This window comes from Pollicipes pollicipes, unplaced genomic scaffold (assembly GCF_011947565.3).
Source record: "Pollicipes pollicipes isolate AB1234 unplaced genomic scaffold, Ppol_2.1 Scaffold_4295;HRSCAF=5057_pilon_pilon_pilon, whole genome shotgun sequence".
NCBI classification, from domain to species: Eukaryota; Metazoa; Arthropoda; class Thecostraca; order Pollicipedomorpha; family Pollicipedidae; genus Pollicipes; species Pollicipes pollicipes.
In genome coordinates, this window is record NW_023596461.1 from 2,312,614 (window position 1) to 2,454,787 (window position 142,174).

At 53.7% G+C, this 142,174-nt stretch overlaps 4 protein-coding genes across 6 annotated transcripts in view; 1 reads left to right on the forward strand and 3 right to left on the reverse strand.

Moving 5' to 3' along the window:
* Positions 1-509: 509 nt before the first annotated feature.
* On the reverse strand, positions 510-13,109 carry PIG-T (phosphatidylinositol glycan anchor biosynthesis class T). Of its 2 annotated transcripts, none has more exons than XM_037219779.1 (11): positions 11,469-13,109; positions 7,825-8,002; positions 6,838-6,953; positions 6,161-6,282; positions 5,687-5,773; positions 4,639-4,830; positions 3,980-4,178; positions 3,276-3,431; positions 2,729-2,954; positions 2,078-2,239; positions 510-1,711 (listed from the first exon to the last, which is right to left on the reverse strand). In XM_037219779.1, exons 3-11 carry the CDS (start codon positions 6,884-6,886, stop codon positions 1,558-1,560), a joined length of 1,347 nt encoding a protein of 448 aa, XP_037075674.1. In that variant the 5' UTR covers positions 6,887-6,953; positions 7,825-8,002; positions 11,469-13,109; the 3' UTR covers positions 510-1,557. The 2 variants fall into 2 exon arrangements, with proteins under 2 accessions (XP_037075674.1, XP_037075673.1); XM_037219778.1 differs by lacking the exon at positions 11,469-13,109 and adding an exon at positions 8,670-8,832.
* Positions 13,110-16,336: 3,227 nt separating this feature from the next.
* Positions 16,337-77,917, reverse strand: Hml (hemolectin). Its single transcript, XM_037219436.1, has 75 exons — positions 77,803-77,917; positions 75,588-75,629; positions 74,278-74,570; positions 73,440-73,599; positions 72,794-72,921; positions 71,821-71,916; positions 70,981-71,175; positions 70,148-70,268; positions 69,650-69,824; positions 69,139-69,270; positions 68,576-68,711; positions 68,046-68,164; positions 67,498-67,708; positions 65,889-66,114; positions 65,530-65,641; positions 65,172-65,255; positions 64,555-64,747; positions 63,559-63,716; positions 63,055-63,205; positions 61,513-61,683; positions 60,902-61,151; positions 59,582-59,717; positions 58,657-58,847; positions 57,692-57,872; positions 57,335-57,462; positions 56,904-57,024; positions 56,305-56,445; positions 55,393-55,642; positions 54,841-54,969; positions 54,317-54,473; positions 53,684-53,771; positions 52,950-53,126; positions 50,230-50,347; positions 48,937-49,159; positions 48,246-48,381; positions 47,500-47,695; positions 46,953-47,074; positions 46,247-46,418; positions 45,668-45,834; positions 44,775-45,002; positions 44,286-44,439; positions 43,082-43,161; positions 42,579-42,722; positions 42,167-42,281; positions 41,676-41,773; positions 40,670-40,838; positions 40,237-40,305; positions 39,725-39,776; positions 38,328-38,446; positions 37,367-37,563; positions 36,734-36,954; positions 36,356-36,474; positions 35,772-35,968; positions 34,880-35,119; positions 34,042-34,140; positions 33,513-33,725; positions 32,622-32,757; positions 32,175-32,349; positions 31,489-31,652; positions 30,640-30,903; positions 29,827-30,077; positions 29,182-29,390; positions 28,355-28,580; positions 27,868-28,024; positions 27,161-27,285; positions 26,717-26,833; positions 24,342-24,543; positions 23,809-24,028; positions 22,695-22,923; positions 22,168-22,308; positions 20,941-21,717; positions 20,345-20,488; positions 19,130-19,400; positions 18,027-18,164; positions 16,337-17,694 (listed from the first exon to the last, which is right to left on the reverse strand). The coding sequence occupies exons 1-75, from the start codon at positions 77,871-77,873 to the stop codon at positions 17,237-17,239; spliced, it is 12,975 nt and encodes a 4,324-aa protein (XP_037075331.1). The 5' UTR covers positions 77,874-77,917; the 3' UTR covers positions 16,337-17,236.
* Positions 77,918-100,356: 22,439 nt separating this feature from the next.
* LOC119096927 (coiled-coil domain-containing protein 113) lies at positions 100,357-108,654 on the reverse strand. Of its 2 annotated transcripts, XM_037219933.1 has the most exons (8): positions 108,364-108,654; positions 105,285-105,560; positions 104,571-104,728; positions 104,177-104,297; positions 102,990-103,124; positions 102,485-102,634; positions 101,353-101,719; positions 100,357-100,547 (listed from the first exon to the last, which is right to left on the reverse strand). In XM_037219933.1, exons 1-8 carry the CDS (start codon positions 108,442-108,444, stop codon positions 100,414-100,416), a joined length of 1,422 nt encoding a protein of 473 aa, XP_037075828.1. In that variant the 5' UTR covers positions 108,445-108,654; the 3' UTR covers positions 100,357-100,413. The 2 variants fall into 2 exon arrangements, with proteins under 2 accessions (XP_037075828.1, XP_037075827.1); XM_037219932.1 differs by having other exon boundaries at positions 100,463-101,719.
* Positions 108,655-127,809: 19,155 nt separating this feature from the next.
* LOC119096527 (uncharacterized) overlaps positions 127,810-142,174 on the forward strand; it is a 43,388-nt gene continuing 29,023 nt past the window's right edge. Inside the window, exons 1-2 of the mRNA XM_037219437.1 lie at positions 127,810-128,102; positions 138,383-138,497. Of these exons, the coding sequence (XP_037075332.1) occupies positions 128,021-128,102; positions 138,383-138,497 (197 nt within the window). The 5' untranslated portion in view covers positions 127,810-128,020. The remainder of the gene's footprint in view (positions 128,103-138,382; positions 138,498-142,174) is intronic.

Consider the following 142,174-nt stretch of genomic DNA (forward strand, 5'->3'; position numbering starts at 1 on the left):
GATCGCTTCTCTCGGGGCGATAGTGTCAGCAATCAGTCTAAAACCTCAGAGCCATCTACCCACAGAAAAAGAAAGGTGCGGTTACAAGATTCACGGGCAGATATGCGCTGAGCATGCCGCGACACCAAACGCATCGAATAAACGCCGCCGACAGTATTTTCTTACGTTGCCAACATGCTGATTGATTGGCTCATAGCCTATTTGTAAGACACCATAGGAGTAACTCCAACCGCGGGGCGCAAACAGCTGACTGCAGTGGGATAGCTTGGCCCGAGACCGATCTCAACTAAAATTAATCATTCATGTCACCGTTGCCACTGGCGGCCACCAACACGAAGCCAGTTTTACAGTCCCACTGAAGCGCTAGCTGTCCGGACCACGGGATACATGCCCAGTTCCGTGCAACGATGACTAGCCGGGTAGGTACACGGCTTGACTTAGCGCCACATCGCGGATGGATGGCAGCCACATTTACCGACTTACCTGACATGTCGGGCTAAATCACCTGCAACTGTTCATCGTATATTTCGCACGCGACACCGCTTAGCGATGCATGAGCACAGTTCATCAACTGGTGTGAATGAGCGTGAAGTCTCACTCGACAAGTATCATCACATACGTGGGCATGCATTACGGCTTGGTTCCTCTCGCCCGAGACTAGCGTTTCACAGAGGTCAACTCTGGCGGATCGCCTACGCTTTCTTACGGTCTCTTCAACGTCCCGTGTGATCGCCACCAGACATATCAGCACCAGTCTCTGCACGAACGGCATCTTACCAGCTCGTTATGAACTCGTTTCGCGAGTGCCTAAGCCCGATGAACGCAGGAATGTGGCGGTGAGGGGGGTGGGGGTGGGGGGTGGGAGGACACCCTCCTGCTGTACGACTGTTCCAACAGGGTCTTTGAAACACAAGGCAATGCGTGTGAGCAGTGCTATACACTGCACCAGTAAAAAGTTTCGCTGAGCCAGCGGTGGCTACTTTGGATTCTAGCTGACACAGTTGGCAGACATTTAAATGATCACATTGCAGGCAGACATAATGATAGCAATGTTGGCAGAAATTATAATAGCATTAATGGTAGACGTTATACTGATAACGTTGTTGGCAGACACTGCATTGATAATGCTGTTGGCAGACATGATAATATCGTCAGCCAACCAGTATTGTTTGAATGCTGCTGGCACTGTTGGCCTACCCCGGCAGTCAGCTGGGGAGCGGGATCAGCGGCAGTACACCACGTGCAGAGCGTGGCCCGACGCTGGCAGGACGTGGCCGGTGTGCGTAGATCTGAGATCATGGTGGAGAGGTGGCCACCGCGCCGGCTTCCCAAGGCGCCGCAGAGTGACCCGCAGCGACCTGCAGGGCCTCCAGTGACCTCGGAGCAAGCACACCCTCTCAGGGATCGCATCAGACACAGCCTGCATCACGCGCGCGGCTGAGCCCCGTCCCAGCTTGGTTTGCCTCTTCCGGGCGCCGGCGTCGGATCGGCGGCGTCAGTGTTTTGGCTGATGACCGGCAGAGGGCCGGTGATGCGGCGCTCTGGCTGGGCCCGACTTCAGTCGGCCTTGGTAGCCTTGGCCGGCGCGGTATGAGCCGTGGCCGACGGCGATTGGCCGCCGGGCCGGCAACGCGACAGCAGCCGACCAATGGCGTCGCGGAGTCGGGTGACGTAGCCCGGCTTCTCATCGCTGATTGGCACTAGAAGCAGCCTGGGGGAACGGCACGTACTGACCGTCACCGGTATTCTTCGCCATTTGCACGTGAGCGGATTGCTTTAAACCAAGCCACATAAAGCGACCGGCGTAAAACACATGCCAGCAACAGTTGAAAATGCTGTTCGGTCACACCATAATCATGACTACTGAGCCTGCGGGTTAGCCCGTCAGACTTGACGTCAAACTCCGGCGGACAACTTTCGAGCTCACCTCCGCCCATGCTCTGCAGATGAGCTCTATCCACACCACCACCCACGCGCCAATGCTCGGCATACCCGCGCAGCCCGCGCAGGAGAAGCCCCCCCCCCCCCCTCCCCGCGCCGCGGCGCCCGTGAGACACCGCACCCGTCGGCCGCCTACCGTTTGGTGCAGATGTTGTGTAGCGGTCCGAAGGCGAGCGCCACCACCGTGCACACCAGGCATATGACGTTGTACGGCATAGAGAAGTCGGGCGTGGGCAGCGTAACCAGCTGGTTCTCGGCCGACAGTCGGACGAACATGCGACCCTGCTCCACCGGCGGGCTGACGGCGGCGCGGCGCCAGGTCACGAGGTACGGTGGCATGTTGGCGACGGGGCCATGGGAATACACTGATACGTGGCAGGGGTACACCGGTACGCGGGATTAGGCGATATAGAGACACGCGGCGTCAGGTCAGGGGACGTAATGACATGCGGCACAGAGTCACGGGGGATCTACTGACACAGCTCTGGTCCGGGGATACATAGAGAAACGTCACATGGTCACACATACAGTCACCCACTGCATGGGGGTCCGGACGTACAGTCACACATGGCGCGAAGTCATGCGGATTCAACGCGTAGCATGAGATCACATAGATGTGCTAACAAGTCACATGACATGGGAGTCAGAAGATACACCGGCACATAGTACGAGGTGCCACTTGAGGAAGGCCTGTGCCGTGGGGACACAACGACAAGGCACGGAGCTATCGGTCACAGGGATGCCGTCTAGCGCCGGGGGTCTATCAGGGTGTATGAGGGTGCCGCACCTGCGATGCGGGTGCCGGGTGACGTTGTCGGCTGGCAGCAGGGCGCTGACCACGGCGCCCGGCAGGTAGAAGCCGTGGTTGGCGTCGGGCGGATACTCGTGCCACTTGAGGAAGGCCCGCTCCGCCTGCACGCTGACCGTGGCCACGCTGAGCGGCGGCACGCGCAGCGCCAGCTCCAGCGTGTACGGCCGCTGCCGGTCCCGGCCCGGCACCAACCGCTGGTACACTGTCCGGGGCGGCGGGGGGGGGGGGGGGGGGGGTCAGAGCAGGGAAGACGGGGCACACAACACCAGCCGCTGGTACACTGCCCCAGGTGGCCGGCACTGTTACAACACGGACGTGTGACTTGGCCGGTGGCCTCAGCCCGACTGACCTGGCTGGATGGCCTGACCGCCGACTGAGCCGGCTGGATGACCTGGCCGCCGACTGACCTGGCTGGATGACCTGACCACCGACTGACCCGGCTGGATGACCTGACCGCCGACTGACCCGTCTGGATGACCTGACCACCGACTGACCCGGCTGGATGACCTGACCGCCGACTGACCTGGCTGGATGACCTGATCGCCGACGGTGACCTTGAGCGTGTGCAGGTAGAGCCGGATGTACCAGGGCACCACCTGCAGCACGGCCACCTCCAACGGCCGGGTGCGCTGCGAGCTGTGCAGCTGCAGACTGAGCCCGACGGAGAACTGGCCAGAGCCTGCGCGCACGGCCGGAGAGCGCGGGGTCAGGTGCGCCACTCGCCGACTACCACAGCAGGTCACCAGAGAGAGGCACTTCCCCCGGCGGCCCCACAGCAGGTCACCAGAGCGGGCACTTCACCCGGCGACCCCCACAGGGAGAGAGGCATATGCTACCATACCCAGATATACGTGATGTGGGCCATTAGGGTGCTCTGTGTGGGAACCAATTAGCAAGAAGCAGCTAGTTATGCACGTTTAATACACGACAATATCCCGAACAGCAGGGCATACCACATTCTGCGACAGCATAGATTTGCGCTGCTAGTGCGAACAAGGCAAAACACTGGTGCCTTCGTTGGTTGGCCAGGCAGCCAGATGTCTTTTATTCCCTCGGCGTCCCACTCCCGCTCGCCAGGCACTCTGCGTTCCCACCTCACCTGCCTGGTACTCCATGACGGTCAGTGGCGGGGATGGGGTTCAGATGCGGCGGTACTCCCTCACCTGCCTGGTACTCCATGACTATCAGTGGCAGGGACGGGGTCCAAATATGGCGGTGCTCCCTCACCTGTCTGGTATTCCGTGACGGTCAGCGGCAGGGACGGGGTCCAGATGTAGCGGTGCTCTCGAGCATAGTCGGCCCGCAGGTTGACACCGCCGGCCGCCGTCAGGTTCCGCACATCGTACACGGCGAACGAGGCCGTATGCCCGGCCACCGTTGACTGAACCACACCCTCGGGGGCTGGCGTCAGCACGAACGGGTGCGTCTGAAATGGCAGCGGCATGATTTTATTTGTCATATAGTAGTGGCTCTGGAAAGGACAAGCACTGGGAGCATTGTACTTACGTGACTCCGGGTGCAAAATAATGTTGAGTGCTCTTTTCTGTCAACTAACAGTAAAAAATAAACACAATGAATTAAGTGGACTGAACAAGGTCTTAACCAAACCGAAGCAGAGAACAAAACCGCACCTAAGGTCTTGACAGACTTCTGACCTTATTCTGGAGTAAACATATGTATATTCCACTAGTTCATATCCCCACGCTCGCATTTAGACAAAGTACGTCATGTTGTTATGAGCAAGCTGTTATACCCCGCAGGACACTCAGTAAACCAGAGAGCTGATCAGCGCGCTCATCAAGGCGATCTACACGACCCCGTGCAGCAGCAGCCCTCTCAGCCCAGCTGGCCTCAGGCCAGCAGCCGGGCCCCTACCGCAAGCGCACCTCGTTGGCGGCCGTGTCGACGAACACGTGGCTGTGCTGGGCCAAGGCGCAGGCGCTGAACAAGCCAGCGCCGAACAGCGTCTTGGTGGACCAGTTCTGGCGCGGGCCCTGACGCCGCTCGAACGTCACCGGCTCGTACACCAGCGTCACCGACTGCGCGATCTCATACCCCAGCCGCGAGCAGCGCTCGTCCTGCCCAGGAGAACGGGGTCATAACGGGTCAGGGCCATGTCGTACACCAGACGGGAGCCCCGCGCCAGCCCTCGTCGGGACGGGGTCACAGGGGGTCAGGGCCATGTCGTACCCCAGACGGGAGCCCCGCGCCAGCCCACGTCAGGACAGGGTCACAAGAGGTTAGGGCCATGTCGTACCCCAAACGGGAGCCCCGCTCCAGCCCTCGTCGGGACGGGGTCACAAGAGGTCAGGGCCATGTCGTACCCCGGGCGGGAGCACCACACTGGCCCTGGTCAGGAGGGTGGCATTACAAAAGGTCAGGGCCATGCAGTACTCCAGGCAGGAGCAACCACCTAGCCCTCGCCAGGGGGCCGGAAGAGTTACACTGGGTCTACAGTATGCTGTATGGAAGCAAGCACAGGATCCATCGTGGTCCAGAAGTCTGGACAAAGGGGACAGGAAGAGCCAGTTGGTGTATTGGCAGGTTACACAGAGAAGACAATGGACAGGATGCCAGACCCTCATATTCTGGGTCACATGTCACACCAACACACCAGGGTTCCTCGCGTTCAGTCTCAGGTTAGGATGGCGGGTCAAGGCTGAAGTTGGGGTCATCAACAGGGCGACAGGATGCCAGATCCTATTGCATGCACAGCTCGTCATTACCCGCTGGCACCGCGTTCCAGATCACAATAAGATGGCCTGTGAAGCAGCACGCGAGAACCGGACGTACTACTACAAATCTTTACATTAGTGCTCACAAGCAGCAGGACTGCTAAGTGTACAACTTCCTGGCATAGTGCAGCTGGTTTGCAATCCAGACAAGTACGAACTTTACACCACGGACAGAATGAGATCCGAGGTGTGCTCTTACGGCGCAGACGGGCCTGAAGTCAACGCTGAGGGAGTGGTAGCTGGTGCTGTACAGGTGGGTTGGGTTGAGCAGCATAGACAGGCCAGCCTGTGAACAGCCAGACACAGTGTTCTGCAATACAAAACACCAGTAGCAGCTGCACAGTGGGAGGGGGAGCAAAGCTGTAACCAGTTACAAACGACAACAAGAATTACAAAAACTACAGCTATTGTGCTGATAAGGGCTGTGCAATCTCAGCCAGACTTCAGTGAACGTTAAAGGCCATGTGCCACCCCACCTACGTTGGTGCACGGGACTGAGCCCTAACCACGAAGGAACATATCTCAAAAGTGAAACTAGCACTTCAGCCCAAGCCCATCGAGATCGGCTCAGCTCTCGGACTCTGGCGACGGCCCAGGTAAAGACGAGCCTTCCGTGGACTTGGGCGCGTCGTTGGCCGGACGGTGGAGAGCGCGGCGCGCGCGCGGGCCCAACCTTGGCGCCGCACGGCAGCAGCTTCTGCCAGGGCGTGAGGTTCTCGGTACAGGTGGCCTCGCGCGGCAGGCTGGCCGTGCGCAGCAGCCGGCTCTCCGACTGGGCGGCGTCCGACACCACGCCTGGCGGCGGTCAGGGCGCCGGTCACCACGCGGCCCGCTCACTGCGTCCGACACCACGCCTGGCGGCGGTCAGGGTGCCGGTCACCACGCGGCCCGCTCACTGCGTCCGACACCACGCCTGGCGGCGGCCCGTGCGCCGGTCACCACCCGGCCCGCTCACTGCGTCCGACACCACGCCTGGCGGCGGCCCGTGCGCCGGTCACCACGCGGCCCGCTCACTGCGTCCGACCGGCGCCACGGATCGGCGGCATGAGGCCGGCCCGTGGGTCAGCCGGCGCCGTAGGCCGATACGCACCGCCGAGGGAAGCACACAGGAACTGGACCCAGTATGATAGGCGTTTTGAATGAAAGGCAGCACGTCTCAATGAAAATGTGGGATTTGAAATGAGATGGAAATCCCATTGAATGTGCCGCAACAAAAATATGTGGTTTCCTAGAGAAATGACTTCGTGAAGAAACAAACATTCGCAGTGAGACCGACGCTGCGCGCGAAAACTGTCGTGATGAGCCAATCCCACACGACTCAGACCCCTAGCGAAGCGCAACGGGCCGCACCTTGAGGCCGGTACGCAAACGACGGCGACGCAGTGACGGTCTGGTCCATGAAGTTCAGCGACGCACAGAACAGGCCCGACAGGGCGTTCACCAGACTCCGCCAGGCCTCGTCGACGCTGGCGACAACGCATCAACATATGTGCATACACAGTTCATAAAGGCCAGAATAACATGAGTATACATGCAGTGCTAGCTTATAAGGTCAATTTCTGACTATGTCATTGATTGCAAAAAAGTACCACTTTTTCCTATGATCTGCATAGGTACCCCACTTATGGTTCATACCATATCTTTAACATATCTTGAGCTGTTCTAGGTTCACAAAATATTGTGTATTCATGGCTTAGCAGCTTGCTTTTCAGCAAGTGCCACATGATATGGACTCAGTACCATACACCACATGAGTTGAAAACCAAACAAAATATACACAAAGACAGCTGTGATGGGGCTGATGGCCTTTTCAAGAGCAGCAGCACCAGCAACCAACAAAAACAAAGACAGACACCAGGTCCAGTGCTGGTTACATCTTCATCCTTTTCAGTGATGGTAAGTTTCCTTGTGATGATACTTATTATGTTACCTCACAAAATTGTAACCTGATGACTGGCATGCTTCATTTTGGGATCAAGGGAATAAGGGTTAAGTGGTGTTCTTTCCCTACACATTAAGTCACTCAGCCTGAGTCTTACTCTAGTTTAACCACCAGTGTTGTTTTTGACTCTAAAAAGAGGAGCCTTTCTGTATGACACAACACCAAAACCCTATAAACCCACCCAATACAATGATATAAATGGTACTGGCACAGACCTGCTGCTCCAGGCAGAGCCCTGCTTGATAACCAAATAAGATAGATATAGATGGATGCATTGGAACTGAAAACATGATAAAAAGTACACTACTACACTTGTGCAGTGAAGTGCAATATCAGTGAACTGATGTTAAAATTGAAACCAAATGTATCGACCTTGCTGCTAGCTGGGCACTCACTCTGGTGTGTCTGGCTGGAACCAGACCCAGAGCTGGGCTCCTGTGCCTGCCTGTCTGGCAGGGTATCCCCATGTCTGGTGCCTCCAGAAGCCTTGGGTAAGAGACAGATGGAGTTCCTGAACATGGTGATGTGAGATGACCTCACCAAGTTGGCGGGGCACCAGGTGGAAATGTGGTCCTGCAATGAAACATTTAGAGTGTGTTAACAAACATTCATTTCCTGTCTATTGTCACAGCCCTGTCTATGATACTGTGCATAAATGACCCCTTTTGTGCATTAAAAGTACAGTCGATAGCTTTCTCTAGCCTAGCCTCCTGCTCACTGACTAAGTTTCAAGTTTCTTTTACCTGACAATTAGTTCTAGAGTACTGATTCTTGAAATCCATATTGAAAAATATTGATTGTTTCACCTGGAGCTGGTGGCTATCATGCACCAAACTCTAAAAACTCAAATGCAATGCATGTGTGCTACAATTCTTGCTGCAATGGCAATGGGATTGGCATACTCAGGGCAACATGTGCTTTTGCAGTCTGGACACTGGGAATGAGCACCAGAAGAGGTCCAGATTCTGGCACCACTAGAACGAAAGCATCAGCATGAGCTGTCAGGTGAGCTGCTATAAGCTTGATTGTCTGTGGTGATTTCACAACATAGTATGCTGTGGAAAGTGTGCAGCATTAACATCTGGCAAAATTCTTCCCTGGGGATAGCATCACCATGCGAGCTGGGATCTATTGGTTGCACATACATCACATAAAACACCTCATAAGATAAACTCGCCGAATTAGCAGTGCCCACAGCACAAGCCGGCAGTCACGACGCGCGTCACAACACAAACCGTACCGGCAACATCATCCGCGCTGATCACAAAGTCGAACTGGGCAATTACGTGGCCACTAGATAGAGGCTTAATAAGTAAAGACTCATTGAATGTATCTAGAGCTATAACTGGTGCCAATACCACACAAAACGCAAGGAATATGCAGGCAGCGCCTGACATCCTGGGCGCCGCCATCTTCAAATGATGCTAAGGTCTTATTTATACATCGGTTTTGGCACAGCTAATAATCCGAACTATTTCTTCGATACAAAAAGATGACGAAGCAATATTTAACATTAGAACGCTACTTTTAACCTTTTTCTGTGCTTACAAGGTAGCGTAAACAACAATTATTCTTTGACCCCTTGATTGATTCGTGAGTGCTGCCCTCTATACCGACATTTGTAAGTGCTGGCATCTCGATTGGGCGTTTGAGTGTTTCTCTTATACTCGGGATTTGTCGTCAGAGGATCTCGATCTGCCTCAGGGGCCAATCCAAATGGGAGACCAGGATGTCATACCCTCATCTTTTGCCCTCTGGGTTCCGGAAGGGCCACTTAGCTAGCCAAACTGACGCTTGCTTTGGCACAAAGCGTAAACTTCTCGACGCATTCGACCTTCAGCCGACCAGGAAAGTACACAAGGGAAAATGAAGGACCCGTGCTAACCTAATCATTTTTTTTTGACTGATTGAAAGGGCTATAGTAAGAGAAACTTAAGCGTGTAAAACGCTGTTCAAAACTTGCGTTGTTCAGAAGAGAACACTTGAAAATGTGGTTACCCGGGACCCCATATGTTGCCTTGTCAGGGTACTCGTGTCACGGGAGGACCCACCACGTTGCTGACGAGTTCTTCGCATTTGCTCGGAATAAGCTCTAATGTTAAGTATGTGGGCCTACATTAATCTATCTGAGCACTCTAGATCGCTCAAGAGCCCTTCACGGGCTCTTTGCATCCGTCCGGAAAGCTCAATACGATGTTACAGAGGTCCATCATGTTAACGTGCTGGGATACCTGCTCCCGGCAGCTCAGGGGCCCTCCACAATTGTGTAGAATTATTCTCCTTTGCACGGTGGCTCCTACATTTTGCTAAGGATTGTTGACTTAATCTACCGAGACACTCAATGCTAAGCGATCCTCTACATTGGTGTGGTGCTCTTCCCATTTGCTCTCCCAGCGGTGACGAACCCTATACCCTATAAAGTTTACTGGATGACATCTTGATATGATCTCATTTTATGATGTTCTAGATGACACTTAATATTATATATATATATATATATATATATATATATATATATATATATATATACATGGTATGGTCATTGATCTCCTAGGACCTTTAACATGCGCTCGGGTGCTCGGGTAGGGGATCAGTTTAGCCGCCCTCCCCGCAAGATTTTTTCCGGAATGGTTTGCGAACAGCGCGGCGTAGCCGTACGAAATTTTGCGTAGCTTCCACAATTAAATAGCGAATCGTTTGGAACCAAAAGGATAGATGCACCTTGTAAGGTCTTTGACCGACGTTAGGTCATGGTTGGGCCATGAATTTAGCTCAGACACTGTCTGGGAAATCGTTCAATCTCATGCAACAACGGAGTATTAGATGAAGCCATACATCTCTGATAGTTTTTTAGTTGAATGCTTTTTTGTCTTGTCAAGAAAGTAAAAAAGATCATTTTCAAAATAAAAAAGCACAGCAATTGAATGAACAGATTCCATTGACCTGGGGCCAGCTATAAGATCTAACCAAGATAAAAACAGCATGCTTCATTGCTTGATGGCTTGCAACATAGGGTAGTTTCTGGTGCTCAGTTTCAAATTAATTGATAGCTGGAAAAGTATGATACATCTTCCATGGACTTGCTAAAGATCAGAAAAGGCCACTGACAAAGTCATCATTTTGCCTCTAGGAACACACTGCTTAGCGTAATCTTTGGCGTGTATTCAGATGCATGCCTGAAAGCAGTCTTGTCTGATTTTGGTCACCATGACGTTGGAAAGGCCAAACATGGTCACTGACCTTACATGAATAGAAGTGACTTTTTTATTACGACAGATGTCTAATTTCTGCGGACTTTGGACACCAATTGGAGTTTCACTCTGCTGGACCTTATTTGATTCGGTGGTCATAACCTAGCTATGAGCCTCAAATTTTCACATAAGTGAGTCCGCATAAAGGGCAACACATCCTCTGAACTTAACGTTTCTAGCTTTCTTTGGTTTTAGGTATCAGGTTATGGGGAGGGGGGGGGGGGGGGTAGGCAGACTGATTCCTTCCACCCAAGCGAAGAGTATCCATTCGGCCACCCTGGGGTGTGTTAGGAAGTTCATGGCAGGTATCTTTTGCGTTCCCTGTTTCCAAAATATTTGAGACAACCATACAAACTACCCCATAAAGCAAGCTCTCCAGTAAAAAAGCAGGTTAGTTTTGACCGCGGTCTGACCACCATGCCTGACCCTAGGTCAATGGAATTTGTTATTACTCTGAGCTTATCATTGTTTTATTGCTTAAGAAACTATCTCAGAGATGTACGGCTTTGTCCAACATTCCGTTGTCGCATCAGATTGAGCGATTTCCTAGAAATTGACTTCGCTGGCAGCCACAGCTTAGCTTTGACCTGCCATAGATCAGCGACCTTATTAAGTACATATGCATTGTTCATAATAAGATTTCAGTTAGCTAGAGTGAAGCAAAGATTGGCGTAGCTGAGCTGCGCTCCTCCAAAGTTATTTTATAAGAAGCTTTTGAGGGAGGTCAAAATCATCACTACCCTAGCGTGTTAACCTTCCCGGACACTCTCGATTGCCCATAGGCTCACCTCATTTATCTTGGGTACTTCATGTTTGCTCGGAGGACCCAGCACCGGGTCCTTCTTGAGTTTACTTGCAAACACACTTTTGATCTCTCAGCAGCCCCTGCAGTTGTTTTGGTTTCCCTCTATTAGCTCGGGGCCCTACGTCATGGCCGGAGGCCCTATATGCAAACCTCCCGGGCAACTCCCAATCGTTTCGGGTCCCACCACAATGGTCGTGGGGGCTCTTCTCGTTTGCTCAGAGGCTCCAGCACGAAACCTCCGTGTTAACCTGGGCGGGCCTCTGTGTTGAACTGTCTGCGCCGCCATACCCCTCACCACCCAGATGCCGCCTACATTGGTCTTGGGTTCCCCCGTTCCGCCCAAGAGCCTTCGCTGTTGGCGGATGCCCAACACGTTAATCGGCAGAGACACTCATGATTGCTCCGAAACCCTCCACATTTGTCTTGGGTGTTTCCTATGAGCTCAAAAGAACCTTATACTCGTGCCAAAAATACGTATGTGCTTCCGATTGCCAGCACTTTGTCATTCATGGTGCTTCGCCTGCGAGCGGACGTGAAGAGGTGATAATTGAACATTATTGCCACCTTATGCCTTTGCCCATATGCTGAAGTATGGTGGTTGTGGTATATTGGCTTTTAACGTAGCCATTCGATACATCAGTTATTTACATCAAGCATTCAACGATTCACCATCGGGCGACTGAAATGCGCATTTTCTCCAGCTTTCGTAAAAGATCTTTTTGCCACGAAGCCTTCGGCCGGGATCAGTTTTTGAAGCTCAAGGTGAGTAGTATTTTAGTCGGCCACTGGAAGATTTTCGGTATCTTAGAGGACTACAACAGAAGAGATCATCCTTAACCACAACTTAACTGTGCGTGTCTTCCGGCATTTTTGGTTATGTGCAGACCTGGAAAAATCAATTCACGTACATCGGTCCAAGACCTACAACATGCGAATTTGTACTTTGTGGTTGACCGAACCAGCTAGCCGACCTGGATAAGCTGAAGTTTTTTTTTTGTACAAAGACATGCGCGCAAGTCCGAACTGCGGATTTCAGATACGGTCACGATTACTGACTTCTGCAGGTGCTTAATCTTTGTTTTAAGTTTCCTTTACCTTAACCTTAACCTTTCCTTGACCTTTCGTTAACGTAAGTTTCAGCTGTTGGCCTTTCGATCATGCGCCAACAATCAGGTGTTATGAAAAACGTTCCAGCAATCGCTTGTCCCACGGGAAAATCATGAGATGTAGCGATGAAATGTCTGAGATTGGTTGGAAACGTTCAGAAGATGATAATAAGGCAACTATCCATTTACCTTCATGATAAGTTATCATCTTTATGATATGCAGTGATGCGTGCTACAGTGCTGCTTGCCGCTCCCTCTTTACGGAATCCTGGATCATCTCCTGAGTTAAGGTACATTTTATCCCCGTCATGTATTGCAGCCAATTCGCTACACCCTTTTTTATCTCAACATGATGCCATGTTGGAGAAACCACGTGCACAGAAAGTGGCCCTCTCCAAAGCTTGCCACAGAACAGATAACTGCAGCTGCCACATGGTCCAGTGACGGCGATCTGTGCATCATCAGCGTATCTGGCCACCGTTACACGGAATCCGTTGGTTTCAGACGGTATATGACACGCAAGGTCATCACTGTTTATGTTCTACAAACAGATGGCCGAGGTAGGTACTCTGCAAAGTGCCAATAGCGATATTTGATGGACTAGATAGCGGGTCTGTCACTCTTACTCGCTGTGTGTGACCCCCCCCCCCCCCCCCCCCCCCAGATAGTTCTCGAGCCATCCGGTGGAAAATTGGAGCAGCAGAAGCAGAAGCAGAAGCTTCAATGAAAGCAATAAAAGTTCATGAGAATCTAGCGTGACCCGCCACATCAAAACTAAGAATTCCAGCCGAGAGTGCCCCAACAGGTTAATAAATTGGTCAAGTACTTTGTTAATAATTTGTGTTTATTTAATACATCATTTGTGCAGGGGGTTTTTTTGGGGGGGGGGCGTGGGGAATGGGGAGGGGAAAATCCCATTAGCATGAAAGATCCCCATTGTACATTCGTATAGCATATCCGCGACCCAAATACCGATTTCGTGTGAGGTTCAGGCCACTTTGTTCTTGTATTGAGGGAACTTCTTTTTGTGAACCTCTGACTCATGGTTTCGCTATACCTGGCCTCCATACCCACTTCTCGTCTTGCAGTCAGACACCTGAAAGACAATTCGGTTTCGCTAGAATGTTTTATTGCAGCGTCACTCTGCCTCCTTGGCGTTTATTAAGTGCCGGGCCAGTTGACCCCGAGCGCACGTGCTCAGCTGTCCCCGGCAGCTCAGCTCTTGGGCGCTATTCTTTTCGCAGAACAGGCACTCCGAAGCAGTGAAACATCAGTGGAGTTAAAAATGCAGTTGAGATAAGCAATGTTTGTCTCTAATACGAACCTGGGCGACTGGTTGAATACGATACGCTCGGGTGGGGGTCAATGAAACCCCTGAAATATAAAAATTAGGAGAGATAGAGACACTTACTTCAAAGGGGGCTTTAGCATGCTTGTGAACTCGTTGTGTCCAAATTTGATATTCCTAGGCTATGACCCTCGCGTCACAGATGATTAAGCAAAGCCAGCCTCCAGATTAGTGTTCAAAGGGCCCCAGACGTCCTCACGCAGCCGCCTTGAGCCTAGATATCTGTTCTAAACAAAAAGCCACTGGTGTTTATCAGCCGAGTTGCTCATAAATGCGAGTTGATTTCAAAGATTTCCGTTGCTCATCCCATCCCATTTCGCGGGGCTGTGCCCCTCCCCACCTGCTAATGCTTGTCAGTTGTGCCCATCAGGTGGTAGGTGAGTACCTGTTACTCACCTGATCGTACTTTCGAGAACTGCAGGTCTAAATTATGAAAAGGTTTCGAGAAAGTTGATGGGCAAGCTTACTCTTTTGTGGTGATAATAGCACAACCAGATAATAGCTCAAAATGTGCAGCATTTCTTGGATGGTCTGCCAGACATTTCGCAAACGTGTTACCCATACCTGTAGTTTTCCGGAAATTTGTACCAACACAACCCGTCCTCCACTCCCAATCGGCAAGATTGGTTTTACCCAATCTGTGAAATCGCCTAGATGAAACCAATGCGTGCGACCGAGTTCCACTCCAGGAAGAAAACCCACACAAGCTCTTTTACCTGTGCGCGGCCAGGTTCTAAGACAACCGCGCCCGGCCGGAAGACGTTGACTTCCCCGGTGTGAACTCCAACTTATGAGAAATATGAGAAATCCGAAATCCGTAAATCCGTCCGTTTGAGAAAAACTAAGACACTATTGTGAAGGTCTCGTCAAGTCATGAAGAACATATTTTAACTTAAGGTCAAATGTGGAGTCACCAGAGGTCACAAAAGGTAAAAAACGGTCGTTCCGATAGATGCAGTTAAAACCTATGTTTACACGTCAGGACGGGTGTTAATGGGCAAGTTATAAGCGTTAAAACAGTGGGGAGTCCACTCCGGCCATTTCTGTTCACCCACAAGGATCAGGTCATATGAGGTCACTGTTCAAAAACCGTCCACCGGTAGCCTACAAGAACAGTACTTTTTCATAATGTGCTTCAAGTTTACTTTATTAGGTGCAGATGTGGATCAAAAGTATTTCAGACACAACATACCATTTTTGGGTGACCAAGAGGTAATTTGAGGTCAGCTTGGGTCAAATTCGCAAGCCATCTGGCTGAAAAGTGATAACCGGGTCTATGTGACCAGTACATTTGTTTCATGTGGTCAGTAATAGTGTGTTGCATGTCTATACATCTAAAGGAACTCAAAATCGCATAGCTGTCGTCCACAGTATGCATATTCCGTTGGACGCTTGGCAATTCATTTGCAACAAATGAGAGCAAGCAGATTGTTACATGAAGTTATACGTCATCAACTTTATAAGCACGATACGGGGGTGGTTACACCGATCGCACTCGTCCATCTAGCCTTTCCGCTTCTGACGAAACGGGTCACTGAGCTTGGATGACCTTATATGATGTTGCATATTCTCATGTAACCTCAGTATTGTAACCTACCTCAGAATGCATTACAATGATATCACAACTTGTGTCCAGTAGGGTATTCGAATTCTGCGTCCAAAAATACATAATAAAATTGCCGGTTTTAAACTTAGCATGAGTTTTGCAGAAGGCACCCATAGAGGTCGGTCATGACATTGGCCAATACCATGTGCTTTGTGGCCATGTGACCGCTAAGCATGCCAGTTAAGGATCTTTTCCTCACATACACCAGGATTGCACAAAAATGCGTTCACATTGATATTAGTTACACAGAGAAAAAACTAGCATGTTTCGAAAAATTTGAAGTAAAGAGACTCTAGGTGCTGTCATGTTCTGTTACTGAAGCAAGTTTGGACAATGGCAAACGACCCACACAAATGTTACGCTTGGTCAAATTTTTTAGAGGCTGACCTTCTGGACCAGACCTAGGCCACTCATCTTGTTGGATCAAAGCTTCAAATTTGCTCAAAAGACGCCAAATTCATTAATGATCAAGTATTGAAATTCGGTGTTGCTGCGAAAGTTCGTGTTTTTAACCTGAGCTCGAAAAACCACTAGGGATGCCAGCTTCCTCCCGTTCGGGCGCGGGTCAATGCCCGGTCGCACCTTCGACGTCCCATGGTGCGTAGCGTTAAGCTCACTGACTTGAACTTAAGCGATACACATATCTGCCACGTATCAGTACCAGCTTAATACTTCCCGGTTTTGCTGTCGCGCATTGCCAAATCGTCGATTTGTGCTCTGGGTCGTTCAGTATGCCCCCAGATGATACTGGTTGTGCAGGCTCCTGTGTGTGCACATTGCGGACGCGGGCACATCACTGCACTTACACGATTCCCTGGCCTCAAGGCCCACAGCTGTAAAGTACGTAACTTTTTCTGTTTATAGCCATGTACTTTATTGACGTGCACTAGTATGTATCTCCTAGATCCTTACACTTCCAAAGCACTATGTGCAACACAATGCGCAGGTATATCTGAATCCCAGCAATCGTCGTCGAATATTTCGTAGCTGAATTGCACATGTCTCTGTGCGTTCAACCAGCAGCCTGATGACGCCTGCTGGGGTCATTGGACGTTCTTAAATAAATGCTACGCAACATATCTAACGCAAGCATGACACACCACGACATATTCCCTCAAGCAATGTATCATCTCAGGCTATCGCAAGCTACCTTCGGATGCGGATAGCATGAAAGCAAATTGACTTGAACAGAACGGGTGCCTCTTCTTCGAACAACACGTCGCATTTAACACAACACAAATAATTCCAGCGTGCAGACTTACAAACCGCAGGCGGTTGTCACTGGTTCGCTGTAAAGCGACCACCAAAGAGGGCTGACCACTGCCAGTCTTCCGGTCCTCGCGCTCACGGCCGCACCAGGAGCGGCCTGCATTCCTGCCTTAACACAAACCGCGTCGTGTCCCTGGTGAAGCCCGCGCAGGATTCGACCCAAGCTACTCGCCTCTTCTTCCGTGCACGGGAGTCGTGAGTGATGCTCACACGGTTCCTCTCTTCCTAACCCCAACTCGAGTCAACTTCCATGGGCCTGAGCGCACCCCAAGAGCCCGGTGAAAACCACGCACGTCAACGCACTGAAGCGCAGCCCAGCGCGCCTTGGTGGATCCCGGCAGGTACCTGTGGACGCTGGTGAACCCTGGCACACTCGGTGTACCGCAGCAGACGCTGGATCACCCGGGACACAAGCGCGCCGCTCAGTAGATCTCCCCCCTACCGATGTTTTCGTCGGCGGCCGGGCCGGCGCTTTCTGACAGCAGGTCGAAGAAGTCGCTGTCGGAGATTCTGGGCAGCCTGCCGCGGTGCGTCGTGTCCACAAAGCCGACGTCCTTGCCGTTGTCAACGGAGAACGTGGTTTCGGAGCCAGCGTCGCCCCAGGGGAACGCGTCGCCGCCGAAGCCGGCGTCGCCCGTCTGCTGGCTCCACTCCTCGCCCGTCGACTGCTGCCAGAAGGCGCCGGCCGCGCCGCCCAGGCCGGTCGACGAGCTGTCGCACTTGCTGCACGCGCAGCCGTCGGGCACCGTGAACGTGTGGTAGATGGTGCTGGTCTGAGGCCGGCCGAACACGTCGGTGCGCTCGCAGGTCAGCTGCAAGTCCAGCTGGCGGGTGGTGGTCACGCTGCAGCACTTGCAGCCCGACTGGATGCTGGAGGACTCTGCAGACGCAAGCCGCCGTTCAGGGGTAAGTCACGGGCTACGGCCGACCCAGGCTGGCTAGAGCGTGGTGAAAGGAGCAAGAACATGGCTTGTTTTGATGTAGCCTAGCAATTTGCACGGATGCCCGTTACTACGACGAGGCGTAAGGGACAGGGAAGCTGAACTACTTACGCATCATGCAGTTTTTTGCATGTTTAGACCACTTTCGAAATCGCTAGTTTGGTTCAGTTCACTGGTTAGTCTGTTCAACCAGTTATTTTTCATCACATGACAAACTCGTTAGCACTCTCGTTCACACGGACCTCACCCAGGCGCACGACTTTCTTCTCACCTGTGTCGAAGAAGGCTAGCGAGTCGCAGGCGCCCTGACAGCTGATGATTCCAGCAACAGGCCTGACGTTGACGCAGTCGCCTTCCTTGAACATGCCGACCGTTTCGGGGGGCGGCACCACCTTCACGTGGCAGTTATCTGCGGAAGTGGACAGCAGACATCAACTGTCTGGAACTAGGCCACCATCCGGCGCGGAATGCACGAGGCGTTCCTTCCTGCATGTACGTTTGCAAGCGTATTTAATGATGTTGCACGGTCCTTCTGAAGCCACCACTTCATTCATAATTTTCTCAAATGAGTACGAATTCAAGCTCGTTTTTAGAGACAGAGAGTGCTGCATTGCAAAGGAGTCGTCATTCGTTCGTGCATAATTGCACCGACATCCGTGCACTTCGCGATGTAACGTCACACTCGTGCTGACGGCGAGGGCGCCAGGCACTGCTGTCGGTTCACAACCATCACGGACACGCCGCTCCGGCTGTCGCCATCGATCTCCGCCGCGTCTCCGGTTTTCATCCCCCAGTCTCCACCGTGTCTCCGCCGCGTCTCCGCCGCGTCTCCGGTTGTCATCCCCAGTCTCTGCCTCGTCTCCAACTGCCACCCTCGGTCTCAAACGCGTCTCCAGCGGTCGCTCCCCGGTCTCTGCCGTGTCTCAGGCGGTCACCCCCTCCCCCGGTCTCCGCTGCGTCTCCGTCGCGTCTTCAGCTGCCGCCCCCCCCCCCCGCCCCCCCCCCCGATCTCCGCCGCGTCTACGGCTGTCCCCTCGGCCTCCGCCGCATCTACGGCTGTCGCCCCTCCCCTCGGTCTCCGCCGTGTCTCAGGCCGTCGCCCCGCCCCCGGCCTCCGCCGTGTCTCAGGCCGTCGCCCCTCCCCCGGCCTCCGCCGTGTCTCAGACTGTCGCCCCCTCCTCCCCCCGCCCAACGGTCTCCGCCGCGTCTACGGCTGTCCCCTCGGTCTCCGCCGCATCTACGGCTGTCACCCCCCTCCCCCGGCCTCCGCCGTGTCTCAGACTGTCGCCCCCTCCCCCGGTCTCCGCCGCGTCTCAGGCTGTCGCCCCCTCCTCCCCCCGCCCCCCGGTCTCCGCCGCGTCTCTGTCGTCTCACCTGTGCGATTGCAGCGCTGGCAGCAGCCCGTCTCGTCCGTGTACAGGTTCTCGGGCGGGCAGTCGCTGACGTCACGGCACAGGCTGGCCGAGCTCACCACCGTCAGCTGGTCGTCGAAGATGTCGCGCTCGCACCTGTACTCGGTGCATCCGTCGGCAGAGTTCCAGAGGGCGCCCTCGGCCCGCACCACGCCGTTCGCCACGCACGCCGTGCGCTCACAGTGGCCGCAGCATTCGCCCGAGCCGGGCGCCGCCGGCACGTACGTGTGACCCTGCCGGGGGCCATATCGTCAGAGGTGCCCCAACGGACGTTGTAACGTGGTGCTGCCGTGAATGAAGTGCGTGTGACCCTGCCGGGGGCGATATCGTCGGAGATGTCCGAAGGGACGTTGCAACGTTATGCTGTCGTGAATGAAATGTGACCGACGTGGTGCGGTTGAGAAGGGGCGTGGCCGGAATTTGCGACAGAGGACGACGGCTGGGGTTTCTTTTAGAACCGAGTCCCGGTGCAATTATAGCTTCCACGCACTACGAGCAGACTTCGGACGCCACATATGTTAATAAATATAGATCCTAATGTATCAATGGGCTTTCAATATTGGCTTGTCCTGACGACCAAAATAACTGCCTCGTATTGCGAAGGATACATATTCATTCGGCCTCCCGCTACCATGCCACTGCCCTTGATAGTCAAGTATAAAGCCAATATAATTTTCCTGGTCATGAGACTACAAGTTTATATTGCATAGGGTCGTGGCAAACAAAATGCGGCCGAGCCTTACCGAGAGAGGGATGGGGAGGGAAGAGGAATTTTCCCGGCACTACCAGCGTGAGTGACATGAAGGAGGCCACGCAAACGATTTTTAATCGTTAGAACGGTCATACAGAATCATCCCTTCCCAGAGGTAAGCAGCGTGCCAGCACGGGGCAGTTACTCCGCGGTCACATTACTTCTTAGGAAGAGCATTGGTAACCATTCACTCAAAAATACTTCAGCCGGCGTCAAAAGAATGCTACAGCGCACATACGGACCAGCCGACCGGTCTCATTTATCACACCTATCCAGTGGGGCTGCCTGCTAAAGGAAAAAAAGTTTTCCTGTTAAAGGAGTGCGAATTATAGCGCTGTGCCGTAAATGCCACCTCTTTGTGCGCGTGTGTGGTTTTTATTGTTCTTTGTTAACTAAACCATAAGCATTAGTTCGTCGGTCACTCACCAGGCGGCAGTCCTCGACGCATTTCTCGCGGGTGGGCACCTTGACCACGCCCAGCTCCGGGTTGAGGGCACACTCCCAAGTGACGCAGGGGTCCGCGGGCAGGCCGCCGTTCACCTGGGCCCACGTCTCGCCCGGCTGGTGCACCTGCGCGCGGACACGGGCACTCACGGTCAGCTGGAGCAGTGTGGCGCGCGGTGTGCGGAGACGGCCGACAGCAGCCGGGCGGCCGGGATTGAAGAGAGGACAAAAACACCCGTAGAGCACGGAAAACGCCGCGACTATCCGGTATTTCGGATCCATTAGGAAGGACTGTAAGCATTGCCAGTCGCTAAAAATCGTCAAAAGTGACTTCTTTATCAGAAAAGAATATGGAATTCGTAAAAAGCCCGGCTGTGACATTACGCAGATCCACAAGAGAGTTCCTCCATGGTTATCTTAAAAGGGGCTTTTCGAGCACAGAACCGCTCGCATTCGACCGCCCTCCCCCCCCCCCCCCCCAAGCCACAAGCCATGACTCGCCAGCCGCGTCCAGTTGGACCCTCTGGCCGCTGGGCCTTTGACCAGCGACCAGCGAGCAGGTCGCCCTCGGCACTCACCTTGCCGTTATCCCTGCAGGCGACGCGCACGAACGACGCGCAGCACGGGTCGTCGCTGTCCTCATCCTCGCCGTACACATACTGCTGGCGGTCGGCGGCCGTCGGCTCGGGACAGGCCAGCCGCACACACAAGGGCTGATAGCGTGGATCGCCGTCAGGCACCTCGCGGCACGTGCAGTTGTCGCAGAAGCCATCCGACCACACATCGCCGTCGCGCTTCAACACGAAGCCCTCCGTGTCGTCGGCGGTGATGGAACGGATGTCGATGGCCACGTCGAGCCGCACCAGACAGGTGCCGGGCGGCTGGCGGCAATAACTCGGCGGGCAGCAGTCGGCGGCCGTCTCTGGCGGCGTGTGCAACTCAAAGTCGGACGGGCAGTCGGGCGCCTTCGGGCAGCGCGCCGGCTCGCACTCGATCGAGCGCACCGGGCAGCACGTGTCGTTGCGCTCATCGATGCGCTCGCCGACCTTGAGCGCGCGCAGCTCCTCCGTCGGCGGGCACTGGTCGGCCGGCACGCAGGCGCACACCGCCACCGGACAGCCGTTGACGACGATTCGCTGCATGAGCTTGCCCTCGCTGGCTTTGCACGCCGGCTCCACCACGTCCGGGCAGTGGATCGCGGCCGGGGAGGTGGGCGGTGCGACGGTGGTGGTGGTAGTGACGGCCACGAGGCGACATTCGTGACGAGCCGGGCAGCACTCGGTGGCCGTTTCGGACAGCTCGACCACCGTCTCGTCCTCCGCGCAGGCCAGCACCGACTGCGGCGGGCACTCCACCTGCGTCGACGGCACGCGCGGCAGGTCAGCACGACGGCCGTCACAGGGTACCAGCGATCACAGAGGGTCACCATAGACGCAGCGAGGCGAACAGGTAATCAAGAGAGTTCCACAGAGAGGGCACCACAAGTCATTACAGTCGTGACGGTGTGTTTCACAAGGCGGTATGTTGCAAGACAAGATATAGTAGCAATTCCGCATAGGACTTGTTAGTAGCACCGCGAGCGTGATATGTATTTTGGGATGATAGTACAGTGTCACATTTTAAAAGGATGATAAGCAGATCAACAGCGCAGACTCTCCCCGAAATCATGAGGCTGCTATCAATAATTCGAGCGCTGGACACCCCGCCAAGGTCGGTTTATCCACTCTCCATAGCCTCCATGCGCCTGGAAACGCAACGGCTTGTGCGTGCGACCCCGCCACCGAGCCCGGCGTCTGGAGACTGACCGAGGTGCACTGCGAAGAGCCAGACGGCAGGCACTCGCAGCGCGTGCAGTTGTCCGGTCGCCACGAGTCGCCCGGACGATGGCCCAGCTCGTCGCAGAAGTTGCATTGAGTGTCGCTCACGCAAACACCATCTTCGAACACCTGGGGCCAGACCAAGTCAGGTCAGGTCAGGTCACAAGCGCTCGGGCAGGTGGCACACTGCCGAAGTGATGAGAGCGTGGACGATACTGAATTAGCTGTCAAGAGCATAGATCGCTGTCTGAGATGCTGGCTGGGTGCCAGACGGTGCCCGTTCTGTAATCTGTAATCCATTCATTCTGTAATCTCGCAACATGCTTCCCTTAAACGACGCGCAACATGAGCCTTTCCACAAATGTGACACCCTTGTCGGTAACGAACCCTGGTGCAGCACGCGTTCGCGCTCGTCACGCATCACCAGTGTCCTGAGAAAGCTAGGCTGCTATCACCGGGCAGCCAACCGTCCCCGGCCTGCGAGCGCCCTGGAGGCGGCAGCACCTCCCGCTGACCTGTCCCTCGGCGCAGAAGCAGCCGTCCATCTCGAGCAGCGGGCAGTCGCGCTTCTCGCAGCTCCTGAGACAGGTGCCGGAGCACTGGCGGTACTGCATGCTGGGCGGGCACGTCTCGGTCCGGTCACACACACCCTGGGAGCGCCACTGCACACACAGGCCGCGCTCGTAGCAGCGGCGCGCATACAGCTCCAGCTCGTCGCACACGCTGTGCTCGTAGTCGTCACATCTGCCGGGCAGGGCGACAGGGTGACGTCACATGGGACGTGACGCGACAGGCGGGGGGGGGGAGGGGGTCGGCACTGAGCACTGACGGTGACGTCGGTCCGGTGAGAGATGACGGGGGCTCTAATGCGTCGGAATGGAGACAATGCTGAGGTCTCTTCGCGACGCCCACGCTATCCGGGCCCAAGACGGAGGGGGCATGTGACAGGCTTTACATCACTGTTCCATATCAGGTGAGCAGCAGACGGGTGTATCCAGCCTCATTTTGTGCTACAGCGAGCGAGTGTTGGCCAGCACAAGCGCCCATATGTGAGGTGGTCAGGAGCTGGAGCGGCGCGCGTAGACGTGACGCCCAAGGACTGAACGGGGACACAAAAGAAAACCCAGCCGGGGCACGGAAGAAGAGCATCGGGTTCTAAAGTGGGGGACGGCAGCACACCAGGATAACATCTCAACATGGCCGCGAATTTTCAGCGACGCTGTGGCCAACCACGCTCAGACGTGATCAGGGAAACAGTAGACCAACAGAGCACGGCCCGTGATCAGGGAGACAACAGGCGCAGACGATCAGAAAGGAGCCTATGGACGCATCAGCGGACAAGTGCAGGGCCTGGTCAGGAACATGGCAGGCGGTACAATGGCGAACACTGGTGGGCGTTACGCAGTAGTTGACTTCCGGGAGAAATCGCCGGAAGTGTGCATGCCATGGTGACAGAACGCCTCCATCGGGAGAAAGCATTGACCGCATTGACGTAAGCGGGGGCCGGTGGCCAATACCGAGCTGTCTAGCCTGCTCTGTTTAGTCTGTCTTACCCTGTTCGACACGCCAGACGAAGCAGCCGTCAGAAGGCGGGACCAGCGCCACCGAAGCCCTGGTCTCATCACTCACGTGCGTCTCTGACAAGCGGCGACGAATGGCGCAGGGTCCTCCAGCAGGTGGCACGAGCCAAACAGCGCTTCGTCCAGCATCTTTTGACACGTGTCCTGCTCGGCCGGCGGCGGCACGCACGCGGCCACCTCCTCCACGCACGACGCCGGGTCCTCGGAGTCCAGCAGCCAAAGCACGGGATGTGACGCCGCTTCGTCTTCGGCGTTGCCATCACAGTTGCCTGGCAATGGAGCAGACGGCATTACGCACCGCCCTTGCGGCTCAGGGATGGTCCGAGAACCAGGTGGTGGGTCTTCAGAACACCCGGGAGTAGCCATACGCTCATGTGGTGCGGGACATGGTTGGGGGTCCCGATGGCTGGTTGACTGTCTCATTGTATAGCATGCTCTACACATTGTTGTCGTGGGCGGGAGCTTGACCTTGAGAGGTCAGGTTTTTTTGACGGACGCTAGCTCGGGACACAGGGCGGGACATCGGGTGACGCACACACGTCACCCCAAGCTGCTGCCGCGGCCGACGCCGGCACCACTCACCGCACACGCCGTTGACGCTGCCGCCGTACACCTTGGACGGCATGCGGACGGAGAGGGCGCCAGAGTCGGGGCGCAGGCTGATCTCCAGATGAAGCTTCGCCACGGTCAGCAGCACGGAGCCGCGTGGCGGCTGGGACAGCGAGCCCCAGTCGTACTCGTGGTAGAAGCCCTCCACCATGGCGCCGTTCACGAACACCTCCACCTGCCGGCAGCACGCAGCACAGCCGGTTTAGGTGTCTGTCGGGATCTGTCGCACAGCTTGCTGCATCGGGCTCTTACCTTCCAGTCATTATTTCCAGTGGAAATATTGCACGGAAGCCCTAAAAAAGTATTTTGCGAATTGGAGAACGCACAAGTGAATGCAGCTCACAGCTTACTTGCAGCAGTCAATGCAGAAAGCTCCTACTTACCTCTTTCCGGAGCAAAAGAGCATCTCTACCGGGTCACCTGAGAACATGCGTTCCTACCTGCTCCGGGTTTGCTCAGCGCCCCGCGTCCGGTTCTGCTGGCACCTGACGGACCGTAGCGGGCTGACTGTACCTGCGGCCCGGCGCCGGAGCGCAGACCGGCAAAGCTTCTGGCCGCCGGCGCCACCAGCGGCAGCGGCTGCAGGTCCGCTGGCTTCTCCAGCGCAGCGGTCTTCTCTAGGGCGGCGGGGGTGGCCCGCCCGCCGGCTTCATCGCGCGGGATGGTGGGCGCGGCGGGCGAAAGCGTCGAGCCCGCCGCCTGGTCAGCGGCTGGCAGCTGCATCCGGCGGCGGCTTACCGCAGACCTCAGCCGCGTCCGGCTGGACCTCGGCCCGACGCCGCCGGCCGGCAGCGCCGCCGCGGTCGCCGCTGTGGTCTGCGGCTGCGTCGGTGCCGGCGCCGGCCTCTCCGTCGTCGGTGGCGGCGGCGGCGTAGCGGGGACGGTCGGCCTGTCCGTGGTCGGGGCTGTCGGGGACGCAGTGGCGCGCGTCGTCGACAGGGTCCGCCGCTGGCTGGCGCCCACTGTAGCGGCTGTCACGCGAGGCGAGGGCTCCGTCGCCGCCTGGTGCGCGGCCTCGTGTTGGTCCTCATACGTCTCCTCCTCGCCCTCGGCCTCTGTCAAACTCAGAATGCCTTCAATCTCGTCCTCGTAACGCCGCGCGAGGCGGAGCAGCGCCACGGCGCCCCTCGCCTGGTTACGCTTGTCGATCTCGAGCACGCGGGCGAACGCGCGCGACACGGGCTCGTCTGGCCGGTACCGAGAGTAGCGGTCCAGCGCGCCGGCGATCTCCTGCAGTCGGTCGACCGTCAGAGTCTCCGGCTGAGGCAGCCCGCTGCGCAGCGCCGGGCTGACCCGCGTCGGCGCCGGAGTCGGCGCCGGAGTCGTGGTCAGCGTCGGCGGTGCCGCCGTGGTCGGCTGCGGGGCCAAACTCTTCTGCAGCTTGCGTAGCCGAGTCATGAAGCGTGTCATGCGAGCCGCCAGTCGGAAGGGCACGGGTCGCCCACGGTCCTCCAGCCGGCCTATCTTGCGCTGCAAGCGTGAGATCTTCTTGCGCAAGCCGGCGATGTCCTGGTCGTCGACGGCCGCGCGTTTCCTGCGGAGAGTCCTGGTTGCGTCCCGCCTCTGGGGTTTGGACATGGAAGAGAGATAGAGAAAGGAAGGGATGTCAGTTACTCCATAAGACTCGGTGTTGGAGATGGTCGCTTGTCCAGTAATAGCTCGGAAGGCTTGACGGCCACTTGTCGTCAGCTTATTTAGTGCAGCGTGTTGAGCTTGAAAAAGCATGTGTAGGATTTGGCGAGAGAGGAGGGAAACAGAGGCGGGACTTCCCCAGCTTACCCTCAAAAGGCTCCAAAGCCTGACGGAGTCCAGCGCCCGACACCGGAGAGCCACACTCACTCACCTTCACTCGCCACGCACGCCCATGTTATCGCTCCCAGGCCGAGCACACGCCACCAAGCAGCCCCTAGGCATGACGCAGGAGCGGCGCAGGTCCGATCCCCGACGGCTCTGGTCTTCAAGGAGAGGGTTGAGTGATGGCCAGGAGTGCGGTGGCGAGGACTATGGATGCGCCGTCACGGCCCCAGTGTCCCGCCAGGCACCGGCTGCCGCCCGGTGTTCACCACCTGCCAGCCACCATCAGCGGCATTCCCAAGCCACAGACCGCACGCAAAGCCGCTCTTCGCTGCACGAGCCGCGCCACACTGCCTGCACTTCGCACGACCACAAATTCGAAGCATCGTTTGTTGCCTCGATATGACATGATCTGTGGCCGATCTCTATACACATGTGCGTGGTGGGCTCATCAAAAGGTACAAAAAAAAGAACGGCGGCGGAAGCTCCTCATCGCCACACAGCCGCTGCGCCATTCGGCTGCGGCCGCGGTGCCGGACAGCGGGGGCACGCACCAGCTGGCCGGAGCGCTTCATCAGCACCACGTTGCCGTCCCACTCCACGCGCACGTCGTCGGTGCAGGTGACCTCGCGGGCGTACGACGTCAGACAGTTGCCGTTGTCCACGAAGACCTGCGAAGGTCGTGGTGGCTCGTCAGACACATCGCTGGGGTGACATCGAAACGCGGAAGGTGTACGCCACGCTCGCTCGCCAAGTATTGCAATGCCAAGTGCAACAACGGCCAACAGCCAAGCCAACAGCCAACAACAGACTGTTAAGTCCCAAAAAGTGTTGCATTGTGAACTTTGGCGAGTTTTTTTTGTCATGGCAGTCTGCACCTTAGCCACTCACAGGAGCTGGAACGTGACAATCACGACAAGCTGGTAGAATCGCACCTAGCTCGCTGCAGAAAGATGAACAAGCGAATAAAAAGACTGCAACAAGGTGGCTGCACTTGCCATGAAGTTGAATTTGCCGTTGGGCTCTTGCCGGCCGGCGGCCAGGTAGGTGCAGTTGGTGTTGAGGGTGCGCTCCTCTTTGTCAAATGAGTCGAACTGGCCGTCAGGATACACACCGCACTGGCCTGGGTCGGAGAGGCGGTCGTCATCCGTGCGCGGTGAAAGTCTGTTGCGTGGTTCAGAGTGTCACAACGGTGACAGTCCGGCAACAGTGAGTAGATGGGAGAGGCAGAACATGTGAGCGTGAGAAAGAAAAAGAGAAAGGAAGAAGAAGGGAGGTAGAGAGAGAGAGAGAGAGAGAGAGAGAGAGAGAGAGAGAGAGAGAGAGAGAGAGAGAGAGAGAGAGAGAGAGAGAGAGAGAGAGAGAGAGAGAGAGAGAGAGAGAGAGAGAGAGAGAGAGAGAGAGAGAGAGAGAGAGAGAGAGAGAGAGAGGAGAGAGAGAGAGAGAGAGAGAGAGAGGAGGTGGAGTAAACATACATGCATTTAAGCAAGCTAGTGATGTACATACATAGGGAAGTCGGTAGGAAGGTGGAAGAAAGCGATGAAGTTGAACTGGTTTAATTAAGATAAAGTCGGCAGTGGCTGAATGAGTGGATGGCTGCGAGCACGTGAGTGGGTGAGTGGGTGCGTGGGTACGCAGCTGAGTAAGTAAAAGAGCACGTCAGCGAGTGAGCGCGAAAAAAGACCAGCACACCGAGGTCACTCACAGTCGCGGCAGTCGACGGGGTCGACGCAGCGGTCGTCGCGCCGGACCTGACCGTCGGGGCAGTAGCAGCCCTGGAAGCACATGTCGGGCAGCACGTCGCAGGGAGCCAGCTGGTCGCAGCTGGGCTCGCAGGTCGGCCGGTAGCAGTCCCGGTACACCTGCCGGACAGTGGGCCGAGGCGGCGTCAGCGTCGCCAGCCGTCGCGCACAGTGGTGCCCGCCGCCTCTGGCGATGGAGACGTAGCGCTGCACCTGGCCAGGGGCGTCGGGGAAGAGCGGTCCCAACGTCGCCGGGAGCCGGCATGATCGGCTTGGCAAGCGGATTTCGTAACGCGCTGCCACGGTCAGAGTCCAGGGCGCGCCCGCCAGTCCATCCGTACGTCATCCGCAGTCAGACTGTCGGTGGAGCCGGCAAAGGCCAGTCCGGCATTCCCATCACGTCTCGCACTCGACCGCCGTCCGCGTCCACCAGACCGGCGCGGCACCCACCTCGCCGGGCGGGCACTGCGAGGGGCACTGGTGCTCGGTGCGCCACGAGCTGAGCTCCACCGACGGGTCCAGGCTGAGACACTCGGTGATGTAGGTGGTGAGAGCGGCGCAGCGACATTCGTCCGGGTCTTTGCCAGCGTCCAGGCAGGCGCACGACGTTTCCAGGCAGGAGGAGATGAACGAGTCCGGTCCCACGGTCGAGTGGCACAGCGAGAACGGCGACAGCCTACCGTCGGAGATCGGCACCGACATCAATGATGCAGCTAGGCACACGTCAGCAGGGGTGAGCAGAGGTCGTCAGAGGTTAGGAAAGGTCAGAATAAGTAAGTAGGAATCTGCCGAGGGCAGAAAAGGTCAGTCAGCAGACGTGAATGGAGGTCGTCAGATATCATCAGAGTTGAACAGGTGTCATCATGGACAATTAAAGGCTAGGAGATGTCAGAGGAGGTCAGTGGAGGTCAATAAAGGCCATGTGACATCGATAGAGATCAGCAGAGTTCAGCACAGATTAACAAAGATGATCAAGTATCAGGAAGTCATGCAGGCTAGATGATGGCAAGGATACGCCAAAACAGCCATGCGGAATTAAGTTCAGTCTTTTCAGCCCAACACAATTTCCTCTTTTATCTAATTCCAATCATGCTTGCTCTAATCTTCCAGGATCAGTCGACATAAAGTGACGCATTCCGGTCTGGCACAACACCGGGATACTCTAACAATGTCGCTGAAGCCGAAGTGGCAACAGCGGCCCTAAACTGCTGCTGCTCAGCGTTCCCCGCATGCACGCGCGCCACAGGCGAGCCAGAAGCCTGACGCTCAGTACACACCTAATCTTCTGGCAGAGTGAGAAGGCCTCCTTGGCGTGCTGGCAGGTCTCGGGCTCGCAGCTCTGCGGCCGGTCCATCAGCGCCCAGCTGTCGCCGAACTCGACGGTCGAGCCGGCCAGCTCACCGGCTGGCGTCTGCTTGTCGTTGTACTTGTTGCCGTCGAAGTCGCCGCACAGACCGCGCACCGAGCCGTAGTGCTTGTTGTTGATCTGTCGGTGGAGGTGGTGTGTGAGGCGTCCACTGGTGGAACTCGAGGTGGTGTCAAGCTGTCGCCCTTGTTGCGAGAGACGTGTCCCCGGTCATGAACCTTTCCATAGTGACGTACGCTGTTAGGGCATTGGTAATGCTCACTTTGGAGGCAAAGACAGAAGAGAAAGCCTGCCTTAGTCTCAGTGATGTTTAATCTAACAAATTTAGTTCAACACCGAACATGAAGTTTAAAAAAGATGCTGGACTTATTCCTGCTTAAAGGCAGAGCACGCATCAGCCCTGGCAGATCAAGACATGCTCCACGTCACGTTTCTACTGCATTGCCATGACGTGCCACTCCCACGTGGGTTACGCTCAACCGAAAAACACGGTGAAAGTCGACAACAGCGGCAAGTCATGCGGAGAATCGCATCAGTGTCTCGATCAAATGCTCACCCCAACTACGACGTTGCCGATATTGTTGACGAGCACGGCGAAGCCAATGTCCGGCGCGTTGAAGAGAATGGTGGAGCCGGTGGTGGAGATCTTGAATGTGTTGACCTTGGAGCGCAGCGCGCTCGCCTGCTTCAGGCTGTAGGTGAAGCCGCCATACTCGACGCCAGCGCCAGGCACGATAGTGACCAGCTCTCCCAGCGTGGTGATCCGAACCACGCGCCGGCACTCGGTGCCAGCACACTCCCTGTGCACTGCGGCGGGACGGGACGCACTCAGACCTCTCTCAGGGAGGCGGCACAGGCTCCCAGCGTTCAGCGGCTTTGCCTACCCACTTCGATGCGGGAAAATGAAGACCTCACCAGCCGGCGAGCATAGGATGCAACATGCGTCTATTCATTTACGTACGTGAAAATGTAGATTTCCCTCTGCAGTGAACGGTGCGCACACAGGCCTATGGCATGCGTGAATTCATCATTTGGAAAAGGGAATTCTTCAAGTGCAAGTTCATGACAGTGTATGTGATGTATTAAGCCCTCAGGTCAATATTTTGCGACAATTATGCCATGATCAGATCTGAGATTACTCTTGTGAGAAAACATACAGGGACTGCATTTCTCATAGCTTTCGTGCATGGCAGCATAGTTAACACATTCTCGTATCATATTCAGCAGATATAAATTATGCCACCAACAAGCAAACGTCATGTTTTGGGGTCGGAAGCGTTTTGTTAACCCAGGTCAGTTGGAGGAGCTCTGCAGTGAGTGAGCACCTGGCATAGAGGTGCTCGTCGGCCGCCCCAGGCTAGTCACTCACCCGTCACCTCCCAGAGACCCTCCTCCTTGAGCAGTGTGTGGTGGCAGATCTGGTACTTGTACTCGACGTCGTCGAACGTGTTGAAGGTGTTGCCCTTGAGCGTGCAGTACTGCGGCAGGATGGGTGGCTGGGTAGGCTCCGGCGGCGGCTCAGTCGCCTCTGGCTCCCGACACTCGTCACCCTCGTCGTCGGGGCACTGCTTCACACCGTCACACCACTTCTCCTCCTCGAGGCAGGTGCGGCTCGTGGGACAGATGCGCGTGCCTGCAGACACAGACGACGCAAGGCGGTTATTGGCAGCCCCGCTGTGGACCAGAGGGCTGGTGCTATCGGCTGGAAAAGGTAGCACGAGAAACGAAGGCTCAGAGACTTGACACTCTTTTGATCATACTGTCCAGCTAAGCTGCGCGTTGTCGGCCAATTTACGTTGGTGTCACCTTCTTTCAATTTGTCCTGCAATCAACATTTTGAAACATTTTCGCAAAGCTGGAAAAATCTGGGAAGATCCCAACACCATGGGCCAGCAGACCAAACAGATATCTTCATCGTGGGCTCGAGACTTCCCCACAGCCATTGACCAACTTCCCGCCAACCCCCTCGTGGAAAGGTACGGCTATGGGTGACGGACTCGTGGAAAGGTACGGCTCTGGGTGACGGACTCGTGGAGAGGTACGGCTCTGGGTGGCGGACTCGCGAAGAGGTACGGCTCTGGGTGACGGACTCGCGGAGAGGTACGGCTCTGGGTGACGGACTCGCGGAGAGGTACGGCTCTGGGTGACGGACTCGTGGAGAGGTACGGCTCTGGGTGACGGATTCGTGGAGAGGTACGGATCTGGGTGACGGACTCACCCTCCTCGCATGGGTTGCACTGGCAGTCGCAACTGTCGGAGAGGTGCGCCACCAGATCGCCTCCACACGGCGGGCAGGTCTTGCGCTCGCACACCCGTTCGCCCCTCAACTTGCAGATACACTCCTGGCAGTCGGTCAGGTCGAAGACCGAGCTCACCTCGTACCTGCGCGCATGGGGAGCGGGCTGGAGGCGACTGGATATTTGCAGCAGCCCACCTAGCGAGACTAAACGCAAACGACGAGATGGGGTCATTGCGGCGCATCGGGGAAAGACGACGCGTCAAACTCCACACTGCGATGCACATGCTATTGACAATTTAACTGGGGCTAGGGTGTAGTTTTACTATTCAGTTGGAGGGACCCAGACCCAACTGGGCTTCAGCACCCCCTCCCCCCTCCTCCAACGATGAGACGACAGTGGGTCAAATCCGGGAGTGATATTCTAGCGTGTTTGGGCGTGGAGGCTTATTCACTGACCAGACCCCTCCCCCCCCCCCCCCCCCCCCCCCCACCCCTAGACACATTTTGTGGAACTACGTCCCTGCCTCGGGCGTGTACTACACATGCCTGGTGTGTGTTCAACAGTGGTGTGCGGGTCTGCTGCGCCATGTGCTGCGCCACGCCGCGCCGCGCAGCGCCGCGCCTCGCCGCGAGGCTGCCCGATCGCCACGCCGAGCCCCACTCACGCGCGGCCGTTGTAGAAGCAGGGACAGAGCGTGGGCCCGTCCAGGCAGGCCGTGCCGTTCCACCAGGTGTCGGCTTCGCACTGCTCGCAGCCGGCCATCTCGGAGAGCGGCAGGTCGTCGCAGGCCTGGCACTCGCGGATCGGCTCCGGCCCCTCGGTCGTGGTCGTGACCTCGGCTGGGGGCGGGCCAGCCGTCAGCCACGCTGCACGGGCGGCTTGCGCGTCCGGCCACCGCGCGGGACGCTGGGACAACGTCCAGGGCTACGGAGGTCACACTGACGGACTGAGCCTTATGCTATCACCGCTGATGAATATCTAAGAGCTGTTCGAGACCGTCAGAGGGGCTGAACTAGTCACACCGTGTGAGCGTGTCAAACATATTACAGGCCAAGCGCGCTGGTGTCGTTGTGGAGCTGGAGCCGAGCCTTTGCAGTGGCGTGTTACTCACGGTATGGGTGGTAGCATCCGAGGATCTCTAGCTTGGAGCCGATGCCGTCGTCCGACCATGTCTCGGGCATTATCTCTATGTACTGGGCGTTCACCGGCTGGTCGAATACATTCTGCATAGGCTTAAGCGCCGTCCTCTGAGAACCCGGCCGTGTGCCGCGTCAGGGCGAGGAGACAAGGGCCACGGAGTACCCACCGTTTGAGAACCAGGGCCCTCTGCCGCGTCAGGGCGAAGAGACAAGGGCCACGGAGTACCCACCGTCTGAGAACCAGGGCCCTCTGCCGCGTCCGGGCAAGGAGGCGAGGGTCATGAAGCACACGTCGTCCGAGAACCAGGGCCGTGTGCCGCGTCAGGGCGAGGAGACAAGGGCCACGGAGTGCCCACCGTCTGAGAACCAGGGCCCTCTGCCGCGTCCGGGCAAGGAGGCAAGGGCCATGGAGCACACGTCGTCTGAGGACCAGGGCCTTCTGCCGCGTCAGGGCGAGGAGACAAGGGCCACGGAGCAAACACCGTCTGACAACCAGGACCGCCTGTCGCGTCAGGGCAATGAGGCAAGGGCCAGAGGGCACATACCGTCTGAGAACCAGAGCTGTCTACCTCGTCAGGACGAGGAGGCAACGGTTAGGAAGCACGCACTGCCCCGAAGGCAGCTCGTCACACGTTGAAACGTAAGCGATGCAAATATTTTTGCGCTCAGAGAATGCATGAAACGCTCCATCTGTAACTTAGGCTCGGGTTTCGTCACGAGTTAGCACGTCAAAGGCCTGTGGTCCTTGTCTAATAACGCCGGCTATCTATGTCGCCCAACATCGCAGTTCCAAGTACGCCGGCTTCAGAAGGCCCGTCATGTCGAACCAACCGACCGCTGCCGCTTGCCCCAGCGCCACCCACCTCCGTGTGGCCGGGGAACACCTTCACCCGCCCGCTCTTGTTGTACACCCAGATCCAGTTGATGCCGTCCTGGGAGTACCGCACGCGGTACGAGCCGATGTAGCGCGTCTGGTCGGGCTGCAGGGTGCCCGGGTAGCCGGGCACCGGCTCGCCCTTCACCAGCACGCCGGTGGTGATGACGGCGTCCAGCACGCGCTCGTCACTGAAGTTGATCTGTCGCCAGGGAGAGCGTCTGAGGCGGAGCGCAGGGGCGGACGGAGCACCGCCGCCTCACACGAGAGAGACAGAAGGCCGAGGTAGGGAATGGCCAGTGCGCGACTTGATTATGGTGGGGCAGGCAACCAGGTAGTTTTTCTCTGTTATCGGCAGTGGAACAACATCGCCAGTTGTATTGGTATAGTGGGGACACACGATTCCCAATATGATACTGAGCTGCAATGGCCCGACAAATTCCCCTGTGCGAACTGTTGTTGCGGGCACAACACCGCCCATGCCCACAATGTCGTATTTACACCCACGGGTGGCTTACCCTGATGAACTGTTTGTTGTTGGACTGTTTCGGAATCCAGCCGGCGGATCCCGGTCTCACCGCAGATGCACCGTGATCTTCGGAGATTTGTGACGACACCTGAGGATCAACACAACGCGGGATCAAATCGATGAGCATGACAGGCGTTACAAGCGCGCCGGATGGTGACGTCATTTAATCCGCTCCGGACTTCCATGTACCCGCGCAAATTGAGATGACTGCTAAATGGGGGTGTGCATCGCTGCATAAGCCGCTATCAAGACGATATGTTTGCCGACTCCCAAGACCCAGCTCATTTATATGGGGATAATGCTGTCCCGGCACAACAACGTCAGTGAGTGTGAATCAGAGAGCGGCGACGCGGGGACACTGTGTAAGCCCACTGGCATGCAAATGATAGCTGTCAACGGTCAAACAGGGTCTAACTGGTCGGTCAGCGCACAGTGCTAAATGCACGCCTAGTAAACCGGTTAAGTCCGGTCTGACAAGGATGCCAGGGAAAAGGCATCCGACGGGCTGGACCAGCGCAACTTAAAAGGTGGGTTCAGGCTATACGCGGCACGCGCCGCTAGCAAAGGTTCCGGGTCCAAAACTACCCATCTAAGCCGTGCAAAGCATTCGTGCATTACAGGCATGTCTTTAAACATTGCCGCCGGCGCCGTTCACATGGACGAGGACAGGTCTCACCGTGCCCGACTTGCAGGTCCTCGGCGGGTGCACCTGGATCAGCGAGCAGAGTTCGCCTGCTCACAACTCTTACCGCGCACGATCTTCAGGTACCGGTCTTCCTGCCGGTACCTGAAGCCGGCCCACCTGCCGGTACTTGAATCGGGCGTACCTGGACCAGTGAGTTGTGCAGCAGGCCGTTCTCGATGCCCATGGGCTCCATGCAGCGCGGCGGAGGCGTTGGCTCGGTGGGCGGCGGCGTCGTGGCGCGGCTGCAGCCGAACAGCTCGAGCTTGAGCGCGATCCGCAAGTGCCAGTCGAGCGGGTGCAGCCGCAGGTAGCGTCCCTCCACCGGCACCGGCAGCGTGACCCGGCCCGGCTCCTCGCCCAACGGGTCGGCCGCCACGAGCCTCTGCCGGTCACGGCGCGCCGTCAGACGCAGTGCAGTCAGGTGCAGCGGACACGGCCATGGACGGACGGAGCTGGGCCGCCGACGGCGGAGCTGGGCCCGCCGACGGACGGAGCTGGGCCCGCCGACGGACGGAGCTGGGCCCGCCGACGGACGGAGCTGGGCCCGCCGACGGACGGAGCTGGGCCGCCGACGGACGGAGCTGGGCCCGCCGACGGACGGGGCTGGGCCCGCCGACGGACGGAGCTGGGCCCGCCGATGGACGGAGCCAAGGCAACCGCAGTCAGTCATCAGCCAGGGGCAAGCATCAGGGGTCAAGAAAACAAAAGCGATGACGGGAACGCTAGCGGTAAAAACAGCTGGAGCGCACCCGGAACGAAAAGTGCTCGTATGGCATATATCTGTACCGAGTCTCGATTTTAAAGTGATCGTACGGCATGTATCTGTACCGAGTCTCGAGTTTAAAGTGCTCGTATGGCATATATCTGTAGCGGGTCTCGAGTTTAAAGTGCTCGTATGGCATATATCTGTAGCGAGTCTCGAGTTCAAAGCCCATCACGTGCATCAGCACAGCTGCAGCCATATGCGACAGTTTGTGCGCGATAACCTGCGGAGCCACCGGAACAAGATGCGTTGGATGGCATCAGGCACTGACCGCCGGCTGCGACATCTGGTTGACGGCGTAGCTGTAGACCTTCCCGTCCAAGCTGTAGAGCAGCTCAAACTCGGTGACGCTGGAGGAAACGGCCTTGTTGCCACGAACGATCAGGGCATAGACGGGCTGTACGCTGCCCAGGTCCACCTGTAGGAACTGGTTCTGGTCGCTGCTCTTCGCCACCCACGACCGCAGCTCTGGAACACGACCAAGGCGCTGCCAACCACGGCATGCTTTCATACAACGACTGTGTTATGAACTAGTTATATTCGGGGCACATTTGATGTCGTGCAATGTAATCTGTAAAGATTTTGAGTGGTGACCACAGCTGTGTACCAATGATCTAAAATGTGCATTTAGAGCTGCATTGCGGAAGTGTCTGTAAGTTCAACCATTATAATGTTTACCACAACCAATTTGAGTGATCACCATCACCAGCAATAATTGTGAGTCCAAAAGCACAGAGATGATGTTCGTCCTTTTGGACCTATGGACTTTTGGATTCACCTGGGGATATTAAAGGACATGCGCAAACAACGGGCACATCAGTCGACCACGATGCCCTTATGGGATCAGTCACTCACTGTCATCGGGCTTGGCACGGATCTTGGCGTAACGTGCCGCCATCTCGGGGCTGACGATGGAGGAAGCAGTGATGCTGCTGTCCGGCAGGGGCTGGTTACCGTTCAGAAGGCGAACGTACCTGTCGGACGTCAAAAACGTCAACAGAGAAACGGGAAGCTGCCAGTATCAGAAGCTGACATTATGAATCCTGCAACGTTGCTCAGCTGATCTGAAATTGTGACGATAACGTTCAATCCTTCAACAAACGTCATCCGACAATCGATTGTAAGTCCGATTGCTCGTCAACAGATATGCGTCCACTAAATGATTACACACGATGCCATACACCGCGGCGGGTCAGCGCCCTCCCCCCCCCCCCCCCCCGTCGTCGCACTGACTGTTCCTCATCGCAGTGCGGTGGTGGCTCCACCGTGGAGACGGTGACGGGAAGAGGTGTGGTGGTCGGCGGCAGTGTGGCGACACCGCAGCCGTACACCTCCAGCTTGACTGCGATGCGCTGCTGCCAGCTGCGTGGCACTAGCCGCACATAACGCGCCGTCATCGGCGTCGGTAGGATGACGGGCGCCGCCTCGTTCAGGGGCGAGATGGAAGTCAGCTCCTGCAGGGAGTGGGGGGGGGGGGGGGGGGTGATCAGGTGGCAGTGCGATGCTGCGCGGCCAGAGTGGCTTCAGCTCACGAGAGAATCCCGTTCGGAGATAATGTCGTTATAAACGCAGGTGAATAGGAAGAGCAGATATCGCAGACTTTTGATTGCACCTCCTTTGCAGTGCCAAGGCAGTGTCTTAAGGGGACGTACCACCGGGGAGCATTTCGCTGATAGGCAGTCGCGCTAAGCCGTTTGTCTCAAAACGAACGGACAATTCCAAGGTTTCGAATGAATGTAATCAAGAGAAACATGGGACAGGCCCACTGTCCTCTATCGGTCCGACAACGCTCCGCGCACAGATAGCAGCACACACCACAAGCCTCGTTGCGCCCGGGACGGCCAGCCCCCTCCTCTCTCCGCTCACCTGGGGGTGCCCCTGCGCGTCCGTCAGCGGCCGCAGCTCGCCGTCTTCGGCTCTGAACCACAGCTCGAAGGCGACCACGGCCGACTTGAGCAGTTTGCTGCCGGCCAGCTTGACAGCGTAGACGGGCTGCTCGGAGCCGAGGTCCACCTGAAGGTACTGCTCCTGGTTGTCGGAGGCCGGCAGCCAGAAGCGGGCCGCTGTGGAGAGGGGAGGAGGGTCGGGGTGCGAGGGTGACGAGCGGCTCGGGCCAACCACGTCATCGGCGCGGCAGATTTGACGTCCAGTCCTGAAGGGAGGGGTCAACCCGATGGCTGTCCGTGCACAGGTCATGATGTAACGGAGGTTAAGCTGCGATTAAAACGAGACACAGTGTTGATACAGCCTCGGAACAACAAGCAAGCACATATGCACAAAACGGACACGATGGTGGTGAAACGCTACGATGGAGATGGCTAACGCTCAGCGTGTGTGTGCCCAGCGTGGGACATGTTATATATGTATGGCTACCTTGACAAGTTTTAAAAATCTGTTCTACATTAACACAAACACGCATCGCTTAGAGGAACTGACCTTTCGAGAAATCTTCCAACTTTTGTTGTCCTTCGAGCAATCAAAAGATCACTATTCACAAAGCTAGACTTTCAATCCAATACATCACACGCGCACATACATGCCAGAAATATGGTCATTGCTTTTGTGCTCTACCATGAGGTAATGGCATAAGATGCGCAAGAAACTTACAACGTCAGGTGTCACACGCCTCCCATTTGGTTCGTGTTAACGCCAAAACTTCACGGAAATATTGTTGTCCACAGAAAATTCCGGTGAAAGGATATGCAGCGCATCAGGACAGCACGGCACAATGTTCTTCAGATCTGACTCAGAAAAGATGTGTTTGCAGTCCCAATGCCTGAAACCTTGCCCAACTAGACGATGCCACCCCGACCGGAAGCCGTCTTACCATCTTGGGGCTGTTCGGTGATCCTGGCGTTGGAGGGTCTCCCCTCCGGCCCCGCCGTAGAAGAGGATGAAAAGCTGGAGTCTGGCAGTGGCTCATCACCATTCACGAGCGGCACGAACCTGCGGCCGAGGGAGCCCGCACTGGTGAGGAACAGACCACTGAGAGCCGCCTGAGGTCGGCCCCCAACAGCTGCAAGGGACGAAGGCACGAGGCACGGAGAACACGAAGGAATGAACGGCGGAGAAGGCAGGCTGATGGCCAGCAGGCGACGGAAGACAAGGGACGGCATTGCTAAAACAAGTACCTGGGAGAGGGCCCGGGGGTTATGACCGGAACCGGAAAGCCTGCTTCTGATGATGCGGAAGGCGAAACGTAGATCGACGAATGACCAGCAATGCTTTGTCTGTCCTGCCGTGAGAGCGGACATGAGAGGTTGGTCTGTGGCTTTTAGTACATTCACGTCAAGGCCTAATGTGGGTCATGTCAGGAAAGAAAGACCAAAGGCTGTACTCATGGTTATGGTCATGGTTTAGCCCATGTCATGACAGCTAGTTTGATCGATGATGTCATTTTCCAAATTTGCTATTATAGTTGTGTTAGGGTGATGCCATTGACCATCCCAAAGTAGGTTTACAACATTTAGCCTCATCTAGGTCATGCTGGCACGCAGGCAGCCAATTCATTAGACAATGGTACTGTGCTCTGGTGAAATGCATTCATTCTCTTTGAAAGTGAAATGTTTTAGACGCTGGTTCGAGATCATTATGTTAATATAACAGGACAACACTAAATATTTCACATCATGCACCAAGACCGTAATTAGTCCTTGTAACCTGGTGTGACCTTTCTTGAACAAAATACGATACTAGCCTAGAGTATGCAATTTGGCAGTTGGCTGCACTCAGTTGTACATTGGTTATGTTTTATAGCTCTCAAACGCACCAATTTTGGCAAAGATGTGTGATTTCAAAGTCAGAAAATGCATTTATTTGACCTGGCAAGTGACTGATCGATGGCCCAAAGGTCAATAAACATGTTCTCCGGTGCAAACGTTGGAGCTGCGATCACAGTGCCCAAAACTGAAATCAATTGACTGGCTGCACAGATACACTTTTGCGGAGGGGGGAGGGAGGGAGAGGAGTCGCGTGCCAGCAAATGCACCAATGGCTGCAGTGTTAATCACAGAAGAGGTTTGAACAGTATGGGTTCTTCGCCTGAAAATGACAAAAGAACTGACTCATGCGAGGCCTAACATCCGCTGCATATGCTAAGGCGATGTCCATTCTACCCTTCTACCCGTTTCGTTGTCCTACCCTCCTTCCGGGTAACTATTCACAGGGGCTCAGCAGATCCGGAGGTTCGGGCCGAACCGATTCGGAACGGGCGTGGGTACTGACCTCTCAACGTCGCACTCCTCCGGCGGGATGACGGGTGGCCACGTCTGGGGCGCTGTTGACACAGCCAGATCGGCACTTATGTGGTGGAGGCAGGTATTTATCAAACAGCTTAAATTATAACATCAATCACAGGTGTAGAGCAAGAGCGAGATCTTTGATGTGTGCACGCACTTAAATACGGAAGCATGGAGCTGGAAACTTAATTTGATTTAAGTTAATTTAATTGAAATGTAATTCCATGAATAGGTGAAGAAAAGCAGAACAGAACAGGTGCTTACTAACATAGTCAACACAACCTTCAAAATTTGCGGTAATAACCATGTTGGTGCATTAAAACAGTGATGATCATTCTAACTTCAAAGCGGTAAGGTACGAAATGCATGGAATATAAACGCACAGCTAATGTCCTTATAGGCTGGCACTATAAATGGAGATTATTGCCATTGTCATGTGTGATCAGACAATACATGAGAGTCAAAAACCACCAGATGCGGTAGACCTGCTGCACTCACGTTCGGTGGTCGGCCCGGGAGTGGTTGTGGTCGGTTCCGGAGTGGATGGCGCCTCGGTGGGCGGAGCATCTGGAACACGAAAACGGAACCGCTGTCGAAGACATGTACCCTCCGATCACGTTGAGTGCGGAAATGGTTTAGTGCTGGCTTTAATACACCGGTTGCTATCTCCATTGGGCTAGAAACATGCATCCGAACGTTGGATGAACATAACTTTGCGTACTTTAATACGTGCGTCTAATATGTTTCATCACACGGCGCTGAACGACCTACAGCAGTCGATGCGTCCCAAAACCCCAAGTCATCATCCTCATCATATATTTTATCAGGTTTATGACTACGTGGCCCACCAGTTACGCGACGCACCGCTCTCGGGAGGTGGAGGGTGGGAGGGGGGGGGGTAGTTTGTGACGTGCGCTGCATCTGGACGTACCGCAGGAGCAGAAGTATCTGACGCGGTAGTTGTGACAGCGGCCGTCCGGCTGAGCGGCGTTACGGCACGTCAGGCCACTCTTGACGTCACAGGTGACGCCGACGTCATCGGACGTGTCGTACGGCATGCTCGTGTCACTCAGCTGACACTCGATCTGGCTCAGGTGGGCCTGCCGACCGCGGCGCGCCCGGGTCGGGTCATGGCCGCCACCAGGTCAGGGGCGGCTCCAGCGGGCGGGCCGAGGCCGGGTCAGGGGTGGCTCCAGCAGGGCGGGCAGAGGCCAGGTCAGGGGCGGCTCCAGCGGGCGGGCAGAGGCCAGGTCAGGGGTGGCTCCAGCAGGGCGGGCAGAGGCCAGGTCAAGTGCGGGTCCAGCAGGGCGGGCCGAGGCCAGATCAGGGGCGGCTCCAGCAGGGCTGGCAGAGGCCAGGTCAAGTGCGGTTCCAGCAGGGCGGGCAGAGGCCAGGTCAGGGGCGGTTCTAGCATGGCGGGCACAGGCCAGGTCAGGGGTGGCTCCAGCAGGGCGGGCAGAGGCCAGGTCAAGTGCGGCTCTAGCATGCGGGCCGAGGCCAGGTCGGGGCGGCTCCAGCGGGGCGGGCAAAGGTCAGGACAGAGACAGCGACGGCAGGGACAGAGCCAGTGGCATGCTGCTGAAGGCTGACCGAGCATGCACAGGCAGTGGTAGTGTCGAGGTACGACACCAAACTACGATGCTAGTAGCACAACTGTGTATGAAAACCTGATAGATGTACATTTTGCCAAGATACGAAGCACAAAATATTCCAAAGATGCTGGGGCCAACAAAGCATATCACGAATTTCAAATTGACTGTAACCAAACTGTCAGAGTAAAGATGTTGATATCATGTAAAACATAAGCAGGATCCTGAGGTCTGATTTCTAGCACGCTCTTGGCTACCTTAACGACCACTTTTCAAGCGCTACTTGCATAACCGCACCTAGGCACGGTCTTTCTAGTTACACCACCGTAAAATGAAACGGCGACTTACGCCCTGACAGAAGTCTCCCCACCAAGGAAGCATCTCCACTTCGTACATTCCAACGTTGGGGTCGGTCTGGTCGATCCATTCGCCCCAACGGTCACAGTCTGCAGGGACAGGGGGCGCACGCATGTCATGTCGGTGTATACGCCATCGTCGTTGTGTTGTTGAATGTGCTGGCGTCCGTTTGGGTTCTCGCCTTTACGTATTTAACAGAGAAGGAGGGGCATTATATATTCTGCGATGCTAGTGAAATCTGCCGACGATTTAGCGCACTCGTAGCATATATACATAGATACATAGATACATAGATAAATACATAGATACATAGCATATATCTCTTTTTCGCCTCGATCATCCAGACCACCTGTAGCCTTCGCCTTTTGGTGATTGGCTGGGATGGCTCAGTGCCGCGAAGTCTGCACAGATGAAACATATGTGCAACAGTGGCCTCTGGGGGTTTAAGATAAGCCACACTCCTGGAGTGTTTGACGCCTTACCGAGAACCCTGGGTGGCTCCGTCACCGGTCGGCAGTCGCTCGTCTCGTAGATGACCTCGTTGTTGACACACTGCACCCGGGTGCAGCCATCGTCCTCGACGATCACCTGGCCCGCCTAAGGAGGCGAGGCAGACGGGCGTCAGTGACCCCTGCCGACTGCCGCCAGCCGGCCGCCGGGCAGGGACTGCCCCTGCCCGGCGGGCAGTCCCGGTAACCTCGCGGGCAGTCGGCCACTGCCGACCGCTCACCACGTCTGCGCTGCAGTGAAGCCCGGCTCGTATCAGCTGCGGCATGCAGCATCGGGGCAACGAACGTTCCACTGATTCACTGATGACGGTGATTTGGGCAAGGCAGACAAGCGGTGTCAGCCTAGCAGTTTGCCCTTGGTCACGTGACGTCAACGCAGTCTTACCGCCAGAGGTTTGCCGTTGGGCAGGCGGCAGTTGCAGTCTGTGATGCGCACACAGTTGTCCTCATCCCTCCAGACGAAGTCGGGCGGGCAGCCGCGATAACCGACCGTATCCTCCACACATCCGGGCTTGCAAGCGTCCCGCACCTGAAAAGTGCAAGCGCGTCTTTCACGGCGTCACTCAAGATGAAAGAGACACATGGTTGATAGAGGATACAGAACTTTTCGAGGAGCTTGTGTTGAATTAACAGGATGAGGGTTCGAACGTGATTGTTTCGTGCCATATCAGAGTGCACGTATTTTGTCATGGGCACGGAAGAAAGCCTCTGCTCTACGGCAAAAAACGGATGAAAAGAAAACCACCAGTGCGAAATATTTACAACATCTCCGTCAAACCAGAGACTGGAATGTAACCCGAGATACTGGGCGACTATGTCATGCACGGTCACACTTCCATGTTGCCTGAATAAGCCGAGGACATATTCGCGTTCAGACCGATGCCGCACCTGGCAGAAACCGCGGGACTGAAGGAAGCCGCTGAAGTAGTGGCAGAGCTGGTCACAGCGAATCCTGCAGTTCGTCGTACCTCTGGCCGAGCGGGCACACTGCGGACACGAATGACCTGGTCTCATGCTGACAGACCTCCCCCTCCCTCACATCCCCTCTCCCTCCCCACACACACACACACTCGTCCCCCGGTGGGCCGACAACGCTGCTGTCGCAGGCACACCTGCTCGCTATCGCCGACGTCACCACCGTGCAATGGGATTTGTGTGAGAACTGGGCCGTGTGCTCTCGGGGGTGGCCTAAAGTCAAAGTCAGTGCCAAGTGCAGTCTATTGCAGACTCCGACCCTGCCTAACCCAGAAGAGCAAATCCAGTGCAGCGGACAATTGTGGCGGAGGATCTGTAACGTGGTACGGCCGCTACTGTTTCAGACTGGTTGTCGTGGCCAGTTGCCAGTAAAGGTCAGAGAAGCTGCATGTGCGCGGTGACTGGTACCGAAGTGAATCTGCTACGCACTGATGATGATTTGAAGGCTTCTGATTTTCACGGATCGCCACGTGTTAGGGCATATGGCTTATGTGAGCATGGGGGAAACTGATACATGTGCAAGTAAACCGTTCGACTGAATTTAACTGTTTATACAGTCCACCGCCCCCATAGCTGACTGTGAGTGTCTAGCATGCCTAACTGTGCAAGCTGCTTTATTACGCAGCAGTGTTTGGCCATGCTCAAGATCTCGTTTGAATAAATGGTAAATCCAGCTGTAGTCACTACGGTCTGATACATGTCTCACCTAAAACGACAGACCATTGCTGACCGTCCTGCGTCATCACATTCAAATCCAACGAAGCGTGAATCATAACGCGGACAGTAATATAGACCGGAAACAGCTAAAAATGTTATAAACCGTTTAGCAAGGGCATCGTGTCACATCGATTTAAAATCACGCGTAGCCCTAACGTTATCCGAATCCGTGCGCGGTGTATCGTGCATTGATACGGCAGTTATTGGACAGCGAGCCACCTTTGGGCAGTCGCGTGCTGTCCCGCAGTGCTTGGAAGCCTTGCGGCACAGCATCCGTAATAACTAACCCGCGTGGCCCATTGGCACACGCCGCGACGCTCACAGCACTGCCAAATACAGCCAAGTGTGAGCCGGCTACATCGGCACGGGCCAGAGGACGGCGACGAAGTTGAGCACGTACGTCGTTCCGGGGTGGGGGTGGTGACCTCCGGCGGCGTCGGGGTGGCCTCGACCACCTCCTCACACTCGGGCCGCAGGGCCAGCACGTTGAACAGCGAGTCGCACGTCATCGAGTCCGGGTTGTACATCATGTCCGGCCCGCAGGAGCGCAGGTACTGCGGCACCGAGAACCAGGCCGTTAGAGGCGTGGGGCAGAGGCCTCCCCAGGGCCCCGGGCACAATTCATGGGCAGGAGCTAGACCATGCGGGAGGGCAAGGGTGTTTGAGAATCACAAAAGAGAAGACAGGTAAAAGACTGGTGGCCAGAATCGCATGTCTATTTATAGTTATAGCAGTCTCCCCCCCCCCCCCCCTGAAACACTGGTGTGCTCAAAGGCTCGTGCACATTTATTTGCTGCTACACGCATGACCAAAGTCCGCCACCTTCAGTCAAACCGGCTCTCGTCACTCACAGCCCGCGTCTCCAATTGCCTCTCGCAGTTGTACCCACCTCCTGTAGCTCATCGTTGGCCGTGCGCACACATTGGTAGTACTGGTGGCAGTCGGTAGGGTGCGCGCGCAGTGGGTGGATATCGCTGCAGTGCACGGCTGGCTGCTCGGTGGTGACGACCTCGTCCGGGGGGCCGCAGGAGGGCCGCGCCTTGATTACGTTCGCCGAGAAGTCGCACGAGCCGATGCGCGGGTTGAACATAAGGCCTGGCCCACATGTCTTTTCCACCTGACGGGACGACGCAGGACGGCGATCAGAAGAACGCCGCGTGAAAACCTTCGGGACACCAAATCCAAGCAAGAAGCGACGTTCAGGCATGGGTAACCGTTCTTATTTGCCCATTCTTGCTTCATCCTGCCTTCTTACGCCGGCTCGTTTGTCCGGGGCCGGCTGTACGCACTATCTGTGAGTGGGCCCACGTGCCCTCTGGTGGTCACCTATCCTGTCCGAGTGAGCACAAACCCCGAAGAGGGTACCTGTGCGAGCTAAGTCCAACGGATGGACCCCCACGTGCTTATAGCTTTGCCCCACCTCCTCGTTATGCACTTGTCTGCATCCCTTAGCCCTGAAATGACAATAACTGGCCAGAAGGGCGCTAACCCGGGTAGCGAATCAGACACTGGTGTTCCATTGAAAATTTTTTACAAGTATCGAAATTAGCATCTGAGAGCAAGTGACGCGGATTTCAATTAGTGATTCCCTTTGCGCATAGAAATAACTTTTGCGGTTGATATCACTCACGGATCACCAACGGATCCCCCGCCGCCTATCATGCTAACTAGGGCCCGGAGATACTGCAGTGATGGTGCAGCTTTGTTACCCACTGGCACTTTCCGGCGCCCGCATACGTTATTTCGTGAATGAAAAGAGCCCGACGTTGACAGGTCACTGACCTTGCCCTGGCCGGGCACACAGTGGTAGAACTTGCCGCAGTCACTCTCATGCTCGGTCAATGGCTGCACGCCAGAACAAGGGGTCGCCGTATCTGTAGGTCTTGTTGGCGGGACGATCACTTGCTCCTCACAGTTACAGAAGAACCTCACTTCAAAATCGTCGCAATCTGCAAAAGGGGATTATGAGCGTTTCTCGAACCTTATTTTCCCACCTTGGGATGTTGACTGCTGTACCAAGCAGCACAAAAACGAACCCATCCAAGTGCGGATCCCTGTCACGAACACTGGTGGCACATTTGTTCCCGTGTGTGCCGTTTTATGTGACGATCAGGTCCAACTTCAATATCTCTCACACAAAATCGTGAGCTGCATTGGGCTGTGTGGCGACGAGGGCATTGCATCACAGCCGGAGAGCGGAAATAGCAGCAATGCAACGCGAGACTCTCCTTGGCCGTGCGCGCACCGTAACAGCGCAAGCGCCATCCGCCGGCGTGCCCGGGCCCCGGGTCGGCCGGGGCCTCCACCAGGGCCGGGGCCTCTCCCAGGGCGGGAGTCCCCTGGCGGCGGCGACAGACTCACAGCCGAGGGCGTCCGAGCAGACGAGGCCGTGGTTCAGGTCGCAGACGGCGCCGCCGCCCACCTGCGTGACATCCTTCTGACCCAGTTTGGTGCGGCATTCGAGCGCCGTGATGTACTCGTCCGCGCAGAACGAGTGCTGCTCGCGCAGCGTCTGGCGGTCTTCGATGTCGACCTGCACAGAGCGCCAGGATCCAGTCAGGGAAAGTTCAGGCCAGGTCAGGGAAAAGTTCAGCGCGGGGGACTGACACTGATTCTCGTGAGCAGGGCGTGCGCAACGGATGTCCGCGATAGGTGGGCCTATCTCACCCTCGGGTCTACCTATCTCACTCCACGGATGTCCGCGAGGGGTGGGCCTATCTCACCCTCGGGTCTACCTATCCCACTCCACGGATGTCCGCGAGGGGTGGACCTATCTCACCCTCGAGTCTACCTATCTCACTCCACGAGTCTGTCTCACCCCATACATGTGGTACCATCAGAAGACAAAGTGATTCAGCTCTTAAAATGGATATCTTTGGATCCTTGTGAACAATTACAACACAACGTAACAGTTCGTAGTTCGTGACAGCTGCAGACGGCGTCCCTGTGAAAGTTCTGGCGTCCAAACCGAAAGCAGCAATAGTTTAACTGGGCACAGCCTCACGACGAGAGCAGCTGCACGGTACGGACGTTCTCAGGCGGGCCTGCGGCCGCGACCTTCACTGACCCAGTTTCCCGGGCCTGGCGTGTGTGAACTCATCCAGGGCGTCCAGGCATCGGAGTCGCAGGGGGTCGGCGGGGCGGTGGGCTTCGACGGCTCGGGCGGCGGCGCCTCCGTCGGCTCAATAGCTGCACATAACACGGTTAGGTTAGTGTCTTCAGGCAGACGGCGGTAGACAGCGGTAGAGATCCTGTAACTAAAGGCTAGCTGATGCTGGACTCTTTTAAAGGGCGTGCCCATTTTTGAAGCGATGTTGCTCTATTAAAGTGAAAGGCACGAATGTCTGTCCGGCAGAACTCCTCATTGTCACTCTTGCACACCAGTATCGATCACACCGGACACAGCCGGGGAGGATAGCAGGACCAGACAGTTAAACCCAAACCTAAACTAAGCCAAACCTGTAACCTAAGACCTAAGATCAGGACCTAAGCTTGACCAGAGCGCCACGCCAGACAGGCCAAGCTTTCTGCCGAAACGCGCAGGCCACTCCCTCCCCAAAAATACCCTGCGGGGAGCAAGAGCGCTCCGTCCATCACGTCCCACTGGCACTCACTGCAGTCGCAGAACACCTGCAACTCGTAGTCCTGGCAGGTGTAGTCAGAGTGGCAGACGAGGCCCTCCTGCACAGTGCAGCTGGCGTCCTCGCCCGTCTCGGCGAGGCCCAGGTGCGTGCCGGCCGTCCGGCAGCGCACATTCGTCACTTGGTTGTCCGCGCAGAAGGCCGGGCCCGTGCTGGCGTCATAGGCACGCTGCGGGCCAGGGGTGGAGGCAGTGTGAGCAAGGGGGGGGGGGCTGGTAACGACAGGCCGGGCTATGGTGGCGTCATTGAGGCTGCAAAGCAAGGAGGATGCGGACCTGAGCCACAGATAATGGCTTTGGCGATCACCACTATTTTGGGCCACAAATTGCTTTAATACCTTCAGACACGCTTCATACCGCCCCTCTTGACAGTTCTCTCTCGAGTGTCCGAGCACCGAGTTCGAATTCATTTTGGGATCCCTCTGCGGGTTGAGTCTCGACAAAGAGCTCCCAAGTGCATGTAGTTTTTCCCACAACTACTCACTGCCCTACATCTAAGTATCCACGACAGGCCGAAAGGGCCCTATACTAAACCAAGCTGTTCAGTCGCACCTCAGGCTCAGCGATTTCGGCAAATCTCTTCGGACCAAATCCACGTGAATAAAAACAGCAAAACCTGCGGCTGGCAAGAGTTCATTTCGCCACGCTCTGAATGACACTGTTTCGCCGCATCTCGCCGAGCGACCAGCCCGGAGACGTCCGCCGTCCGCCGGTGCTGACCTTGATGATGCCGCAGGCCAGTCGGCCGCCGGCGTTGCCGGTGGCCCTGCTGCCGCTGTCGCCGCCCCTGCCGAGGTCGTCCTGGCCGGCGTGCACCACCAGTGCCAGACCGATCACGCTCTGCTTTCCGAACAGGCTGCCGGTCACCACCACAGCGACGGTCAGGCACAAGTCAAGCCCATGTATATAACTGAATGGCACTTCGTGACAGCTCTTAGGAGGATGGTATAATACGTTCTAATTATATGTTGCGTCTACCAGCAAGACACCTTAAGGGGTGTGTGCAAGCGAGCTGATGACAGCTGTGAGTTTCTACACCGGTACAGCCTCCGCTCTCTCGTCGGCTGGGATGTGTTGTTTTGGTTTCGCTGCGGTGCCGAGTCAATTGTGTGATATTTATAGTGTTTGTGATTTGGGTGATGTGATCTTGCAATGCTGCGAGAAAGCATCTCCAGATCACATATCTGATGTAAAAATGGCTCCGAACGTATGCTGACTTGGCTTCAGTCATGTGCAGAGTTCAAGAGATTGTGAAGGGTTGAAGCGACGACGGCTGTGTGAGATCGAAGCTTTTGCTTTACGCGCACTGCAGCCGAAGCATCACTTGATACGTCTCACGGCCGTCTAGCAGAAGGTTTTCATCAGCGCGTCCGTCATCGGCGGCCGCAGCCCGAAGATTGGGTCACCTCACCTGGTTTTCTGCGCCGGTATCGTGATGTCCACCAACGCCAGCCCAGAACTGTCCGCCACGATGTTGCCCAGGTCGCCGACGTGCCGCGTCGCGCTGGTGCGCGAGCCGTGGTCGACGCCGGCAGGATTGAAGTGGCCGCCGGCGTCACGACACTGGTCGGTGGTGCGGCCATGCTCGTGGATGTGGAAGCCGTGTGCCCCCGCTGACAGTCCTGAGATCTCACCTGGTGACGCCGATCAGCGGCGGTCAGCACGGCTCGATCAGCGGCGGTCAGCACCGCTCGGTCAGCGGCGGTCAGCACCGCTCGGTCAGCGGTGGTCAGCACCGCTCGGTCAGCGGCGGTCAGCACCGCTCGGTCAGCGGCGGTCAGCACCGCTCGGTCAGCGGCGGTCAGCACAGCTCGGTCAGCGGTGATCAGCGGCAATGAGCACGGCGCCGGTCAGCGGCGGTCAGCACGGTGCCGGTCAGCGGCGGTCAACACAGCTCGGTCAGCGTCATTGTCGGCATGAGGGGCTGGCGGTCGGTGTCGCTCCATAAAATAACGTTATCGTAGCGAGAGGCAGGGGCAGCCAATGTACTGGTTTGTCTGAGTACCAAGATACAAATGCTGGTGTGTTGGTAGAGTTCTCGTTGTTGAGCTCGACAAATTATGCATGCATTGGACCAACGAGTTAACAGAAACGAAACAAGTTATGCAACAAACATATGAGCTCTGATTAATTTCAATATTGTTCATGGCGAACTGAAACCCCGCCGCTTCCCATATCGAGGAATATCGAGAACACCCAAAACACCTACTTATTCTTGCCTCCCTCCCCCACCACCCTGAAATCAGCGTCAATACCGCACCAGTGGTGGTGAGTGGTGAGTCGCACCGTACCAGTGATGGTGAGTGGTGAGTCGCACCGTACCAGTGATGGTGAGTGGGTGAGTCGGCACCGTACCAGTGATGGTGAGTGGTGAGTCGGCACCGTACCAGTGATGGTGAGTGGTGAGTCGCACGTGCAGTGATGGTGAGTGGTGAGTCGGCACCGCACCAGTGATGGTGAGTGGTGAGTCGGCACCGTACCAGTGATGGTGAGTGGTGAGTCGGCACCGTACCAGTGATGGTGAGTGGTGAGTCGGCACCGCACCAGTGATGGTGAGTGGTGAGTCGGCACCGTACCAGTGATGGTGAGTGGTGAGTCGGCACCGCACCAGTGATGGTGAGTGGTGAGTCGGCACCGTACCAGTGATGGTGAGTGGTGAGTCGGCACCGTACCAGTGATGGTGAGTGGTGAGTCGGCACCGTACCAGTGATGGTGAGTGGTGAGTCGGCACTCTTCTGCACGAAGGTGATCCTTCCCGTCACCTGATCACTAGCGCCCGCGACAAGGTCAACCACGGTGACCAGGGCGTCACTAATGTCGGCCTGAAAGCGTTATCAAACTAAGTCAGACGACAGCAAGTGTGACACATTCCTGGAAAATGACTGGCTGCCACACTGCGTAACAGGCAGTCCATGCCAACGAATTCACCACATCGTTACTTGTATTCGGACTAGATCGGAGAAAACCACCGCAAACACAGTGTAACAGTTGACACGCTATGGTCTGCAACTGTTTAAGCAAACGGTTGTAAGGTGCAAGGAGTCTGCAGAAAAATTCAATATGTGGATGTCAAAAGCATTGGATCTAGCCAGTAAGTGTTAGTGACAGCCGCAATATTAGCTCAGGCAAGCAACGTTAAGACGGCGGTAACGGTGTGATCATGTGGTTAAAAAGAGCCATGGACTGCTGCTTTTTCGAAATACATTTGTGGAACCAACGATGGCGGTGGTGGTGGCAGACTAACGATGCATTACAAAGCATCACTCAGCCCACAGGATACGAACAAAATTGATCCTGAAAGAACTGAAACGTTCGCACAGTAGCCATCATCAGAATACTGCAACTCTCTCCCACTGCAGCCAACACTCAACTGCAGCCTCTTGATAACGGCTCCTAACCAGAACGCTGGGTAATTTAATATCAAGTTTGTAATATTTGCGTGATGAGTGATGGCTTTTGATATCCTAGTGATCGAACACAATTATGTCATTGTCAACGGATTCATCATTATTAAATCATGACGCTGTTGACCTATGGGTTGATGCACGCATCGCGCATTAACATGGGCAATCTTGAACGAATGATAAGTTGCAATTTTGAATTCATTCTTTAAGGCGCATTTAGTGTAAAAGGCCGTCGCCACCTATCACGTTTGCATTTTAAGCCTAATCGCTGCGTAACAGTACCCAAACAACGCTCGCAATACGCCGTGAGAGCTTTTAAGATAGGGTGAACGGGCATATCTTCCCATGTATTTATTTGTGGTGGACCGTAAGTCGTTGCATGCACCCACCTGATGCCAATTTGTTATTTCCGTATTTGGAACTCATTATGGGTGCACTAATAAAAGATATGATTGCCCCTAGCTGTCTTATATAAAACATCCGACGCGTGAAAGGCGCTGTTCTACTTACTACTTTCTACTGGGCTTAACACGCACAGGGCTGAGTGAGGATACAATCGACCCCTCACGGTTTTTCCAAAATAACTTCCTCGCAGGGCGGCGTAACGACACCAAACTTTGCATGGTTGCAGCCGTTTAACAATTTAATAGCTAACATGACACTTCCAAAACACGATATATATTTCAGTATGTTTGTTCGATAGGAGGTTAAAGCCAGTCCATGCTTCCAAGCAAAAGCAATTACCAGGGTGGCTTTCGAAATCATGCAACAATATAGCTTAAATACGCGTTTGGGAGGAATGAGACGTGGAATGAGACGCGCCTGGGTGGGGAAGGGGGGGGGGGGGGCGACTGGACTTCTTGAAGTCCCAAAAATTAAGAATGCTAATGACAACAAATTTACAGAGTAAGTTTGATGTGAACCCATTTGTGTCAAATTTTCAGGTGCCTAAATTTCACGTTATTTGACCTATGGACCAAATAACGTTAAACAAGGTCAAACCCCAGACCGGTGTCCGAAGTGATCAGATCAGTCCATACAATCAACGTTAAGCTAGATGCCAATTATTCTTAAGATTTCACTAGCGTTTACCGGACAGCGACCTTAATGGCGTTTAGAACGTGAAAAGAACCAGAAACCTCTGGGATCTTCACATTGCATTTACAACCAACGCAAAGCTCTATCCTAGTCTTTATGCTTTATAAGGCAAAAGGTTGATCGAGTTCGTTTCAGGTCAGTGACCTCACTTGATCTACATGGAGATGAAAGCAGAAATATATTGCCCTTGTGATCGATGAGTTTGAAACGAGTGTCAAAGCTATATGGTAAGGACGTTTTTCGGTAATGAAGCGGTTTGGTCTTGACCAGGACCTGATTTCCGTACTCGATCCGGTGTCGATTGAGCCTGTAATCCTAATTTCAGTATTCAAACTGCCTGAGAAGTCACCTTCAATGCTGCACGATTTCATCTAACACATCGTTGTCGCTTCATATTGGGCCATTGCCCCGGGTCATGACCTGACTTTGATCTATCGCAGGTCAACGGCCTCACGAACTATATCTGCTCTGTAAACGAAAAGATTGGCTATCTAACTGTTAAGCGGCACAAAATTTTGAAGGCTGCACCTGACTCTCCGACACATTTTTTGTGTACTGTTTTGGAAACCTTCAGTTTTCTCTAGCCCGAGTGGGTGTTAAGCAAAGGCATACAACTTTGAAATGATTTCGTAGAAGATTGGACATTTGTCATTAGAATTGGGGGATAGTTATAAAGATACGATCTAGGTGAAACCCAAACGAATCTTTTGTACTGACACCTGTCCTGTGCAGATAGCTCTCCGGGCTCTCCGGTCTTCATATGGCGGTTCAAAGTGGCAGGTATCCCGCAGCAGCGAGAGCAGCGGCATGCATGTATCCGTTTCAAAACTGTTTGCGACCAGCCACTGCCGTTACGGAGGCGGTAACTAGCTGGCGGCCCCGGTGAGCAGGCTGCGCAAGCCTGACCGCCGCCATAGCATACCGTCTCCGTGCTGTAGGCGGCGGCACGCTTTGATCTCGGCGCCTCTCCTACCGGCTCTATGAAGGACGGGATGCGCTCCACGTCCTTGGGTCGTGTGTAGATGACAGGCCGGTTCCGGTTCACCCAGCCGCTCCATCCAGGCTTGCACACCTGCAGCTCGATAGGAGCTGGTCCCGTCTGGGGTAGGAGCGCACGGTCACAGGAGCAGGGTCATGGGTCATGGAACCTGCAGGGTCACAGGAGCGGGCGCCATCCAGGGATCAATCACGTCGATACCCGGTCTCTGCCGCCAAAGGCGCGCTCGTGGACTGCAGCGGCGCGTATCTGATGGGTTCTGCTATTTCTGTGGGGGTAGGGGTTCTGTTATTTCTCTGCGAATGACAGCTGAGGGTTCGCCGGCTGCGGGATGGAAGCAGCAGAACGCACAACAAATGGCTGCTGTTGTAGTGAGGCGCGCCGGGATTGGTGACAACGATGGCCGGGCAGCGGTCACCTCGTGCAGTCATTCTCTATGAGGAGCCCGTCGCGTCCTTATGCTTCTCCGCGCGTGGTTCCACATTCGAAAGTGACCAGTACATGCCGTAAGGAGCACTGAGCGCATAACACCGCCGCTTTCAGCAGAGGATCATCAGGCATGTTGACCTCACGGGAGCCGTGCTGAGTAGAAGGCGAGGTGGAGCTTATGAAACACACGCGGCCAGAGGAGCGTTGCAAGAATGCCGCTTGGCCCTTACTTCAGGCTCTGGTGGTTTTGGTGGCCTCGGATCAACAGGTGGAGGGCAGGCGGTACCTCGACACTTCACTTGACCTCTCGTGCAGTGGCTGTCCAGAAAAGGGCATCGTTTGTTACGAAGTCCTTGTTCAATGTGCTGGTCCAGTAAGCACCGCGTGACCTAGTGCTGTCCACCGAAATTCGACAACATAACTGACGTTATCTACATCGGCTTGACTTCCAACAAATATTAAAATAGAGATACCGCGTTTCGACGTCATCATTGCCACACAGGCGCAGCACAACGATTCTTACTTTTATAACCACTGAACAGGGTCTATGCTTAATGATGCAACATGTACAAGCCCTGAGCTCAACATAACGGGACAGGTAATGCTTGGCCTGAGTATCCACAAATAAAATTGTGGAATCGCTTTCCGTGACAGTAGCCTGAATCACAGAGTCAAAATGATGACCTTTCGAGCTGTGTAAACTAATCACACAGATAAAAATAACGCGCACTATGTACATAGCGCACGTCACATTTTTGCACGTGTGCACTGCGTACATAGCGCGCACAGGACATCATGCACCCATGCTACTATTCGAATTACGGAGAGGTTTTGGTCTCCTTTAGAATGGCGTCCTGCCTCACCAAACGTGACACTTGTCTTTGGAGACGACATCGCCCTCGAAGAACTGCTGCTCGCCGATGACAGCGCACTTCGTGCGGCACGCGCTCTCCTTGACACACGACTTGAGAGACGAGTTGGAATACACCTCGCCGGGAGGACAAGGGCGGGGTCGACAGCCTGCGGCCAAAACATGCGTCACACGCGGCCACACCCGCTGCCGCGGGCCACGGCCCCGCGGGGACGGCGGGGCAGAGCTGGAAGGCTCCGATGGCGGCGGGCGGTGGCCGATGGGCCGTTGACAGGCTCCGAGGAGCGGGACTGGTCAGTGCCAGTGGCCGTGGCAGTGGCAGTGGCAGTCGCCGGCGCATTTTGCAGGTCGAGCGGACCACCCTTCGCGTGTGGCGGCCCGGCCAGTGCCGGGCGACGCGACGCGTCCTGCCTGATCTGTGACCGCCCTGTTGCATATCACAACCCCTTGATGGATCCATGGACCATCGACGCCAGCGGTGACATGGCGGATCCAAGGAGCCGCCGGGGGACGTACCTTCGACGCACGTGTCCTCCGCGCACACGGTGACGATCTCTTCGTAGATGTAGCGGTTCTCGCAGGTCTTGGGCGGGCAGGCGCTCAGGCACGGGTCGTACGTCGAGCAGGTGGCATCGCACTGCATCGCTGAGAGCCGTGGAGCGGGACGTGAGGAGGCAGGCCTTGACGGTCAAGTTGTTCAAATTCGAAACCTTTGAAACTGGGAGCTCCCAGGCACTCCTAGCGCTGCACGGAGCTAAGTAGCTTTATTGAGTTGACACGGCTGGTTCTTGAATTATCGAATCATTTGAGGAATGCTTGATCAATTTGAAAGCTCCGTTCACCAGCAACTCTTCTAAGCATGGCTGCGTGGGGCACGTTACCAGGAGGCGCGCGTTGTCCCAGCACTCGTCCCGCCCCGGTCCAGACTCTGAACATCCCGGCAACCGGACATCAGACACTCAGCAACAGACACCCGCTGCACTCAACGCCGGCCACCCACGACACTAGGCATCGGGCAGCCACGTGACTCCAGGCCCGTCCCGCGCCGCGCCAACGCCAGACACTCACGACAGAGGTCATTGGAGCGCCAGCGCACGTGCACGCCGCGCCGACTGCACGCCTGGCCGTAGGCGGCGATGGCCGTGCAGAGGCACTCGCAGTCGCCGCCGCCGGTGCAGGCGCACGCGTCGTACACGCAGCGCTCGACGAACGGCGCCACGTCCACCTCCGAGTGGCAGTCGGCGAACAGCGACGACTGCAGGGTCGCGCATTTGCGCACGGCGAACAGGTGGCGCTCCGGGTGCCGTGCGCACGCGTCCTGCGGCAGCCGGGAGGCACCGGTCAGCCTCGGCCGAGGTGGAGACGGGACAGCAGCGTCGGCGACGGAACTCGGGACGAGCGGCTGAGCTGCTCAGGAAAGCTGTCTTAGTCGCAGCTCCCAAATCCGTAACTTTCCGCCAGTTTCGTTGGTTTACAGCTTAACTTTACACGGCCGTTGGTCCCACTTAAATCATTTCATCGCAAAACCGATTTAGGTAAAAAGACATATGAAACCAATTTATTCTGCGCTTTACATGAACTGCTACCTACAACAGGAAGGACATGCACGCCGTCGGTCATGATGTCTTTGTATGTCTCGTATACACAGCCTGAGACCTCAGACTTAACAGAAGAGTTCAATCACCCTTGCCCTAATTTTCAAGCTTGATCGAAATGTAAAACAACGCGGAGGCATCCAGACATTACTTTTGTGGTGAATAACACTGGTCACCGCCGCCGCGAGGTTAATTTGGGCATAAGGCCAACAACAGCAATGGAGTCGTCTGGACATGGCAATAGAGGAAGGGAGGGGGGGGGGGGGGGATGGAGGGGGAACTCTCCTGCATTGCGGCGGCGCGTCGGTACAGTACAGCTGTACCGCATCGGTACGGTATGTATGCCGCTTGTGTACTGCTGTACAGGTCGGCGAGAGACGCTTGCCTTTGTGGGAGCTGTGCTGGGGCAGTACGGCTGCAGCTTATACTGTTCGGCGAACTGGACGGCCGTGTTCTCGAGCAGGCCGGACGGACCGCGGAAGTCGTCGCCGGGGTTGCCGTCGAAGTTGCCGCACAGGCCCTTCACCTATCGAAGCAGCGGGAATCGTGAGCAGTAGCCTTGGCGACAGGCTGCCCATAGAATATTTTTGAGAATATTATATATATATATATATATATATATATATATATATACATATAAGAATATTATTAGGAGTGCGGATACCCATAGGATATTTTTTTCTTCGTATATCTAATTTAAGCATTTTATAACGCTTAAAGTGCATAAACTTTTGCAAAGCAAATGCATTTGTCTTTCAATACGTTTCAATTCAAGCAAATTTCAATCAAATTTCAATTTGTCTGCACCGATGTTCATACCAGATTGTTCGGAACACTTCAAAGCGTTTCCAGCATTCTTTGCATCACTCAGTCCCTTACAAATATGGTATAGATCTTGTCTGGTGCTTGACCCCACCAAGAGATGCGGATTTACATGCTACGAGATCATTTATCCACGCAGAGTGGATGGCTGGACGGCAGTACCTTATTCTTCCACTGGGGGGAGAGGCGAATGTAGATGCGGGTTCCGTAGTCCCACTGGACGACCACACCCAGTGCTGGCGCCTCGACGAAGGCGAAGGTGCCGGCTTTGCGGATTGACAGGCTGGAACAGACGTCCACGTTAAAGACCAGGAATCGAGAGCCTGAAGTGGTTGGGGACCGTGCTGAGGTTTCTATCGTCTGAAAATGATGGCCACTGGTGACTGGGCATTTATACTGAAACTGTCACTGTGATTCATCCAAATATTTTGCTGTCTCAAGTATCTGGGCGCTTTTTTATAAATTAAGGCCAACTGTCTTTTACTGCGTTAACGGCCGGGCGTTTGGGCTAGCGTTGACCTTGACACATTACGTGGAGACAGACAATTAATGCGACGCGCACGGCGCATCAGGCCCAACACCAGTCTGCTCACCGCCTGAGCTCGAAGGCTGAGGGCAGAGGCTTTCCATCCTCCAGCGTTATCTTCTCCAGGCTCACCCCCTGGCCGACTCTGACCGTCACTGCCTTGGGGCACGTGCTGCCCGAGCCGCAAGGCACGTTCTGAAGAGACGACGGCTAAAGTTAACTCAAGTACGCAGGGGTATGAGAGTCGAATTCGTTACAAATTTAAGAAGTGTGAATCTGTATGCAGGAGAAACGACATCTTGAGTCAATAACGAAATGTTACGAATAATAGTATACTGTTAATCGAAGTGAAAGCGATATGCAGATATGGTTTTGACACTTCGTGTGGTGCGAGATGCCACTCATCTGCAAGGTGTTTACTTACGACGACGATGATCTCGAACTGGTTCTTGTGTGATATCTTGCCCTTAGCCAGCATATACTGACAGTCTCCCTCAATGTCGTAGATGCGGCCGTCGAATGTCTCGTAGTGGGAGTTCCCCCAGGCGGTACAGACGCCGTCGCACTCCTCCTCCTCGCAAGTCCACGTGCCGCTCTGGCACGTACTGTCGGCAGCGGCAGCCCAGTCATTGCCATGTTGTTCACACCTGCTATTACCCCGGGCCAGGGTGCACACGGTGGAACTAATCTGGTTTGGTTTTGACCTTAGCGCCATTGTCAACGAGGAGAGTCGAAGCATCCGTCCGGCCAAATCATAGTACGGTTCTGCACAGTCACTGCCTTCCTTGGCGGCCGTGCTTCTTCCAGGCACGCGGCCGCTTCGCTCCACGTATAGTGCATCGCATCACGGCGCGGTCTGTTCAATCTCCGGTGAAGTGGTCCATGGGTCAGGTACTCTGTTGCCGCCTATCCTGTCCTTGGTGCACTGCCCAGTGTGTCTGCCCCATTCCATCCCCTCCCCACCCCAGATAATCGGTCCTTGCACTGGTGCGGTGGCCAGCGAGTCTGGTTCCCGAGGTAGCCTGTCCCTTCCCCGCTGACAGACCGACTCTTCCCCGGGCACAGTCGGTCGCTTCTCCGGTCACAGTCGGTCCGTTCCCCGGCTTTAGTCGGTCCCTTCCCGGACTGCAGTCGGTCCCTTCCCCGGCTTCAGTCGGTCCCTTCCCGGACTGCAGTCGGTCCCTTCCCCGGCTGCAGTCGTTCCCTTCCCCGGCTGCGGTTGGTCCCTTCCCCGGCTGCAGTCCGTCCCTTCCCCGGCTGCAGTTGGTCCCTTTCCCGGCTGCAGTCGGTTGCGTCTCCGGTCACAGTCGGTCCGTTCCCCGGCTTTAGTCGGTCCCTTTCCCGGCTGCAGTCGGTCCATCCCGGGCGCCGCTGGTACGCCGGCCTCACCAGGAGCGGCACTCGGTGGAGACGTTCTGGCCGTGAGCGAACGCGCCGCCGCCGTGGTGGCACGGGCACTGCTCGGCCGTCACGCACGCGCCCGAGCCGGTGTCCAGCAGGAGGCCATCCTCGCACACGCAGCCCGGCTCGCAGGCATACGGCAGCGACTTGGAGCTCTCGGGTCGCGGCGTGTTGCGGCTCTGTCGGCAGCAGACGGCGCTCAAACACCTGTTTCCAGCGGCGGTCTCAGGTCACTGACCTGAGGCCGTGCTTGGGATGTGCGTAAACGTGTGTAGCTGCTGAGGTGAACTGCGTCACCCCGCCTGGGCTGAGACTCACTGACGCGTCCCCGAGGCAACAGGCGCAGTACTAGAGCGGTGTTCTTGCCCTGGTCCGGGTGAAAGACAAGGCAGTTCCTATTCGACGTGTACCGACCCCGGTGCTAGGGACATGTGTAACACTCCTCTACCGACGCCGGTGCCAAAGGAATGTGTAATACTCCTCTACCGACGCCGGTGCCAGAGACACGTGTAACACTTCTCTACCGACGCCGGTGCCAGAGGCATGTGTAACACTCCTCTAACACGTGGAGGGTAGATAGATTGCATCTTTAAGGGCAGACAGTTGGAAGGTCGTCTGAATTGCGACCTTCTCAGTGCTCTTAGGTCCTGTCCGACATGTGCTTACAGTCCGGTATAACACTGCTTCCCAGTGCTCTTGGGTCCTGTCCGACTTGTGTTTACAGTCCGATATAGCACTGCGCATCAAAATGCGACCGAATGATTGCAATATTGTTCTGCTAAATAACCCTTCATGTGTCACGTGCCTCATTTCGGTGCCGTTCAGCAGTTACGCAGCCCCCATAACGCAGCATGGTGTGATGCTATTTTTAATGATTTTGTTGTTCTGAAACGGCACTCTTTCGGTGATTTACCCTGCACGTGAGCGGGTGTTGCGGCAGGCAGTCCTGGAACACCATGTGCTTGGAGGCGTCACACTTGCTGGCCGGGTCCTCCCTGAACGGCTCGGTCTTGGCCAGCTCACAATCCCAGTGTGCGTTCACACACTCACTGGTGACAGAGAAGCAAGGTAAGAAGCGTTTCAGCACCGACCTACGCGCTGCTTGCAGCCCCTTTTACTTTTGTTCATCTTACTCACGCTCGTCGTTCTCCCCACTCTTTTCAATATGACTCGAGTGACATCGAATAACGCTCGTGGATCATGGCTCATCATTGCGTCGTGGACTCGCACAAAGTCAAGACGCACTATCACCAAGCGTGAGCGAAACACACACACACACACACACACACACACACACACACACACACACACACACACACACACACACACACACACACACACACACACACACACACACACACACACACACACACACACACACACACACACACACACACACACACACACACAAACACACACGAACAGTGCGATAGCGCAAAACAGATCATGCGATTCCGAAGCTCCTCCGAGATTGCTCCTCTTGGCCCGCTCCCCCCCCCCCCCCCCCCCCAGTGGGCCCTCCGGTGCCGAGTACGCACCACAGCTGCAGACTGCTCCCCTTGGCCCGCCCCCCCAGCCGGCCCCCGGTACCGAGTACGCACCACAGCTGCAGACTGCTCCCCTTGGCCCGCCCCCCAGCCGGCCCCCCGGTACCGAGTACGCACCACAGCTGCAGGCTGCTCCCCTTGGCCCGCCCCCCGGTACCGAGTACGCACCACAGCTGCAGACTGCTCCCCTTGGCCCGCCCCCCAGCCGGCCCCCCGGTACCGAGTACGCACCACAGCTGCAGGCTGCTCCCCTTGGCCCGCCCCCCGGTACCGAGTACGCACCACAGCTGCAGACTGCTCCCCTTGGCCCGCCCCCCAGCCGGCCCCCCGGTACCGAGTACGCACCACAGCTGCAGGCTGCTCCCCTTGGCCCGCCCCCCGGTACCGAGTACGCACCACAGCTGCAGACTGCTCCCCTTGGCCCGCCCCCCAGCCGGCCCCCCGGTACCGAGTACGCACCACAGCTGCAGGCTGCTCCCCTTGGCCCGCCCCCCGGTACCGAGTACGCACCACAGCTGCAGACTGCTCCCCTTGGCCCGCCCCCCAGCCGGCCCCCGGTACCGAGTACGCACCACAGCTGCAGACTGCTCCCCTTGGCCCGCCCCCCAGCCGGCCCCCCGGTACCGAGTACGCACCACAGGTGCAGGCTGCTCCCCTTGGCCCGCCCCCCGTTACCGAGTGCGCACCACAGCTGCAGGCTGCTCCCCTTGCCGTCGTAGCGCCGGTGTCCGGGCTTGTACTCCTTGTTGTTGTGCACGCAGGGACACTGGCTGATGGGGGAACAGCGGCCCTCGTTGTCCAGGGTCAGACCGGACGGGCACTGGCAGCCCTCCACACAACGCTTCTCGCATTCGGTGTTGGTCGCCAGATCAAAGCAGGAGTGCGCGCACGAGTCGCCACACATCTTGTACTCCTGGCCGTATGGACAGTTGACACCTGGGGGTCAGGTCACGAAGGTTAGCGAGCGGAGTGATTTGAGGGGGGGGGGGGGCTGTCAGGGGAGTTTGTGGTCGGCTAATAGCAGTAGCAAATTCACATTGCACAGTGTAGACGGAGAAGGTCACTTAACAAGACCTGTCTCAGAACGCGCGTTACACGTAACCTGATCATTGGTGTCCAGTTTTGTATGAGCATTGATGACACTATTCCAAACTCAAATATTCATTGACGTCAAACCAACCATTTATAACCAGCCTGACTTCTCGCTTATCGGTGGATTCAAAACGCCCACCGAAAAACACGGATTTCCAGTGACGTCAGAGCGCCTACGCCTCTGCGCGACGTCGGAAGTGCTTACCACAAAGCCCGACTTCGGACCGCCATTCGATGGCGACGTCGTTGGCGGTGCAGGCTTCGGCGTAGTCGGCCAGGTGCACGCAGTAGCAGTCCTTCAGTTCAGTGCGGCAGCTGCACATGTCGTACTGACAGTTCTTGACGTACGGCGTGGGGTCCACCACCGTGTGACATGCTGCAAGGCGTGACGAACGTGACGTGACGGATCCCTCACTGTCAGCGCTCATCAACGGGCTTCTACGCTTACGGAACATGTTAGACGAGGCCTTTGTTTTTCAGCAAAATATTTTCATGTAACATTCAATTGATTTCTGAGAATCTGCACGTTTGGGCAACCAACAGGAATTATCAAGGCAGCGAAAATTCAAGGCAAAAATCACATGTCATTACGTTATGCGGTGCTGTCATGAATGGAACGCAGTAAATTCTAGCTTTTCAGCAACAACTGAAAGTTTGTATATCTTAACATGCGCCCTGGTGGCCGGCTAGATACTCTTCGCTCGGGTGGGGGTCATCTTGATCCCCCCTAAGATCTCGGGAACTGAGATAGCTAGCAATACCAAATTTACAGGGTGTGTTGACCTGTTCGTGAACTCACTTAAGTCAAAGTTTCAGGTTCCTAGATCATGACTTTCCGGTCAAAAAAGGTCAAACAAGGACAAGTTCCAGGTTGATCTCCAAAATGTCCTCAGAACCTAGATAACCGTTTCTAAACAAAAGGTCACATGCTCATTTAAGGTCAGTGGCCTTGGTTGACTTTTTGAAGGTCGAGGCGACCAAAATCATGCAAGATCGCTTTGAGTTTTGCATTTGACTAAGCGACAAAGATTACGCTAGACAGTATGTTCCTAAAACAAAATTTTGAATCGGGTCATTTTAGGTCCATGACCTATTCTGACCTCTTAGAAGACCATGAATGATGTATAATGCGGCTCCTGCTATCAATAAATTTGAAATGAGCACCAGAAACTATCCCATGCAGCAAGCCCTAGAGTAACAAGACAGGTTGGTTTTAACCTTGGTGTGACCTTCATACCTGACCTTAGGTCAATGTAATTTGCTCATTCAACTGTTGTGCTGCCTAAGAAAGCATCTCAGAGATGTAGGGCTTCGTCTAACACTCCGTTGTTGAATCAGATTGAAAGATTCCCTCGAAATTGCCTTCGCTGAAACCATGGCCTAACTTTGATCTGCCATAGGTCAGCGACCTTACAAAGTACTTCTAAATTTTGTATGTCAAACGATCCGCTATTTAATTGTCTACAGCTGTGCGAAATTTGGCGTGGCGTGGCCGTGCCGTTCGAGGACCATTTTGGAAAAACCTTCGGGGGAGGGGTCAATTTGACCCTCCACCCGAGCGCGTGTTAACTAGAAAACTACTTCATAACACGTCACGGCCATGACATCAAAAACGGAGTATATAACGTAAGCCACATCACAACAAGCAGTCCATATAAATAACAAATGCATTAAGCCACCGTCAATCAGAAACCCGGGCCGGCCGTCTGGCGGCAGGCCGCCTCGTGCGAGCCGCGCCGCCACTGACCCTGGAAGACCGGTGAAGAGACGAGCTTGTCGCAGTATTTGGCGGCCTCAGCGTACTTCTCGGGGTGCGCCTGGCACGGATGCGTGGTCTCCTCGGTCCGGTCGTCACATGTCTCGTCAACCCGCCACTGAGAGGCGAATGTCAGCACGTTCTGCGAACGGCATTGGCGTTAGTGAACCCGCGTTTCCCGGGCGCCGTGCCCGCAGTCAGTCGCCTATGCGCATGGATCGAGTAAAGGCTAATGTCTTACTGATTCAAGCTCAGGATCCCTAAGGTCTAAGGCTCGGTGGAACCGCTCGGTGGGAAATTTTCACCTGCCACCGCTCGGTGGGAGGCGGGGAAGGTGACACCTTCCCAGGGTGGGAATCGAGCGCAAGCCACTCGCTCGGAACTGGATGTCCTCAGCCACCCGGCTACAGCCTCCCAGCAGGTATAATTTGTCCGTGAGGCGTGCGGAGGCCACCGAACAGCGTCAGCTGTCGTAGGCGGCGGCGGCAGACTCACCGTCTCGATGTCACCCTCCGGGGTGCTGAAGTCATCGCGCTGATTGCCGTTGTTGTTGCCGCACAGACCGCCGATGGCGCCGGTCAGCTCGCCTGGCGAGTGGATGACGGCGCGCGTCTCGCCGTCCCACCACACCTCCACACCGTTGGGGAGCGTCACTGTGGTCAGGTCGGGTCAGCACCGGGTCAGACGCTGCCGGGCTGAGGTGGGATTGCTGCTGCAGCTGGGCTCAGAGGCTGAGCTGGGCCTGCGTTCTGCTGGACCGCCAGGACGTCAAAAGAACTCGACGTCTTCGGGAAGCCATGGTCACATTTGGTTTATTTGTACTTTGAGGAAACTGAGCCTTTGCTTGCAGTGGGGGTTTCAGCAAAGTGTTTTGACGCACATTCGTAAGGAAGGTGTGATATGTCTTTGATGGGCCATCGCCCCTCGATGTCCTTCTAGCTGTTCTTTTCAATGACGGAATTTGCATTCCAGATTCCTTCAATTCCGGGGAACAAGCAAACATGTCCTGCAGTCTGCCACAAATGACAAACACGAAGCTCCACATTCGCCTCTAACCTAGTCTAGGCCTAAACCAGCTCGGTGGGAGCACCTCTCAAGCGGTCGTTCCAGCCGCACGAGATCCCATCACGGCTATCCCGCCAGCCGTTCCAGCCGCACGGTATCCCATCACGGCTATCCCCCCGGCCGTCCCAGCCGCACGAGATCCCATCACGGCTATCCCGCCAGCCGTCCCAGCCGCACGGTTTCCCATCACGGCTATCCTCCCGGCCGTTCCAGCCTCACGAGATCCCATCACGGCTATCCCGCTAGCCGTTCCAGTCGCACGAGATCCCCTTACGACTGCCCCGCCGGCCGTCCCAGCCGCACGGTATCCCATCACGGCTATCCCGTCGGCCGTTCCAGCCGCACGAGATCCCCTCACGGCTGCTCCGCCGGCCGCCCCAGCCGCACGAGATCCCATTACGACTGCTCTGCCGGCCGTTGGCTCACCTGACAGGTACAGGGTCGAGGCGTACTTGATGTAGATGCCGTCCACCCACCAGGGCACGAGCGGCGGGGTCTCTCCATTGACCTTCACCTTCAGGCCCTGCTTCAGGTCCACCGTCAGGCCCTGGTACTCGATCCGCACTGAGCGCGTGCAGGACGGCTGGCCGGCCAGTGTTGACGGGTGGTAGTTCATTTTCTGTGGCGGCGGAATTTTTGTCGCTGGGCGAACGGCGGTTTGGATAGGTTTGTTTTCGGTCTCGGACCGTTTACTCAGGGCCGTGCAGAAGGGACAGTTTGCTGGAGAACGGAACGATTCCCGTACAGAAGTGAGAACGGGAGAGCACACGACCTCGGCCACTAGCATTCAACGCCACGGCAGTGTCCTTTTGTGGACATCGTTCCTATGCCTATAAATGGGCACTGTCGCGTTCACAGCCGGAGGCCCTGTTCGCAACCTGAGGTCAATGTGCACGTCAACCGTAAGCATAATTGCATTCGAAACACTTCAGTAGCTAAACGTTATCAGTAGGTTAAGTTAATATTTATTTGAGCTTAGCGGTTCGAGTGCTCAAGGATTTATCTGGTCATTCAGTTCCCACAAATTGTATATGCGTACTGACCTCTGAGATCGCTCCAGAGCAAGGAACGTTCTCTGCCTGGACACTGTAGTCTTTAGCCAGCAACAGATAGTAGGAGCATTTACCCTGAAAAAGAATGACGAGCCCCATTAGTTTCATGATAGCTAGGTGTGAAGTTAAAACGGCGATCGACTGGAGCACGTATCTGTCATGTACTTTCTTAGACCATGAGATGCTGTCAATGCGTTCAGCCACTTCATTAGAATAGGTTTCAGCGACACCTTCACTTTAATGCACTTTTCTCGTGGCCGTCCGTGTAAAAGTCGTGAAATACAAAAGAGGTCAGCAAGGTGCAGCAGGGCCCGAGTTTCCTCCACGAAGATGAATAGTCCTGTATTACCTGGTAGTCGAAGCGCACGCCGTCGAAGGTCAGGTAGTGCGGATCTCCGGCCACTACGCACTTGGAGGCGCAGACGGCCTCCGTGCACGTCCACTCACCCGCCGTGCACGTGCTGCCACCAAACGGAAAGCTCGTGAGCGCCGGTGGAGTAAGAGCTGGGTTTGCGAGGGCGAGTTCGGAGCATTGGCCTCTGTGTCAGTTGGCGAACGCTATGCACTCAGCTGGTCATAGAAACAGGTTAGATCCGGTTGCAAAAACTGTTTTCAACCGGCTTGTACTCCATTCATTGGCGAGACAAGTGCACAGCGCAGTGGTGAGTACAATCTACCGCCGACAGCCAGACTTATTCGAGTTCGTACCAGCCATTGCAGTCCTGCGTGATCGAGCTTCCAGCCAAATGGCGGACTCCGTTGTGCATGCACGAACACTGGGCAGGGTCGACACACTGGTCTCCATCCATGAGCAGGCCGGTTGGGCAGGTGCAGCCCTCTTCACACTCCCAGGAGTCGCTCACTACGGGGCCGCACCGGTTCGACGGGCGCACGCCACACGGGCTAAACACCAGTCCGGCCGGACAAGACAGCGCTGCGGGTCAGGTCAGGTGAGGTCAATGACAGGTCAGCCGCACGGACTGAAGTCAAACCAGTCCGGACGCGACAGCGCTGCGTGTCAGATCAGGCCCTTGTAGGGACCAAGCCAGAGTTAGGCTTGACGCAGCTGCGCCACGAATCAAGACAGACCAGATCATTATTCTCCAGGGCGATTTTCAGGGCACCTTCACCAAAACATGATAAATTCCAAGATGTGTCTACATATGACCCTCAGACTGCGGCACTGGCCAATTCCAGCTCGTTAGGCTGCGCCAGACCCAGGCCAACCAATGATCGGATCGTGCACAGAAATCATATTTGTAAACAGCTGTCAACAGTTGCACCGCAATGATTATCTGGTACGTGCTGACGGCAAAAAAGGACTCGGACGGGTAACCTACCCTTCAAGTTGTCTCCATTCATGTCGGGAAGCACGCCAGTGTCATTATCACGCGTGAGCTCTTGGGTTTATACAGCTAAGCATTTTGTGGACACGTATATGGGCCAGGGACGTGGGGGGGGGGGGCAAGGACCGGCTGCCTAACGTGCATGGCGAAAATCTCGCGAGCCCCAACATTCCTCTGCGGAGCCGGCTGCCTTCTCGGCAGGCCGGCCCCCATTAGCGGCGGCGGCGATAGCGGCACGTCAGAGTTCGGCGAACATGGCGCACGCGCCAGCCCGCTATCAGCTGTTTACTGAGCGGCAGGCGGCCCGCGAGGGTGTGACCGGCTGCCTCCGTCGAGCAGGACAGTCTGTTGACATTCCTGGGCAGACGGAAGCCCTGCGCTGTCACGGTGCTGGTCGTCGTCGGCGCCAAGCATGCACAGGCCGTGTCTGTTTTGACGTATGCCTCAAAATATGCTCCGGACTTCGTTGGTCTGCGGAGAACTCTGCAGCGGCGTGGCGAAGCTTGGCCGCTCTTCTTCATTCACAACTCGAACGCGTTTGTGAGGCTGTACACGACTTGGCGCGGTCGTTTTCTCAGGACATTGATGAACTTGAGGAAAGGAATTTTTCCTCACATTTAGTACGCAGCTCTTTTTTGTTCATTTACTTAGATATATGTGTTTGTGATGAGATTTGTCTAATTTTGAAAATAAAACAAATATCAGATGAGAGTTTGAAGACCGTGCGGAACAAGCAGTTCATAATTTTGCTGCTGTTACGTGGAAGCTATTGCGCATTGGGCAGCGGGCAGATGACAAATATGTTTTTGTTTTCAGCGCTGAAATTCGCTCTAATAAATACAGTAGGTAGCGCGGAGCCGCGTAGAGCAAACACTCGCGGCAGAACTCCTCTAAGCGCCAGCTGCTCACGGCAGAACTCCTCTGAGCGCTAGCTGCTCACGGCAGAACTCCTCTGAGCGCCAGCTACTCACGGCAGAACTCCTCGGAGCGCCAGCTGAACGAACGAGACGTGCGCCGTTCGCACTCAGCCGCGTAGGCGGCAGTTGTGGCGCAGACGGCTGCGTTGGCCTCGCTTCCGGCGCCGTCGCTTGCGTACGGCGCGCCGACCGGGTCGCCTGTTTGACCCAGCGTGTAGCAGAAGTCGGCCACGCAGGCGGCGATGAACGAGCTGACGTCCACGGACTGGGGACGGCAGCCGACTTGTCAATGAGCATGGCTCAGCGCCGGACAGGGGCGAGAGTGCTCTGCACACCCTTCAACTAAACAAAATATGCGGTTATTCAGAAAGGCGAATGGTTTCTAAAACCCGATCCAAGGTCTAATCGAATTCTTTGATCAAAATTTCAGGTCTTGTATCTCAGCATTTGGGAAGACCAACACCTGAGAAGCTCGCCGCGGAATGAGCGGTCCTTCCCGGCCAAACCGACCCCCTCGTAGCAAACGATGTCGGCACCCAAAAAGGGCGCCGACATCCTAGCCGACACCCGACACTCGGGCCGCCCTGGCCCGGGTCACGCACCTCCCGGCACGGTATGAAGGTGTCGCGCATGAGGGCGCCGTTGCAGGCGGCCCTGGCGTGCTCCTGTTGCTGCCGACTGCATCGCAGATCCGTGTTGATGGCGCCCGCCGCACACAAGCCTGCCGACGAGTCGGACTGTGAGTCGCGACTCCCGTGACTCGAGTCGGGCCGTGAGTCGTGGCTCTCGTGAGTCGGGTCATCGGGAAGGGGTGGAGCGCGAAGGTGTGGATAAAGGGTCTGATAATGAAGGCCGACAACAGGTCAGTCATGACGGAATGCTTGACAACCAAGTGACAGTCGTGTATCCTCGGACGCCTGATCAACACCTGAAATTAGAACTGAACCAGACATTGCATGCAATACATTTCAACACTAGGTGAAGACAAAGACAATAAGTTGAAGATAACGTCTACCAAACACACAACTACACATTTTGGGAGTATAATTTTGGCAGCGCATTGTGTTTACAGCCTCGGCTCGTCTCTGACCACCCTGTATTTTCTGCCGAGCGTGTGTGGGACGGTGCTCACCATCAACCAAGTTCTCCTGCAGCGTGGCACGCAGTCCCTCCGGAAGCAGGTCATTCTGGGCGGAGCCATCCAGAGTACCGCAGAGCCCGCTCAGCCTGGCCCACGCCGACGGCTGGGCGAACACCACCAGCGCGTCCTGCGATCGGGCCAGGTCAGGTCAGGTCAGAACATGGCTGGCGCGACAAGCAGAATTAGGTGGGCCCAGGCCGTGCCAACAGGCTCGAATCAGCTCAGGCCAGGCCATGTCTGTTCATGTAGGGTGACGTCAGGTCAAATAAAGTCACTCGGCTCGTTTGAGATCAGCCTGGGACATGTCAGGGCAGCTAAGGTGATGTTAGCCTAATTCAGGTCATATTCGCCCAGCTCAGGTCATATGAACGCAGGCCTAGTCAGCTCATGCCCCTGTGGAGGATGTTGGGTGTGAGTTTAACCCAGGTCATCTGGAATCCTACTGGCGAGCGTCAACACCATGTCACCAGCAGGTATCCCGGAGACACAAGATCGGGTGACACATACACACGTGCTATGCCCGCCTTATTTGCCGAGTCCGGCGTAATTTGTACCTTGGAGAAGTGCACGGTTATGCCGACGACAGCGGCCCTGATGATGACCAGCCTGCTGTTCTCCTGTTCCACCACCAGCCCCTCCTCTTCGGCGGGAAGCTGCAGCGTTCTAGCAGCAGTGTACCCGCTTTTCTGCTCAAAACACACGGAAACAGAGTCTCAGTCACAAATTTTGAGTGTCAGCCTTTGAATGCTACCGACTTTATAAACACGAGAAATTGCCAAGTCCAGCCAACTGCGTCTATTTTCTTATCAAACTGCATGGTCGGCGGTATTTGTGCCAAATATACGATCCTTTCATCGACCGTGTCCACATCATGCTGGCAAGATAAATCGCTATCATCCAGCACGGTGGCAACGCGACACTTAACAAACGAAACCTGAGCAGCCACAGAGACCTGTGGCGTTGCGCACGGGTCTCTGATTTGGCCCGAACTCTCGCGGTTTGGGCCAGCCGCGAGCCGTCTGGCCCAGAATGCCCCGGCGCCCCCTTCCCTCTCCCGGTCCCTACTACGGTGGCGACGAGGCTGCCATCGTCGCCGGCCGAGACGGCCAGCACGGCCCGGTCGATGGTGAGCTCCAGGTTCCAGCCGCAGTCGGGTCGTTCGCAGGAGCGGACCACTGCCACCCGGAACAGCGACGTCACGCTGTCCCACACCGCCGTGAACGCGCAGCCTCCGGTGAAGCTGCCGGCGCCCGGCGGCCAACAGTCAGCTGCTGCACCAGCGAGGACGCCTCGCCTTGGCAGTTGCGGGAAAGTTTCGACGGGGGCAAGAGTGTCATGCATTGGTGGGAAGAGCGAAATATAGTAGCGGTAGAAATAGTCTGTGTGGGCCACAAAATACCGTCCTGAAGATCGACACAACAGGTGGTCCGCCCATTCCCGTCAACCGTTCAAGTACCATTCCGATTTGCCAGCGCGAGCAAGATAGTACCGGCACAGAACACCGCCTCAGACCCTGCTCGCCGTGACGCCGAGCCGTCCGGTCGCCAGCTAGTGGCTTCCCACCTGTAGACAAGGCCGTCGAACGTCTTGACGTGTTTGCCGGCCCATAAGGCGCACTGGCGCGGCTCCGGCGCCACGGGCGGAGGCAGGAACGTGGCCGGGGTCGGCGCGATCACCTCGTACTCTGCGGCGGAGCAGTCAGCAGTCAGGCAGGGCTGGCACAGCTGGCTCGGGGCCGAGCGCGTACACACACACACACACACACACACACACACACACACACACACACACACACACACACACACACACACGCGCGCGCGCGCGCGCGCGCGCATATATATATATATATATATATATATATATATATATATATATACTATATATATACTATATATATATACTATATATATACTATATATATTATATATATATAAACTATATATATATATACTATATATACTATATATATACTATATATATACTATATATATTATATATATATAAACTATATATATACTATATATATATATATATATATATATATATATATTAAGTATGTATGGTATGCATCCAGAGCTCCGACCGGGAGGGTGGAGCGTCTTTCTATGAAAACATGCCATGTAGGCTCAAAAACGGACCGTCATGACATTCATTTGACCGATGTTAAAGTATTTATGTGAAATATGAAGGATTTCGAGTGTCATACGTTTCATGGTGTGCAGCCATGCCATACTTTCCCCACACTATCTCTCGTTCCTTCGCTTTTCGCCGCCCATCGCCTGCCTTCCTCGTCCACACGCTCACTTCTCCCCCCCCCCCCCCCCCCCCCCGCTCGCCCAGCGCTCCCTGCGGCCCTGCTCACCAAGCCCACACTGTAGGATGGGCTCGGTGCTCACCGTGCTCGCACTGCGGGATGGGCGTGGGGTGGTACTGGCCGGTGCTGTAGTCGCACTGGTAGATGTCGGCCGGCGGCGAGCTGAACCTCAGGCCGTCGGCACATCTCAGCTGACAGCCGAACTGGTCGCCGCGGCCCGTGCAGTTGTAGGCGCCGTTGAACGACAGCTGCGTATTCGGGTCGCAGTTGTCCTCCGCTGCGGCCACGAACAGGTGAGGCGGGGCGTGGAATCGACGGTGGCGGTCGTACGTTGTGTGCGGTGTGTGTCTGCGGCTGCTTCAGAGCTTGTGCTATATAGCTGTTACAAGTCGATCAACCAACACACCCTGTTCTGACTCCATGGGTCTCATTATCAGAGCCAGTTAGTTGTTTGCTGCTGTTCGTGAGTGGTGAGCTCATCATTGGCTGAGTTGCCATGATTGCCAAGGTCAGGTACGTATCTCCTGGCCAGTTTCACATTGAAAACATCTGGAAGGCCTGCGTCGTCGGACGTCACGCCGCGGTGCCCAGACCACCACTCTGACCCGGATTACGCACCAGCCCAGCGTCAATATTTATCAAAGGAATGAACGTGTTCGAAAGGCTAGATATCAGCACGCTTAAAATAATTATATGTTGTCATGATGTAAACATGGGCGCCGATTTTTAGCGGTTTGCGATGCTGCTGCTGCTACTGTGATGGTGAGCGGCGGACTAGGGTTGGTGGCTTGAAGGTACCACTCTCCCGTATTTACACTACTGCGCCACTCTCCCTCACTCCACCACTGCACCACCCTCCCGTATTCACATCACTGCACCACTCTCCCGTACTCACACCGCTGCTCCCCCCTGCTGTACTCACACCACTGGCAGGAGGGTCCGCGCCATTGTTTCGGACACTGGCAGAGGTTGAAGGCCACGCATCTGCCGCCATTCTCGCAGTGCGGTCGGCAGATAGCTGGAAAAGTCGAGGGGAGGTCTCCACGTTGTGCTCATGTCACACCTCAATGCTGCGCTAGTGCCAGGGACAAATGGTACGATCAGTATATTGTAAGAAAATTGTACGTTGCGTTGTGTAGGCATCTAAACTCAACATGAGAGCATTTTCCGCGGGAACGTCGGAGCATCGACACTTCCACTTCGGAAAAGCTTGGGCTGACAAACGCCTACTGGGGAAACCTGGCATTTGGGCGTCCAGTGGTGTATTAAAAACAATTCGGCACAAATGATCAGAAATGCAGGGTTATCCTCTCCATCACCAAACGTGCTCCCTGGCTACGCACAGAAAGCATCGAGAGGATGCAATCACCATGCCTCGGCATGGTGATCGCATCTTTCCTTGGTATAATGTCCAGTAGCGCGGGATCTGCGCTGAGCAAAAAAACACAGCCTACTTTTACGCATCTATTCACACAGTTTGTGTCACAATGATCAATGCTACTCAAAAGAGCGAAATTGGGGTGTGCTCGGGGCAATTGTCAGCCTGCAGATCCCGCTGAATAGTCTACCCTGTCGTTTGCTCCCAGACTTCGTGCGGGTGGCTAGGTAGCCTGTACCGCGGAACTCAACACACGGCGGTACAGCCTACCTCCCGGTTTCTGTCCGAAGACATGGCACCAAGGCTGTGCATGGGACGGGCCAGTCCTCTCATTAGGAAATCTAGCTTACGAAGTCCAGAGCACGCCCTCACGGGCGGTTGTTTGGTCTGCTTTAAATTTCACTGAGTTATGCAAAAGGCAGCAGAGAGCTGGTCTGAACATTCAAACCTACATACTAATCCGGCACAAGGAGCCATGTGGTGCCGGCCGGTGTCAGCCCGCAGTCGCCTGACTCACGCTGGCACACGGGAATCACGTTGCTGCCGCCGTGCGCGATCCAGCCGAAGTCCTCGCTGCATTCGATGTCAAATGCCGTGCGGCGGTCGGCCGTCTCGTAGCCCCGAGCGCAGGTCACAGAACAACGCCTGTCAGCACCCAGCGTTCGTTCGGGAGGTTAGTGAACTCTGGGTAGAGCGGCATGTGCGCGTTATGCAATGTGAGCTTTCTCTCTCCGCAAAGCCGTGCGCTGGAACAGTTGAAATGTGGACAAAGCAGTCAGAATGGGAACAAAAACATAATCGTACCAAGTTGCTTATGGTTGGTTATAGACCCCGCAAATGCAGAAGAGAGAGAGAGAGAGAGAGAGAGAGAGAGAGAGAGAGGGGGGGGGGGGGAAGGGAGGAGAGAGAGAGAGAGAGGGTGAGAGAGGGAGAGAGAGGGAGAAGAGAGAGAGAGAGAGAGAGAGAGAAGGGGGAGAGGGTGAGAGAGAGAGAGGGAGAAAGAGAGAGAAAGAGAGGGAAAGAAAAAGAGACCCAGGGTTGAGGATAGGTTCCAGTAAACAGAGAAACAGGAGTGCACGATTCACCTGCGAATCCAACACAAAAGGACGACAACCCACTGGACACAAGCAGGGCAGAGCAGCACGGTCGCTTCGGGCACTAACGTGTTGGTGCAACTGATGCGAGCGTTGTAGATGGCGGGCCGTGGCGCGGTGCAGCGCTGGCGGCGCACCTCGCAGTAGCGGCCATCGTATCCCTCGGTACACTGGCACACGTCGGCGGCGATGCAGGTGCCGCCGTTTTGGCAGGCGGGCGTGCAGACCGCTGCCGGCGGCGGCACAGTCAACAGCGCTGGCCCCGCGGCGGAAGCAAGTATGCTGCCTTACGTTGGCGAGACCGTGCGCTGGTAGGCGGCGTGGTTTGGGTTGTGGCACGTGCGTTGGATGGTTAGCTTTGGATTTGTTGCGGGCTGCCAGTTCTGTTCGATAGATGGCTTTTAATGTCACGCACCGCTCGTGATGTCACTGAGGGGCTCGATGCACAATGATGCCTTAACGTGACCTTGCAGGCAGCGTAGTTGCTGATGAAGTCATCGGTGCTAATATGCGGGTCTGGTCTGCAAGTCCTTAAGGCATATCTCTGTAGGCAAGCATTTAAGTATATCGCTCACATCCAGCTATCACAATATGAGACAGCAATCGGGCTTATTGCTAACGGTGGCATAATGGGGCTTATGGGACAACGGTGCGCTTACTTTATTGTCTGCGCTTTTTCATGCTTCTATGGGATACAATCCCCGTGGGATAACTTCATGAAAACGGTAGCATATGGACCGGAGTTGCCAGCTTACTCTCACACACATGCCACACACAGGCCACCATTTCTACCGCCATGACCTAGACCAGGCGCAGCCCACCCAGCCCCATGTGACCGGGGCCGCTGACAGACCCACGAGCGGGGCCAGATCCATCGCTGAGCAGCCCTGTCTGCCGCTGGACTCACGGGCGCAGTCGGGTATCTCGGTGAACGGCTCGGGCGGCGTCCAGACGCCGTTCTCGCAGCGGATTTGGATCAGCTCCTCGCCGTTCGGGAACAGGTGACCCGCCATGCATTTGGCGCGGCAGCCCGAGTAGGTGGAGCACCTGATGGCGGACGCCATGGGCGCCGGCGGTATGGCGTCGCAGCCGCCCCGGTAGCGGGAGCTGCTGCCACCGGTCCCCGGCACGTATGTCTTGCCGCCTCTATGCACCTTGGAGGGCGCAGGGGGCGGCAGATACCGGGAGGCGTAGGACGACCTGGGGTCAGCGCAGGACCAGAGGTCAGCCGCGAGCGATGACGCGTCCGCAAAGGTCGCTGGCTGGGTGGTGGTGAAGGTGGGAGAGGCCTAACGCTTCTTCTCGCAACATCGGGGTCACAGTCGTGCAGACAAGACTTTGCGACCAACGCATAGGGCTTTGTTGCCTTTTCTGAACGGATGACATGCGGTGGGACATGATGTGATGCATTTTGAGGTTGCGCATTTCTGAAAGTTTGTAGTGAACTGCGCACCCTGTTTTTCATGTTGCCGTGCCGAATACTTTGCAGATATATTACGTAAGTTGTTCGGTGCATCAGCGAGGAACATGAGTCACATAGATCAGACAGCAGTATCAGCCTTATTCCTCGGAAAAACCAGGAGAATGGAGATATAGTTAGGTTGATATTTTGGCAAAATACCTTTCTCAAAGCTGGCTGGGTGGTGGTGCAGCATTCATCTTGTTCTGCTGTTGTTTCGAGAAAGGCATGTTGCCGAAATATCAACCTAACTATATTTTCATTCTCCTGGTTTTTCCGAGGAATGAGGCCAATAGTACTGTATGATCTTTGCAGATATATCTTTAAGCGTACAAAAGCGGGCAACGGGAGCAAATGTTACGGTAGCAGGGTTATTTCGGTGTGTTATGTTAGTCAACGGCTTTGCAGTGTCCACAGAACCAATATTCCAAACAAATTCGAAAAAGTTGAAAGTGCGTTGAGAACAGCGCCACCGTTATCAACATCGCAGATTCAAGCTAAGCATTTTAGGCGTCTTGAGCACACCAATGTTTGGGTGTACTCATGCGGCGAAGACAGCCATTGAGATGCTGCTTCCTGTTAGTGCTGAGGCTGGTCAGTAACGCCTCCAGGACAAACAGAGTCTGCTACAAATGGCTGCAAAGGCATCTATCTGCCTTCGGACGTCGATAGCCATGACCGCAGCATTGGTTAAAAGGGGTCTTAGTAGCGCCGGGGATGAGGGAAAGAGTGCTGACCGCCCTTTATCCTGTATTTACCGTTGTCGAGGCGATGGATGACCACCATCGGGGAAAAATACCCTGCGAACGATGCCAAGGAGTGGCGTCAAACGGAAGTGCTGCAAGGTGAGCCAAGTCAGGTTATTCGCTTTCATTAAACGTTTATGCAAGCTCATATGTCTCTCAAACGCGCAGATATGTTTGACGTTTATCCTTATCAGCATTTGAAGGGAGTAGTCTTTATAGATGTTAACGTATCAGTAGCCAGAGTGTGCTGTTTGACGCAGGTAGCACAAAACTAAACTGCTTGAGCCACGGAAGCTACATGCGTAGCTTTTTGAGTAACAGCAGTAATGTTAAGCGTTTCACTCACAAAGGTTTCGTGGCTACAACTTGTCTGCACTGGCAGGGGTAGTGTTCCGCTCAAGCCAGAGCCAAGTTCGTTCAACAAGGGCACCGACAGTCACTGGACGGAGACGCACCCCAGCGATCTCTACAGCTTTTGATAACATGAGAGTTGTGGATTCTACAACGTGGCTCGGACGTGACGACGGGCTGTTGGAAAGTCTTCGCATTAAATCTGCCTATTCCTTGTTTAGCACGCGCCCTGGTGGCCGGTTGAATGCTCTTTGCTCGGATGGGGTCAATTTGGTGCTCCTAAAATCTAAAAAATAAGAGAGCTAGAGACACTTATTTTACAGGGTGTATTGGTCTGTACATGAATTCACATGTGCCCGAATTTGAGATGCCTAGGTCATGATCTTCGGGTCCAATAAGGTCAAATATGGCCATACTCCATATTGGTGCCCAAAGCGTCCCCCCCCCAAACCTTCTCATGCGACTTCCGTGAACTTAGATACCTGCTCGAAGCAAAATGTCATTGGTGCTCATTTAAGGCTAGTAATCTTGTTTACCTTGAGAAGGTCATAGTTATCAAATCAATACAAGACTGCATTGTTTTTTTTTACAGCTGAACGCGCGTCAAGGATTACGATAGATGATATGTTACTAGAATACTCGTGCACACATCTCCGTCCTTAAACAGAACATGCACACAAACATTATTGCGAGGCTGTGTCTTTACAGATACTGTGGACACACTTTCAGTCTATTGGCTTTTACTCGTGTATTTCTTGTCAGTTGTATGCGGACGGAAACAACGTGCGCATCTGTATGTAAACGGTAACAGATGAAATACGCTCTCGAGTGCAAATGGTCATGCGCTTTGCGTTCAGACAGCTTTCATAGTCGATCTTGACATGGGCAGTCCAACTGATAAACAGCATGTCACAAACTATACCGCCGGACTATGCGCTACGGGCGCTTACAAATCACTGCTGACCAATGAAGCAGAGCTGGAATGTCGCCATCTGCCTCGATAATTAGCCACAAGCAAAACAAAAGTGAGATGACGGACATGCTGAGTGTTCTCTAACTGGTGCTATAGTCATCCTACTATTGCTTCATAGAATAACCATACTGAAGAACGTTTGTGTAAGCCGGATGCATACGAAGGACTCACTCGTGCGACCACTTTTTCAGTTCCAAAAGTTGACCAGCAATGTCCATATGAGCATATGTGCACAGATGCGTTGTAATTGTCTCATGCAAGTGGAAAATTTACAGGATAAAAACCCGCAAAACACTTTTTTAAAAGGTGCGTATTACGTTAAGTTGTTTTTTTTGTTCCAGCATCGGATGAGAAATGCAGTTATCAAATTCGACAAGATAATCCTAATTGGTTTGGGCGAGTTAGACTTTGGCTTAATAACGGCCGAAATACATGTTACTCCCGATCTTAAATGTCGAGTTCGGCTTTGAAGATTCACGGAAAGAACTCTGGTTCGCATCTGACGTATTGCAAAGAAATAAATCCAGGTACTTAAAGCAATGGCAATTGGTGAGCAATCCCACTGATTGCATTAAGCCTTATAATCACTTTTAAACTAAGCATTACTAGCCACACCAAATTAATTCAGGAATTTCACTATGAGTTCGGCACTTGATGGGATTATTGGTAGCGGACGCTCTACAATGTTTGAATGACTGAAGGCTTATTAGCAAAGTCATCCACAAAGACGGCACGGCACGATTTGAGATTGGAGCACAGGACCGACATCCGCGGCGGCGTATTTCCATCACGGTCCGACAGAGTAAAGTCAGGACATTTGGCGCCGGAATCTCGACACTGCCGTGGCCCGGTCCCGGGGACCCGGTGCCGGGGCGGTGTGCCGCCGCGGCTCACGCCACTTACTGCTGCGACAGTGCCCGGCCACAGAGGGCCAGCAGGGCGGCGGCCAGCAGCAGGCGCCGGCTGCTCTTCATCGCGGCGGAGAGAGCGGACACCGGGCGGGTCGCGTCCGACCCCGGGCACCTCCCGCTTGAGTCTGACCCGTCGCCGACCGACACCGCCGGCCTCGACGCGGCCCCCGGCGCCGCCACGTCACTGCGACGCACGCGCGAGTCCGAGCACGTGCGGCAGCGATGCGCTACGGCGGCTTCGGCGCAGATGGAAACCAGGACGGCAGTCAAGGGCGCCGGATGGGGCGCAAAAAAGTGGCACGCCAGTCGGAAATGCCCCGGCCTGCTTCTCGCAAAAGAGGAAACGATAGCGTTCTTTAAATCGGAAAAAGTAGTTCATGGACTATTGGCCGACTTTATATGTTATCTCAGAAGAGTGTTACGTAAGCGTTATATAAGCGAACGAAGCAGAAAATGCGCTATACATCCGTCGGTCTGACGCAAAATGCGACCCCGACCATCGTTTGTCTTACTCCTAAGCTTGCGGGCGCGCAGACTGAAGAGCCTTTAGATATTTTTTTCACTTTTCAGTTTCGTAACGATGCGAATATTTTCCGTTAAACAAGTGTCGGTCTTTGTCATCTCAAGCTTCATTTTGATCCACTCTATTGCACACTAATGAGACCGCTCACCTTTTTCCGGCAAGAAGGTGCGTGGGTAGACCACCAGGGGGCACTAGTGTTGTCGGCCGTGTGCTGGAGGGCCATTCCGTCTCAGCACGGGGTACCTACCGGATGTCATTTCGCCGACACGAGGATGGGCTTCCCTGGTCGATCGGGAGCCTCTTGGGGAGACGCATCTTACATTGGCCACCTCACTGAAGCGAGAGGTCCCTTGGCCGGGGCAGCTGGCCGCAGTCCTCATTGACCTGGCTGCAGTCCTCACTGAGTCCTCATTGACGAAACAAGATCCGTTATCACCGCAGGAGGTCCAGTAATTTGTACAGAGACTCCAATGTGGCCTAACGGACCCGTAGAAGATTTGGGGTGGAGGACCTCGTCCAGTACTGGTGGCGATGACTGGCACAGTGCCCGTTCATTGTCTCATTATGAACTCTCATAAACTCGCAATCTCCTTGCATTGTCAGAGGACCCCGACCAACGCAAGAAGCCCTCTGCCATTTGGGGTCCCGTTCATGTCCAGATCCAGCAAATGTTCTCCTGTTCGACTCTGGACTCCTTGCCCACGCAGGGCCCCCTGTTAGGCACTCTAGGTCCCCGACTGTCGCGGGTCCCGTCATTATACCTTTATCATACAAAACTTGTAAGGTCACTGTCTTATGGCAGGTCAAAGTCAAGCCATGGTTGTTAGCGATGACAATGCCTGGGAAATGGTGAACTCTGATGCAAATATCAAACAAAATTTAAAGTCTGAGATATTTTCTTTAGCAAGCAGACAGTTTAACTTACGATTGTGATAAAGTTCACGGCCTTGGGATAGGTATGGAACAAAACTTTTCAATCAAGCTCAAAACCAAACCGCCTGTTTTCTTGGAAAGCATGCTTTATGGAGCAGTTTAGGCGGACATTTTGAGTCCTGAATTATAAGAACGTCAAAATGCTACTTATCTCGACTTGGGATAGGGAAGGTCACTATCCTGAAATGACCGTTTTACTTTAAGGGGTATGCCGCGTAGGGTGGTGCTTGGCGCGGATTGTACATCCTAATATGAAAAGAGTCTGTGGTAATTGCTGGTCATTTCTACCTTCTAACGGTCACTGAACTGATAGTACCAGCAAACTTTTGCTTGCAAAAAGCATGTATGTTAAAGATGGTTGCGTAAGGATGTCTGAGGGCACTTCAGACACTATTTGGAGTCTGATCTTGCGTGATCTTATTTAGGCCAAAATATCCCGACATAACAAACGCAATCTCTCACAAGACAAGCTCTTGCAAAGCCCTACCGATCCTGTGGGTTTGGTGCCTCCAGCTTGCACAGTTATTGAGATCTCTGGAAGTCAAAGTGTCCCAGCATCCCAGCTCGTCGCATTTACCGGTGACCCGGGCGCGTGTTAACCCGGGCGCGTGATAACCCGGGCGCGTGTTAACCCGGGCGCGTGATAACCCGGGCGCGTGATAACCCGGGCGCGTGTTAACCCGGGCGCGTGTTAACCCGGGCGCGTGATAACCCGGGCGCGTGTTAACCCGGGCGCGTGATAACCCGGGCGCGTGTTAACCCGGGCGCGTGATAACCCGGGCGCGTGTTAACCCGGGCGCGTGATAACCCGGGCGCGTGTTAACCCGGGCGCGTGATTAACCCGGGCGCGTGATACCCCGGGCGCGTGTTAACCCGGGGCGCGTGATAACCCGGGCGCGTGTTAACCCGGGCGCGTGTATAACCCGGGCGCGTGATAACCCGGGCGCGTGATAACCCGGGCGCGTGATAACCCGGGCGCGTGATAACCCGGGCGCGTGTTAAGCTGCCCCGGGAGGGTACTGGCTCGGTCAGGTTGAGGCTGATTACCTTCAAGGGCTTGTTCATGATGATTACCATAGCTCTTGTTCATGGTCATGACAGCGCTGCTTGATGCAACAAACTGGAGCCGTTTGATCTCGAAGTGGATGTCAGGTGGGATGAGCGGGATTTTTGGGATTAAGACGTTCGCCCTCTCGGCCATGTCTTTTATGATGGTCGCCATGGCAGAGCTTGGGCATTCAGGTTTCGTAAGAGCTGGCAGGTGCGCCTTGCCTGAACACCAAGTTGCGGAATGGCAAGCCTTATGGCTCCAGGATGCTGAGAGGCTTCGATTGGCGGATCACGGCCTCGTCTGGATGTGGGACAGCGCTTACCGACAAACATGTCCTTGTCTACGCACAATGCCTCCCCATAAGCCAAGACTTGCGAAGGCTTAGAGTTGAGACTCATACTAGGTTAAGACTTAGACTTCAAAACTTCAGTCATCAGCGAAGTTTTTTAGGTCAGATGACCTGCTCGCTGAGCCAGGCTGGACCTTGGCACCATAATTTCAGATCGGGACGACCTTGGCCAAGAGGCCATCAACAAATTCTACATTTTCGCCATAGGGAAGCTTGATTTGGCTGCCTTGGCTCTGGAGCCGGCCGTTGTCAACTTGTACGAGCTGGTGGGTGGCTTCCAAGCTCTAGGCTGGGTTTCAAATATCACCCGATATTTACGTTATAAGTTGAGACGAATGACCACTGGTGCACAGAGACCACAGTCTGGGCATCGCAAGCATCCACGTAGTGTATTGTGCTGTTCCAACTGCCAGCCTCCAAGGCTTAGGCAAATGCAGCGTCTGGCTCAATCAAATCCTTTAGAAAATACTGAAGGGTTCGAAAACAGCAGGATACCACACACAGCGTTAAAACCGACTGTGCACAACTCAATGGCACAATGTGTGGCAATAGGCAGCCGTGCAGCATGCCAAGTTCGAGAGGGCTGCCGGCTCACATCTAGGGTAGCTTAATAGAACATAAACCTTATGCCAGGCATGTAGCACTACACGCTTAGTCCCTATGATCAACTCCGCACTAATGCGCGGAGATGGCCGCAAAATTGCAGCTTTGTCGCGCTGGTTCTGCTAAACCCAGATGTCCTTGGGTCTTGTGCATCGAAGCGCCTGGTGCGTGTATAGCACGCTGACCAGAGACAAAAAGCTCAAGGAAACACAGACATCCTGGAATGAGCAGCGTGCAGGAGATGCAGTGCATTGTAACGGTCTGGGCTGAGCACGTAATGAGCCGGTCAGCTTGTCTACGATTTAACCAGTGCGAGCCGGTTAACTTTAGCCGGTTAACGTTTTGGGTAACCAGTGCAAAATGTCGCTGCCCTGACTTGCGGAGGCTTGGGGTGTATAGTAATTGTTGGGGGCCACGACGTCCACTCAGCCGTCGGCGACCCGCTGACCTACACCGCCTCAGGGCATCTAAATGCGCCGAAATCCGCTGACCCATGACCTCCAGACGCCGCGCGAGGCCACCCGCCGATACCGTGCCCACCGAGCAGAGGCGGCGGCGGATGTGTGCCCGCGGTCAGGCCGCGCGGCCCGCTGGCGAGGACCAAATGGCAGCCCACGCGCCACTCGGTGACCCTCTGACGGCCGTGTTTTGCCCGTCTGCGGTCGGTGGCGCCGCAGATACAGGAGGACGGCGGGCGGCGCGCGCCGAGCCGCCCCACTGACGTCAGCAGCTGCAGACGGCCGCCACGGCGGGGGGATGGCAGGGGGTAGCTCAATGGAGGAACGGTGCGTACTCTCAGCACGGATATTCGGCACCGTGCCAGTGTCTGGACAGTGTTGAGGGCGCTGGCTCGATCTGTCGTCCCCGAGCAGTTTCTGCAGAACTCGACAGATTGCGCAAAACGATGAGCTCGCTTACGCACGCACCACATGCGCCGGGTGGGGCAGCGCAGCGCTGGAAAACCATCCACGTGGCAATTTATTCGCGGTAAACCTTGCAGACCGCTGCTTTACTGTGGTTGCTTGTTTCTGGGTATTGTGGCTCGCTTCTTCATCAGGCCTCAGCCAATACCAGTGTTCGCGCACGGCTACACAGTAAATTCCTAAGTTCGTTTTTATGTCACGACACCGCTCTAGCTACACGGCAGTCGACAACCTCTCTAAAACCTGAGGGCACTCACCCAACAGCCCAAACGAAACAACAAAGTGCAAGGTAGATGCATGCAGATACCTGAAGAACTTTACAATGCAAAAATGATTATGTTACCCATATCAGTGGTGTTTGCCTGTCTCATAAGGGGGATGTTACACCTTAATTTGAAAGGACATTTGACATATACTGCAATCAATATCAGCGTTTATGCGTTAAGACACATAATGCAATCTGCTACTAAGGACAGTTTTGTGCACGAACGAAGTCAAAATGCGAGCACGAACGAGAATGTGCTCAGCCTATCATCCGCAATGTTTATTAGCAGTGTGGATTGTCGCCATTGTCATTCCGAGTATGCGTCCTTCGTTCGGGAACAAGCATTGCACCCGCTGCAACTTATAATTGTTCATCTGTCCACAGAGGGTGTTCCTGATTACCTAGCCGCGTACCGTCAGTCCATTCTGTTTTCTCCTGACGAATCACATTTTGGTATTAAGTCAAACCTTTAGGTATTTTGGTATTAAGGTGAAATTTAGTGTACGGACTACAAAAATGTGTACCTGAGCACGTACCTTTGACACGTAGCAGACATCACATCACATTACATCACATCACATCACATCACATCACATCACATCACATCACATTACATCATATCACATCAACTTCAGTCCCACGCAGTCACCACATGGCGGTAATTCGGAAGAGATATACGATTAACAAGAATTTTCTGCAATAAATATTTGTTCCGACCTGTGACATCACCATTGGCATGTCTGTCAACAAACTGATACATGCTGGAGCTGTGCAGCACAGGATATCTCTTGTCAGTCTCTTGTGCCGACCTGTGACATCACCATTGGCATGTCTGTCAACAAAGTAAAACGTGCTGGAGCTGTGCAGCACAGGATATCTCTTGTCGTTTGAATCATCCGGATCGGGGTCATCGATTTTGGAGATATCCAGGGTAAAGGTGGGACGTTGGACGTGCCCCAGCAAACGGAACGTGACAGGCTGTAAACACATGATCTGTGCATTGGTGCATCCAGGGAGTACTTATATTCTTGCAGCGGGTTATGTTTGCTGCAGAAATCTAAAGCGTGAGCTGAATGGTGCTTGTTTCCTCACGGATGACGTGTGCTGTTTTGGTTTTATCATGTTCTTGTTCGGGTGAAATCCTTAAAACTAGACATCTATTCATTGATGAATTATCGTAATCATTTAACTTGAGTGCTAAGAAAGATTGGGCTGAAGGCACAACAATGATGTTATGGGAAGAGTTTCGTCTCTCTTTTTGGACCGAGTGGTGGTTATGTCCAAGTAGTTAGCCAAACTGTGCATGCCTAAAATAAGCGTGTTGGCGACTTTGTGATGCGAAAGCAAAACAAAAATGACTGGATGTATTACCCGCAAACCACTTTGTGTGAAACTGTGACAGCCATAGAGCTGACCATACCTAAATGTCATTTTCATCCGGAAATTGTCTTGTTTACATCTATGAGCGTGTGCTGGTGTGCGGCGCCGTCTAGCAAATGCAAGCAGCTCAGATCGTTTGTACATGACACATGAAACACGGAATGACGAACTGAGCTGAGGGCACACAAATCAAGACGATTGAGCCGGCATAAAACTTTAGCCGGTGGTTTAAAAGACATCTGTGCCTTTCATAATCCACATTTTTACCTGCAAAAAGGCACACATGTTCAAGAAATTGAGAGTCTCTAGAGGAAATTAACCACGTAAGAATGCATGCATAAGTTACCACGATCACCGATGAGCGCAAGCGCGCTTCAGTGATGTGGCGAACACTGTTTTTTTCCGAAACCCAGAGAATGTTGTCTGAAAGCTCAGCGGAAATGTCCTCGTTAATTCCGGCAGTTGGGCCCATCTGCCGCCGAGCTTTCCTGTCAATGCCGGGGCGCCAACACGATTCGATCCGAGTGAAGCCTGAGCACACGGCTATCAATACAGAACACATATCTGTAACGACGCAGCCCGACTATGGCTGTGCGTGTGCAGACATCTTGCGCGAGCCGAATACTGACCAATCAAATGCTCACCTACTTCTCATCCAATTTTGGCACAGTCTGGCCTCAATATGAAGCGACTCGAGCCTGGTATGGCCTCAGAGCGTATCATCAAATGTTCAGCAGCAATCACCACCTTCAGACAGACCTGATGCAAAATCGTTACACTCGGATTGATTCATGTTTGCCGCTTGCTGCCGATGATGGTAATCACAGCCGCACCAATGGCATGCGATGGGACTCAGTTAGTCGATAGATTCCAGAAAGCTATTATTTGAACTGGACATTTTGTAGGCCCATTGGTTTGTTTAACCATGAACTTGCCCAGCCGACTTTTGTCCTGGGTGCGCCTCTGGGGACGCTCACCGAAAAGAAGCATGTCAGTTGGTCGAGCGTCTGGATGGTTGGGTATATCGTTCAGATGCTTTGCTTTGCCGAAAATGCGAGCGGTTCTTTCGTTTTCCTCTGCGGATAAATTTTGTAAGGCAACCCATTTTTTGCACACAGACGTCTTGCTGTGTCGCACAGATGTTGGTCAAATCAACGTTTGCGTGTAGCGTATTTATTGTAATTGGAAATTCTTTTGGCAGCCATGCGTTTCAGTGTACGTACGTAAAATAGGTGGTGGTGCTTTTTGTTGTGTCTTAGAAAGGCAAGTGCTCCGATAATGATGATATTAATCATAATGTGAATGCCGTTTTTGGTATTCTTCATGTTCTATACCATAGGACCAGAGTTCCCTCACTGATATCCTGACCCGTAAATCAGAAGCCCCTGTGGCCAGTCTCCTACGAAGCAGCTTAACACGCGCACGGATGGCCAGTTTGCGATGCGCTCGTGTGAGGGCCGATTTGAGCCTACCCCTGAATTCTAAAAAAACTAGCAGAGTTAAAGACACCTTCTTTGGGTAGGCAGGCCTGTACGTGAACTCACTTTTACGTAACTTGTTCAGTGCATTAGGGAGGAACATTTTTCAGATAGATAAGACGGTAGTATTAGCCTTATTCCTTGGAGAAAAACCAGCCCCGCGGGGGCACCAGCTTTGGCCGGTGTAGGGGACTAGCGCCCCCTCGGGTCCCAGCTCCGGTAACGGGTGGACAGCGCAAGCTGTTCATCTCAGGGTGTAGCGACCCTGCCGGCACGTGAGCTCCTGCTTCTTGTCCCGCCCACTCCCTCCATATTATCCACACTCCCGCATCCGGCCCTATCACCACTCCTCATCCTCGTTTTATCGGGGTAGCCGTGCCCCCTCGCCCACGTCCCCGGGTTGACCGGATCCTGGTGGCTGAGGGACGCGTCGTGCGGGTCAGTCACGGCGCGTCCCAACACTCCACTTTGGCCAGGATATCCGGGGGCGTGGGGGACCCGTGGGGCCCCACACGGGTGTAGCGGCTTGTCGCTCGCGTTGCGGCTGGGCGATCCGTGCGGTTTTTCGCTTGGGGCGCCTGGCCGTGCGGAGCGGTGAGTGGGCCGTCCCCCAGTTGGGCTCCGAGGTGGGTGGGGAGCCCCGGTGCCGAAATTAAGAACAACACTGCATGGCATCTACAAACCCCAAAAACACCCGCCCCCGAGAGGGGGACGGACTGCGATGAATTTAGGGCGCAGCGAGGAGTCGGTTCCACCTGTCCCACGCGTTCTTGTCTTCCGGAGTGATGTGAAGAACCTGGCATCGCTTTCACCGTTTCAGCGCCGAAACGGATGCGACAAGTTGGGAAAAGTCACTCACTGTGACAAGCTGAGGGACGGCGCGATCGAGGTGGAGTTCGCAAACGGCACCGATGCGACTCGAGCTTTGACAACCACTGAATTTGTGTGTGCCGCGAGAACCGAGGGTGCAAAGCGAGACGTGAGCGTGCCAGTCACGGTACACCGCACCACACCAAAAATTTATCAAAAGGCATCATAAACTGCTATGACCTTCGTGACGTCAGCGAGGAGGAAATCATCGAAGAGTTGGGAATCTTTGGGGTCACGGCAGCGCGTAGGATCACGAACAGGAGGGGTGATGACCAAATCCCTACAAACAACATTATATTGACATTCAACCGGCCTGATCTACCGTTTGATATCCGCATTGGCTACGCAGTTGTCAAAGTCAGAGTCTTTGTTCCGAATCCGATGCGATGTTTTCAATGCCAGCCCTTTGGTCATACAAAACCACACTGCCGTAATCGAGCTGTCTGTGGGAAGTGTGCATCTTTCGAGCATTCGGGAGGCCAGCGTACCTCTGTGCAGCCCTGGTGCGTGAACTGTGGCACGGGGCAGGTACCGCACACAACTTTCGATCGAAGCTGTCCAGCCTTCATGAAGGAAAAGGAAATGATATCACTCAAAACTTAAAAGAACATTTCTTTCCGCGAGGCGCGTGAACAGTATGAGGCTAATCACCCCCAAAGTATCTTATGCTGAAAAATCCAAAACCTCTGTACTACAGTCCACCAGCATCAATCACATGTAAGCGGTCCAACTCATCACGCTCCTGCGATCCTTCGGTTTGTCTGTGATGCCGGCGGGGCGGGCGGCTTCCGCCCAGTCGGATCCTCCTGGTCCTTCAGTTGCATCCTACTCGACCAACGCTGTGCCGCCGGGCCCTCAGGTGTCGTCGGGGTTGCAGGCGAGGGAGGAGGATTGATGGACGGTGGTCAAGCGCGGCCATGGTCCGCGGGCTCGGCCTTCCTCGCCGCCTGGCGCTCCGCTGCCCTCGTCGCCTCCGGCGACACTGGCGAGTGTGTGTGGACGAGCAGCGGAAACGACGGAACGGCATGAGGCGGACAGGCGCGCCCGCGACGCCAAGCGGGCCCGCTTGGCCGAGTTGGAGAGGGCTAAGGCGGCCAACCGTTTGTCCGTTGCAAGCAAGGAGCCCACCCCTCGCAGTGGCACACCATCGCCGAGAAGGCCAGTGGAGGCCCCCGCTGACCCCCAGACGCCCGGTAGAGGCCCGCCGATGGGCCCTCCCCCGCCGCCACCCCGGACCGGGTACGCTGGTGTGAAGCGTGCCCCGGCCGGTCCCCCGTCTCCATCTGACGGCGGGAGCCCCAGAATTCGTCCCAGAGCGGGACACGTTCCTGCAGAATCGAACCGTGGCTCTAAGTCTGAAACGTCTGCTCCTGCAGCTGGCGCAGCCCAGTTCATTTAGGACGAGTCCGGTTTTAGTATGTGACCTCACACTGCCTCTTTAACACGCCCCCTTTACAGGCCTTTTTCAGTGGAACTGTAGAGGAATAGCGGCGAATGCCCTCGACCTCCAGGCTGTCGTCAGCAAGCACTGTCCTGCAGTCGTAGCGCTGCAAGAGACCAAGCTGGCTTCTGGTCACCAATGCACGCTGAGGGGATACGCCCCGTTTCGCAATGATGTGTTAACCGGCGGTATCGCACATGGCGGTGTCCTTCTTGCAGTCCACCACAGCGTGCCAGCCAGGAGGCTTAACCTGCGGTCTACGTTACAGGCTGTAGCCGCACACCTGCATTTTAATCACCGTTACATCACAGTGTGTTCCTTATATCTTCCACCTGGTGTCGCTTTTCCATTGGAAGAGATGAGACGTTTAGTGCATGAATTTCCTTCACTATGTCTTATTTTAGGCGGCTTTAACGCTCATCACACTGCGTGGGGCTGCGATAGCACGAACACCCGTGGAAGGAGTTGTGAACATTTTATCCGTGACCTGTCACTGCGTATTTTAAACACAGGGACTCGTACTCATTTTACACTCCCGTCTGGTCAGACTTCCGCGCTTGACCCGAGTCTTCCTAATCCCGAGCTGGTGGAGAACCTCGAGTGGTCTGTGGCAGTTGATCCAATGGGCAGCGATCACTTCCCAGTGTGGCTTCGATTCCAGATAAGGGGAACGTTGCGTGCAAGACCACGACGTTGGAATTTAAAAAAGGCTGACTGGAGTGAATTTGAGACTCGACTGGAGACATTGTGTCCAACCGGAGGTGAGAGGGCGGCACCCTCTATGGAGGATTTTACTCACCGACTTCAAGATTGCGCTAGCGATGTAATCGCTAGCGCACTTCTGGATTTCCCCGTTGTACTGCTGTGCCGTGGTGGACAGAGAAGTGTCGTGACGCAATTCGCGGTCGCAGACGCGCTTTCCGAGCTTTTGACGCCAGAAGTAGCCTGGAGAATTTAGTAGCTTTTAAGAAGGCGAGAGCTTTTGCCCGTCGCACGATAAAAGAAGCAAAACGTGAATCCTGACATGTGCACGTAAGCACGCTCAACCGATTCACGCCAACTTCGCAGGTTTGGGCTCGGATCAAACGCATCTCTGGGCAGTTTTCATTCGTGCCACTTCCTGTGCTACATGTTAACGGCCAGGTGGTGACTCATCCGTTGGATGTGGCTAACGATATCGCCCAAGCGTTCTCCCACCGTAGCGAAGGTGTAAACACGAGCCCACAGTTTTTGCAGCAAAGAGCACAATCCGAAAAAATCGTGGTGAACATTTTCACAAGACAACCACAGGCGTACAATGAGCCCTTCACTTTGGTGGAGTTGGAGTCGGCAATCGCAAAACTTCGTAGTGTATCGGAAGGTCCTGATGACATCCACAATAAGATGCTCCGACATCTGCCACCGTGTGCACGTCGTGTACTATTTGCGGTCTTCAACAGGGTGTGGTCGAGGGGTGAGTTCCCTCCGGTCTGGCGGGAAGCTGTTGTGGTGCCTATCCTAAAACCGGGAAAGAGTGGGATGGACCCTTTTCATTACCGACCCATTTCACTGACGTCATCACTGTCCAAACTCATGGAAAAGATGGTAAACGTGCGACTCACTTGGTTTTTAGAAAACAACGATATTTTAAGTAACTCGCAGTGCGGGCTTAGGAAAAACCATAGTACGGTAGACCACATTTTAGCTCCCGACACTACGGTTCGTAAGTCTTTTCAAGAAAAAGCGCATATGGGGACAGTATTCTTTGACATTGAGGCCGCCTATGACACCACATGGTGCCATGGTATTCTTCAAAAGCTTTTTATATATGGTATGCGTGGCCATATGGGTATTTTTCTCCAAAGGTTTTTAGCCAAACGATATTTCCGTGTTCGGGTCGGCAACGTCCTCTCCGACAGGTACGAACTAATAAACGGCGTGCCCCAGGGCGGCGTGTTAAGTGTAGCGCTGTTCGCAGTTATGATAAATGATATTTGTGATGTGCTTCCCCAGTCGGTCAGACGTGCCCTTTTTGTTGACGATTTTAGTATTTGGACCAGTGCAGCGAGGGCGCCAGCGATGGAGCGACGTCTCCAGCTGGCTGTGGACCGCGTTGAAAGATGGGGTGACATGAACAGGTTTCGTTTTTCAGGCGACAAGACCGTTGCGATGCATTTTTGTCGTCGCCAGCGATGTGATGACCTAAGCATCAGTCTATATGGTCGCTCTATTCCAAATAAGGCTGTGGCCAGGTACCTTTGGGATACACTTCGACCGCCGCCGTACATATAACGCACATCTTAAAATGTTACGCGATCGATGCTTTTAATCTCTCAACATACTAAAGTGTGTGTCTCGCACATCATATGGGGCAGACAGAAGCACGCTGATGCTTTTATATCGTTTCCTCGTCTGCTTCAAACTGGATTATGGGATTATGCATGTTTTGTTTACGATAGCGCGATTGAATCCAGCAAACGTGTTCTTGATACCGTCCACCATACTGCCATTCGTATTGCTACTGGGCGTTCCGCACACCACCTTCCATCAGCCTTTTAACGGAGGCACACGAACCACCACTTTCAACGAGGGGGAAAATACTCGGCATACGTTATTCCTTGAAGCTGCGGCAGTTCCCACTTCATTCGACATGTTTTGCAATATTTTCGCGGTTTGCCGTAAGTTCCCTTCGTCATGGGCCGCAGCAGCACGCTTTAACTTTTGGTTTCCGAATGAGAGCCTTGTTGCTCGAGAGTGGAATTCCTCTTCGAGGTGCAAAGCGAGTAAGCCACCTGGCTTCTCCTCTTTGGCAAGTGACCACACTCTTCATTGACACCTCGCTTACGGAAATTAGGAAAAGAGACGTCACACCACACCTAATGAGATCCAGGGCACTTGAGCTTCTGGCGTGTTATGAAGGATACGCTTTGACATACACAGACGGATCCAAAACCTCGAATGGCGTAGGTTGCGCTTTCGTCAGCGGTTCCGTCACTCGATCGTTTTCGTTACCGGCCCACTCGTGAGTTCTCACAGCGGAATTAATTGCAATCACCAAGGCGATATGTTTCATAGAAGTGGATGAAGAATCATCACACGCCGTATTTACTGATTCACTGAGCAGTCTCTCTGCACTGGAGTCCTTTTATCCATCATGTTCCCTTATACAGGACGTTTTATTACGCCTGACACAGCTGAATCGGGTTGGAGAAAGAGTTGCCCTGTGCTGGATCTCCAGTCACGTCGGTATCGTGGGCAACGAGCTGGCTGATGCCGCTGCTAAGCGAGAAGCGGTGGCACCATATACCTGGTTTTTGCCTATCCCTGCTAAAGATTTCTACCCGGCAGTCAAGACCTTCCTGAGGAGCAAATTGCAGCGTTGTTGGGACCAGATGGGCGGCAATAAGCTTGTGGTCGTCATGCTCTCGCAGTGTGCGGTGGGAAGAAGTGGCTTTATGCAGGTTGCATATTGGGCATACGTATGCCACACACGGCCATCTGTTGCATGGAGCCGACAGACCCGTATGCCAGCGGTGTGGTGCCGTTCTCACTATCCATCATGTCATTGTATCATGTCCGTGCCTCATCGAAGAACGATGGCGTAACTTTGGTCCGCAGGCTTCGCCCCTGACGATTAGCGATGTGCTCGGGGACAGGTCTTCCTTTCTTGATTCCAAACAGCTTTTTTCGTTTTTAAAAGATATTGATTTTCAAGTCATTTTCACCCCATACTAATTATGTAAAAGCATCGTTATGGGCGCAAAATGATCATTAAAGTCGATGCGCCCGAAAACACCAATGAATGACAAGAACAACAAGAAAGAGAAAGAAAGAAAGAGGGAAAATTGAGAAAAATTGAGAAATTGAGGAAAAAACGAGAAAAACCGGGGAATTGAAATATAATGACTTAATGACTAACTTTGATATTTCGGCAACATGTCTATCGAAGCAATAGCAGAAGTGAATTGGAAGTGCCCACTTTCTTATCTATGCGAATTCACTTTTGTCGAATTTCGAAATCCCTAGGTCATCAAAGTTGGACTTTTGCTCTCTGCTTTGCATAACTTTAGGTAAATGAATAGTAGATCATCTGGTATAAAAACCGGGTGTATGTAGTTAAGTCCCTGACCTATGGGAGGTCAAAGTCAGGTCAGGGCTGCAAGCGAAGGCAACTCCTGGGGAGATGCTCAATATGATGCGACAACGGAGTGTTAGACGAAACTTTAAATTTATGCCATTATTTCTTAGATACTAGCCAATTTTTTCTAGGATTAGGAATCATTCCACTGACATTAGGTCAGGTAGAAGATCAGACCGAGGATAAACCGAACTGCCTTGCACTGGAGAACTTCTTTATGGCGTAATCCTTTACACTCATTTCGAACCACTTGATCACAGGGACGTCAACAAACATCTTATTTGGACTTCTTGCCAGTCAGAATTGGTCACTAACCTTAATGACTCCGATCAGCCTTTCGCCTCTAGGAACATACCTCCAAAACATAATCCTACTTGCTTATTCTTTTTTTAAAAATCGTGTAGGTTTTTAGCCATCGTAGAATTCTCAAGACAAGTGAAGTAACTGACAAAAATGAGCAGTTGTGACCTTTACCTAGAAAAGGTATCTAGGGTAAAGACGATTGCATAAAGAGGTCTGTAGGCACCCCCGATACCGATCTGGGTTTTTACCTTGTTTGATCATATTTGACCCAAACATCATGACTTTACGATTTAAAAAATCAGCATCAGTAAATTTACACACAGGCCTACCTACCCCAGCAGAGTTGGAGAAACGCAGTTGCATGCCACTGTGGTTTGCCTTTTTGGACGCAACGAGAAAATAAAGCGAAACCAGATTAAATCTGCCGTCCATCGTTCCACTAAACGGTAGCAATCCAGTGATAGGCCAGTGGTATTTGACGTTACAAAAATGTGACATTATAGCCTTTTAGTGAAGGTTGATTTATGGACAAAATATGGCAGAAAATGCTGAAAATTTAGGTGGGGAATAATAGAGATGAGAGGAGGCAAATGAGGATGTGATTTCTGTTAACACCAGGACAGTGTAGACAGTAGACCCGAGACTCCGGCGAAAATTTTGACTAAGGCTTATGCGCTCGGCACTCTTTTTAAACACCGATATTCTCGGCTTCTCGACGATTTTGAAAGCGGTGGAGTGTTGCGCAAAATTGCACCGGATATACGAAGCTAACACGGCAAATTACTGTACGCTTTCAGATGGGATCTACGTTTCCATCTGCCCTGGCTGCCGAGATGTGGCATACCACAATCAAAAGCGTTAAAACTCGGCAGACGCAGCTTGGCCGCTTCTATGTCGTTGACATGTGACGCATGCAACCAAAGCTCTGCCACCACGCGATTCCCCGCTCAATTCGTTACCGAAAGCGTGCCAAGTTCTCGTAGCTCCAACCCCTCGTTACCGAGATATGGCTTCTTGTTGATGTTAGTGTTGGTCTCATGTTGATCGATGTTGATTTTGATATCGTTGCTGACGTTAGTGTTGAACTTTACTTGATCCAATGACTGTTTGCTTGTTTCGTGCGGGTCGCATTTGCAGGTTACCGATGCCAATGTAATGGGTTGGAACGCATTTTAAATTACGTCCCAGGCACCGTCAGTTGACCTCCTCCGCATAAACTTGACACTGCACATTGTCTCGTGTGCACGCGCATCACGTCCAAATTTTACCAAGCAGAGGAACCCGCTCGAGCCGTTTGGGCCAGGCCCGACGAAACGCAAAATGGGACGGATAGGCAGACAGACTAATAGACAGACAAGCAGACATACATGTGTATACAATGCAATAACTATATTCCGGGTGTTGCACAACAGTGCCCGTTTTTGATCGCGTGTGACAACTGCACGGAAATTTATGTGCACGCGAAATTTAAAACTTGAATAAATGCATTGACAGCTTGATAGTCTGGTAAAGTTGTTCTTCGTATTTCTTTAAGTATCCATCCGACATTTTGTAAGTTTTTTACCCAAAGTCGTAGCTATAGCCGTCATTTACAACAAAAACAAACAAAACTCTCAGCCTTTTATCCATTTCATGTGGGTACCCATGTGTTGAACCTATGAAGTCCGCTCACTCCTACTTCATGGCTGTACGTGACGGCGCTGAAAAGTGTGCGACGAGCAAAATGTTTTGCTGTGCAACCATCAACTTTACGGGGTTTTCTGGTTCGTATCTCTAAGAGCATGGCTAGTTCTGAGATTTTACCTTTTTACACGTATTCCAGCATTGGCCGAAATGGTGTCACTTGAGATTATGATGAACGCCGTTCCCAATTCGCACATCAGGTTTGACGCAAATGTGGAATCCCAGTCGCCAGAGTTGCGGTGTATAACTACAGACCCATTTTGAGCATCACCCTATATATTGCGCAGCTAACAGCAGCAACACTGGTCAACAGCGACGGCTCTCCGAGAAAATGGAAAAGCCAAGACGAATGTGGACGTTCCTTGAGCGGTCGATGATGCAGGAAAAGTTCGATGCATAGGGTCAACGTCATCAACAGCTCTGGGTTTTCTTAACAAGCGAGAAGAACGCGAGACCAACATGGTACGCCCCTGAACGGCACAGGGCCCTCTGAGCAAACAGGAAGAACTCGGGATTTGTGCGGAGGGCAGCTTGGTGGCATAGTGTCTTTCAGATCAACGCATAAAGCCACCGTCAGAAGTATGTGGTTCTCCGAGTAAGTAGAAATCATCCAAGACCATTGAAGCGGGACACCGAGTGATTGAGTGCCCGGACAGGTCAAGAGATATCGACTGGGACAGCACCGTAGGTTCCTCCACCAATGGGACCAAACGGAGAGACCAATGAGGACCAATGACCAAAAGAGGCCAATGACCAATGACCAAAAGAGACACATGCGGAGGGTTTTCTGCACATGAGAATGGCTCGGAATGTCAAATCATATAGCCACAACAGCAACTCAGGATGGTTTGAACAATGGGAAGAGACCAGGGCCAATTTTAATAGCGCCTGAACGATCAAAAGTGCCCTGGCAGGTTAGCATGAAAGCTCCAGGCACCAGCGTGGGACCCTCTAGCGAATAAGATGCACCCAAGTGCCCCGATGTAGCAGACTTCTGAACAATCGGGAGTACACCAGATGGTTAACAGATACAGGGCCCATGTCAGGAGCTCGCCCGACCAGGGGGCCGCAACACCATTGTAAAGGGCCTCTTGAGCGACTGGTAGGCTCCGGCATGTATACACATCAGGCGGCTGACAGCTACGCAGGACTCCTCGGGCTAATACCAGGATCCAAGATAAATGTGAAAATCCCTGGGTGGCCGACAGTGTCCGAGGGAAGTCTCCATACAGGGGCACGGCAAGAGCGCAGGTGCTCCGAACAGACAGGGGAACTCGAGACCGGTGTGGAGTCCTTTTGAGCGATCGAGGGGGGAGCTTGTTACTTCCCTGAGAGATTGGGTGATCAAGGGGGGGGCGGCTTGATACTTCCCTGAGCGATTGGGTGATCAAGGGGGGAGCTTGGTACTTCCCTGAGCGATTTGGTGATCAAGGGGGGGGGGGGCTTGATACTTCCCTGAGCGATTGAGAGTGCTCGACGAGTTGAGGGAAGGGCCCCTGTGAAGAGCGTAGGGCCCGCCACAAATGATGGTAAATAGGAAAAACGCTAGACCGATGCAAGAGGCCTCTGAACGTCGAAAGAATCTCAGTAAGTTAACTTACAGGGCTCCAGAAATTGGGCCGGACCATCCAATGAGGGGAAGCAGGCCTACAGGAAACAGGCCTACGTCAGTAGCGTCAGTGCCCCAGCGTGCTGCCATTTGGGCTTCCGAAAACAGCCAAGGGCTCTCCGAGCAAATGGAAGCTGCTCAGGACCACCATGATAGGTTCTTGGGCGCTTGGAAGCTCCCTGCAAGTCAACATTCAGGTGCAATACTTTATGGGCCATGGACAGCATAATGTATGCAAAACCTGTCGAACTACAACTCTCATCAGCAAAGAGTTCTTTTTGTTTGACCTTTGGGCACCTCACCTCTGCTCGTTTCCCTCACTGGTCGCCTGGAGGCCTAAAATTGTCTAATTTTCTCACTTTGTTCAAAACCTGCATTTATTCGGTACTCAAGATACTTTTGGCTTCACAGGCAACATATTTTCTCGTATCCCCTCAGACCCCTTGGAGGGGAAGGAACAATTACTCCATTTGCTCTCCCCCATGGAATGGCTCCTGTTTCGTGCATTTTGTACGCCATTTTAATGCAGTGTCTGCCTAAATTCCAGGTTTTCTGCATTCTAAATATCTTAGCTTTGAAACGTCATATTTCCTAAGTCATTTTCACTCGCTGCCATGAGTACAGCTTCGACACAGCTGTGTTCTCAAAATAACCAATGCCTGCTTGATAGCGTCTCCTGCTGCTTGATGTAAGCTGGTGTATGAAGATCGATTATTTTCAGCATAAGAACTCCCAACTAGCAATCACTTATTTATATCATGATTTTGTGTTTGGGGAAAACTGTTGCCCGCGTTGAGCTTAATAGCAATAGACCACTGGGCGAATGGTTAATGCAATACTGCAAAGAGAACATTCGTGTGTAGCATCAATGGAACACGAGGTAGCTTCAGTAGGACACATTTAAATCAATAAACTGCCTTCTATCCAACGCACCGTTCATTTATGCCTAAGGGCTCCGAAGGCGCAAGCGTTAGGTAGGATCAGATCTGGTCGAGCCTGTCGGTCATTGAAGCACAATGTCCCCTCGCATCCTGCACTAGCATTGATAGCTGTTTGGCAACTCGCTCGCAGCCATTTCCTAACAAACCCTGGGGATACGCTCTGCGAGATAGACAAGACACTGCGTCGCAGACTCACTGGCTGCATGCCTCGACATGACCCGCCGCTGGGCTTCATGATATAGTGAATGTGGGATTACGTCATGCACTGGGCTGGGCTGACAGAGTGGGTGCTCTGGCGAAGCGTTGGAGCGAGAGGTGCGCCGCTTCGGCATTGTGAGTGGTGTTTCGTGTCTGCCTGCATCGAGTCCCCTGTGCGTAAACCTTTTACGTGTGTTTAAATTCAGTCGTTTGCATTCGGCCTCTGCCCGTCTTTTGCGGTTCTTTAGCCTCCGTTTTTCTTTCGTAACGAGGATCACGCCGGTTGAATTCCAATGCTGCAATATTTTACACTTCCTCTCGCATATAAGTAAGCTTTGTTCTTTCCCTACTCGACAAAACATTGTTCAACTTCAGATGCATGCTACGACTTCCTTCGCAACGCCCCACGCATCCTCAGATGAGGATGTACATACGTACATACCATACGTTGACTTAAGGATTTAAATGATCCGTTTGTGTCGTCCCGTTTTGTTAGGCGTGGTGAAAGTGCTGAAGACTTGCACTGTGAATTTCATCCAAGGACATCCGGTACGAAATAGGCGACCTTGGGCTTATACCCTTCACACAAATGTGAATGTTTAATCTGCCGTACAGGTTAGTGCGCCGCCACTGGTCACTTACTCCGGAGGGCACGTGCCGCGGGGCGAGAGGTTTGTGTTCGCAGGAGGCCAAATGCCGACACGGGGCGCAGTGTGGCGCGATGACTGGTCTGTTTACATTCCACATTAGACGGATCGGGTGGTGATCGAACATGCGCGCCTCAGCAAACTGGAAACTCCGACTCTTGTACTCGCTCTGACGGCGCCAAGCCAGGGGTCGACGGGCGCGCCAAACACTCGGCGGTCGCGGAAATGTGGCGTGGCGTTTCCACAGCTCGTCCAGTTCTCCGAATTTAATGGCCGACAACGCTCATTTGCGATAGTTCTTCCATTCGTGGAAGTTTATTAATTGCTGGCATCTTCGCCGAGCGAAATAGGCCTGAAAGGTTCTGCTGCTATCTCAAGAATTAAACATGTCGGAGCCAAACCCCAGAGACGGAGAAAACTAGACAGAAAGTGGCAGAACAGAACATGGCCTGCTAGAGATGCAATGTTTGAGAACCACAGATACAGTGTCGTGCCTAACTTTGGACACGGCGTGCGCAAAGCGGAGCCTAGACAATAGTAGGTGTTTAATGTGCACCTAAAGAGCCCCCCCCCCAAGCATTTTTTGACCAGCTTTCAATTTACATCAGTTTGCCGACAATCTTAAAGGTTGTACAAGACAATATCATGCTCTCAGAAATCAACTGCTTACAGTCAAAAGGCTCCATGAAAAAGTCACTCAGTGTGCGGGCTCTCAATGCAATGTAAATCAAGGGTGGCAGATGGCAAAAACTTTACAAATCCAATATATAACGATATCGATCGCAGCAATAAGTGTGTTTTCTCAAGGGAACTCCATCATTCCCAGTAGGCTTCGGTGTGAGTCGACTCCTCGGGCCCATTTGACCAAGACCTCCACCTACACTGACAGATCACTCGTCATTCGGGGCCCACAAATTACAAAATGAATTGCTTTGTTTCATCTCTATGCGCACCAAGTCGTGTGAAAGTGTGATCGTTCAACTGCATCGTCCCTCTCGCCCGGTTTGGCCGGATGCATGGCGCTCCCGCAGCAGCCGTACTCACTCACTCTCTTGCACAAGTGCAGGCCTTCACATAGTATAGTGGGATAAACGTAGCTGAATTCAAGGGAACTACGGCAAATTTTAGACGGCCGTACCCCAGGCGAGCCCCATGAGACGCGGGCCAGGCGCTGCCTCGACTGTGGGTGTTCTCCGATGAGGTTTTCTCGAGCCAGTCGCACCCTGAGCCCCGTGAAATCCAGAGCTGCCTGCCCACACCCTGGGGGGCCGAGTAAGCAGCGGAGGCGTCCTGTTACCGCCGTGTTTACATACAGACGGCCGGCCGAACCGAGCGGCGGGGCGTGCGAGCGCCGCCGCCGGTCGGAGCCCCTGGCCGGCGCCCCCGGCTGGCGCCCCCGGCTGGCGCCCGGGATGCAGGTCATGGAAGCGCCGCGGACCCTCTGAGGGTCATGACCCCGCCAGCGGAGCGGGTTACGTCGCTCACTACCATTCCTCCATCCCCCATCCCCTGAAGAAGCCGGAGCAGAGCACAGAGCGGGCTCCTAAAGAACACGGAGCTGGTTTACATCGCTCACTACCACTCCTCCATCCCCATCCCCTGAAGAAGCCGACGTTGTGTGTGTGGCACGCACGGGAGTCCTTCATCGGTAAGAATTATCATACCCGGCCGCCCGCCACCGCTGGGATTTATACCCAAACACGCCCATTGCGTGTCGAGTTTGAGGGTCACCCGCCCGGCTCCTGTCCCCTTCCAACTTTGCTGATATATGAAGTGCAGTGTATATTTCATGTTTGAGATATTATATGTACACCTTTTACGGCGTCCATTCCTGTCACATGCCAGTTCTATCATTATGGAGTTGCACAGTGCGCACCGTTCTTCTATTCGCATGCTAAGGGTATCTGCCAGGTACAGGTCAGACACATGTCTAAAGTATACACGTCTTTTTGTAACATCTGAACAAACGGGAAAATCACAGCGATCGCATCTAAGCTATGTAAGATATTGCCAGCTCCTCGTGATGTTTTCGATGATGGACTGACACAGGTCTGGCAACGGACCAGGCCTGCAGCGCTAGCCCGCCGCCCACTGGCACTGTCCGTCTAATCAGCTAACTGTACTCTTGGGCGACACGGCTGGAGTGCAGGCATAATCCGTCGCCAAATGTCTGTAGGCTGATCAGTGGAAATCATGCACCAAACCTACGCTAAACTAAACCAAGCGCAAAGGGAGCTAACGTCAATCATGCGATAAACCAAACATTTCATGAAACCGAGACGATTTGCTGTGAATTCGTACGTGTAAATGTATTGAGCCACTTAGATCTGAGTCACGCTGATTACCTTTCGTGTCATTTAAGAGCTAGCACATATCTAACGACGACGTTGTCTGGACAGGTTATTCCGCGAGCTGCCGTGACAGCTCACTCTGTGGCCTGCCGTAACAGGTCTTTCCGTGACCTCCCTCTGACGGGTCATCCCTTGACGTGTCGTGACAGGTCATGCCGTGACCTGCTGTGACAGGTCATGCCGACAGGCCCCGGCGCATCTGAGCCCCAGTGTCCGGTCTTTTAGCAACGTCGTGGGTAGCGTGTCCCATCGATTAGCTGTGAAATCGGCAAAATGTGGATGCTGCTGTTTTTTAAGCTATAATGACCGTGCAGTGTCGGATGCTCCTTTCCAGAGTTTTGCTTGTTCAGGTGCCCAAAATATGCCAGGACAATGATACAGGAACCCCCTAAAACCACCCAAATGGGAACGCAATTTAAGTTAGAATGTCATATCTGGCTTTCTGTTTCACTACCTATCCCAATCCATTTAATTTTAGTCATACTTCTTGCCTTTCGATCTACCTGTTTGTGTTGACATCGCTACAATGATGTAATGCTAGTATGACACTACTGCTGTTCTCGAGCATTTACCCAAACCGGCCAGTTACCCGTTTGATCCGGTTACTCGCGGGTTTGAACCCACCGGTGAGCTATCTGGCGCACATCTTGCGGTTTGTAGTTCATGGCGTAATTACATGAACCTGCTTTGATGTCAAATTCTACGGACCTCTATAGAGCAAACTTCCAGCATTTTCGCGCATGCCAAAGAAGCTGACTGGACGGTGATCTCTTCCAATTCTACCAGGAACGTCAAGAACCAAGTATTACTCCACGCTTCGGCGGGGTTTATCCGCACGTTCACCGCGACATTTTAACCGATGAGGTTTATTTGCACTGCAACGCGTAATCGCCAGGGTCGTGCGGTGTGCAGGCCTCATGGTTACTGATGAGGATGTGTCATTGTGCTTCCAAGATGTTCCGACTGAGCCCCGTGATATCGTCCGGTCCAGGCTCGAGCCGTCGGTGACCCTGGGAAGCGGCGAATCCACGCATCCGGCGTCCCTCCTCAAGATCTCGTCCGAGGCCGCCTGCTGCAGGAGCGGAAATGGCGCGCGATAGGGCAACGGTCCCGCGGTAGCGGCTTGCGGTAGGCCTGGGTGACATAGCTGGTGCGCTTTTGTAGATGTGTTAGTACTGCTTTAATTTCAGCAAAATTTACTGAAACACACTGAAAATTTCTGAGATTTCTGGGACCGGAAATGCCCGGGCCACACACATTACAACAGCTTTAAACATTATACTAACATTTAAAACCGACTCGCCACTCATATGCTAGAACTTCTACAGGCATTAGGAAGCAATTCTTGTGTACACCCTCACTTGTGCATCCATCTCTCCGTTAAGCGGTTGAAAATGCGATATTGTCAGCGAAGCTCTCAGCGCCAACCCCCGTTGACCAGCGTTCACCGTTGTATACTGGTGCCTAACCTACAAAGTGCAAACATCACAGAACGTGATAGATTGCAAATGCAGGGCCAAATACGAAAGAAACGCTGTCTCACTGTAACAAATGGTCCAGATGGCCACAAATGTCACGTAATCACGAGTACATTCCCGTCCTGACCACTCGCCGTCGATGTGGATCAGTAAAGACCATCATCATGGCTTACTGGCCCAGATTTTGAGCGGGTGCTGTACCCGGCCATCTTGTCAGTCATTGATGCATACTTCCTTTAGACGGCCCCAACAGTTTGGAGCTAAAAACGCTAAGAACACTGTTGGCCGGCGCCTGCTCATCTCCGGCGCTCTCCACGGTCTTCGTGCTCGCCGCGCCCGCGACCTCCCGACCGGCGGCATCGTGCCCCGCGTCTGATTGGTCGCCACCACCCTCCTCACCCTCCGATTGGTCCAGTACACCCGACCCCCCTGCTGATGGGTCGGTGAGGCCCAAACTCGGCGTCAGCTGCTCCGACTTGACGCCATGCACAGCTTTCAGGTTGAGCAGCGTCATCTTGGAGATGTCCAGCTTGCGCTGCCAGATGATGACCTTGCGCTTCAGCTTGTAGACGCGGTCGTTGGTGCGGATGTAGTCCATGGTCGGCGGCACACGGTAGTTGGCCATATGCGTGCGCAGCTTGTCATTGATGGCTCGTGACGTCACCAGCTGCTTCTCGACGACCGCATGCTCGGTTGTCACGCGCTGACCGATGGCCTGCTCGCGCTGCGTGGCCGCGTCCAGCCGGCGGCCCTCCTCTGTCAGTGCCTGCCGACAGCGGCCGGTCGGGCGTCAGTCAGAGCTTGCCGACAACAGCCAGTCATATGTCAGCACCTGCTGACAGCGGCCGGTCGGGCGTCAGTCAGAGCTTGCCGACAACAGCCAGTCATATGTCAGCACCTGCTGACAGCGGCCGGTCAGGCGTCAGTCAGACACAGGATGGTCAGTCGCATCCAGCAGCGCCTGCCGACCGACTGCTGGTTGGCCGGCGGCCAAAGCCTGGCCGTGTCAGGCTGATCAGCTATCAGGCAGTGACGCGGCCGCGTCAGGCTGATCAGTTATCAGGCAACGACGCGGCCGCGTCAGGCTGATCAGTTATCAGGCGGTGACGCGGCCGCGTCAGGCTGATCAGTTATCAGGCAACGACGCGGCCGCGTCCGGCTGATCAGTTATCAGTCGTGGCGCGGCCGCGTCAGGCTGATCAGTTATCAGTCGTGACGCGGCCGCGTCAGGCTGATCAGTTATCAGGCAGTGACGCGGCCGCGTCAGGCTGATCAGCTATCAGGCAGTGACGCGGTCGCGTCAGGCTGATCGAAATAAAAAGGCACCATTGACGGCCACTCCAAAACATTGCCCACTTGTGCGAAGTGTTTTGTTGGCGTCTCTTCAAATTGAGTGCGTGGCATTAGGAATTGCAGCATGTGTTTCAAAACCGCAACCACCTTTACGTCAGTTTTAAAAGAGCGCTCTGTTGAGCTTCATGGCTTCATACAAAATCTCCTCCCTTGATGTGCATTGGTGTGAATGCCTGACCTGCATTTTACGTTTCTGCTGGTTCAGCTCGTGAAGAGAACGGCCCGCCAACAGCTTCAGTTGTATCATGGTGTTATTCTTGTCCTCTATTCTGTCTAGGAATTGCTGGTTTTCTATTTTCAGCTGGTCAAAGTCCACTTGGCGAAGAACCTGTGCACACGTCCATGTAATCAAAAGCATTGTCGTCACTATTGTCAACCCTTTTTAATAGAGAAGCTATAAACGACACACCAGATATATTTTTGGAGGTGACGTATCACCATACCTTAAGTTCAGGTGATGGACACCAGCCAGGCCTGCCAAAGCAATGGTACAGCTCTACCAAGCCCGTTATACATATACCACTGGCAATTTGTACATGGTATTGCTCTAGCCACCACTGTGTCATACAGTCCTCCGGCACTGCCGTTCGATATTAAGGCTCTTGCTCTTTGTCCGATAGTTGTGACACGCTAGGTACGATCCTCTGCGAAGCGCTTAAGCGGTATAACCAGTCTGTACGCGCCTCGCCCATCTCTTCCTTCTGCCGCATGTGCGTCTCGAGTTTCCGCGTCATGGTCTTCATGTTGGCATTCTTCAGTCGAAGCTTCTCCAGAAGTGCATCTCTCGACTTGTTCAACTCGTCAAAATGCCGTTGAACCTGTGAAGATTATAACACAATTAAATATACCTTGATCCTCTAATGCATCGGTTGGCCACTTGTTTGGAAAAGCATTTTGTCGACCTGTGCATGAAAGAAAACAGTGTCCTGTGTCATAGTCCTTTGTAACATATATTGGTCTAAAACTTGTACGGGTAAGTAATTGTGTATCTCAAGCACCTACACACGAGATATCAGCATGGTGGGCACACATAAAGCATTCCTTAATTATTCCATCAGTAACGTATTGGCCCCAATTTCAGATTCAAGCGATAAGCGCTAGGACATCAGCAGCTGGCTCGCCTGACACCCATAACAGGGAGACTTACGACGTGGTACACGCAAGACACCACATGTTAAGTCCCTGTCGGCATCACCCTGGTCCAGTGGTTGTTTCAGCCATGAAGCGAATCGTCGGACCCCTTCTCGAGTTCAAGCTCTGTGTCCACGCATCAGACAGATGTTGACTATAAGGCCTTGCGATGGCATTAGGATCTTGTCCTGACAATGCGTTATTTTGTCCCACTGCCCTCCCCTCTTCGACTGCCGCTCAGTTCCGCTGCTTTCTTGCTTTTTGCCCCCCCCCCCCCCTCCTGTTTCCTCCCTCCCAGTTGTATACAGCACTTGCCAAACGGAGATTGTAACGAACTCCATGACTCCGGGACCCACGGCATACCGGTACAGTTCATCGGATAGTTTCCCTATGACATTGCCAGGCGGGTCACGGAAGGTTTACGTGCCGAGCAATACTCTAATATGGTCACACAGATCAGGCTTACCTTCGACATCTTCTCACTTACCCTCGGACATGTCGCGACGGCTGTTAGTCTTACCTGACCTTATCTGACATAACATCAAACGTGGCCCGCGACGGAGCCTGACCTGACCTGACCTGACCTCCCTTGACATGGCACCGGACGCGGCCGGCGCCGAAGTCTGACCTGACGTTTTGAGACATGACACTGAGCGCGGTCCGCGCTGGAGGCTGACCTGACCTGACGTCTCCTGGCACGACACCGAACGCGGCCCGCGCCGAAGTTTGACCTTCTGACCTTTTCGGACATGACGCGACTGGAGCGCGGGTTGACGGCGCCCTTGATCACGTCCTTCTCGAACGCGGCGGACACGTTCTGGATCTCCTTGAGCCGGATATCGGCCGCCTCTAGCACCGCCCTGAAGCCCGGCCAGCATCGGACGCCGGTCACGAACGCGCACGCGAGGCTCCACCGGCAACAGGAGTCAATTGAGAACAACAGAGGCGACATTTATGCACAATACCAGGCACCACTGGTAATGTCGTTATCAGCCTGTTAATGTCTTAGCACCCTTGAACGTCACTTTCACTTAACTTGGACGTAACAACTATTTTAAAGGCTGTGCTGGTGCTGCTTCCCCAGCCCCGTGCTGCCTCTCCCCCCCCCCCCCTTCCTCCCCCCGACGACGTACCGCAGGTTCTGCAGACTGCGCTCGTGCTGGTTCTCCTGCGCCTGCAGGGCCTCGTTGAGCTCCTCCAGTTCTCGGCTGGCCACGTCGCAGCGCTGCTCGGGCGTCAGCCGCACCAGGGCTACGCCGCGCATCCCGCCGCTGTACCCGGACCGGCCGCCCTGCAGAAGAGGCCGCGTCCGGTACCGGGGCTGTGCCGGGGCCCACCACCCGGCCACAGAGGCCGCGTGACGTGGCTGAACACAGATCGCCTCCATGGAAGATCGCGGGTTGCATCAGGAACCGGGCTGCAGACGGGCCGGCCTGGTGGAACGTCATACTGTGCGGGGTGTCACCGCCACCCCGGGCCGCACCGACCGTGCTGGGTGGCGCAGGGACTCGGGGGCACTTCGTCGGATGCCGAGGTTTTGCGCCATGTGAATATTCTGTGCCCGAGGCGACTCCGGGGTGTTTGTCATGACATAGCGGCCACCGATGCGGCGAAATTCTACATTGTGCCCATGTGCCCAACGTTATGGGTGATGGACAACACAGAGGTCCATGCGGTGTGATCCGGCGCTTTGGAACGGAAATTGAAGGAGGGGCAGCCTGACCGGTCGCCCTGGGCTCTGGGTTCATACCCTGAATTTGTTAATTTAGCCATTGTCTCAGAAGCGATGCAACATCGCACCCCCTCCCCTCAAAGGAACGCCTCTCAGAGGCGCCCTCCCGACATACCTTTCCGCTCTGCTTGCGTCTGCCGCGGAGCGTGCTGCGCGTTGATTGGTCGCTGGTGCTGACGTCGGACGCTGATTGGGCAGGGCTGAGGGAGGGCGTGGTCGACTGCACTGAGCTCCCCGGCTGTATGCTGCCACCGGCGGTCGCTGCGTGCTCCCACGGGTCGACGCGCTGTAGAAACTTCTCGAACACGTCTGTCTCCAGTTGTAGCATCTTGACGTTCGCCTGCAGTTGCTCCGTGGACTTGGCCAGCTGCTCATCGGTCAGCTGATCAAGCTGCGGCCGCGGCGGACGAGCATCATTACACGGATGTTGTAAACAACAGAGACCGCGCACATCATTAAGAGGGATGTGCAAGGGCGTCACTTTCTATACTCACGAGGGCCTTAGGCCAGGGGCGGATCCAGGATTCCGTCAAGGCGGGCTGCAACGTTGTGGGGTCATCTAGGGTCTGGGACTCCCTCCGAAAAAATGAGCACAGAACCCTCTGAGCAAAAGGGGAGTGAGTTACCCAAGACCATAAATTAATATCCCTGTGCGATCAAGAGCGCCCGGGCAAGCTCTTTCTCAACAGAAAGAGCCCCGAGAGGAGTGAAGAATCGTTCGTAAATGAGGTGGCCGGGCAGGTTCTTTCTCAACAGAAAGAGCCCCGATAGGAGTGAAGAATGCCCCGTAAAGGGAAAGAGCCTTCGATCAAAGTAGCGGGCCCCTGAGCATCGACTGACTAGGTGCCTTACCTTTTATGAGCCCCAGCAACAGCACAAGGCCCGCCAAGCAGGTGGAAAAAATCAATACTCAAATGAAGAACCCCTGAGCTACTGAATGTACCCTAGCAAACCCGTCCCGGGAAAAGGCGTATAGAGCCTTTCGGGCGAATGGGAAGAATCCGTTGAGGGAAGCCTGATCAATGAAGAGTGCCGAGGTATGAAAGAAGGCAGTGTCCCAACAACAGCGTTGAGCTCTACGAGAAAATGCAGAGAGATCAAGGGCAGCGTGGAATGCTCCCTAGCGATCAGATTGATCGGCAAGTTGACCTATAGGGCCCCGGCAACGGCGTTAAGTCTCTGGACAGTGTAAAGAGGCCCAAAATTTCCTCCGATCAATGCCTTCTCAATTAGTGAAGTACTAACTTTGCATATGCACTCTACTTTCGCGTGCAAAGTTCCTTTGTCGTCTGTAGGCCCAAACACGTTTTCTTATAACTGTGTCCGTTCAGCCGGTTATGATCCTCTTCGGAGCCTTTAAGTTCCCTCGGCATGGTCCATGGGGTCATGGTCCCGCTTCCCCTCCCCCCCCCCCTTGTGTCCGCCATCGGCCCGAGCAGCTTAATAGGCAGGGCCCGCCAAGAGCATGACACAATCGATTCAAATAAGAAGTACCCAAGATACAGCATAGGGGCCACGGAATGATCGAGCGTGCCCGAGCAGGTTATCAGATGGCCCCGGTAGGAGCGAGGGGCTTTAAATTCAAACACCAAGATTCGACGCGCAGGGCCCCGGAACAGTCCAGCGTGGCCGGGGGGGGGGGGGGGGCGAACAGAGGAGCCCGACAAGTGCGTAGGGCCTTCCATTCAAACAGAAATTACCCAAGACCCAATGTAGAGGGCCCCCGAACGGTCGAATATGTGCGAACAGGCAAGACAATAGAAATAGCCTCATTCCTCGGAGAAAGACCAGGAGAATGGAGATAGTGATGTGTTGATATTTTGGCAACATGCCTTAATCGAAACAATAGTAGAAGCGAATTCAAAATTATCTGCCGATGATCCTACTCAGTTTTTCAGGTTTTTTTTTAAAACTTCAGCTCAGCCATCCCAACCTTAACTAGAAAGTGACAGCCCAGGATATGCGGAGGCAGCACTGGGTCTCGCGCTGCTTTCGGCTTTATAGCGGACTGCGATAACCAGACGCCTCAAAGTACGAGTCGTGACTGCTCCATATCAACTTTGAAAAGCCATTCAAAGCCACGTGATCGCTCTGAACCCGTCATAGACAGAGATATCACGACAGCATATCCATAATACATTAAATTATTTGTTCTTTGAATACGACAGTTTCATCGCAGACAACGCCGCCGGCCTCATGCACGAACATTTCTGCATGCGTCATAAATGCACGGCATATTTCGTGTCCGTAACTACCCATAGCCAAGCGTGGAAGTCACTGCTCTGTGGGGTGTGAATGTTAAAGGAACATGCATCAAGGCTTCATACAAACGGCTTCAGTTCGCTCCCAAAAACGGAGCCTTTCACGTTGTGTGTCGAGTCACAACCGCACCTCCTCCCTCCCTCCAACACCCTGACCGACTCACGAGCAAAGAAGGAAACAAATAACTGTTCTGTGGTAGCCCTATCTCTTTTATCCTGCACAATTGGTGCAGTCCTCAGCCCTGCCCTTCTTAAGACCTAAACCCTGCTATTTTCTGAGCTACACGCCCGCTAAGATGCATAAACTTTTCCGGGGAAACCATTTCAGTGTCACCCAGTTATCTATGACGCCTGACTAACGTAATTCAAATTCTACCATTCCATCGGGCAAATTTTACCATTCAATCAAACAATGACGTATTCAGGAACATATCTACGAAATATATAATGTGTGGTGTCTGGAGCAGTCTGTTCCACGTAATCCCGATAGTCATAAATGCGCGTTTGCCATCATATCTGATCTTTTCCTTTAAAACTGACTTCCTTTTAATCGTAGCAATCTTAGTTTCTACCACTTCGACATGCACTCTTTGTGTGGGAATGTAAATTGTTGACATGCGTAGCGGCTCCGGCCCTTTAACAGTGAGAGGAAAGTGGGTCAAATTTGGTGAGAAATATGAACCCTCTCTCTCTCTCTCTCTCTCTCTCTCTCTCTCTCTCTCTCTCTCTCTCTCTCTCTCTCTCTCTCTCTCTCTCTCCTCTCTCTCTCTCTCTCTCTCTCTCTCTCTTCTCTCTCTCTCTCTCTCTCTCTCTCTCTCTCTCTCTCTCTCCTCCTCTCTCTCTCTCTCTCTCTCTCTCTCTCTCTCTCTCTCTCTCTCTCTCTCTCTCCTTCTCTCTCTCTCTCTTGTCCATAGCCTCCTCTCAGGCACTAACCTGCTGGTCGGGGACGGCCCTGTAGGTGGACTGACTCCTGGCCGAGACACCTCCCAGGCTAACCAGCGTGGAGGTAGACATGGCGTTAGTAATTTGAGACTATGACTTCAAGTCTCCTGGGAGCGTGTCCTGTATGCGACTACGCGGCGTGTGCGTCCACTGCAGAGGCTTGTCCTGTTCGAGTCGTATCAAGTCGGTAGACTCCTCCAACAACAATTCAGATTAACATGACGCAAAAAAACACACAAAAGTTCTGCATCTCATTATCTAGATCACTTCTCATTCCAAAAAAGCGACCTGGGACATCCATGCCCAAAACTTGCAAAACCCAGGCCTTAGACAAAGCATCTCACTCGTGCAAATTTGTTGTTGGGTACGCCACTAAAGAAGGTTATCTGAGAAGATAACATTTTTCCGTAACTGAGCAATTGTTGTTAGATTATGGCTGCAAAAGCACCATAGCTGCGAAAGCACCGGTGCACGTAAACCCGTAGGTCAATTAGTCCTGTCTTACGTTCTGGACATCTTGGACTGCCAAAAGCGTTTGTCTCTCTCTGTTCTTACGGTAGATGCTCAGTACTGATCTTCATGGCTAGCCAAATACTGTGCTAGTAAAGAGCACATTTTGAAAAAAAAACAATCATTTTGTAACAAGCTGTTGTCAAATCCGGCCGTCTTGTTGGGGATCGCGCCATGCTGCAACGCCACCTAATGTCATCGAATGCGATACTAGCGTCATCTACACGTGGTGGTTGGGATGGACGAACCGATTTTAGAACATAAGTACATATCGGAAAAATACGCATGCAAGACGCACGCATACTTTAACGTGAATGTTCGTACCCAAAAAATTCATGAGAACATGTTTACATGATATGGAAACATTTTCTCATGCATGGAAAATGTTCGCACTGACAGAAATTTTGACAGAAGTTCGTCAGGCCAAAAGTTTGTATGGAAAAATCGTATGCATAAAGTGCGTGCGCAATTGTTCGTGAGCAATGAGACGTACTCAGATATTCGTAACGGATAAAGTTGATTTGAAGTATTACGCACGTAAAATTTCGTGAGCAGCATAGGCATAGAAATGGTGTCTGTGAGGACCCAACCTTCTGAGAGTGCCAGACATTAAACCTATGGCGATGCATGAAGAGGGTTGACTTCGTAATGGTGGATGATAATTCTACAGATAATGTCCCAGGACATATCAACTGTCAAAACACTAAATCTGCCAGCTGTAAAATTCCGCTGAGTGTCCTAATCAAAGGGGGTACATCAAAGCGGATCCAGCTGGGGCATCATTCTCTCTTGGATCCGATTTTCTTTATCTAAGCGATGACACACAGGCTGTCATTCGTGCACCTACCCGCCGTATTCTACAAGCCAACTGGCTCTCGCCGTGTCCACCAGTTGACGTCGGTGGGGCGCTCAGGGGACCTCCCGCCGTGTCCACCAGCTGACGTCGGTGGGACGCTCAGGGGACCTCTCGCCGTGTCCACCAGCTGGCGTCGGTGGGACGCTCAGGGGACCTCTCGCCGTGTCCACCAGCTGACGTCGGTGGGACGCTCAGGGGACCTCTCGCCGTGTCCACCAGCTGACTCGGTGGGACGCTCAGGGGACCTCTCGCCGGGTCCACCAGCTGACGTCGGTGGGACGCTCAGGGGACCTCTCGCCGTGTCCACCAGCTGAACGTCGGTGGGGCGCTCAGGGGACCTCCCGCCGTGTCACCAGCACGTCGGTGGGACGCTCAGGGGACCTCTCGCCGTGTCCACCAGCTGACGTCGGTGGGACGCTCAGGGGACCTCTCGCCGTGTCCACCAGCTGACGTCGGTGGGACGCTCAGGGGACCTCTCGCCGTGTCCACCAGCTGACGTCGTAGGACGTTCAGGGGACCCTATCGCCGTGTCCACCAGCTGACGTCGGTGGGACGCTCAGGGGACCTCTCGCCGTGTCCACCAGCTGACGTCGGTGGGACGCTCAGGGGACCTCTCGCCGTGTCCACCAGCTGACGTCGGTGGGACGCTCAGGGGACCTCTCGCCGTGTCCACCAGCTGACGTCGGTGGGGCGCTCAGGGGACCTCCCGCCGTGTCCACCAGCTGACGTCGGTGGGGCGCTCAGGGGACCTCTCGCCGTGTCCACCAGCTGACGTCGGTGGGACGCTCAGGGGACGGAAGGCGGAGCCGTCGACAGTGAGGTCACGGTGAGGGATACGGGAGAAAACAAATTCGGAGTGTGATCTGTAGTGGGGAACCGCCGAATGACGTTTAATGTCATGTCACATGGGGATGGGGGCTAGTCATAAGATTTGGCCTGACATTCGCCGTTGGCGTTGTCTACCTCTGGATTGGCTACACTGGCTATGGCGGCCTCTAAAGCAATACTTCATCCGAGGCCTGGGGCCACGAAGATCTGCATTCCAACGCACATTACACGTCTGCAAGCGAAGTTTTACGTGCGCACTTTTGTCAAAAGAACCTCGTTTTTGATGAACGCGATTGCACAGACAATTCCCCAGCAGAATTCTTTGCACAGACAAGGCTTCAACTCGTTTGCAAAATGAGTCGGTTGACGGTAGTAACATCTCGGTCGTCGGCGGGGCGTCCATGAACATGGCGGCGCACAGCGCAGGCGACGTCTGGTTAGTGCTTTGGCTTTTTTAGTTAATGTGCGGACTGCTAGGGACTAAGCGGGACATCATTTTCTTAAGCTTGCGACTTGATGATAGGTGGCTGCTTCTAAGCCCACAAACTTACTTTTCTTCCAAAATTTGATTGGCACAGATGCGCGGCTAATGTAACGTTTTCCAGTAGTCAGTAGCTGGTATGAAACAGTCTAGCATTCGAGTGGGCGAGGCTTGTGTTTGTCTACCAATAACACAGTAGTTGAAATGAAACACGGCCTAAGGCACTTAACGACGCAGCATATGCAAATTCGTTACTTGACAACAGCGGCAAACCCGCGGTTGGTAGAAGCAAGGCCCTATAAGCGTTAATTCAATTACCTGTGGTGGATCCGTTGTCGATTGGTGTAATCGTTCAGGTCGCTGGGTTCTGCAATGGACATACGACAGTTCTCTGCAGAAAAGGTGGCTATCTGATGCTCTTTCATCCCCAGTTCGATGTACACTGTGCAGTTGCTTCTTTTGGGTCTACGGGGTCACAAGACAGGGCAAGAAAGCAGGAAAGGCCTGCCGCATTCTGAAGGTCTGAATGGCGTGGCTCACTACTACTAGTGAATTTCGTGGCATGCCAGAAGCAGGAGATAGAAGCAAACTAAAATGTTGTATGCAATTCGCAAAATATCGAAAAAAAATCAGAGATCCATAGGTGCGGAAGGGTGTCAAGGAAAGAGTGAGGAGTGTAGTGTAGTGTAGTTATTAAGCGAAGCGTTATCAAGCACCAGTCCAACTTTGAAACTGTCCACCGGTGGCCTTTTAATCGGAAGTTGATATGACCTTGACACGACTTCATGTTACTGAGCAAACATGTTCACTATTTTTACGCGAAAAGTTAATGTTGGTAGCTTGCCATCACCTTACACTTGCATTTCGTTCCCGCCGGAAAACCGCGTCAGCGATACAGACGTCTTTTAGGAAATTAGTTGTGTCCCTCAGTGAGGTTACAACCAAGGTTAAACCGTACGGTCAAAATTATCGCACTATTTCAAAAGTATTTATAATTGAGCACGGAGGCCGAAAAGTGAGCTTTTGGCTTGTGCAGTTCGAAATCAGGGGCCGCCGCGCCTAGATACACAGCCTTCAGCCCCACCAGCTGCCGGTGGCCGGATCGATGGAAGGCGTTTGCGAGGGCCTGCTTGGCACACCGCAGAACCAACAATTTTAGGAGCTCGCACTGTGGGCACGTGGTTCTTTCTTGCATACGCCGAGGGCGGAGCGCTTGGTGTGCAGTTCGTTCTGGTGCCTTCTGCATAACATCTTTAACAGCTTTTTTCCAGCCTCTTCTTAAGGAGAGTTATGCAGCCCTTGCCGTCATTGGGACTAGTGATGTCGTAGCAGGCCCCAATCATGCATGGGGTGGCCTCGTACGCATCCAAGATCTTCGCCATCAATTTCGATTGTGCTACGTCTCGCTCCGGATGTTCTAGCATCCGGATGTAATATTCGACACCCGTCCCTCTCCAACTCAATTCTTTCCCAGGGTGTTTTGTGGACACTCGACTGGATTTCTCAACTTGGGAGCGAAGCGGAAGTCGAGCCAACAAATAAACCAATGGTTAACCTCGTACCTCATTTGAATACCGGCAAGATATATACTACCATGGGCAGTAATGGCACGCAACGTTTCAGCCCGGGAGGGCATACGCCATAAGCCAAAACAACTATGGATATATCGCTGAATTCTTCAAAACTCTTCACTAACATGTTCAGCTCGCAGGTCGTGTAGCCGTTCCTGGGATAACCCCGCACGTCTGGTCATGCCCAGCGAACATCGAATAGATCGGGCGTCGCTGCACAACCCCGTGAAGCCGACAACATATTATGTGATGGAAAGTAGCCGCTTAGGTTGAGCTGTGGTAAGGTAGATGACGCTAGGATCGAGTTGAAACATTATAGAGGCGCTGATGTCGCTGTTTAGTCCTGTCCCGCGACTCGTAACGAATGCGTCTTAACATCGTAACTGCCAGTGTGAGTTGTTTTCCATTAGTATGTTATTGTTGAATTATTCGATGATCATTGGAGCCAAACCTGGTCATAATCGGGTGATAATTTTATATGTTTGTGTGCGCAATGTATCGTTCTCTTTCGTCGCCAAGCTGGTGGGCGAATTGTCAAGATGGCGGTCACGGCGTTGGATGGCTGACCTCGTGATTGGTGCTGAATTGACAATAAGATTTTTGCCGGAAAGAAGCTTGCTGATTTCCCGGACACACTACAACGTCGTTTAGATAGGAGACTGTAACGTAAAAAATGCGATTTCAGGCGATCAAAAACCCGCAGAAAACTAAACTTAACTTGTTTTATCAGACATTTGGTGTGCGGTGAACGGGACACAAAATTCAACCAGAAACTACCGAGCGCAGGTCAAAATTGTTTTTCTTCCTTTGTTAGGCACGATTTTAGTCCCACGTCTAATCTTCGAACGGTGCGACTTCATGTTGAAAGACTTGAAAGTCTAATTTCACGACGATCGTTCTCATGCGCCCCGCACCCGATGCCTGGTGTTGTCTGCGGCGGCCAACACCCCTGGGTTCTGCGGAGACTGTAGCCCCGACCATTTACGTTCTTGTTCCTATGATTGGAAACGCGCGAGTTTACCATTGTCTCTTGTACTTTGCTTAAGTAGTCAATTCATCAAAGGGATGGCTGTCCTGTGGTGAACAGTGGTTTTCATGGCTGTTTTTATTGTTGACCCCTTCTTGATCCACTGTTTTGAGCACCAATGTGACCTATTGCCTTTTTAATGTCCATCTGATGTCAGTGTCCCAACTAACGGAAAAGGCCCCCTGGTATTCAGGGCCTTGTCCCTATTCCGAAGATGTTCCCCTAGCCGACTCGGGGCCGACACAGAGGCCTCGTATTGCTTCAGGGCCCCGACCAATGCAAAGTGCGGTCCCCGGCCTTGTCCCTACTTGTATGATGTATCCCTGCGGCTCAGACCAACAGGAAGCCAGATGTTCGGTGTTGGTGATCTCTGGCAGAAACAGATCCCCGTATTGTACCAGGAGGAGGGGCAATAGGTGCTGGTGGCCCGCTGACTCATATTTGAGGCCCCGTGCTCTAGGTCGGGTCCTTAATGTGGTTCACAGCGAGGCCTTCGGGTCATTCGTCACTTAAATAAGCCCGCAGCCGATCGTTCTGTCCTCATGGTGCCTGACCGACAGAAAGTCCCTCATCGACTCGGGGTCCTCTATCAGAATCAACGGGCCTTTGATTGGTATTTAAGGTCCGGTCCTATGTGCCGGGGCCCGTTGATACGACCTCCAGCCAGCCCTCCAGGGCCTCAAATCGGGCTCTTAATCGCCAGTCCCATCTGGACCTAGGGGAGAGGCACGTGCCCCGTGCCTTACACCCCTAGCGGCGCGACAGCAGACCCACGCGTTTACGTTGACAATGGCATTTCGTTTCGACAACATCCATCATCAGACTGTGAATAATCCAGCGAATCACTTTCGACTTTCGGAATTTCCGTTTTCTGACTATTTAGCTGATTGGATTGCAACCCTGCGCCGCACAACCTAGTCTGACACGAATTGGCGCATGGGTGCGAATAAATGCAACGGAGGTACCTTCGCATTATAAATGCGAATTAGGAATGAGCAAAAGTGTGAAATGTTTTAACTTGGTTTTGGGTCGTTCCAATACCAAAAAGCCAGTTGAGGCAATATATTGATGCCTTTGTCTCTCACGTCACTGTAAAAAGGCAGGTAAACACCATCTGGTAACAGAGGGCGTTCTGTCAAAGTGGGCAGCGCATGTTAAGTGCGCAGAACAGCGTTTCTAACATCTGACAAAAACCGCCTTCGCTAAGGTGAGGCATAAACCGGAGGGCAAGTACATTAAGAACCTGAACAACCGTCCCGCTTATTTTTCCCCCGCGTTTTTCACTTTGTCGCTGACGGACAACGAAGTTTCGATGGAGGGGAAAACCAAGATCGCGGAGGCTCTGCTTTGTACTGACAGGCCTGAAAGCGTTTCCCCCGCTAGACGGGTCGTCGTTTCCGGCCTAAAATCTGACCGCAGCTCCAGCTTGTGGCCGGAGGATGGCAGCAGGCCCAGCCTGGCAGGCTTCGTGGTTGAGGAGAGAGCTGGTTGATCTGCCGCTGCTTGGAGCTTTACACGCTGGACCAGCTGGGCTGGCTGGTGATGGAGGTCGGTGACCAGCAACAGCACCAGGGATGCATCAGGTTCAAGGAGATCTCCGTGAACCTGACAGGCGCTGATGATCCGGCGGAGCGAGCCATCAAATAAGCAAAGGATTTCCTCGGGAGTGCCCGGGCCGGGACCGCTCGGCAAAAAAACAAAACATTTGTCACCGTCGCCGACCACAGAAAGAGGGACGGGGCTAGTACAGAAGGCAACATCATCAAAGGTGCCATCAGGAAGAAAGGAGGGCTTCTGTAGTGAGGTATACTGCTTAAGGTGTCCGTCTTAAATACGTCCTCTAGAAACCAAACATGAATACTGAGCGCATGCTGTATTGTTGTACTGTATCGGTTACAAAGTCACCCAGACCTGGGTCCAGAAAAGGCACAGGAAATGGTCGTATCACATCGGGGACATTCTGCCAGATTACTGGGAACCGTTTCTGAGATCCCCGAATGTCTGGTCATGCCCGCAGCCGACAACGAATGCATCGCGCGTCAGCGCACAGCACAGTGAACCTAAGACGAAATTACAACGTAATTTGGTTGGGAGACTACAGCGCTCAAAATGCAATTTCAGCAGGTCAGACAGATCCAAAACCCAACGTTACTTCTTCTTTTTTAATCTAAAAATTGGTGTGGTTTGTCGGGATATATCAAGTTCACCCGCGATCTACAGGGCGCGTGCCAAAATTATTTTTCGCTTTCTGTAAGGCACGATGTTATGGGATGTATGATTTATCAATATGTTTCGGAATTGTTTTTTTAAAGGAAATTTTCCACGTTTGAGAACATTGAGGCAGTCATCAGATATGATGAGATTAGCACACTCGTGGTGTTGGCACGCTTTTGAAGTGGATGAGATGGCTCAAACAACACAAGATGACCATTAAGTAAATGTGTTCCTCAATACATCAGCGTTTGACCGCGTCATGGAACGTTTGTGTGACGTCAGGGGGTGCCACACCGGTTGTGCGAAATTGCCACCCTAGCATGCATGTCGACTCGCTTGTAGTACTACGTTTTGCCGAGAGGTAGCAGTGGCGATCGTGGGGAGAGGATGCTGAAGCATGTATCGTTACGTGCTCGTATGTTGGTTGTTTCTCGTGGTGTTCTTGAGTATTTGTCCGTGAGTTAAACATGTTTACTTGCGTAGATAAGACAGTAGTATTAGCCTTATTCCTCGCAGAAAACCAGGAGAATGGAAATATAGTTGGGTTGATATTACGGCAACATGCCCTTATCGAATCGATAGCAGAAGTGAATCCAAAATTGCCTGCCGATGATCCCGATGATCCTACTCGATTTTTCAGCCGTTTTTTTAACAGCAAGCCACAGTTTTTACAGGACACCAAAATGCAGGGGATTTCACAAAGAGCGATTGCCAGCCATTACCATGACGCAGACCCTATCTAAGAATTAAAATGCGCAAACATACGTGTACATGCAAACGAGTTCAAGCAAATAGGCACCACGCATCATGCTTCACTCAAACATGCAAGCGAGCTGAAGTAAACAGGTATCACACAACGCGCCTCAATTATGCATGCAAACGATTTCAATTGAACAGGCATTGCACATCATGCGTCAGGCATCACTTACAATGTAAACGATTTTAAGCAAGCACACATCACGCATAAGGGTGCATATCACGTTCGAATCATCGGCCATGATGAGCCCTGTATGTTAAGATTTAGTCGCCGACTTTTTATAAGAATAGATTGACGTATCTTTCCTGTCTGGTTGGTACTGTGCTCTGTAGATGACTTTGGCAAAACACACTCAGGCTGAAATCGAGGAAAGTATGGACCCTATGCCCCTTATAGAGCTCAAAGTCATCTGTAGAGCACGGGACCACCCAGACAGGAAATAAGTGAATCTATTATCATAGAAAGTCGGCGACCAAATCTCAACATGCGGGAATCATTTTGGCCGATTATGCGAACGTGAAATGTGCCTTTATGTGTGATGTGTGCTAGCTTAAAATCGTTTACATCTGTAAGTGATGCCTGACGCGTAATGTGCGATGCCTGTTCAATTGAAATTGTTTGCATGCATAACTGAGTCGCGATGTGTGATGCCTGCTTACTTCAGCTGGCTTGCATGTTTGAGTGAAGTGTGATGCGTGAGGCCTGGTTGCTTGAATTCGTTTGCAAGTACACGTCCGTTAACGCATTCTAATTCTTAGATCGGAACTGTATCGTGTGATGATGTGAACTGTATCGGAACTGTATCGTGGTAATGGCTGGCAATCACTCTTCGTTTAATCCCCTGAACGTTGGTGTCTTGTAAAAACTGTGGCTTGCTGTTTCGAAAAAAGCTGAAAAATAGAGTAGGATAATCGGCAGGCAATTTAGAATTCACTTCTGCTGTTTTTTCGATAAAGCTATGTTGCTGTAATATCAACTCAACTATATTTCCATTCTCCTGGCTTTTCTGAAGAATACGGCTAATACTGCTGTCCTATGCATGTGAATAATGTTCGTTGCTAATGCACTGAAAAACTTGCATAATATTTACTTGCGTTTACATGTTGGGTTATTGCGTTGTTAAGCTATTCGATTATAAGGCTAATTTTCTTTATAACTGAAAAACCACTGTCCAACTTCCTGTGTTATATAGCACGAAACGTGATTCATGAGCTAACCTAGTAGAATGTGGTATGCCAAAATGTGCTGTGCTCCATGTGCTAACGACTTCTCTAGTACGTCACGCTGCCAGATGAAGTCCGTTGGTGCCAGGAATCGTGCTGACGTGCGCCAGACACGCACATTGCGCTGATCATATTTATCTTGGCCTTGAGTACCACATGGCCAATGGGATGGCAATATTTGCGCGGCGCTTATGTTGTCATGCATGCTTGGATGACGTCCGAATATTCTGCACCAGAGTCTGCACATTTCTCGCGCGTCCAGCTCCGAATCCACAGGACTATGAGTAATCCTTAATATGGCTCTCTCGGCTAAAAGCCCCATGCAAATATGAAACACTCCCAGGTACTTCTTTCAGAATTATGCAGAACTGCCTTGAGTTTTGCATCTGGATAAACGTTAAAGATAACGCTAGGGTGTATAGTCCAAAAATCAGAGTGTTGACGTAGGTCATTTCGGGTCAACAACCTGTTCTGACATTAAATAAGTCCATGGAAGATGTATTATGTGGTTCCTGTTATCAATAAATTCGGAATGAGCACCAGAAACTATTCCATACAGCAAGCTTTAAGGTAATCAAACATATTTATTTTGACCTTGGAATGACTTTCATACCTGACTCTAGATGAATGCAATTTATGCACTCCATTGTTGTGTTGCCTAAAAACTATTTCACAGATGCATGGTTTCGTCTAGCACTTTGCGGCATCAGATTGACCGATTCCCTCGAAATTATCTTCACTAAATTCATGGCCTGACTTTGACCTGCCGTAGTTCAGTAACCTGGCAAGGTCTATCACATTTTAGATATCAAAAGGTCCGCTATGCATCTGTCTATAGCTATGCAAAGTTTGGTGTGGTTACGCCGCGTCGTTCTGAAACCATTTTAGAAAAATCTATGGGGGGAGTAAATTTTACTCTTACCCGAATACGTGTTGACAGTTATATCAACAGAAAAATAAAGGTTCTACCTCCAGTTCCACCATCAGGTTCCAGCAACAGGAAATGGTGCTATAAATGCTAATCCGTTCCCATCACCCATAGAAAAATCGCACCATTGAAATATACGCAAGGACTGGTTTCGAAACGTGCGAATTGATTTTTTAAGGCGTTTAGATATGTTTTTTCTAAATGTGTCAACACCTTCGCTCGCTCGTTGGCCGCCAACTAATGTTAACTGAGAGGTCGACGCCGCACGATATAAGGAAGCTACAACACCAGGCGTCGGGCTTTTGCTTCTAATGCCTACAAGTATGCATGTTCAAAACAATGTTAAGCAATTTTTCACCGATCGATTCTCACTGAAGGCTGAATATTCGAACCCAAACGTGGGCTGGCTATATCAATGCAACTTGTTTACTTTATTGCGATCTCCAATCTATGCCCACGAGGTCCTCAATATCTCTTAGCGTAATCGGTTTGGAAATAGTCCACTGAGCCATGATACAATGGAAGCGCCAGTAGTTTATTCCATGTCGTCATTAAAAGCCAACTTTCTTTAGTTTATTGACTCCAACAATATATACGAATAATCAGAATCAACACAAAGATATCTGCATCTTCCTGTAGCTTCTGACTTCTTTCCCATTTAGCAAAGGAAAATATGACTAACACGAAAGATAATCATGCTCGCTCGTGGTCAAGCGTGTCATATCCGATGACTTTTGTGGAGAAGGGGCTTTTCAGTTTTGCTTTTTCCCTTTCAGGGGTCCTTGTTCAGCCCTGTGCCTCATTACCAAGGCTCTCGCTGAGCCCCTGAGAAAAGGCAGGGTGAGCGAGCAATCCGCACAACCCTTATGTTTCCGTATCTCCAGGGTAAACGCGCAGATATGCATCACTTTTTACTTCTTGCAAATAAAAACCTGACGCGTTGGTCAAAGAAAAGAAAAAATATCATTGTCAGAAAATTTTGAAGTTATAGATCAGCAAAGTATAAATCAGCCTATCTCAGCATGTCCAAATTTGCGCTGATCCACTTTAAGCATATTCGTTGCAAAGTATCTTGTTCACAACACTGGCGGCTTCTTTGGTATATATATATATATATATATATATATATATATATATATATATATATATACATATATATATGCATATATATTGATGAACGCTATAACGCCAAGTTCATGCTGGTCATTGAGTTACAATTAGTCAATTTCATAGCACACTGGTCCTCAGCAGTCAGTAGCTCCGTTTTCACGCACTGAAAGCCTATTTCATGGCATTTATCATATCTTGCTCATTCACAAACGTCTTGAGCTCAAAAACTCACATTTCATAATTGCGTTGCATCATATAAATATTTCACACAATATAGCTTTAACTTATTTCAGTGCATTTAGACGCAAGCGATGCAAAAACAAGGGTGGCAAGCGAGGCTACCTGAAATATTTGACATAGGTTTTCACACAATATAATACCCTAGAGCGCCATCTCTACCCACGTGTTCAGCAAGTTTCGTTACTTCATTCATTGTAATTCCGTATCATTCTCAAGATGGTAGAGGTAAAATTCGAGTAGACATGCGAGCGAGAGAGAGGGGAGAAGAGAGAGAAAGAAAGAAAGAGAAAGAGAGAAGAGAGAGTGAAAGAGAGAGAGAGAGAGAGAGAGAGAGAGAGAGAGAGAGAGAGAGAGACAGAGAGAGAGAGGGAGAAAGAGAGGAGGGGAAGGAGACACATTATCACAGGCCCTTCTCCACTCTGTGTGTTTTGATTTTCATAATACCGGTCCATTTGCGCTGCAATACTAGCCTTTTTATCTACAGACGATGAAAATAAACAGTCAGGTTTCTTTCAACTGCTCTTTATCTTCATCCCAGTCACCATGACCCAGTTCTATGGGGCTGTGATTTGAACGAGCGATACACTGCCCCCTACAGGCTGTCATTTTAACTAATAATTTGGAACCTTGATAAAAGAGAACCTTGAGACGGTTGTCGATCCAAACCATGGTTTTCGCCAAGCACTGAAAGGAAATTGTTGCCCAAGACATCAATGAATGATCTACTAACAGCAAGTTTCCATGGAGACTTTTCCATGGAAACAATCAGCAGGCAATGACCGTTATGCTTCAACCTTTTTCAATGGTCCAGTCACATTCTGCCTCGTTTATTTGGTTGCTGTGGTGAAGCATGCGACAGCACGTTTCTCTCGAAACTCTTCTCTGCTGTTGCTTCTGGCTTTCCTCCGGTTTAAAGTGCTTTACATCGGATGATGTCATCTTTATTCATTCAACAATGCCTCAAAGGCATAATAGTCGACTGTGCAACAAGGCAAGCCGAACCACTCGCCTCGCAATGTTTCAAAAGAAGACTTTGCAAGCAAAAATGGTGAAACGGAGGCCGAAAAATGCAAAAAAAAATATTTCAGACATAGCGGTGTTAACTGCATAGGTTTTGCAAAGGTGATCATCTGTTACACGGGCCATAGCTCTGCAACACAAGCTGTTGTGCCTATGAAGGCGCGGGATTCACAACTGAGACGGGTCTCGTCCACTACTGCAGGACTATCACCGCTGTTGCCGTAAATGTGTTTGTATCATACCGGCATTTTCTTTCACACAATTGTCGTTGCGTGTCGGAGGCCCGTTAAAGGAACAAGGCGTCCTGAGGCGGATTTCGCACGGGTAATGTGATGAGAGCCGGCTTCAAGGTCGCAACTCGCCCGGGCAGCCTTCACATTTATGGAGAATGCAGTTAAGGTGTGGCTTTATGTCTTTTACTGTATTTACATGCTTGTGGAGACATCTCCCGTGCCACAAACCAGGCCTCCAACACACATCACACATACAACACACTCTAAGTGGATGGCCACTAGAGTTACGACTCCTGGTTACCAAACATCCGTGTGTGGTGTGCGTCTTTTTGTCGTTCTGCCTCATGATGTCACAGGTCCGTGGCGGGACTGCCTTCCGAGCTCTGTTGTGCAAGGCTGCACTTGCTTGCGCGGTAGGTTGTTGACTCCTCGGCGATGTGGTTTAGAGCATGGTGAGCCACCACAAAGGGCGCTGACGGTCGCCATGTGTGCCAAAGGACTTCACGGTTTGGATAAATCCATGAGTACCCATGTGAAATGGGAAACGCCTGGGACCGGGTGCAGATGTTGAAAGCATCGACAGGTAAGGCATGGGTACGAGTAAAAAAATTGCGAACAATCGGGAGATACGTTGATAAATAAAACATAGTGGCACTGCCCTGGTTTATTTGGTCTTTATTAGCTCCATGCACACTATACTTCTGCAATTATCAACTCAATAGAAAATGTTTGGGTGCAAATTTCCCCAAAACTATTCCGTAGTAAAACATGATTTGCTTTAAACAACTTCAAACGGGTGGATAACGGATGGTAATTGAGTGTAGTAAGTAAAGGAGGGTCCCACCCGGGTGTGTGTCGTTGGTGCTTTACGACGTAGTTAGCTGCTGCGACTATGTGGCGCCTCCTGCCTCTCCCCTGACAGGAAGGGCAGGCATCGCGTAGAAAATGTCCCCGGTGAAGACCTCCAATGCACTGTAAGTAAGTGTAAAGAGCCCTTTTGCCAATAAAAAGCTTAAAACAATATGTGTGCTGTTGTTCGACTGATCACCAGCTGAATCATCTCCGACTCGAACTGACAGCAACACTAATCCCGACAACAAGTTACGGCACGATGTGCTGTGATAACGACTCCATCAGCGACTTTCGGATTGCAATTAATAAAAGCAGACACAATAAGCTCGTGATAAACTCCGTCTCCTTTAAGTTAACGATCGCAAACTAACAAATTAATGTTGTGGAGATGGTAGCATCATGCAACTTATCAGTGCAACATTTCCTATAATTTCAGTTAATGATCATCTCTACGTGGCTAAATTGAGATAAGCTACTGATCCCCCCCCCCCCCCTACCGCACCCCTCCTCCCTCGAATGGCGCATAACTCTGGAAGCAGACCGTTCTCTGCGGCGCGCGCTGTCTCTAGAACGCCACCCGGGCCCGGAAAAGTATTCTGCTGCACGTGCTTGACACAGTCTCACATCCTCGTTCACCGCTATGGCCTGGTTTGGTCCCAGCCGGCTGGAACCAGTCTGATGCATAGGCAAGTTGAACTATGCGCGGCTTGTGACAACAGCGCCGAGCGCTGGTCCTCCGGGCAGAGCTGCAGAATTTGAACACGCCGCCGGTGCCCGGCCTGGTTCGCCCAATGCGAGGCTCTGGCGCCGCGGGACTCGGGATGACCCGCTGTTGCGGCGTAGTGTCCAACGGAGTTTTGTTCCGCTGGTGACACAGAGCGGCACGGCACGTTACTATCCCGAAGTCGCAGCGATGTGGGGCACCAGTATGTGGTCAGCTTTGCATGTATTATAGGTCAGTCGGGGCTGGCTCAGGGTTTGCTTTCCTCCAGGCGAGGCCTTTCTTCGTTAGCGTCAGGCGACCGTCCTCTGTGGCTGGCTCTGGGAGATGTGGAAGCCCAGCCACGAATTCCAAGCACCTTGGCTGCTGCTGTAATTTCATGGCCAGTGGTATACCCAAGTGTTATCTGAATAATTTATACTCTTCGCGTCGTGGATGAGATCGTCAACATGTTTCCAGTTGAAGTGTTGTGATGAGTTTATTATAATGAGACCTTTCACTCGCGTCCCACCTATTCATTCCCAACCCTCTGAAAAAAGAAAGTGCCATACTGGGGAGATTAAACTCATTTCCGACATTCAGAACACCACACCTTTGTTTTGATTTAGTGGTGTTTCCTTTGGTTATGGTGCACAGCTAATTTAGATATTTAAATTTGGCTTGTGGCTCTTTCTTGACCTCATGTCTATACGTCTATATGTCTTAATGTAGAGTAAGCCCGCCAAAACTTTGATGAAGTTCGTAGGATCACACAGACGTCTCACAAGGACGGGGAAATATCACTCGAAAGATATCATTCTAAGCTCACTTTTTCCATCGCATAAGTGTTTGCACGCACACTGGGCTGACAAACTGTCAACGCTGAGGGTGTCACGCATCGCCCGGGAAGACAGGCAATGTGCCCGTCACGTTTGATGGACCACACTCCTGACAATCAATGACCGACTTATGGCAGCGCTCGCTCCATCACCCTTGCACCGAAGCGCCGCCAACAGCTCTGTCCGAGATCGGTCACGTGACTATTCCGGCACCGCTCAGGAAGCTGATTATTTCGTCTGGAAGGCTGCGGCTAAGGCCAAACGAGCCGCGGCCAGAGCCGTTGTCTCACACGAACGAACGCCAAGCACACCGTACCGCGTTTGGGCCGCTTTGAATGGAATGTCGCGATTCATAGGCTGACAAAAACAATGGGCATTGTCTTTAAGGCTTGAGGACGAATACTTTTTTGTTGTTGTTGTTGAGTGGTGTGTGAAATCGCCTAGCATCTCGCATCATCAGGTATGTGTTCAGAATTATGTTTAGTCTGGACAAAGTTTTGGAGAGAGTGAACAGGAGAAGTGACTGACATCACGGAAAACCATCTTCCAGGGACGATGAACGCCAATTCTTCTGCTGGTGATGGCTGACAAAGATGGGTATTTTTTGGCAAAAGTGTCATGCCTTTCTCTTTTAATTAAGCTGCAGTAATGCTTTCAACGCTCCTCGTCTAAGTGGACGTTATCGCAACATATCAACATGTCGTCGGAGCAGTTAGTGGCCTGCTTACATGAGCAAGGCATTACGTTTGATTGCGAGCTTTACATCGAAGAGTATGTCATCAGTTATGGCGGTCTCTTTTTTGTCCCCAAAAATATGTCATGGGTACAATGTAAAGTACACTAACAAACGAATGCAATTTGTGATGTGGTATGCTGTTTTCATTTAGAAGCATCTTATGCAATTTAATCGGTGCCGAAATGCACAAGACATCATTTTAATGACTTAGCACGCGCCCGGGTGGTCGGCTAAACACCCTTCGCTCGGGTGGGGTTAATTTAAGCCCCCTGATATCTCGGAAACTAAGAAGGCTAAAGACACTAAATTTACAGGGTGTAATGACCTGTGCGTGAACTCACTTAGATCAAAAGTTTGAGTTCCCCAGGTCACGACCTTCGGATCAAATAAGGTCAAGGCCAAATGCCAGGCTGGTCTTCAAAATGCCCCTAGAACATAAATAACTCTCTAAGCAAAAGGTAACATACCCATTTAAGGTCAGGGACCTTTTTTGACCTTTGAAATGTCGTGGTTACCAAAATCATACAAGACTGCTCTGAGTTTTGCGGTTGAATAAGCGACAAAGATTACGTTAAGCAGTATGTTTCTAAAAGCAAAATGTTGACCTCGATCATTTTAGGTCAATGGTCTATTCTGACCTCTAAGATGTCCATGGAAAATGTATGATGCGGTTCCTGCTATCAATAAATTTGAAATGAGCACCAGAAGCTATCCCATACAGCAAGCCCTAGAGTAACAAGGCAACTTGGCTTTGAACTTGGTCTAGCCTTCATTCCTGACCTTGGTTCAACGTAATTTACTTATTCAATATTTGTGCGGCCTAAGAAAGCATCTCAGAGATGTATGGCTCTGTCACACATTCCGTTGTTGCATCAGATTGAACGATTCCCTAGAAGTTGACTTCGCTGAAACCATGGTCTGACTTTGACCTGCCGTAGGTCAGCGAAGTTGCAATAAATATATAAATTTTTGATGTCAAACGATTTATCACTCAATTATCTACAGTTGTGTAAAATATGGCGTGGCTACGCCGCACCGTTCAGAAACCATTCCGGAAAACATTCGAGGGGGGGGGTCAATTTGACCCCCACCCGGTCACGAGTTAATCCTTCAAACAGGAAGCGAAGACGTGTGTTGTTGCCAAAACAGCCTGTGCATGCATGCGTTTGTGTTCTACATGCACCATACTTTTGAAAACCAAATGAAGACGCGTTCCCGTTGTGCTGAGGCACGCCATGGCAATCAGATAATTGACAGCTGTCATTATCTTGCAAACAACATCAGTCATCGACGTGCACGAGTGTTTCGATTTTGCGACGAATGATGTCAAATCGCTGTGCCATTAGCTTTAGGGCAATGGCTAGTCTAATTCAAATGGAGAGCACTCAGATCTTATACAGATCCACAAGCAATGCATGCGCGTAAGCGTTTCCAATCTGCATGATTCAAAAATCATAACATTGACGTCTAATCTAGCACGCAAATTGTCAATTTTCAGAGACCAAGCTGAATGTATGTCCATATTTGCAGTCAGGTTGTAGTGGAAGTGAAATATATCACACACCCGTGGCTGCAAATTCATGTCATTGTTGCTCACCCCGGCATTGTACTCACGTCGAAACTGTTAGGCCCCTTCGCGCAAGCCAGTGTTGGAAGTCGTGACCCAGCTGCGTCACGCAGGCCTCGTGACCCCGATAAGACGGAGGCCTTACCCCACACGACAGAGGGGGCTGCGTGACCTGCGTGCCCTGTGACGGACCTGTCGCCCCAAGGCTTCCGGCTCAGTATCCGCCTTCACGACAGCGCGACAACCGAGGACGCTGTTCACTATGGCACGCTGCAGCGAAAGGAAGCTCACTTGGGCTGGTCCGGGTGATGAACAACAGAACACGGGGCCTACGCACCACGCTGCCAGGGACGTGCATTATTTCGACCTTGAGTCCATACATTTATTTAATATTGCGTTCGTGCCTCCCACCATGTAGAATTTGTTCCGTCATAGCATTTTCTTCATCCATTATCAGCTGAAAAGCTCGTGGCGGGCAGCACTAAGATCGGTGAATATAAGGAGGTGGACATGACGTCATAAAAGCAATGTCGAGTGTGCACGTGCACGCATATGGAGAGTCGTAGCGGCTGCACGCGGCGCTTCCGGGCCGACTTGACAAGAAGCTTCCGCTCAGGTCACCATCAGGCGAGTGATGGCTGCCGGGCTCGGTCACGAGTTCAAGAGATCCCCTAGGCGCTGACCTGAGAGCCTGCGGCGCGGTGACTAGCTGTTCGCGCCGATGCTTGCCTGGATTCCGGAAGTTGCGATGGCTGTTCCTGTGAATGTGTAGGTGTGCATGCAGATGTGGTATGGCTGTACGCATGTATCGTTATGGCTATCTCGCAAAGGTAAGAGTACTGAAGCTATCTTTTTACTGACTATTGCTGGGCCAGTTGATGTCTGCGCTTTGTGGCCGCTTTATTCATCTGCAAACAGCTACGACCTGTTCTTTGAGCTATCCCAGCCAGAAAAGTCCGAGTGACCCATCTGAACAGCGTACAGCTACGCTACTGGCGTACACAGAGCATGGCGACTCCCTGGCGTCACGTCTACGGCTCTTCTACACATCCGTGACTACATAAAGATCGCGACGATTTGGAGCTTGTAATAGCCAGCAACAGGTCGATTACAATCGCAAAGTTAAGCCTCTTTGATAATGTCCAAGAGTGTTGCACTAACCGCATTGTTTGCAGTTTTGTTCGAGTAAAAGCTTGCTGTTATCAGCAATGGCTAAGCACGCTATTGACTTTGTATTAGCACAGACACCACGATATTGCTGGCGATAATGTTACGATCATTGTTTATTTGTGAGTGCGTGCCATATTGATGTGGAACAATTATGCTCCGTTCGCTGCGCGAAGTACAAAACATTGCAATACCTTGATACCTGAAACAACCGTGGCACATACGATCACCAAAATATCATGAGTATCTCATTATTTTCGTGGAAAACTCGTCTCGACCCAACTTTGGCTGGACACATGTATCCACCTAATTACCTATAGGCAGTGTGGCCAAGACAGAAATATTAGCTGTCAACAGCAAAGTTTTCAACAGTAAACGTGGTAACGTGACTACAAACACCTCGGATTTTCTCACTCGCTGCCATTTCACTCCCCTTGACATTCACGAGCCGGCTCAGACAGCTGTTCCGTCCCGCTGAGGCCCTCCCCCGCCGCGCCGCTCCCCCAGCTCTCGGTGCCTCCTCACCGGTCGATGACGTCACTGCCGGTGACGTCAGACCGACGGCGGCGGGCCGGCGCAGCCTTGGCGACCAGTCGGCGCGCGTCCAACGACGAGGCAGGTCATGAGCGGCGCACTGAGCGCCGTTGACCGCGAGCGAGCCGCGCACGAGACGTGAGCGTACCGTGAACGCGCCGTGAGTGAGCCGTGAGTGTGCCGTGAGTGTTCCGTGAGTGGACCGTGGGCGGGCGAGGTCCTGCGCCGGCCGGGGCCGGCCGTGACGTTGCGGCGATGAGTGTGCGCGATGCGAATCGGCGAGGGCTCGTCTGGCTGAGTGTGTGGTCTTTCCTGCTGGCCGGGGATGTAGCGCAAGGTGAGGAAGGGGGAGTTCGATGCGGGCGGCAGCTGGGGCCACACTTGACACGCCAGGTGCGGGCGGTCCCGACCGCGCCTGACGGTGGTGACTGATTTTCGTGATCCTTGGCTTGCATGTGCACCCGCAGACAGGAGCGTGGTGTACAGGAACACGGCAGGCAGGAACACCGGTCCCGACTCAATGCAGTGTTCTCGTGCTTTTCGTGAGAAAGCAGGGTGCCGGTACTACAGAATGTGCCACAGATGTTGACTTCCTCTACGGCGCCTTGCGTCAGCGAAAAACGAAAGCCTGGCTTTTCTCGGGTTTTTTGCGGCACGGTGTTGGCGTCGTGAATCCCATTGTGGCTCTTCTCCGCGACACGAAAGAAAGGGTCCTGCTGGCTAGATCCAAGCATGGTCCAGGGAAAGTATTACATCACAACGCATTGCGGGCCTCATGCCACCTCATGCGTCTCCAGCGTTAGCCAAGGCGAAGGTACTCGGAGACGTTGGCCATTGGCTAACGATCTGATGCGTCCGTGTTACGATACGCCTCACGGATCCTTTCGCTGACGGCCATGGACGCACTGCGCCGCGCCCATCAGCCTTGTCGCTACCTTGGGCCTCCTGGCCAGCCGGCTCGGGCCTCCTGACGCGTCTGCAGATGGCGGTCACAGCGGAACCACAATCGGCTTATGTTGCCTCCGCGCGTTGGGAACCACAACCGTTGAAATCCGACGTTGGATGGGCTCAGAGACTGGTCGAGGTTCTTTATTCCAACGTGGTGATGTCACCATAAGAATCACAGGAGAGGTTCAGTCTTTTGGTAGCAGCTTGTTGCATGAGGATTATGAACAAACACCATCCGCCTCACGCATCGTGGTATGACTTGTCTCGTCCCTCGCGGCCGCAAGGAAGTCCACCAGCACGCCGAAGCATCAGCCGACCCGCAAATGGCACCATCACGGTTGAGTGTCTACGCCTGACGCTCTGGGCGGTGATTTCGCTTCATTAGAGGTCGTTCCGCACGTCGGAACGTCGGCACACGTGCCCTCGGGCGACAACGGGACCCGGAGCGCGCGTCGTCCCCGCGCGTCGTGCCGCCATGGTGCTGCGTTCCGCTGCGCGATTGCAGTCGCCAGGTGACTGCACAAAGTGAATCGAAGCAGGGCGCTAGCACCAAAGCCGCCAGCGCACGCTGCGCGACGAGAATCTGCTGACGCCGATTACGGCCAATGCGTCTGTGGTGCTTTGTGCCAGAAGCAGACAGTGGAAAGCGTCCTCACTTCGGTCTCTAGAGGTGTCCGTTGTGACCAGCATCATTAGTGTCAAGCCGCTTGAAAAAGTCCACAGACCCGGAACTGTAGGGTTGTTAGCTCAGCAGTTTAGGCATTCATTGTAGAGTGGACACATCATCAGCAGTCGTTCAATAAACAGAGACAACGAAAACCGGGCTTCCATTCCGCTTCCTGCCGTGATGGTCCCGTAAAAACGCGCCGGACGAGCCGGAATAACGGCGTCCATGAATCCTGCGCGGCCGCGTCAGGCCGGGGCTCCATTTGCCGCCGCAGTTACGACCACGCAGCACGCTCTCCGCTGCCCGGGCCGGCAGCCGCGTTTTTCCGTCGCCAGCTGTATGATCGGCCGCGCCCGTGCCGCCGCCGCCGCCACCACCGCCACCGGCGCCGCCGCCACCGCCGCCGCCCGCGCGCTATAAGCCGCCAGCGCGCGTCTGAATACTGGCCGATTTGGGTCAGAGAAACGAACCGTTAGCGCGCGGCCGGCCGCCGCAGGTTCCGCCGGCCGGACGGGGGCGCGCCGGCCACGGTGACCTATGCAGATGACCGTCCACCTCGAGTCCAGCCAGCCTTTCAGCCGTGGCCGCCGGCGCGGCGCCACGACACGTCGGTTGCTCCGTAATTTGGGGGCAATCTCGTCGCTGTCGGAGATGGTTTATCGACCATTGTTCCGGTGCGATCCGTGGGATCCTGTTATTGATCTTCCTCGCCGGGGAAGGCCAATTTTCTCGACCCATGGCCGGCCTGGCGCCGGTTACGGGCGGCATGGGGCCTGGGTCAGACGAAATTCTTCCCCTCGGATAAGGACGCAAAGAGGCATGCAGTTTATCCGCAACAAAAAGAAAGCCACCTGAGAGATACAGATACGTTCGGGCCTACCGATGTCTATCGATGCACGACCCAGGTAAATTGGGCGAGAAAGTCTCAACAGTCAGTTGCCAACTACCTGCGCTGTTATCCCAACCCATTGTGACCTTCTCGTATAAAGATAGAATCACCATGAAGTGGTGTCGCCTGCGAATACTGCGAAGAGCTTTATTGCTTGCATCCTACCGGTACGATCACTTATTAGCCTCTTTCCGGACCTGGCTGCACGCCAGGTCCGGCCAAGCCGGTTTCGGCGGGTGCGAGGGCTCGTGATGCTGGCAATCATGCCGTCCTACACTCGCTGGTTGGTGTCCTTATACGGCATGGGACGTGACCCGGTGGGGCGCGTGCCGGCTACATCCCGGAAGTGTGTGGACAACGCTGGTTACCGCAGTCGGAATGTGTGACGGTGCGCTGGAGTCTGCCTCCGTGCAAGGGCGCTGCCGTATGATTACTGCACCGTTTACTCTAGTTTCATGGCATCCTTGCACGTGAATATTAAGATCGAGGAGTTATCAGTTCACAGTGTCCAAGAGATCATCTCAATCGACGCTGTAAGAACGCCAGACGGTGGCCACTCACCCAGATGAAAAAGTCTCCAGGCATTTGACCTCTGTCGCGGCGGAAACCTTGCAGCAATATCGGCCAGATCTGCCCCCAGAAACCGTCTGGGACCGTTCAGCAATCTTTTCCGTGACCGACAACACTCCTCCGACCGGCGCCATGTCGCAGCAGCAGGCTGAGGGTCCGACAAAAACCGGAATTCAGCCACTTCACCCCGCGTCTGAAACCACACCGTGTGCAAGGCGTCGCCGTCCACCTGCTGGCAGTCTCAATGAGACGGCGTTCATCGTGCGTTTGGTTTAGCATCATGTTGGTGTAAGGGTGGTGCTCTTTGCCGCAGTTTCTATGCATGGGTGTGTTGTTCACACGGTTTCCTGCTGGGGAGACGTCGCCTTACGAGCAGGGTCGACAGCCCTCCAACCTCTCGTAAGACAGAGTCGGCGAGCATATTATTTTGTTCACTATGAATTTTTTTGGAAGGCTCCAAAACCTATGGCGTGTCTGCTGTACTATTTGGTCAGCGGCGGTGACGCGGTCAGGAAATCCAGCCATGACCACCAACGTGATGTAATCATCGGGAGCAGGCACCAGCTATGAAGGATCGGGTGTGGTCCGGAGTGATCGTGTCACAGGAGGCCTCTGTCACGAATGAAAGAAGGCCTCGATCATGTTGGGACCTTGGGAAAAAGGAATTCCAACCCAGTGCAGCAGACATATTAGTCATAGAGCTAAATTGTATGGTTTCAAGGGCTCTTCAGCGGAATGACCTTGCTCCGACTAAAAGAAGGTCCAAATGATGTTGATTGCAGATCCACGTAGGGTAAGGGACGAGACCGTAATAACGTGAGGGTTTTGAGTGATGGAGAACCAAGATACGGCAGGGTGTCCCACCTCCTAATACTGAGTCCTTGTTGCGTTATGATTTCTCCTGTACTGCAGGACTGTTGGGTGGCTGATATCCGCGTTACTGCAGGGCACCCTCATGATAGCGGATATCGTTCTAATTGGTAAGGCAGGGAGTTGGCTCTCTTTGGGCTAACAGCAGGCCCTCTTTTGACTAACTGGAAGGTTTCCTCCCATGATTGGGAGCAGGTATCTGCCGCCGCTGTCGCAGCCTTGTTCTGATCGAGGGAAAGCCCGGTCATAGAGGGTATCTCTATACTCACATGGATACATACCTTATATAGACATATTTCATATCTATGTGAGATGGTTTTGTGGGGCTATATAGACACTGGTACCGTGGGATCTTACCCGTGCTTCAGAGCGTTTTCACATTCGTCCCCAAGGCGGGAATACAGCATTCACCTGTACTATAGATAAGTGATTGATAACTTTGTATGTTAGAAAAGTGGCTAAATTCACCGTTTTTGGTGTTTCTTACAAATTGGCAACGCCACAGCGCTAAAAAAAAGTACCACGCACATGCGTCTCAAAAATGTGATATCATGACATTCTATACGGGATATTCATGCTCAGATATATCCGTCCCTTGAGGTCTTCCACGACCCCCCCCCCTCCCTCCCCACCCTCTTTTGGTATATTGGTCTAGCAAAAATTATTCAGCGGAGACCATGCAAAGCATGTCTGTTCACCCACCGATAGGTTCGTGACGTCACCTATGGTTTACCGTCCTTGGGCCCGTCCCGTTATAGGCTTGCCACGGCTTTCCGAGCCCATCGCATTGCTTCTGGCCAGGCAGCAGTCAGTCACGTGACCACCCGTTGCCGGACGCCGGACCGTCGTCATGGCTACCTGGCGTGCAGCAAGGGCACATGCGCCCTGTTCCGCTTCGGCTGCCGTGCCCCAGTTGCACGCGCCGCCGCCGGGAAGGCCCGCGGCCGCCGCCGACTGCCCGGAAGTCCACCGCCGGTCACGTGGTCTGGAAACGCGGGAAACGGCGGGTTGTTCCGGCTGGCCGCGCCCGAGGCCTTCATTGTCTCATGCCTTGGCTTGACTGGACTTCGTCAGACCGATAGGCGGTGCTTGCATTCCAGCGGATGGTTTCTAGGCCAGGATCACATGCGGGTTTGTTGACTGTGGGGCTTGGCGGTGCCAACTCGAGGGCCAGGCAAGCCTCAGTGAATGGAAGTTATCCAGATTCAACGCTTATCATCTGTTGTCGGTCGCTCTGATTGTACGGACGTACATCCTTTGTCAGCCTGAAGATGTGCTCCGGTCAGTCTTACAATCCACTGCGATCAAGACGCCAACAAATTAGCTGCACTGCAAGGTGCCAGATCTAATACATTCACCGAACGGTTTTTAGTGCGCCAAGTGCTGCTCATTGGCTTGTGGAGTGCCTGGCCGCCAGCGGGGGGCGCCCATCACGGGTCAGTGGTGGTGCGCCGCCCACCCACGCTCCACACGAGTCACGTGACCGCCCGCGCCGCGCGCCACCGCCGTCACGTGACCGCCCGCAGCCCAACCATTTCTAGGTCAGAGGTCATCGGGGTCAGTGGAGCCGCGCGCCGGGGCGTCCGGCCACGAGCAGGCCACCGACCCGGCGCGTCGCTGCAGCGAAAGTTGACGAATGAGGCTTATCGCGTGCCGCCGGCAGCTGCCGCCGCGCCACTGCGGCGCCCCGAGGGTCAGCTGTTCTGGCTCGCCCAGCCGCCGTGTCGATGCGATTCGGGCTCGTGCGCCGGCTGTCGCGGGGGAAAGGTTATGTTTCCACCTTGCTGGGGGCGAACGCCAGATGGAGGGCTTCGCAGCAGCTGGGTGTGAAGCGGGCAGGGGTTGTTTGTTTTTGTGGCGGCGACCGTGTCGGCGTTGCGAAGCCGGTCCCCGCTCCTGCCGTGGCGACATCCGGTGACTTCTGGACCGGACTGGACTCAATGCGGTGGGAGTGAAAAAGGGTGACGAGCGTGTCAGCACAGACACGTGAGTGACGGGCTATCAAAGCGACGTGACTCCTTTCAAAGGGCGTGTCTAAAGGAGGGGCATTGTCGCGTGCGGAGAAAGAGAGTGCAGCAGCACACCAGCTGAGTGTGAGACGTGAACGACTGAATGCATTGTTTGTTCACATCGTGCGTCGGGAGCAGTTCGTTCTCTAAGCCTTGTCACCCTACCTTGCCAACATCTGGTTGTCTGTTTGGCGCCGGCGGGCGTGTTACCGCACCAGCTGCAGCAGTGGCGTGTGTCTGCGGCCTGCAGGGCATGAGCCTTGGTTCTGGCCGCTGCCCCGGTGCTCCTGATGTTTTAATTTAGGTTTGAGAATGAGGTCATAAAACGTGCGGGGCCTTTGGCTTTCCGGAACGTTACCATTTCACGCTATCTTGGGCTGTCCATGACGGCTTATTGGAAAGGAGTTATTTTATCAAAGACCCCTTGTACATAAACCTCGGTTTTTGCGTTATGCTTGCTGCAGCGAACGTTTTGGAGCGATTGCATTAGAATGCCCGAGCATGTCCTGCAGCGATTACCACTGGTCACTCTCAACCTCTCTCTGGGATATGGCTGGGTGTGTCTATAGCACATTTTAACAGCGGGCACACAAATAAGCTGTCAGAACTGTTCATAACTGCTGGGAGGTCCCGAAATATATGCACCAAGAGCGGCGGCCCGATGCCTTCTTCGGACTGGGCGTGTCTACTTCAGCGGTGGTTAATATGGTTACATTACGCTGCTCTTGCTAAATGGCAGCGAGAAGGCTATTCTATGGTAACACTGCTGCTCCAGCTAAATGGCATGTGAGTGGGCTGAAATAGGCACGCCCTGTGTATGATATGGCACGGACGTGGCTGGTGCGGTAGGACGCAGCTGTTTCGCTGCCGAATCATGTGCGTACCTGCCTTTGAGCATGGACGGGAACGAAGAGTGTAGGATATCCCTTTATGAATTTTTCATGGCTTTGCTGTCGGTGACGCATACCACCGTTCTCAATAAAATTAAGGGGAATATGAGGCCGACTTTCATGAAGTCAGCATTTAAGTGCACACTGGCGTGACCGGATTATACGTATTTTATTCGGACTGCGAAGTCAATATTTGTCACCTTCAGTTTGAAATGATTATTTTTGGCGGAGCTCTCCTATTGGACTCCGAATGCAGTCTTTTTTATTGAACAAATTCTCTATTTCCAACCACCTACAGTTAAATTTCAGCAAACTTTGCAACCAAGATGAATTAATGATGTATTGTATGATGACACAGTAAGATTTTAGGAAGCAGAATGTCGATAACGTTTTTTGCAATCCAATGACGCCATTGCAATCCAGTGAAATCCTGCACACTAAGCTTTTGACGCCACCAAACAGATCATCTACCATGTACTGCAGCGGACTTGCTCTAGGGCCTTCCCAAAATCAGTTCTGTGACTGGATTTGGGCTCAAGTACACTGGTGGTGGCTTGTCATGTTTGGAAGTGGTTTTGGGCTCTTATTCAAGGTTTTGAAAGACATTCCAAAATGACTGCCTCAGTGTGTGCCCCTGCGTAGCACCTACGCACACACGCATACTCTTATGCACCTTCTGCCATGTGCAGTGAAAAGTATCCTCGGGAAGCCTTTGTGGAGGTTGGATGTTAAGGTGTCTAAGGTGGCACTCCCCCTTTTGACAAATGCATTATTGAATGTTTTTTTAGTCATTTTGCATCCGCTAAAGACAGCCGGTGTCATCTTCTTCGCTGCGCGACCCATGACAGTTGTCTGGGGATTCCTGGCTCTTGCCAACGGCTGCTGCAGCAATAATTTTTGTAGAAGTCAAGAATTCCGGCTGCATGCTATGTTAACGAAGCCTCCATAAGACTACGGTCCAGTAGCACATTTTTGGCAGCTAACATTTCGCATCTGGGCAAAAGCTTTCATTTTTTGTGCATGCATGTCTGCTAACAACTGTTCGATTTCTTCTCTGCTTGCTCATACAAGCACCATCCATTTTATAGTGGTCACGTGGCAGCATCTGCGAGGCGTTGCAAATCGCCCGTTTTCCTCATCTGATAGTGTCACGGATAAGTCAGTCTGTCAAGCGTTTCACGCTTTCTTACACCGCTTTGGGACAATTACCTCTGTGAAAATCGCGAGCCCGCGTGTATCTACAAAGTATAATGGATTTCGGTCGCCTGGAAACTGCGCCGAAGCGAAGGCGTTTCCGGCCCTACTCTGCAGCTGCCCCTCAGAGTTGCCCGTCACTGTCGCAGAACCACCACACAGGCCAGACCAACGCATTAGCCCGAGTCCGAGTCTCTGCCAGTCCGAGAGAGCAACCCAAGATGCTTGCCAGCAATCCCAGCCAGTGGCTGAGGTCACCCAGCCGAAGCGACGTGATGACCCGATGATCGGTCAGTGTCGGAGTCGATCCGGGGTCCCGACCCGAGGCCACAGAGCCAGACCGGGCGGCTCGGCGGCTCCACAGCCATCAGTCTCCCATGAGTGGGCCGCCACGCCGCCTTGTTACGCGTGTTCCCGCGACAGGGAAACCGACGCACGCGCCACCGAGCCGGGTCCTGGGAGTCGAGCCGCGCCGCCGAGCCGGGTCCTGGGAGTCGAGCCGCGCCGCCGAGCCGGGGCCTGGGAGTCGAGCCGCGCCGCCGAGCCGGGTCCTGGGAGTCGAGCCGCGCCACCGAGCCAGGTCCTGGGAGTCGAGCCGCGCCACCGAGCCGGGTCCTGGGAGTCGAGCCGCGCCACCGAGCCGGGTCCTGGGAGTCGAGCTGCGCCGCCGAGCCGGGTCCTGGGAGTCGAGCCGCGTCGCCGAGCCGGGTCCTGGGAGTCGAGCCGCGCCGCCGAGCCGGGTCCTGGGAGTCGAGCCGCGCCGCCGAGCCGGGTCCTGGGAGTCGAGCCGCGCCGCCGAGCCGGGTCCTGGGAGTCGAGCCGCGCCGCCGAGCCGGGTCCTGGGAGTCGAGCCGCGCCACCGAGCCGGTTCCTGGGAGTCGAGCCGTGCTCGGCGGAGAAGAAAGCGCCGCCTTCACACCCAAGATGGCTGGCTGGCGCCGCGCGCCCGCCGCCCGCAATGCCGACAGGAAGCCGCCGGTCGACGCGGTCAAGAGGGATTTCTTTTTGTTGAAAGCGCCGCCGGTGCCAAGAGGCGACCACGCGGAGAAACGGGCCGGCATCTGCGGTGGTCGGGGTCGGCGGCGACGGCCGCCCACCACGACGGCGGCCGCACAGCCGCCTCCGAGAGATTCGACAGCCCGCGGTCAGGGACATGGCTCACAGCTGTGTAGCAGCTGCCAGATGCGATACAGTGCGTCGCAGCTGCGTTGCTATTAGCGCGCATTACTGAATAAGGCATGCTCAGAATCGTGTGACTTTAGTGCCGCATAAAAAGGTAGAAGATTCCGTCTTTTCCTCACTTGCTGTTGGCTTTATTTTCTTGATGCTAGAAATGGCCGGTGCGTGGTGCTCCTGAATCATCTGTAGATGCCAGAAGGCAGAGAACCCGCAACCGAGAACATTGACTCTTGAGTGGTGGGACGCCACGTTCTTTATGCACTATGCCAATGCTGCTTCTTCAGATGGTCGTCCCGTGACGCCATGGCAGGCACAGAGCGTGACGTACCCCACAATCGGCACCAACCAACGTCCTAGTGCACACCGTTGACACACGGATACAACCATGCGCCTCCAGCCAACTTCTGGGCATCGGACAGCTCGTCGGACAGAGCCCACCGCCTCTGAGATGGCGCTCCGGAGCTGCGGGCCCGCCCGGGGACCCGGACCGCTCGTGGCTCCTCAAAGACCGCCGAGGACTAGCCGCGCGACAGATGCGTCGGCTAACGGCTGGGCTCCCGGCAGCCATGTGTTCGATTAATGGATATGCAGCACAGGCGCTGTGGCGGCTAATGCGCCGGCCTCCTCGCGCCGGGGCAGCTGTTCCAGCGCCAAGCCGATGCCTCCAGAAGGCGGGCGCCGTAGCCATGTCGAGCAGTCAAACGGCAGTCGAACGACAACTTTTGCGTCTGCCGCCGCCTGCCTATACTTCAGAACTTTCCCGAGTGTAACATCAACTGGGTCAGCTAAGTGCGGCTGGGTGAGAGCGCCCACCGGGTCAGCTATCTGTCTGCCGCACCATTGGCGACAAGAGATATACTGTCTATTTGACGGGTGTGTGTGCTCGGCAGGGTGTGTCCGCATCCGGCGGTCAGAGGTATGCTGTCTATTTGACGGGTGTGTGTGCTCGGCAGGTGTGTGTCCGCATCCGGCGGTCAGACGTATGCCGTCTGTTTGACGGGCACGTGTGCTCCGCAGGTGCGTGTCCGCATCCGGCGGTCAGACGTATGCCGTCTGTTTGACGGGCACGTGTGCTCCGCAGGTGCGTGTCCGCATCCGGCGGTCAGAGGTATGCTGTCTATTTGACGGGCGCGTGTGCCCCGCAGGTGCGTGTCCGCATCCGGCGGTCAGAAGTATGCCGTTTGTTTGACGGGCGCGTGTGCTCCGCAGGTGCGTGTCCGCATCCGGCGGTCAGAGGTATGCTGTCTATTTGACGGGTGTGTGTGCTCGGCAGGTGTGTGTCCGCATCCGGCGGTCAGACGTATGCCGTCTGTTTGACGGGCGCGTGTGCTCCGCAGGTGCGTGTCCGCATCCGGCGGTCAGAGGCGTGCCGTCTGTTTGACGGGCGCGTGTGCTCCGCAGGTGCGTGTCCGCATCCGGCGGCCAACCTGAACAGTCGGGTCGAGCTGAGCTCCGAGGACCTGGCTGAGAACACCATCGCCACGTACCAGTGTGACGCCGGCTTCCTGCAGCTCGGGTAAGTGCGTCACGGCTGGCACGACCTCCGCCTGCCCCCTCCCCCCGCGCTCCGTCTTCACACCTCACCGCTCGGCATCCAGTTCAGTGTTGTGGAGACCGGTCACCCTGTTGACATCGGGTGCACCCGTGTCGCGGGCTAGCATTCAGTGTGGCTTTATGGTGGTAGTTTAGCAGTTTGCGCTCGGTCTCTGCTCCTCAGGTTGGCATTGCAGACTTCGTGAAATATATTTTGTGGTGCCTACAAGAGGAAAAAGAGGACAGCTTTGATTTATGTTAGACTAGAACTATGATGGTTGGTATGACTATGAAAGGCTATGCTTTTTGGAACACCTGTCATCACCGAAACTAGCACCGCGTGTGCAGTTTGTCAAAAGTCGTCGTACTGGGATAACTAGGCTCATCAGTACCTTTGTTATGCCCATGGAGACACTTGTACATATGGACACCATGCATACAATACAAGAAGTGCCCCTTTCGGTTGTTTTGGGATAGTCAAGTACTGCAACCTCGGTTGGGAGATAAAGCTCGCGTTTGAAGGTAGCGGTGCAGTGCAGTGTATCCCTCCGTTTATCACATTGATACAATTCTAAAACGAGGTAAGTACTAAGCGATCTTGCCTATTTCCTTCCCTTGAGCGTTCATACCTGCCCATAATCCATGAGACCGCCAGCGTTCACAGCTTCCAGACCCCGTGATGTTGAGTGCCCGATGTGACCTTGCATTTCGCCTGCTCTGGAGCGAGATCGCTATCAGTGGGTCCGAGCAGCAGCTAGCGTGATTTGCAGTGCAATACACAGTAAAAAACGACTGCCGTCCACCTCACGAACTTGGAAAGTGGTCACTTTTATCTGCTACTTGCAGACATTCGTTTCTGCTTGAACCCCCGCCGGAAATCCATCAATAACACTGCAATGACATTTGAAAGGGCCTTAATAGTTGCGTGTATTATGAATGGAATGCACTTGATACTGAAATCGTTATTGATTGGCATTGTGGTGGGCGAAAGGTGAGTGTGTGCAACCGTGTTTTATTCATCACCGATGCACCGAGGGGTTTGACCGCACGCAGTCTGACCGGTGTCGGATCTGACAGGAAGTTATGATATCGTTCTTCAAATACATAGTCTTCCTAACCAGGCTGTCTAAACTTAATGCAAATTGCAACGCTTATATATGCTTCGTCTAGTATGGAATCCATTTCTTACAGTTAGACAAACGACGTAAAAATTATTGGATTACCTGCCATAGATTGGCTTTAGACTAAAATAAATTTTGGACGCGGATTAAAGGTTTCAGGTGTAAAATCGGCACCAGACTTCAACGTCCACGACTGCTACGCATGACACGTGCTTCTACCGATCTGTGGGTCACCAAAATTAGTTCAGAAAACGCAGATCAAAACAAGGGCCTAAAAGTAAAAGCCACGGCGCATGTCCATGCAAAACGTAAGCTCAATGCACTGCAATGTAGCAAAAACATGGGCTCTGGCACAGAGGGAGGACATGTCTTTCCTCTACTTTTCCAGAACGTGACATTACGTATATGTCGTGGCATGGAAAGGAGCTTTTTCAAAAGCTTTGATGCCCCCTCCACGTCGCCAATATCTCATTCAAGGGCGAATCTGTGGGAGAAAAGGCGCTGTACCATTAACACGACGTCGTCAGTAGTCCTGTCGTTACGCGTCGAGCGCACGCCATGGGAACTGTGACCAGCCCGGTACAAAGTCGCTGCGCCCCACCCCTCATACAGCCTCTCCCGCCCCACTGAATGGCGCGTGCGGCATTATCAGCGCGCCGAGACGTTCCCGGCGCGCCGGCGACCGTGTCGACACGTCACGGCGCCGCGACAGGACCCGTGACGCGTGCCGCCCGGCCGGGAGCGGCCGTGATTCGGAACGGTGCTTAGCCGTGAACCGTGAGTCAGGTGGCGGCCCCCGGCGGCCTCGCGCGGAGGGCCCGCCCACACGGGCGGCCACACCCGTGAATGAACGTCGGCAAGAGCGCCGCCAGGGAGGGCCTGGGGGAAGCCGACTCTGTAGGAATATGCTTGGGTCCCTGGCGTCGAAGACCAATGTATTGTATCAATCATTTTGCACCAAAACAAAGGATTTGGTCTCTTCCCCTCTCCAGTATTAGGAGCCCTGCCCTGGTAGCTGGTTGGCTCCGCAAAGCGCCAATTACTGCGCGCCCCTGCGCCCCTTCACGGTAGCGCTGTGAGGCGACTTTGAGTGGCTATCGTCAAGCTGAACCAGCACAGGCTGGATGTCGTTGGGTTATCAGCGGGTCGGTAGCAGATTTATTTTAGGAATGGGATGTTTTGTGCCTTCGGCAAGCTCAGTGATGGAACCCTGGACTTCAGATCAGAAAAGAGGACGTTCAAAAACTGTGATTTGTGGGCTTTCCAATGAAACCGTGTTCCTGGTGGATGACTGCGGGGGTTCATGACAGTTCGAGTAAACGCGTATTCATCGCACTCTAAGGCTGTACTCACCGCTCGCATGGCATCCTTCGCCACGATCTTTACAACTGGCGGCGGTCCCGACCGCAGTCGGCAGAAGCCCACCGCCGGCGCGTCCCTCGCGGCAGATCCGCTCATGTCAGGGGAGCTTTGCGGGAGACACGAGCGGCCCGCTAATCCGTACAGCACGCCGCTCTGTGACAAAACCCGCTGGTCGGGCTCAGCACGACGGTGGGGAGCGTCATTTGCACCGAGCCAGGCCTTGACCGAGCCGCTGCAGCCCGTCGCCGTGTGCCGGCGCGTCGGTCCGTCGTCCCGTCATGCTACGCGGCCGAAGACGCTGAAAAATGCGCGATGGTCCACCGTCTGTCCGGAGTTTTACGGTGCTGCTGCATTGTCGTGGTATACTCGCATGTGGCCGGTGATGTTTTCGTCGGTGGACTGCTTTGTGCGTTGAGAACGGGTCGTTTATTTCGCATGTGACTACGCAGGTGAAATCCACGGACGGGCCCTTAGTGCGTGTGACTTTTTCCTACGGCCGCAAATTACTGGAGCAAACGTCACGCCTTTCTCCTACCACGCAGCAAACGGTGCACCCTGCGGACCATGTTGGGAGTGGTGCGTGATTCATCAGATATTCAGAGCTGATGAATAATTATCCAATGGAAAGTGGCCTTGGCTGTGTGGAGCAGACCAGCCCGCAAGCAGCGAGCGCGCGTGAACAGCTCTTTTCCTCCAGCTCCTTCAACCCGAGAATGCTGATACCGGCTGATGGGAGAACGGGAGAGCACCGATATGGCCCCAGCAAGTTGCCACGGATCCTAAGGGCGGCACGATGAAACGCAGCAGCAGCACATGCCATTTTGTCCGGAGCCTGGCCGCGTCTGTCAGGACCTTGTTAACCGCTGTATGACATGACCACGTGACTTACCACCGGTGCGTGACGGTGGCACATGCCACTGTGGCCCGGCTGTCAGCAGTCGAGTTAGGCTGGCAGCTTAATGACCGTGACGGACGAATGTCGCCGTGATAACGCCGCCACTTTGAAGCTGTTGCGTAATGTTGCGTGGCGTCCGGCGATGGCTAATGCGCCGGCCTGCGAGCTGTGCTCGGTGTTGACGTGTTATTTCTGTCAGCCGTTAAATGCGGTGCTGCCCATCCATGACAGACGCAACACCGGTGCTTGCAGTCTCAAAGCCATGAAAATCTTGATGAACCA

Bases quoted from the DNA above. Each gene is read 5' to 3' on its own strand.
- PIG-T (XM_037219778.1), bottom strand. From the start codon at position 8,826: ATGTCAGGCGCTGCCTGCATATTCCTTGCGTTTTGTGTGGTATTGGCA. The intron at 5,774-6,160 runs GTTGGGCCCGCG...GGCTGTTCACAG, and splicing joins TGCTGCCGTGCGGCGCCAAG to GCTGGCCTGTCTATGCTGCT. The intron at 2,240-2,728 runs GTGCGGCACCCT...CGCCGCCGTCAG, and splicing joins ACCCGGCACCCGCATCGCAG to CCCGCCGGTGGAGCAGGGTC.
- Hml (XM_037219436.1), bottom strand. From the start codon at position 77,873: ATGAAGAGCAGCCGGCGCCTGCTGCTGGCCGCCGCCCTGCTGGCCCTC. The intron at 50,348-52,949 runs GTATGCTATGGC...TAACGCTTTCAG, and splicing joins CCGCCTACAGCACGGAGACG to GCCGACATTAGTGACGCCCT. The intron at 35,120-35,771 runs GTCAGTGCCTGA...CGTGACCGGCAG, and splicing joins ACCAGATGTCGCAGCCGGCG to AGGCTCGTGGCGGCCGACCC.
- LOC119096927 (XM_037219932.1), bottom strand. From the start codon at position 108,444: ATGTCTACCTCCACGCTGGTTAGCCTGGGAGGTGTCTCGGCCAGGAGT. The intron at 104,729-105,284 runs GTATGTCGGGAG...CCTCTTCTGCAG, and splicing joins GACGCAAGCAGAGCGGAAAG to GGCGGCCGGTCCGGGTACAG. The intron at 101,720-102,484 runs GTCAGGCATTCA...CGCTGTCGGCAG, and splicing joins AGCAGAAACGTAAAATGCAG to GCACTGACAGAGGAGGGCCG.